We start from the raw sequence: 141,073 nt of genomic DNA, 5'->3' as shown, positions 1-141,073 counted from the left end.
CAATTTTGGGGAAACTGAGCCTCAGAAACGTTAAACCCAAAGACGTAGTCGGTTAAGGATGTGAACCGATTGTGTCTTGTCGCCCCAGGCGACACTGCCTGCCCCAACCCCATGTGAAGTACCATTTAAAGCATTTATGATACATGAGGCCTAGTGCTGTGCATGTTTCATAAATGAGCTCAGTTCATCCTCCCAACAATGGGCATTCTGACCCCCTTTCAGGGGAAACAAAAGAGGCTCAGAAAAGATCTTGTGTAAGGCCTCAGACTAAGGAGGTGGCAGAGACCAGTGGGCCTTGAATCCAAGCCCATGTGTGCACTCCCAGAGCCATTTCTCCTCTTCTGCCCTGGGATTGTTTTTCCTGAGGTTCCCTCCTGTCCTCCCACTGGGAATCAGGAAGCTGAAGGGCCTCATCTTTGCCTCCTTGGGAGACACAGTGCCTCATTCCTGCTATTTTATTTGCGTTGCTCAGAGCCAGCTGGCCCCAGCCCAATGTGGCCTGGTATCACTAGGCCTGCAAGGCCATGGGAAAGGCACACAAAGGAAGGCACCACTCCACCTGAGAAAGGGCCATTGTGGGCCTGTCTATATCTCCAGGACCCAGGTGTGCCCAGAAGAAGGGTCCCTGCACTGTTGGTGTGGGGGACTTCACTGTGGATTGTACCCCACGCCTGCCAGGTGCCCAGGTCAAGTACTCAACTCTGTTTTCTCACACCCACATCCAACTCTCAGCAAGCCCTGCCAGTTCCAACTTCATAAATCCTTCTAGAACTCACCCCTCCTCTCTTCGCCACAGTGGCCACCCTGGTCCTATTCACACTCACCCCCGGTCTAGCCAATTAAAATAGTTCCTCTACGGTCTCCCCGCTCCCTCTCCCTCGCCCTCTGTCTGTCCCTACACCCAGAGGGTCCCTGTGAACACCTGTATCAGTCTCCTCTGCTCAGAGCCCTCTGGTGGTGCTATCCTACACTGGGCTAAGGTCAGAGTCCTCACCATGGCCCCTGAGGCCTCACACAATCTTTCCCCACCTCCTCTTTACCCCCATGACCTCCCACTTGCCCCCTTGCTTCCCTGCTCCAGCCACTTGGGCCTCCTTGCTATTCCATGAACACCTCAAGCATATTTCACACCTCAGGGTCTTTGCACTGGTTATTTCCTCCTGGTGGGACAATCCTCATTGCTCCCTTTCTCCCCTCATTTAAGTCTTTGCTCAACTGCCACCTTCTCAGCCAGGCCTTCCCTGACAACCATGTTTAATATTACCACCCACCCTTTCTATGGTCCTGACCCTGCTCTGTTTCTCCCAGAAGCTTTCCATGGGCTTTTCCACCAGCTGCCCTTCATGGTCTCATTCATCCAGCTACTGGGCATGGCCACCTTCCCAGACTTCCCTGTGCATTCCTTGCCCACTGTGCCAGTGCTCCAGGGCGGCTGGTCAGGTTGGTAGCTTAAAACAGAAATTTATTTTCTCACTGTTCTGTTGGACAGAAATCCCAAATCAGCTTCACTGGGCTAGAGACAATTATCACTATGGCTATATTCTTTCTAGAGGCTCTAAGGCAATGATGGCGAACCTATGACACACGTGTCAGAGGTGACACGCGAACACTTTTTTGGTTGATTTTTCTTTGTTAAATGGCATTTAAATATATAAAATAAATATCAAAAATATAAGCCTTTGTTTTACTATGGTTGCAAATATCAAAACATTTCTATATGTGACACGGCACCAGAGTTAAGTTAGGGTTTTTCAAAATGCTGACACACCGAGCTCAAAAGGTTCGCCATCACTGCTCTAAGGGAAAATTCATTTCTTGACTCTTCCAGCTTCTGGTGGCTGCCAGCAATCCTTGGCTTGTGGCTACATCACTTCAATCTCTACCTCCAAAGTCACATTGTCTTCTCCTCTTCTGTGTGTAACCTCCTTCTGCTTCTCATTTATAAGGACACTTGTGATGACATTTAGGGCCCATGGGGATTATCCAGGATAATTTCTGCATCTCAAGATCTTTAACTTCATCACATCTGCAAAGACTTTTTCCATATGTGGTGGTGTGGTGGTGGTGGTGGTGGTGGTGGTGAATCATTTCCCTCTGGCCAGGTGGCTCAGTTGGTTGTAGTGTTGTCCTTTACACCAAAAGGTTGCAGGTTCGATTCCCAGTCAGGGTACATACCTAGGTTGCATGTTTGATTCCTGGCTGGGGCATATATGAGAGGCAATGGATCAGTGTTTCTCACATCTCTTCTCTTTTCTTCTCCTTCTTCTTCTTCTTCTTCTTCTTCTTCTTCTTCTTCTTCTTCTTCTTCTTCTTCTTCTTCTTCTCTCTCTCTCTCTCTCTCTCTCTCTCTCTCTCTCTCTCTCTCCCTCTTTCTCTCTTTCTCCCTTACCTTCTCCCTTCTTCTCTCTCTTGAATCAGTAAACATATGTTCAGATGAGGATAAAATAAATAAAATAATTTTCTCTTTACCCTTCTGAGTTCTTGGCTGAGATCCTCTGTAATAAAAGACAGATTAAAAAGAGAAAAACAAATAGAAATTTACTAACATGTATACCTCACTCACACATGGGAGATATCTGAAATGGAGTAATTCCCCAGGTGGCCCAAGCCACTACCTTAAATACTATCTTCAGTTAAAGACAAAAGAATGGGTGGGTAGGGAGCAGTTACGGGAAGTTACCAAGGAAAGAAAAGCAAACAGTGGGTAAGATTGTTCGTAGATTTAAGTGGGTGCCTTCCTCATTGATAAGATTCTCTGATGATTTACAGTCTTCCACCTCTTTCTGGAACAGAGAGGGAGACACCCTTACTGTGGGTGATTTCCTTACAAATGTCCTTTACAAAAGGGTAACTTCTACTCTGGTTTTAGAGTTTCTCTTGTGTTTGCAGTTTTTCAAAATGATCAGCTCAAAATAATCCCTACACCAAAGAGGCTATTTTGCAATGCTGTATTCTGCTACCCTTTACATATAAGACAACATTCATAGGTTCTAGGGTTTGGGACCTGGATATATTTAGGCATATATATATTTGTGACTGGTAGTTCACAACACGTGTTACTTAAATTGTCATCTGTGATCACCTATCACTTACAGGGTTAGCTCCAGTCCACACGGGTCTCCTTGCTGACCAAGGAAAAAGGCCATTATCAATCAGGGCTGTCTGCTTCTTTGTTCTTATTTCTATTTTCTCCCTGAAGCTCCTTTGAAATGCAAGGGCTTCTTAAGTACAGAGAAAACTCTCCTGGCCTCTCATGGGCTAAATGGTAGTGGGTCCTGGGGAGCTCAGCACATTTCCACCTCAGCATGTACTTGATGTAACAGACTGGCATGTGGGAAAGCCTGCTGTGAAAGTCAGACACTGTGGAGGTCCCCGCCCTCCCCGCTCCCCCGTACTCCTCCAACCTCTTCTCTGGTGAGGAGCCCCTCCAGGGGCCAGTTCTGATTAGGCTGATCAGTAAACCACATATCCTTTGGCAGTTATTGGTTCAGATATGGGCACCAGGCCCAATTCTGGCTAATGGGATGCAAAGGGAAGTTTGTTGGGGGGCGAGGGGAGTGATTCTGGGAAAATGTAGAAAAAAGGGATCACAGATCTCAGAGGCTTTGTGGTTTACTAGAACAACATGGAAGGAATTACTGGGGACACCTACAAGTTGGATGAGTACCACATTCCCATTCCTTGAGAGGTGTAGATTGTCAGCCATAAAAGAAGGAAGTAAAAGACAATGGATTTCTTTTAGGACCATAAATCATGGGGCCAGCTGGTCTGGTAGAATCTTGCACTGTTGGGAAATAGTGTGGGCTGTTGAGTTGGCAATCAAATTATAGATTAGCCACTGTTTTCATTTTTTATTTACTTATATTTATTTATTTATTTATTGCCACTGTTTTTAGAGCTGTCTGCAAAGGTTCTGATGACATACTCTTTAGGGGATCATAGTATTGGTCCACGATGAAGAAAACACAGGAATCTATCATGTGGATTGAGATCTTAGATTTTCTCTAAATGACAGTCTACACAACATGTAAATCCATCTACTAAGGCAGCTGATCTATTCTTTGACCTGTCATTTGAGAGGCATCAGAATATGCCACCCCAAAATATGCCATTAAGAACCAACAGACTCGGTGAAGGGGATCAAGATGGTGGCGGTATAGGCAGACGCGTCCCATGTCTTGTCCCAGAGCAAATGGAGTAAGCACCTGAAACTAATAACACCCACCCCAAATTGGCAAAGTTACTCAGCTGGTGAGACAGTTTACAGCTGGGAAGGGCAGAGCTCCCCTGGAAAGCAGATCCAAGCAACAGCAGCCTCCTGATCACCACACCCTCTGTCTGAGGAACAGCAGCTGTACGTGAACACTCCCCCCACCAGCCAGAAGAGCCACTACAGCTGTGAACAGCACCCACCAGAGGAGCTGCTGCCAACTGAGGAGCAGCTGCTACCACAACAGCCCGAGGAGCCACTGCCACCCAGGGAGTAGCCACTGAACGACTCAACATCTAGATATGTTGGTGAGGTCAAACATGGGTAGACAAAGAAACCCCCAAAGGAAAGAAAAGGAGGACTCACCAGAAAAGCAGCTAAGTGATACAGAGGCATGCAACATGACAGAAAAAGAATTCAGATTAATGGTCCTAGAGTGCATAAACCGAATGGAGGAAAAAAATCAACAACTTATGCAAGAAGCAAGAAGAAACAGATGAAAAAAATCAATAACTTATGTAAGAACCAAGAAGAAAGAAGAGCGATATAGCTGCAATAAAAAACACCATTGAAGTTTCAACAGTAGACTAGGAGAAGCGGTGGACCAAATTAGTGAATTAGAAGACAAGGAAGCAAAACACACCCAAACTGAACTGCAATTGGAGAAAAAAATTAAAAGACAGGAGGAGAGCCTAAGGGAGCTTTGGGACAACATGAAACGAAACAACATACGAATAATAGGAGTGCCAGAATAACAGAAAGAGGAACAAGGATTAGAAAACCTATTCAAAGAAATAATATCAGAAAACTTCCCTGAGGTGGGGAAGAAAAAAGTCACACAAGCACAGAGTCCCAAACAAGGTGAACCCAAAAAGACCCACACCAAGACACATCATAATTACCAAGGCAAATGTTCAGGACAAAGAGAGAATCTTACAGGCTGCAAGAGAGAGATGGAAAGTTACATACAAGGGATCTCCCATTAGATTATCAAATGATTTCTCAACAGAAACACATCAGGCCAGAAAAGAATGAATGGAAATTTACAAAGTGATGCAAAGCAAAGGACTAAATCCAAGAATACTCTATCCAGCAAGGCTATCATTCAAAATTGAGGTGGAAATAAGAAGCTTCACAGACAAAAAAGGCTAAGGGAGTTTATCACCACCAAGCCAGCAATGCAAGAAATGCTAAAGGGATGGTGTAAAAAGAAGAAATAAAAAGCTCAGAAAGAAAACAGCAACACACAAAAAGAAATGGCTACAAACAAGTACCTTTCAATAATAACTTTAAATGTAAATGGACTAAATGCTCCAACCAAAAGACATCGAGTGGCTGAATGGTTAAAAAAACACGACTCATATCAAACTGTATTACAAAGCCACTGTTCTCAAAACTGCCTGGTACTGGCACAAGAACAGACATATAGATCAATGGAATAGAATAGAGAGCCCAGAAATCGGCCCAAACCAATATGCTCAATTAATATTTGACAAAGGAGGCAAGAACATACAATGGAGTCAAGACAGTCTCTTCAATAAATGGTGTTGGGAAAATTGGACAGATACATGCATGAAAATGAAACTAGACCACCAACTTACACCATACACAAAAATAAACTCAAAATGGATAAAGGACTTAAATGTACGAAGGGAAACCATAAAAATTCTAGAAGAATCCAAAGACAAAAAAATCTCAGACATATGCCAAAGCAATTTCTTCACTGATACAACTCCTAGGGCACATGAAACTAAAGAGAAAATGAACAAATGGGACTACATCAAAATAAAAAGCTTCTGCACAGCAAAAGAAACCATCAACAAAACAACAAGAAAGCCCACTGTGTGGGAAAACATATTTGCCAATGTCATATCTGATAAGGGCCTAATCTCCAAAATTTATAGGGAACTCATACAACTTAACAAAAGGAAGATAAACAATCCAATCAAAAAATGGGCAAAGGATCTAAATAGACACCTTTCAAAAGAGGACATTCAGAAAGCCAAGAGACATATGAAAACATGCTCAGAGTCACTAATCATCTGAGAGATGCAAATCAAAACAACAATGAGGTACCATCTCACACCTGTCAGACTGGCTATCATCAACAAATCAACAAACGACAAGTGCTGGAGAGGATGTGGAGAAAAAGGAACACTCGTGCACTGCTGGTGGGAATGCAGACTGGTGCAGCCACTATGGAAGACAGTATGGAGTTTCCTCAAGAAACTAAAAATGGCACTCCCATTTGACCCTGTGATCCCACTTCTAGGTATATATCCCAAGAAACCAGAAACACCAATCAGAAAGGATATATGCACCCATATGTTCATAGCAGCACAATTCACCATAGCTAAGACCTGGAAACAGCCTAAGTGCCCATCAGTAGATGAATGGATTAGAAAACTGTGGTACATCTACACGATGGAATACTATGCTGCTGTAAAAAAGAAGGAACTCTTACCATTTGCAATGGCATGGATGGAACTGGAGAGCATTATGCTAAGTGAAATAAGCCAGTCAATGAAGGAAAAATACGACATGATCTCACTCATTTATGGATAATAAAGACCATTATAAACTTATGAACAACAATAGATACAGAGGCAGAGCTGCCTCAAACGGATTGTAAAACTATAGCGGGAAGCCAGGGAGAGTAGGGGGGCAAAAGGGGGGGGGCGGTAAGAGATCAACCGAAGGACTTATATGCATGCATATAAGCATAACCAATGGACATAAGACACTGGGGGTAGGGAAGGCCAGGGGATTGTCAAAGGCAGGGGAAAAAAGGAGATATATGTAATACCCTTTGTAATACTTTAAGCAATAAAACAATTAAAATAAAATAAAATAAAAACAAACCTGTAGGTGACAAAAAAAAAAAAAAAAAGAACCAGCAGACACAGGAAAAGCTCTAAAACAGAGCACAATCAGGAGGCAGCGAATGGATGATTCTCTCTTGTCCTTGATGTTTCTATCTCTCCCTTCCTCCCTGAAATCAATGAAAATATATATTTTTTAAAAATAAATAAAACAGGGCACAAGTTTTCCTTTTGTAAAGTGTAAAATTTAATAAGGAAAACCTTGCTAAGATAGAGTTGGGAGGCCAGAAGAGGGGCCCTCGTGCCCTACCACTCATGGTCAATGATCACAAACAGGAAAAGACTTACCTGGCATATCTAACAGGAAGATGTGTTCTACCTTGCTACCCCAGGCAGGAGGAAGATCTTCTTGTCAGGCAACAGCTCAGTCAATGAGAGAGTGTCACAACTCAGCCAACAAAAAGCCACTGTACTTCGAACCCCCACTTCCTCCAATGGACTCATTGTTTGTACCAACCTTCCCATCTCCCTCCTTTCCTCTATAGAAGAACATTAGTCTCCTTTGTTCTACAGACTTGCTTATGATTTTGCCACAGCTTGCATGTCCCAAATTGTAATTCTTTACTGTTTCTGAATAAATCGATTTTTACTGGTAAAGTAACTAATTATTTTATTATTTAGGTCAACAAAAGGAAATTTACATTTATGAAGGAAATTTTCATTTGTAGGTTTCCCTCTCCTTACCAGGAACAAGAGGACTCTTAATAGCTCTCATCAATGGAGAATACAGGACCTCAAGCTGTATAACAGATCTTATTAAATAACCTTTTTTACCAAACTTTTCCCAGAAAACTCCCCTTAACTTGCCTCCCCTTTCCCCCAAAGCCCCAAACTCTTTTTAGTTTGTTTTAGCCTAAGATAATATATTAACTTGAGTTGTAACCACTCCTTTGGTTTACTCAGCAATGGGTACATCCATTTGCACGTGTGATGCACATGTTACTAAACTTCTTGTTAGAATGGAAAAACGGGCCTTTCTTTTCCTTTGCTGTACCTTTCACAGTTTATGAGAAGCACCTGGAAATTAAACCCCAAGATTGTTAGCTCCTCTGATTCAAACAGCCCCTCTTGTTCAAACTGCAAGACAAGATAAGTTACTCTCAAAGCTACATTCTTGCATACACCTCCTCCCTGTTGGTTTACAACCCAAGGATAATTAGTATAAAGTTCCCTTCCCTGCTCCTCTTCAAACAAGCCTCTTTAGAACTTTTCATAACTTTTGCTCTAAGAATATCTTACAGGCTTCGGAAAAATTCTGATAAGACACTTCCCTAGGACATTTGCCCAGATTGTTTCCTGAAGAACTAACAAACTATAACCCCTCTGATGTCTGCTCAATTTCAGCCCCCAAATAGCCCTCTTTTCCTTGTCAACAGCAGCCAAAATTTTAAAAGGGGGAGCAGTTTTTTGTTCTTTGCTTTCCTACTGATTAGAAATGCATCGGCCCTTTCCCTCTGGGAAAAGTAAAATAAATTCCCTCTCTCTATATCTATCTCTTCTCTCAGTTGTGAATTCTTCTAGACGACTTTCTGGATGAAGCTGGGGCTGTGAAGGCCTACTCCTGCACAAATTTTTTGCATAAGACTTCTAGTATTTATAATAACTGTTATTGTTCTTCTGATTGATAAATACTTTTCATTTGCTTTATCTGATAGTATAGAAATATATGCTTTGAAATTGCCTCTTTCTCTTTGAGTAAACTAGATCTTAATCCTAGATGAGTGAGAGAGACCACTATTTAATTTATTTTTCGATAACTATATTATAGCTCCCTGGGCACTTCAGATTTTAAAGGGGTTTCCCAGAATGTTTGTAATAGATGAAATTTGGTTACTTTTTTTTTTTTTTTTAATGATGACCAGGGTTCTGCTTTTCTAAAAATATGGGGAGGTCTCCTGTATCACAAAATAAATTGGGATTATCACAAATAAAAAAAGTTTCAGTGATTGATTTTACAGAGACAGAAAAAGAAGAAGAAGAAGAAGAAGAAGAAGAAGAAGAAGAAGAAGAAGAAGAAGAAGAAGAAGAAGAAGAAGAAAAAGAGAGAGAGAGAGAGAAACATTAATTTGTTGTCCCACTTATTTAAGCATTCATTGGTTGATTCTTTTTTCCCCCCAGAGTTTAGGACTTCTAATTTGTCCTATAGCTGATGAAGCAAAATTATGATAAAACATTCTGCTTTTCTTTATACCCCAACACACACACACACACACACACACACACACACACACACACACACACAAACTATTTGTAGGGAAAAAAATGGTTTTGTACATGGGAAGAAATAATATAAATTCAAAACTTACAGATAAGGGTTAGCTCTATCATTCATCTCTTTAAAAAGTTTATACGAATATCCAGACAAAACCAACTGGGTATCTCCTTTGAAATGTTACCTAAATGGATTTCCAAGTAGACCACAGGATTGTATACTGTCTTGGAATGTCCTTAGAAGGCTCTGTCATTGATCAGGTAACAGAGTGGAAACAACAAGTCCTTTCTTTTTCAAATGGAAGATGGAAAGACAGGGATAGAAGAAACTATTCAAACTTCATCTTCTTTCCTTGTGGCTTATGGTCTCCTCCTCCTCTTCTGCCTCCTTGACCTCCAAAACTTCCCCAGCCTCTACCTCCAAAGCCACCTCTGCCTCCACCATGACCCCCGAAGCCACCTTCACCCTTAGGCTTGGCCCAGTCCAAAGTAACTTTGTTTCCATCAATTTCACCACTTTCCATGCCTCCTTGGCAGCTTTGGCATCTCCCTCACTGTTGAGGTTTACAAAACCAAACCATTTGGAAGAGCCCGTCTCCTGATAAGTGACTATCCTTGCCCGGATAGAGCCATCAAATGTCTCTTCTGCAGTTTCCTCAGACAGACCTTTGACAAACAGAGTTTTGGTTGGCTGGCTATCATTAGGTGATCCTCTGGGTCATTGCAATTCTAGCCTGATTTCTCTGCCCTCGATTTCTCTTTTATTTCAGGAATTTAAAGCTTCTTTAGCATCTTCAAATGAAGCAAATTCTATAAATGCATACCCTTTAGATTTGCCATTTTGGTTCTGGGGCACTTTGGTAAAAGTTGCCTTCTCAAATACTTCCTGAAGAGTTTCTTCTGTTGCACTGTAGGAAAGGTTGCTTAAAACCAGAATTTTTGATTTACCATTCCAAGTGCTGTTCTTTCCATCCCTATGGTCTTGATTTTGACCTTTCCAGTATAGTGCAGAGAAATGGATCGCCCATCTATTTCTGTTCCCTGCTTTTCTTCCAAGGTTTTCTCTGCATCAGCTTCTGTCTTAAATTCAATATAAGCAATCCATTTATTCTTCCCATCCTTGCTGACTAATCTGATCTCCATAACATCTTCAAACACTTCTTTTAATTCGTCCTGAGTAACTTTACCACATAAGGCAGATTTTTTTGCCAAAAGTATTCTTGCATCTCCATCTTTCCTACTGCCTTTTTCCTTTGTTTTTTTCTAGTTTAATTTCATTGCCAACAACTTTTAAATCAGTGAGTTCTAAGGCTTTTTCCAGGTCCTCAGAAGATGAAAAATCCACGTAGCCCAACTTCCTGGACACACCAATTCTGACATCTACAGCAGCAAGATCGTTTTTAGCAAAAACATTACTGATACCCATTTTTTAATTCAGGAGCAGTCTTGCTGGAGTTCAGGTTTCCATCAAAGAGATTGAAAGCCGTAGTTGGTTCTGTGGCTTCTAATTTCTGTTTCTTGGCCTCAGGAGCAGCTTTCTGTTTGGCCATTTCCTTCTTTTGTTTTCCAGGTGCTTCTTTGACAGGCTCTTCCTCCTCCTCTTCATCTTCCTCCTCCTCCTGTTCCTCATCATTGTCTTCCTCATCAACTTCATCCTCCTCCTCTTTATCATCCTCCTCTTCATCCTCAACTGTGCTCTTAGCCTTCGCAGAAACAGCTTTTATGGGAGCTTTCTTACTTTTGGCTGGTGCAATCTCCATGGGTTCTTTTTCAGAGTCATCTTCTTCATCATCTCATCTTCATCACCATCTTCCATCCTCATCTTCATCATCCTCCTCACCATCTGAGGCAGGAGCAGCAGCAGTAGCTTTCATCACTGCTGGCTCAAATTCATCCTCATCTTCCTCCTCCTCCTCCTCCTCCTCATCCTCCTCTTCACTGTCATCATCATCTTCCTCATCACTATCTTCCTTCTTGGCATTCTTGCCGTTCTTTGCCCTCTTGACTGGGGTGGCTGCTCCCCTTTTTCCAGGGGTTGCTACCAGTGCTTTGCCTGTTGTGCCACCCTTTTTACCAGGTGTGGCTAATGCTTTGGCTGGTGTAATTGCTGCCTTTTTGCCAGGGGTGACAACCACTTTCTTGCCTGGTGTGGCAACTGCAATCTTTTTTGTTGGGGAAACCATCATCTTCTTTCTTGGAGTTGTGGTAGCCTTCTTTTTTTTAAAATTTAAATTTTTTATTGTTTTAAGTATTAGATGAGTCTCCCTTTTCCCCCATTGACCTCTCCTTGGTCACCCCCACCCCCAAGCACAAGCCCTTACCCCCTATCTGTGTCCATTGGTTTTGCTCATATGTGTGCATACAAGTCTTTTGGTTGATCTCTTACTCCCTCACCCCCTGCCTTCCTTCATGGGTAGTACAGTCTGTTCGATGCTTCTATATCTCTGGTTCTATTTTTGTTCATCAGTTTATGTTGTTCATTATATTCCACAAATGAGTGAGATCATGTGATATTTATCTTTCTCTGACTGACTTATTTCACTTAACATAATGCTCTTTAGTTCCATCCATGCTGTTACAAATGGTAAGAATTCTTTCTTTTTTACAGCAGCATAGAATTCCATTGTGTAGATGTACCTGTGGTAGCCTTCTTGCCTTTTTTTCTGAGGAATGATAACCTCTTCTCTACTGCTTTCATCTTCTTCATCTGACATTTCCTCATCTTCACTATCTTCTACCTCCTTTGGAGGGAGAGCCATTTTCTTAGGGTTACCTTGATTTTTACCGGCCTTTGTGAGCTTCACTATAATGGCAGCTTATGACAGTGGAGTGTGTGCCCAGAGGAATCAAACAGCATCGATGGTGGCCGCTGGTACCAGAAGAACTGGAGCACATTCATTTCTCTACCAGCTAGAGCTCAAGACTTCATTGGTTGATTCTTGTATGTGCCCTGACTGGGGATTGAACATGCAACCTTGGAGTATCAGGATGATGTTCTAACCAAGTGAACTACCCAGCCAGGGCTAATTAGCTGTGTTTTTTCTAAGATGCCTTTTATAAGCAAGGTATTTTAGAGTTGGTGAAATAGGGTGTGTGAAAAGGCTAAGAACAGAGCCTATAGCACCGAAAGTGCCAGGTAAATGTTAATCAGTGTCATTACTAATTGCTTCTTCTGAACACCTGAACAGTATCCTTCTCACTCTTGGGGAAGGTTCCTCAGGAAGACAAGGTTCGTTCTCTCTCTCTCTCTCTCTCTCTCTCTCTCTCTCTCTCTCTCTCTCTCCTGTCTTTCTCCCTCTCTCCTGCTGAAGTCAAACAAGGAGTCATGTTGTATTGGCGTTGGCAGCCTTCCAACAATAATGTGAGGATGAAGCTGAAGCTAGGGACCGCAGAGTAGGGAAACACAAACCTGGGCTGCCAATGACATCACTGAGCATCTGGACAGACCATCAAATCTCTGTATGTTTATTTGCAGCCCAAAGCATTCATTGATGGAAGTTGTGTGTATATGTGGGTGTACAAGTATGAGTGAGTGTGCATATTTGTAAACATTTTCCCTGAAACACTGGTGGGTTCTGAGAGTTCTGAACATGAGCTGTTTTTACTAGTGTTTTTATTTGGCCACTGGCCCACTCTAAGCCACCTAAGGGAGTATTCTCCCAGACGCTCTTTCACCACCCAATGCTACAGATGTCTGGGAAGCCCAGTGCAAGAGATTTATGGGTAACCAGGATGTGGTTGTTCAAAAGTGCTCAGAGGCACCTCCTACCCCATCTCCCCAGTACCTTTGAAACAGCAGCAAACTCTTCTGTCTCCAACCCTGGAGGGCTCTGACTTTATTACCTCTCCTCAGACATCCAGCCAATCATTCCTGTCTTCTCTTCTACATCTCTGGGCCAGTTTCTCACCTTCAACAAAACAATCTCTCTGGAAATTGTCACCTATTTCCTCCAAGAACAGCATCTCCCAAAGAATAGAACACACTAGTGAGATCTTAGGTGGTACAAAATAATGAACATTTGTTTTTTCAAAGAAAAAATGTTAAAAAGTGATATAAAGTTACCCTTTAACTAAATTAAGTCTAAAATTGATTTAAAAAAGAATAGTAAGTAAATAATAGTTGAAGTAGTCCTCAAATATAGCTAAAAATCTCAAATGGTACATGATCCACTGAGGTTTGGGAAACTTGGCCTTAGAGAAGCTGCACTTTTTCCCCAGGTGATAGCCCCAATTTGGGTGGTTTGGACACAAACTGGGGCTATCACCTGGGGAAACATAGTGCAGAGTTTACCCTCTTTCTTTCTTGGGTCTTCTCTTCATGTGATGGGTGTCCAACACCAAGCTGGCCAAAATGAGGGTTGATGGTGGTCGCCAAGCAGCTAGCTGTCTCTGTGAGAAGCATCAAAGAGATTATATTTACACTAGAGGCCTGATGCATGAACTTGTGCAAGAGTAGGCCTTCCTTCCCCTGGCTGCAAGCACTGGCTTCCCTCTGGCACCCGGACCCAGGCTTCCCTCACAGCCCTAGCTTCATCCAGAAGGTTGTCCGGAAGGATGTCTGATCTAATTAGCATATTACGCTTTTATTATTATAGACTAGAGGCCCAATGCACAAAATTCATGCAGGCGGGGGCTGGGGGGAGGGAGGTCCCTCAGCCCGGCCTGCACCCTCTCCAATCCAGGACCCGCGGGGGATGTCCGACTGCTGGTTCAGGCCCGATCCCCATGGGACATCCTTCTTTCAACCCGGGACTGCTGGCTCCTAACCACTCATCTGCCTGCCGGCCTGATCCCCCTAACTGCTCTCCCATGCCAGCCTCATCACTCCTAATTGCCTCTGCCTCAGCTCGGCCACCATGGCTTTATCCGGAAGGTCGTCCAGAAGACGTCCTGTCTAATTAGCATATTACCCTTTTATTAGCATAGATTAGAGACCCAGTGCATGAAATTCATGCACAGGGCGGGAGTCCCTCAGCCCGGCCTTCACCATCTTCAATCTGGGACCCTTCAGGGGATGTCTGACTGCCTGTTTAGGCTAACTGCCTCTGCCTGCCAGCCTGATCGCCCCTACCTTGCCCCCCTGCTGGCCTTATTGCTCCTACCTTGCCCCCTTGCCAGCCTGATTGACCCTAACTTGCTCCCCTGCCAGCCTGATCTTCCCTAATCGCCTTTGTCTTGGCCCCGGCCTAAGCCCCAGTCTGGCCTCCCTCTGCAGGAGGTGACCTGGTGGATCAGGGTAAGGTGCCGCCCCCATTACCCCACTGCTGCTGCCACTGCTGGCCTGATCTTGGGCTTTTTGCAGCCGCCCACAGCTGCCTGAGCCTGGACCCTTCACAGCCACGCCTCGGCCCTCACAGTTGCTGCGGCTTTGTCTGGAAGGACGTCCGGAACATGTCTGTCCTAATTAGCATATTACCCTTTTATTAGTATAGATGATTCAAAGTCAGATGCAATTCAGAATACTTTTCCTGAAGTAGCACCTGCAGGTAATGCGCACAGTCATGCTTCTTAAAGCTCGTGGAAGCATGGGGGTGGGGGTGGTGGCTATGGGTACTAGGATAAGCTGTGGAATGCAAGACATCAGAGTTCAGTTCCAGGCTTTACCACTGACTAGTTATATGATATGAATAAGCTACCTAATCACTCTGACCTCAGTTTCCTCATCTGTAAAGTGGAAATGACTAATAAGGAAACATACTTCCTGTGCTGTGAGCACTCAATGAGATAAGGAATATACAATCCTTTGAGTGCTTGAAATCAATAAGGGAGGATAGAAAGACAAGTTAGGTGACTCCAGAAGTGGGACACTGTAAAGAGCACCCATCCTGGACTTCTTCAAAAAGTCACCATCATAGAAAATAAATGTATGTATATGTGGAAAACTGTTCTAAACTCAAAGGGAATACAAGCACATAACAACCAAAGCCATGACTGAATCTTGATTGAATCATGATTTTGGAAAACTTAGAAAGGGGAAGGGAGGGAGGGAGGTAAGGCAAATAAAACCCACTATAAAAGACAATCTTGAGGCCATTAGGGAAATTTGAGATGGACCAAGTAGAAGGTAATACGGACTTAGGAGGGATGATGGAAGTACTTGAGTCGGAGAATGACCCGATTCTTAGATGTGTGCTTAAGTATTTAGGGTGAACAGTCATCATGTCTGCAACTTACTCTCAAATAGCTCAGAAAAAAAAAAAAAACAAGAACAAAGCAAACAGAGCAAATTATTAATAACTATTAAATCTAGATGGAAGTAATAGGTTGTGTTTATACCATTCTCTCATTTTTCTGTATGTTTGAAACTTTTAGTAAAAATGGTTTTGCAAACAAAACACCCATTGTGACAATAGATTCTCCTGACTGAGGCAGGGCTGGAAACCCATTGGGAAGGGGGAGTGTTTAGAAGAGATAGACTCCACTTGATGCTCAAAGTTTCTACCGATGGTAGAAGTCCCTGCTGAACTAATGGACACGATGCCCACCCCACAGCCAAGCCCCTTACCCCTGGATTAGAGAGCCCTATTTTTTTCAGGTACCAGTCAGCAATATTCTCAGGGAATTGTTTTCATTTGAGGTTGAGATGTCCAGGTCTGTGGGAAGAATGATGGGGGTGGGCTTTGGGGAGTTCCTCCTTCTTGATAAAAACTGAGGTATATACACTCCCTTGAGTTGGAGGGGCTCTGAGATTGGGAGGGGCATGACGAGGGGGACTTTGGGATAAGGCAATGCTCTATTTCTTGGTGGTTACATGGGTGTTTGTACTATAGTAATTCATTTATGCTGTATAGTTATGTACTTTTCCATGCGCATGTGGCAGAGTTGAGTGAAGATACAGTCATGCAGGACGCACTGGAGCCATCTTGGGACAACGAGGAGGCTGGTCCCAGGACGGATGCCACCATGCTGAGGAGGAGGAAAGGGAAAAATGGCCAGAGATGCCCCTTGCTGCCATCGCTGAGCCACTGCACTAACCAGGTATAGCCCTGCCTCAACCCTCCTGGTTCTGAGGGAGCATAAATGTCCTTATCTTCAGAGCCTTTTGGAATTGGGTTTCCTTTTGCCACATCCCAGATCGTCTTGGGCAACATGTTGGGGCCCTCCAAGACCACCTTTGGGTTTGGTCATTCACTAGGTACACTTACAGGACTCAAAAGTTGTAATACTCACAGTTATAGTTTGTTACAGTAAAGGATCCAAAGCAAAATCAGCAAAGGGAAACGGGGGAGAAAAAAGGTTTCAAAGGAAACCAGGCACAAGCTTTCAAGAGTCCTTTCCCACTGCAGTCACACTGGATGTACGTAAGTCCCCCAGCAATGGCATGTGGCAACACATGCAAAGTGCTGTCTACCTGGGAACTCAGGAGTCCAGAGTTGTTGCTGTGGTCTGCCACTCAGGCACACGGTGCTTGAATGCCTGGCCACAGTAACTGAAACTCCAGACCCCCAAAAGGAGAGCAGGTGTTCAACCACAAAGGACCTTGTTTGCACACACTATCTAGACAGGTGCTTGGGGTGATTTAAGACTCCAAGCATGCAAGACACTTATCAGAACATTTAGAGAGCCTAATTCCCAGGTGCTGGCCAAGGGCCAGTCATGACAACAGGACCTTCTTGAGAATGTGCAGGATTTGAACAACTCAGGTCTATTGAGTTAATTCTTTCCTGCATAAGTGTTATCATGATCCTCATTTAAAAAATATATTTTTATTGATTTCATAAAAATATATTTTTTAAATGAGGATCATGATAACAAAAAAAAAAATCCAAATTCTAAACCAAACACATCATGAGAAAATCTTTACCCAATACACAAAAGAAGGGTAAGCATCTTCATTGTATTATAGAAGCAATGAGAAAAATGCTGAATGTAAAGTAGGTACATGGACCAAGGAGGTGATCAACAATTAATAAAAGTAGAAATGCAAAGGATAAAAAAATAAAAAAATAAAAAAAATAAAATAAAAAATAAAAAAAATAAAAAATATATTTTTATTGATTTCAGAGAGAAATGGAGAGGGAGAGCTAAACACATCAATGACGAGATAGAATCATTGATTGGCTGCCTCCTGCATGCCCCACTCTGGGGATCGAGCCCCCAACTTGGGCACTGGGGACCAAGCCACACTGGCTGGCCATTATCCTCATTTTTTAATTTGAGGAAATGGAGGTCCAGAGGAGTTAAGAGATGCGCCCAAAGTCACCCAGCTAATAAGGGGTGGAGTTCTTAAGTCCTTGTGCTTCTCCTTCAAGTTGGCCACACCACTAGGGCCCACTGTCTGGGTCAGAGTAACATGACTGTGGGCTGGCCTTGGCTCAGGGGCCTGCAGTCTACATGCTTAGAACATCTGGAGATTCCACTGAAATGCCTTGGAATCAAAGAGGGCAAATCCCCAAAGGGAAAGGAAAGGAGGAAGACCAGGCAAAGGGATAGACAAGTCAACAAATTTCTCGAGGAAAGAACTTGTTTGGGAAGCCATTGCCCCTGGAACAGTGAGAGGGGACCTTGAGCCACGGCCTGCAGAATGGGCCTGCAAGACGAGCAAGGTGAGGCCAGGTGGGAAGTGGGAGGGAGACAGGAAATCAGGGGCTTCACTGGCTAACTGGCTGCTCACACCCTCTACCTTCCTGCTCCTCCCCACAACAAAGCCCAGACAGCTCAACATTTGAACCCAGGACCCCCAAAACTAATGAGACTATTTTCTACAGCAATGCTTTAGGAATTGTGGTAGAGAGACTCATTCCTGGAGTGGCTGCTACTCCCCAGGGGTGCTTGGGTTTTTGTTACAGGGATTTTGGGGAGCATGAGGAGGCCAAATGTCCCATGAGGTGGCCCATAGTGTCCCGGATAGTCAGTCCCATGAGACATTGGAGGTAGAGAACCTGTTTCTAGTTACCCAGACTCAGTACTGAGCTCCATTTTACTCATAAAAAACATTTACAATTTTCTAGAATGCAAATACTGGTTAAAACAAGGGAGGTTTAGCCTTAGCCAGTTGCTCAATGGTTAGAGTGTTGGCCTGGGGACCAAAGGGTTTTGGGTTTGATTACCAGTCAAGGGCAAATGCCTCAGTTGCAGGTTCAATCCCAGCCCCACCCCTATCCCCTACCCCACATCCGCTCCGGGAGGCAACCAATCAATGTGTCTCACAGCCACGCGTCACTCTCTCCCCCTTCCCTCCCTCCCTTCTATTTTCTCTAAAAATCAATGGAAAAAATATCTTCAGCTGAGGATTAAAAAAACAATAACAAGGGAGGTTTGTACATTGTTAACCGTTTTGTTCTTTGAATCGCCAATACAGTGTGCTTGGGTCTGTTTTCATTTGTGGTACTCCCAACAGCATTCTCGAAGATTCTGCCCCTAGTACAGACCCTAAACCCCATAATTATGTTTTGCAGTTTAATCAGACTGAGCATTTCATAATTGTATTACAAATAACTTTACTCTTATTCCTCCTTTGTATTACAATGAGACCATTATCTTGATTAAATTTTTTTGTATGTGGATAGGTTACATTATCCATAAATTTCATTACAGGGTAGTAAAAAGAGCCTATAAAAACATTTATTATAACACTAATCTATGGCAATAAATATCAGAACAGCTGTTATCCCCAGGTGTGAGAGTGGGTGGTGAGAGGACTGACAATAAAGGGGCACAAAAGAACTTTCTGGAGTAATAGAAATGTCCTCTACCTTGACTGGGTGGTATACAATTGTCAAAACTCATCGAACTGTGTATTTATAGTGGCTGTATTTCATTGTCATAGTGATGTAAATTATACCTCATTCAAATTGAATACAAAACATAAATTTTTAAAATATCTGAATAGAAAAGTTTAAAATACATATTTGTTATAGAAAGGAGGGCCTGCTAAGGCCTTGAAATGAATGAAGTGGATTTGGACAGGCACTTAACACAAAAGTGAGAAAGAACAGAACAGCCTACCTCAGCCAGCACTGCTGTGGACAATGCTGGGTTGGGCATCCTACACAAGATACAGAAAACTTTCAGCTAAATAATAGGTGCAGAGATGTATGTGTGCTGAGTTGTAATGTAAATACTTTTCTGATTCTGAACTGGAGGCAAGAAAGTTTGAAAACCACACTCTAAAATAGGAGTCACTGGATGTTCAAAATGATCAGCCGTCTTTTGACATAAGACCCACTCAGGACAGAGGTTTCACAGGGTGGCGCCTGTCACATAGCCTTCTTGATCATTTCTGATTCTCCTACAACGACGACAACATTATTGAACGTGACCACATTACCCCAGCTTTACCGGAGAAGCCTGCGGTGAGGAGTTTGTGTTTCCAAGATAATTAAATGTGGTAGCTTAAGTTCTCATAACAGGAATTACAGGGGAGGGAGAGAAAGGGTGGTGGGCTAAGACATTTAAACCTTGATTTTTTTTTTTTTAAAAAAAGAATAGTTTATTGACTTGTAGAGAGAGGATGAGAGAGGGAGAGAGAAAAACATCAATGTGAGAGAGAAACATCAATCAGCTGCCTCCTGCACGCCCCCTACTGGGCATGGGGTTTTCAACCTAGGCATGTGCCCTTGACCAGGATTTGAACTGGCAACCACCTGGTGCACCGGGTGATGCCCAACTGAGTCACACTAGCCATGGCTAAATCTTCATCTTTTATAGAGAAAGTCTAAATTTGATCAATTCAGAATTAATACTACCAAAAATGGGGAAAATACAAATCATATCACACACTAAGGGCCAATTTCCCTAATATGTATATAAATTTCCCACAATCAAGGCACAATTCCATGGGGGAAGAATGCACAGAGAATATGAATGGTTAGTTCCTAGAAAAGGAAATAAATGTGGCTCTTCAATATATGAGAAGATAGAAGGCATGACTTGAAGTAAAATAAATACAGATTGAAACAGTACTGAGATATCACTGTTTAATAAAACAAATTGGTAAGCACAAAAAGGTTGGCAACACCTGTATTGGCAAGACCCCAGTGGGGGGAAGAGCACACATTGTTGGTGAGAGTGTCAACTGGTAGACAGCTTGCGACAGCATTAGAAATGCACCTACTCTCTGACCCAGAAATTCATGTGTAGGAGAATGGCACATGCAGAGAGTGCAAAAAGATGCGTGCATGAGGTTCGTCATTACAATGCTCTGAAATAGCAAAAGATAGGGGACAACCTAAATATCCCTCAGTAGGGAATTGGTTACATAAGTCATGGTTCTTCCAACACAGCATGATGTGAAGTCATGAAAAACAAATCTATCAATAGTTCCTCACTGTCACCAATGACCTCTGTGTTGCTAAATCCAGAGTTCAATTCTTTCAGTAACCTTGGTCCATCAGCAGCATTTTAAAAAATATGACAGAGAATCATTGATCGGCTGCCTTCTGCATGCCCCACACTGAGGACTGAGCCTGCAACCCTGGCATGTGCCCTGCCTGGGAATCAAACTGTGACCTTCTGGTTCATAGGTTGATGCTCAATCACTGAGCCACTGGCGGGGCCACAAGCAGCATATGGCATGGTTAAGCAATCCATCCTTCTTTTTTTGTTTGGCTTTCAGAATAGTACGCCTGTTGGATGTTCCTTCGATACGGGATTTTTGGACTGGAACATGAGGTGTTCCCCTGGGCAGGATGGCTTCCCCCATTCTTTGTCTGTCAGGGTCGAAGAATGAAACCACGGACAGAAGATGGTATAGCAAAACTGGAAATTTATTGAAGATCAAGTACAGACTCCCACGTGGGGAGGAGGAAAGAATCTCACAGCACAGACTCCCACATGGGGAGGGGGAAGAGTCCCACCGAGTTTCTTTTTCCCGGGTTTATAAAGGCTGCAGTTTTTGTGCCTCGATATCCCCTCTGATTGGCCACTGTTCCCCTTTGATTTGCTCACTATAGCAACTCCTGAGCTCAAAGGTCAAACCTCACATGGGACATGTGAGGCCCTCCTTCTTTATTTTGTAAATATAGACCTTTGGTTACTGGCCACAGAACCAAATGTAACTACGGAAATGTAACTACTGCCTCTCCCAACCTCCGTGTCTTATGGAAATATAACTCCTGCTGGCTCCTTGCTCCCTTGTCATATGGAAATGTACCCTTTTGCATCGCTTAGCCCTGTATATAAATTTCCCACATCCTTAATTTTAAAAATTCCCTAAATCTGCCTATTTCACCCCTAAACATTTCTATTTCACCTTCGCAATCTCTTAAGATTTGGTTCTTGGTCCTGACCTCTTCCCATTGGTGTTCACAGCCAGTCTCGTGGCCTTAAATACCATTGTAAGCTCTTGGCTTTCAAATTTCTCTCCCCAGCCTGATCTCTCCCCTCCCCTCCAAACTCCTCACCCAACTGCCTGTTTGGCGTCCTCATTTGGATGAGAAAACCAAATTCCTGATTTTCTTGTCCAAATCTTTTCTCTCTGCCCTTAGCGAAAGATGACTCATCCTTCCAGTTGTTCAAGCCAAAAACCTTGGGGTTGTCCTTTATTCTTTTGTTTCTCTTTCATTCTCTATCCAGTCTGACATAAAATTCTATCAATTCTACCTTCAAAATCTACTCAAAGTATGATCACATTTCACCACCTCCATCCTCTCGCCATACTTGGTCCTGTCTATTGTTGCCTCCTGCCTGTATCATCTCAGCAGCCTCCTCACTGATCTCCCTGCTTCTATTTGTCTCCTTCTTGTGTCCACCTGAGTTGATAAAAATAGACCCTTTCCAGGATATATCACAGTAAAAATTCAGAACTCTGGGAACAAAAAGATTTAACAAGCTTTGGGGTGTGTGTTGGGAGGAAGGTGACAGATCATCATCATTATCAACAACAAAAGATCAAAAAACAGAATGGGTTTAGATCTTTCAAGAAGAAGACAAGGAGAGCAATGCCTTCAAAATTCTGAAGGAAATTACTTTCTGTTCCTGAATTCCTTAGCCAGCCAAACTATCAATCAAGGAGGTTGAAGACATTTTCTGATGTGCAAACTCTCAAAAATTGACCTCCTGAGAAACCTTCCTTAAGAAGCTACAGGATGTGCTCCACCACAACGACAGCATCACCAAGAAAGAGGAAAGACTGGGTTTCCCAACACAGGACAGAAGTGAGGGGAGTCCCCAGGGCGATGAAAATTCCAGTGTGCCAGCTGGGTATCAAGGTTAGAGGTCAACCAGTTCAAATAGGCCCATGTGACTCAACAGACAGTCATGCTGAGGGCTGTCATCGCCAGCAAGCCAACCGCCATTGGACTGTTTTGTTTTGATTTTTAACCGGAAGAGACAATGGCTAGGTAAGGTGAACTACATTCTTTTCTCTACTTGACTTGTCCTGCCTATGATGGAGTTACCGCGCTCCCTCCGGATCCACTGAGGATGCTCACTTCTCCACCACTAAACGTGCTGCTTGGCCCCCACGGGTGAGAGCTTGTGGGAGGCTGGAGTAGTCTCAGAAGTGGAAACACAGAGCTGAACACATTCCTGCTGGCCATTCAGGACACGGCCCACATTTCAGCCCTGACAGCTACTCTCATTTGTGGTTAGCCATGTGCTTTCTAGGATTCACTCATGTCCTTGCCCACTCAATCCACCAGAAAAGGTTTGCTAGACTCTCAGGTAAGCTGACACCAGATTTTGACCTGGATATGGTCCAGCTCATCCTCTCCCAGGGACTTCTATTTAAGAGTGGACAGCCTGAAAACTCAACCATATAGTGGAAAACGGGTAAAATTTAAATAGTATGTAGTCTAATTAATAATATTATACCAATATAAATTTGTTAGTTTTTCCAAATGTACCATCTATATATATAAAAGGCTAATATGCTAAGTGTCCCTACTACTGTCTGACCAGTTGCTATGATGCACACTGACCACCAGGGGGCAGGCGCTCAATGCAGGAGCTGCCGTAACATGCACTGGCCAGCACCACCGACCTGGCACAGACAAACCAACATTTGGCTTCCCCCAACTGGGACACAGGCCCTGGCACCACCCCAGAGTGACACCCCACCAAATTGCAGCCAACACTACCAAGACCCCATGGCACAAAATGTAGCCCACAGCCCAGCCCAGCCTGGAAATGGTTGCTGTGGGCTCTGGGTAATGATGTCACGTAGCAATGCCTGGCTTCCTCTCCCTAGTGACTAGCCTCCTTAGACTTTCTTCAGCCCAGGAACACGACTTGCTTTATAGCCAGGTGGAAATATTTTACACTTTAACTAAATGTTTGTAAAGTGTTTTCCTGTGACTCCTCTCATTTGATCCTCACAGAAGTCCTGGAGTAGGTAGGAGACTCAGTGGAATCCTATTTTCTTTTCATTAGCCAGAAAATGGAGATTTAGAAAGTTTAGAAACTTGACCCAACTGAAAAGAAGAAATGGTGGATCTTGAAAATGACTTCAGGTTTTCCCACTGCGCAGAATATAATCAAACACTGTTGCAGTTAAATATTTTACCCTTTGTTCTCCCTGCATGATCTACAATAATAATCTGCTTCGTGTTGATATTTACTGCTGTTTTGCTGACAATTACCTGAAAAAGAAGTTGGGGTGCTTCACTGGGCTGGAAAAAGTTTAGCTAAATCAGAAAGCAGGTCTAATTAAGCAATTTTATCTCTATATATAAAGCTCTCTCTGGCATCAATCACATGTGTGTGTTTCCATCTGTCATTGTTGATTGTGAATTTGGTTGACACTTCTATTATAGAGAAAGGGCAAATAGCGTTATTAAAATATTTCTTCTAATTACTTTCCTTTCAATGAGCACAAATTCATGCACTGGGCCACTAGTAGTGACATAAAATCCTCCCTAACTCCTCAATGCAACTCCAACAGAAAATGTAGCCAAACAACAGGATAATAAAGTTGGGCAAATACTGATGAGAGCTCTCATTTGTTGGGGATCTATTCTGTCCCAGGTCTCAATCCTGGATCTTGTGGAGTCATCACTCCCACCCCATGGCTGCACAGTGTTAGGAGATGCTGCTGTACTTGAGGCCTGAAGCCTAGGATAGCCAATGTCTTGGCAGAGGGATGAACTGGAGATGGTGGAGCCCAGTGGTTAAGGCTGGAAGCACAGGGCCCTGGGGATGAATCTCAGCTCTTCTTATTATTAAGTGTGATCTCAGGTAGGTGAGCTCAGTTTCCTCTTCTAGAAAGTGAGAGTATGAAGGAAGGTGTATGGAATCCACAGTCACACTCATGGTACCTGACACAGAGTGAGTGGCTAACTGGCTGTCGCCATGTTTATGAGGATGAGTGTTCAGGGGGGGCTGCCCTGGGTCGGTCACAGGAAGCTTCCATATCCAAGATGGTGAGTCACCTTTCCTTCCTGCTACAATTTGAAGCAGGGTGGAATCTCTCAGGAGGTGAGCTGTGCCCTGGGCATGCCCCTCACCTTTGGTGGCTCACAGGTCCCCTGACATGTGACATCACAGTCAGAATGAAGTCATGGAGCACAAATGTTGGGATGAGAGGAAATGGTTCTCTGCTTGCCTCTTCCTCCCAACCTCAAATGCTTGGACCCAGCATTTAGCCGGGTTCCTTCTGAAGCCGTGGGGCCTCAGGGATGGGCACTGCTGTGTAACCTTAGTTGGGCAGGGGTATGGAAGTCAAGGTTAGGTTCATGCTTTCAATAGTCGGTAGGACTCATCCACATGTCCAATGGTTTAACGAATCTTTATTGTGCACCTACATGCGCCAGACAGACCAGCTCCCTGATTTCCTAATGTTGACAGTCTAGTGGGGGAAGTTAGATAGTAAACATAACACATAAGTAAATATTATAGTCAGTTGGGAGGTAATGATCGCATGTGAAAATACTGGGCAGGATAAGCTCAGGGCAGTGGTTGGCAACCTGCAGCCTGCAGGTCAAGTCCAGGCCATCATTTGTTTCTGTACAGTTCCAAGCAAGAATGGTTTTTATATTTTTTTAATGTTTGGGAAATCAAGAGAAAAAGATTTCATGACACAAAAAATTTACATGAAATTCACATGTCTATAAATAAAGTGTCCATAAATAAAGTTTTTTTGGAAAACTGCCAAGCTTATTGGGAACTTCTTTTTACATGTCTGGAACCCTGGGCTGGGGATCTGGTGTGGAACTGGGACCCCTTGTTCCTCATGGGTGGCCTCCACAGAAATAATCTCCCTCCCGATTGAAAAAATGGCACATGTGGGTGTTGGTCCAGCCCATTCCAAACTTCTGCCCCTCCTACCAGTCTCAGTGTGCTTTTTTCTTTACTTCTCTAGTTGTAGGACTTCCACTCAGCCAGCTTTCAGGCCGTTCTGAATGATGGTTATTCTGTATTTTAGTTGTAATTTTGATGTGATTGTGGGAGGCGCGAGTACAGGTGTTTACCTGTACCACCATCTTGGTTCTTTCGCCACATCATTGATTTTTCTATCTCTCTCTCCCTCTCCCTTCCTCTCTGAAATCAACAAAAATATATTTTTTAATTAAAAAAATTTTTTTAGTCCTCACCCGAGGATAATTTTCCATTGATTTTTAGAAAGAGTGGAAGAAAGAGGGAAAGTCAGAGAGAAATATCATGAGAGAAAAACACATTGATTGGTTGCCTCCTGCATGAGTCTGGACCAGGACATGCCTTTGACCGGAATTGAACCCAGGACCCTTTAGTCTGTAGGCCAATGCTCTATCCACTAAGCCAAATCAGTTGTCTCCTGTATGAGCCTGGACCAAGGCTTGGGCTGGGGAGAAGCCTGCAACTAAGGTACATGCCCTTGACCAGAATTGAACCCAGGACCCTTCGGTCTACAGGCCGACGCTCTATCCACTGAGCCAAACCAGCTAGGGCAAAAAATATAATTTAAAAAATGCCATTAAGAGAGTGAAGAGGCAAGCCATAGAGTAGATGTGTATAGTATGTACAACTAATAAATGGCTGGTATCCAGAATATATCAAGAACAAGTCCATTTTTTAAAAAATGGACAACCCAATAGAAAATTGGGCAAGACACTTGAACAAGAGCATCTTGAAAAGGATGTCCAAAAGGCCACGAAAAGTGTTCAATGAAAAGTGTTCAATCCTATTACTCATCAGGAAAATGCAAATTAAAACTACAATGAGCTACATCCAACAAAATGTTTAAAATTAAAACGTCTAGCATGGCCAAGTGTTGGCAAGGATGTGGAGCAATGGAAATGCCCTGGAGGGAGAAGAAATTATTACAACTGCTTTGGAAAGCTTTTGGTCCTATTGACTAAACACACACACACACCCACCCCCCCCCACACACACATACACACACACATACACACACACATACACACATACACACACACACATACACACACACATACACACACACACATACACACACACACATACACACACACATACACATACACACACACACATACACACACATACACACACATACACACACATACACACACATACACACACATACACACATACACACACATACACACACACACACACACACACACACACATACTCTATGACCCAGCCAGTCTTGCTTTCATACCCAAGAGAAATGTGTATATATATATTCACATTATGTTATGAACATTCTAGAACAAAATATGTACTAGAATGTTAAGAGCAAAAAGCCAACAAAGGGAAACAATTCAAACTCCCGTCAACCGTTTCTGGCAGATGACAGAAATTGCAGTGTACTCCACAGTAGACTACTACTCAGCAAAGAGAAGGACTGAATTGCATTTCCATACTCAGCCCAGATGAATTTCACAATCATAACGTTGAGTGCAAAAAGCCAAGCACAAGAGTCCATACTGTATAATTCTGTTTACATCATGTGGAAAGTAAGGAAAGGAAGCCTCTGTATTCAGGAAGGCACACTTTTACCTACGTCAGTAAAATGGGCACCTTCATAGGGAGAGAGAAAGTAGTGCCTGGCAGGAGGCAGAAGGGGGCTCGTGGAAAGCTGGTAGAATTTGCTTCTTCATCTGGGTGGTGGTGACACAAATGTGTTCCCTTTGTCAAAATTCATTAAGTGGAACATTTATGTTTCAGGTACATTTCTGTATGTGTGTCATATGTCACAATAAAAAAGATTCGAATAATGTAAAAATAACTTACTGGCCAGTTTGACTCAGTGGATAGAGCATCAGCCTGCGGACTGAAGGGTCTGGGTTTGATTCCAGTCAAGGGCACATGCCTGGGTTGTGGGCTTGATCCCCAGTGGGACCCAACTGGGGCGTGCAGGAGGCAGCCAATCAGTGATTCTCTCTCATCATTGATCGATCTCTCTCTCGATCTCTCTCTCTCTCTCTTTCTCTCTGAAGTCAAAAAATATATATACTAAAAATACTTTTAAAATGACTTTGAAAAGTAGGTTCACCATAGCTTTATCTTACAAACTGGGCAAACTAATGTCTTAGGTACAATAAATAATTGGAAGGAATGTGTGTGGTATTTGCTCTGTTTAGCACTGTTCTAAGAGATTCATAGCTCCTACCTTATTTAATCCTCACAACAACCCTTTGAGGTAGTTACTATTGTTATGTGCATTTAACAAATGGGGACACTGAGGCATAGTAAGGTATGCTCAAGCTAGGTCTAAACACAGGCCATCTAGTCCTACAGTATATGCTCTGCTCACCAGAGTCTTCACCCTAGAGTGAAATAAGAGCCCTGCTGGCATAGCTCAGTGGTTGAGTATTGACCTATGAATCAGGAGGTCACGGTACGATTCCTGGTCAGGGCATATGCCTGGGTTGTGGGCTTGATCCCCAGTGTGGGGCCTGAAGGAGGCAGCCAATCCTTGTTTCTCTTTCATCATTGATGTTTCTATCTATCCCTCTTTGAAATCAATAAAAATATGTTTTTTTAAAAAGAGTGAAATAAGAAATAGGAAAGTGGAAGTATATTTCTCAAAACACAAAGGTATCTAAAAAGAGAAACTAGAAATCATTGGATGGTTGTCCTGAGAGTAGGGGAGGGGCTATAAGTGAGCTATGAAGCCTCGCCCACCATGATTCCAGTGGGGCCTTTTAACTTAAATGGTGCATGGAATTCAGGGATTGTGTGAACTTGGATGGGAAAAACAATGACCTCTTTGCTTTTACTACATTTTAACTTGGCAGTCTTCAAAATGCAGTTTGGAAACCCTGTTAGTCCCCAAGACCCTTTTCAGGGGGTTAATGAAATCAAACTATTTCATAATAAGAACTGCTGATGTAATTGCAATTTAGCATGCCTTTCTGCCATGTGGTGGGGAGGTGTGGGGGCAGGGGAAAGGGATTGGGGTGTGTGTGAACAGACCACAGGATTATTAGCAATCTCTAGCTTTGTCATGAGAAGAAAACACATGTTTTCAAATCCCATACAGTCACTGCAGGACTCGCAAACATCTTCTACACACTCATCAAAACTTCTAAATGACCATAGTTTTGGGACCTGCCACTAGGACCTGAAGTTTAATACATGAAAAAAGAAGCATATTCTATGCTGCTGCACACCTGAAACTAATACAAAATAGTAATAAATGAAAACAGTAATTTGAAAGTAAAATAAAAAGGAAGCACATAATTCAACTATCGTTAAACGAGGAATAAACTCAAATATAAAAACTCAAAAAAAGAATCACATACACTACTGTATCCCATATTTGTTTAAAAAATACTTGTACATCTATAAAAACTGTTTGTACATTTGTACTTTTGCTGCTGCTCCAGGAACCCTCAAGCACTCTTTGTGGCGAGCCACCCACAGCCTTCCAACAGCGCACAAAGGTTTACAAATTCTCACTTGCTTCCTCCTAGACCCCAGGGCATTTCTGGAGTTCATGCATTAGTATAGAAATAACAGCTGATTCTTATCCAGCCCTCACTCTGGGCCAGGCTGCAGTCTCAGCATGAAGTTTCATGTGTCAACTGGTTTAATCCCCACAACAGCCCATTAGGGTACGTACCATTATCACCTTCATTTTACAGGTAAAGAACCCGAGACCCGCGCGACCAGCATGGCTCAGTGGTTTGATTCAGGCTCAGGGCTCATGCCCGGGTTGCTGGCTGGATCCCCAGTGTGGGGCGTGCAGGACGCAGCCCATCAAGGATTCTCTCTCATCATCGATGTTTCTAGCTCCCTCTCCCTCTCTCTCCGAAATCAATAAAAATCAATATATTTAAAAAACAAAAAAAGAATCCGAGACGCATCGAAGCCGAGTAACCGGCCCAGGGCACACAGCTCAGAAGCAGCACAGTCCCGCCTGTGTTTTCTGCGGCCAAGGGGTGGGGGTGGGGATGGTCTGGGGGAGAATCGGTGGGCTTAGCTTGTGGGGGGAGGCAAGTGGGAGGAACTGGGAGGAAGATGAAGCCTGCGAACGGGAGGGGGATCCCACGGGTCCACGGGTCGCAGGCGCTGGTGCCAGCACACCTGGGCACCGAGGGATCCGTCAGGGGCAGGGGTGGGGGTCGAGGTCCGTACCCTGGGGGCTCCGCAGCTGCGGGGTGGGGCGCCTGGGGGACAAGCGCAGCCTTACCCGTCTGGGCGCTCAGCTGGTGGCCCGCTTGAAGGTGGCGGCGGCGGCGGCGTACCAAACCTTTCTGGGTCCCCCTTCTCACGCCCCGCCCTGGGGGAGGGGGACGGGTGGGCGTGGGACGCCCAGGACCGGCCGGACCTGTGGGACCCGGGGCCCTAGTTGTCTGCGGAGCCTGTCACTCGGAGAAGACAGGCTCTTCCGGGGCTGGGACGGCTGTGGGCGGCGGGATGCCTCCGCGCCTGCAAACTCATAAATACCGCAGCCGCACTGGTGGCCGGAGACGCGCGTGCAAGCAGTTGGCGCCCTCGAGGGTGAGCCGGGACCTGGAGGGCGCCCCCGCCCCAGCTCCCTGCTCTGGCAGGTCCTGGGGAGCTGGGACCTAACTGGAGCCGGCAGGGAAGGGCTGCGGAGAAGGGGGGTGGGTATAAGGTGGAGATGGGGTGGGTGAGGACTGGGGTCACAAAGGCAGGATGGGGTGCTGGTAGGGGGATGGCAGAGGGGACGGGGCCGCTCCAGGTAGGATGGACTTCTGAGGGATCTGGGGGTGGAATGGAGCATTCAGGTCACTAAGACCAAAACAGAAGGCTGGAGGATGGAGTAAAGTGATGAGGTCCCTGAGGGCAGGGTGGAATGCTAGGGATGTAGGGAATCAGGTAGAAGAAACTGGGGTTACTAAAAGCGGAATGGAATGCTGGGGGGTGGGGTTACCAAAGGGAACTTCCTACTTGAGCCCCCTCTCACTCCCAAGCCTCTTGTGCCGAGAGTGAGCTGTGGTTAAGAGCCAGGGCTCATGGGTTCCAATCTGGGCTCCATCACATCCGAGCTGTGCAGCTGAATCACTGGGTTGCTCATTTTCCTAATCTGTGATATGGGCTGTTGATCACAGTGGCCACCACACGGAGGAATGCTGCGAGGCTCCCATGAGTTAATCTATGCAAAGTGCGAGGCACCCAGGAGGCTCAGATTGCGTTGGCTGCTTGGTAGTGATCATCTTTTTGTTTGCTCTCCAGCATCTGGATAACCATCCCTGGAAGACCTCCCTTCCATCCTGCCTCACTCCCAGTGACATTGCCTGATCCCGCTCCATTCTTCATCCTCCCAGTCCCTCCTGCTCTCCCTGACGGAATCTAACCTTCTGCGGCCCCCATCCCTTTCCCCTCTCTGCCCCCTCCACCACCACTATGGGCCCCTTTCTTCCCTGCTGGTCCTGCTGCTGTCTGCTCCTGTTTTTCTCCCTGGGAGTCCAGGGGGCCCCAAAGGATCCCAATGCTGCCCCGGAGCAAGTCCACCTGTCGTACCCAGGTAAGAGTCTGTGACCCCTCCCAGGACAGTTCCCAGTGAGGCCCATTGGGTTGGGGGCTCAGGAATCACACACTGATGGCTGGGAGGCCCTAGGCTGGTGGCTGGCCCTTCCTGAGCCTCAGTTGTCTGCCACTGTTAAGTGGGAATCGCCAGCAGGGTTGGTTCGTCTGGCTGTGTGGGAGATGATTCTGGTGCCCAGCCTATCGTAAGTGCCCTCCAAAGGGGGCTGCTATTGCTCTTGTTCGTTGTGTAACCGCTCATTGTGTCCCCACAAGGCTGTCTCCTGATCCTTGATCACGAGGTGGTGGTGCACTGGGTAGTAAGGTCTTGGGCCATGGACCCTTTGCATACAGACTCCTGGGTTTGAATCCCAACTTTGCTACCTACCTGCTGTGTGACCCTGGGCAAGTGACTTCACTTCTCTGGACAACAGAATAACAGTAGTGTGATCTCATAGTGAGGAATAAATGAGATATTACCTGTGAAGTGGCAAAAAGAAAAACAAACAAATACAAAGCTTGGTGCGTAGCAGAGGTTCTCATAGGTTTTTGTCTCAGGACCCCTTAGCACAGCTACAATTCTTGAGAACCTCAAAGAGCTTTAGTTTATGAGTTATAGCCATAGCATTTGCCATATTAGAAACCAAAACCATTTAGAAATATTTATTGTCATTTAAATGAATAGTAATAAACCCATTCTGCATTAAGGTAAATGACATTTTTCATGAATAATAACTATATTTTACAAAGAAAAGAAATCTAGTGAAAAGAGTGCCATTGAGTTACATTTGTTTAAGTCACTTTAATGTCTGGAGACAGCTTGATCCTCCTCACATCTGCTTCTGCTTCAGTCTGTTTCGATAATATGCTGCTTTGGAAGATATATATGAAGAAAATTTGGTCTCATGCAGACATGTGGTTGAAACAGGGAAGAGGATTTTAAAAGGAGTTTCAAATAATTGTGGCTATTCTTTTTTTTTGCACCAAAACTCAACCCACTCTCCTGTGTTCCTTCCTTCCCTCTTTTCCTCCCTCCCTTGCTAATTATTTTGAAATAATTCTAGACTTACAGAAGAGTCACAAAGATAGTGCACTTCCGGTACATCTTTCACCCAGCTTCCGTTAATGTTGATTTCTTATGTGTCCATGGTACCATTGTCAAGCTAAGGGCTTAACATTGGTATCACATTACTAACTAAACCATGGATTTTTTTTTCATATTTCACCATCTTTTCCACTAATGTCTTTATTCTAATCCAGGGTCCATTGTAGGATCGCATGTTGCATCTAGCTGCCATGTCTCTTGTCCCCTCCTATCTGGGACACTTTCTCAAATGTTCCTTGTTTTCTGTGTCCTTGACACTTTTAAGGAAGATAGTTTCTTAAAGATTAGTTGCAATGTGGAATCTGAAACTGCATGAATGAACTAGCTTTGGCATTTGTTGACCCAGTGACCTTGGGCAAGGCACTGTGCCCGGAGACCTCTGAGACAAAAGGAACAACAATAAAATCCATCTCAGGGAGCTGCTAGGAAAATCCAGAGATCACAGCTGTCCTTTGACCCACAAAAGGATAGTAGGAAATATACTCTGACTAAGTGCTTCAGAAGGATCACTCAACTGACCTCATTCTGGGCCTTAAGCTCTTGGTACTATTGTTATTCCCATTATACAGAAGAGTAAACAGGCTCGTGGAGATGAAGAGTCTGACCCTAGGTCACACATTCTAGAATTTGAACCTAAGCAACTCAAGAGCCATGGTATTTGTTTTAAGACATTATATTTTGTACTAATTTTAGACTTAACAGAAAATTTGCAAAAATATTATAGAGTTTCTATATCCTTCCACCCAGTCTCTCCTAATGTTAACATCTTACCTAACCATGGCACTATTTTTTAAAAAAATATTTTTATTGATTTCAGAGATGAAGGGAGAGAGAGAAAGAGATAGAAACATCAATGATGAGAGAAAATCATTGATCGGCTGCCTCCTGCATGCCCCATACTGGGGATCCAGCCCACAACCCGGGCATGTGTCCTGACTGGGAATTGAACTGTGACTTCCTGGTTCATAGGTCAACGCTCAATCACTGAGACATGCTGCCAGGCTGGCACTATTATTAATACCAGTCACATTGGTACAATGCTATTAACTAAACTACAGATTTTGTTCGGACTTCACCAGTTTTTCCACCGATTTAGTTATTTAACATTTAGTTGTTGTGTCTACTTAGTATCCTCCAATCTCCAGTTTCTCAGTCTTTCCTTACCTTCCATTATTTTGACATTTTTGAGTATTGAGCAGGTATTTTATAGGACATCCCTCACTTTGTGTTTGTCTGATATTTTCTCATGATTGGAGCTAAGTTATGTGTTTTTCTGGCAAATGACAAAGATGTGATGCTGTGTCCTTCCTAATGCATGATGCCGACATGGCTTATTGCTATTACTGGTGATGCTGACTGTCATTGCTTAGTTCTTGGGTTTCTCCATTGTACAGTTTTTATTCTTTACTTTGTTGTTAATAAATATCTTGGGGAAGATTCCTTGAGACTACAAAAATCATATTTCTTTTTAAACTTGTCCACTAATATTAGCATCCATTGGTGAATCTTGTCCGCAGCAATTATTAGCATGATGTTCACCTAATTGTGATTTTGTAATCTTCTAATTCTCTCTTTTCATCTAATTGAAATTTTATTCTAAAGAAAGGCTGTCCTTCCCTCCTCCATTAATTTATTTATTCAATTATTTCTTTATATCAGTATAGACTCATGGATACTTATTTTATTCCATGGCTTAAAATTCTGTACTATCATTATTTATTTTGTGGCTCAAATTGTCCCTGATTTGGTCTTTTGCAATTCCTTCAGAATGGCTTCTGTGTCCTTTTATTTTTATTTTTTATTTTTGTTAATCCTCACTCACAGCTATTTTTTCCATTGAATTTTAGAGAGGGTGGAAGGGAGGGTGGGGAAAAGAGGGTGGAAGGGAGGGTGGTGAAGAGAGAGATAAACATTGGTGTGAGAGAGACACATCGATTGGTTGCTTCCTGAACGTGCCCCGACTGGGCTAGGGATTGAACCTGCAACCCAGGTATGTACCCTTGATCGGGAATCGAACCTGTGATCCTTTGGTGCTCGGACCAATGCTCTGACACTGAGCAATGCTGGCCAGGGCAGCTTTTGTATTCTGTTCACAAAGCCCCTTTATTTTTGAGCACTTCCTCACTGTCTGGCACCTCAAATTATTCCAGGCTCATCCTGCACATTTCCTGCCCATCTCTGTAATCACCAACTTCTCCAAAGAGCCCTGATTCCTTCCATTGGAGAATGGGTAATTAGAAATCAAGTTCTTAACACTAGGTGTGCTCATTGCCACTGAGGTGTGATTGTTTCTAGGTCCTCACAAATGAACTAGGCCATACGTGTGGGTATGTTTATTAGCACGTGCCACGTCTACACTTCTGTATCTATCTGTGTATATATATATTTTTTAATATATTTTTTATTGATTAAGATATTACATATGTGTCCTTATCCCCACGTTACCCCCTACCCCCCCCCCCCCCCCGCTCATGCCCTTAGGCCCCCCCCCATTGTCCATGTCCATTGGTTAGGCCTATATGCTTGCATATAAGTCCTTTGGTTGATCTTCCCCCTTATCCCCACCCTCCCCTACCTTCCCTCCAAGGCCCGACAGTCCAATCAATGCCTCTCCGTCTCTGGATCAGTCCTTGTTCATCAGTTTATGTTGTTCATTATATTCCACAAATGAGTGAGATCATGTGGTATTTATCCGCTCTCCAGTTCCATCCATGCTGTGGCAAATGGTAAGAGTTCCTTTTTCTTCTTCCTCTTCTTAAAGAATACCTTTCAGCATTTCATATAATGCTGGTTTGGTGGTGATGAACTCCTTTAGTTTTTTCTTATCTGTGAAGCTCTTTATCTGACGTTCTATTCTGAATGATAGGTTTGCTGGATAAAGTAATCTTGGTTGTAGGTTCTTGCTATTCATCACTTTGAATATGTCTTGCCACTCTCTTCTGGCCTGCATGGTTTCTGTTGAGAAATCAGCTGACAGTCGTATGGGTATTCCCTTGTAGGTAACTGACCTTTTTTCTCTTGGTGCTTTTAAGATTCTCTCTTTGTCCTTTGCTCTTGGCATTTTAATTATGATGTGTCTTGGTGTGGTCCTCTTTGGGTTCCTTTTGTTGGGGATTCTCTGTGCTTCCTGGACTTGTAAGTCTATTTCTTTCACCAGGTAGGGGAAGTTTTCTGCCATTATTTCTTCAAATAGGTTTTCAATATCTTGCCTTCTCTCTTCTTCTGGTACCCCTATAATTTGGATGTTGGTACTTTTGAAGTTGTCCCAGAGCCTCCTTACACTATCTTCATACTTTTGGAATCTTTTTTCTTTTTCGGTTGGGTATTTTTTGTTTCTTTGTATTTCAAATCTTTGACTTGATTCTTGGGATCCTCTTGTCTGCTGTTGGATCTCTGTATATTATTCTTTATTTCAGTCAGTGTATGCTTAATTTCTAGTTGGTCTTTTTTCATATCCTCCAGGGTCTCACTAAATTTATCGGCCGTTTCCATAAAATTCTTGAAAAACCTTATGACCATGGTTTTGAACTCTATATCCAGTCGTTTGCTTTCCTCCATTTCTGTCATTTGTGACCTGTTTCTTTGTCTCAGCATTTTTTATGCTTCCCTGTGTTGGTAGAGTGGTTTTGTGTGCTAGGTGTCCTGTAGGGCCAAGTGGCTCAGCCTCCCCAGTTACCTGAGGTGGACACTCTTGGTGCACCCCCTTGTGGGCTTTGTGCACAGTCTTGTTGTAGTTATGCCTTGATTGTTGTAGGATCACTGGGAGGAATTGACCTCCAGGCCAATTGGCAGTGAGAATCAGCTATGTCTGCAGTGGGAGAACTTCTGTGCTGAAGACACCCTTCTGGGGCAAGACTTGCTTCAGTGGGGCTTTGGTGCTCACTGAGTCTGCCCCCTGAGTGTGTCCCTTATGGGTCTGAGGAGTTGTAATCCGGATGGTCCCCCTCTGACCACTGGGTACACTGGCTCTTGGATCTAAGGAGGTGCTAATTTACCCTCTGCCTGAGGTTACCCAGCAGGAGCTACAAAGAGAACTGCATATTCCCCTTCCTTTTTTGGAGTTTGGAGGTGCCCAGATGAGGCCCAGCTGTGAAGCAATGCAAGCTGCTGTGGGGCCTTGGGCCTTCTCTTGGAAGTTCTGGGTCTGTCTGGCCCAGCTGCAATTTGTTAGGTAATTTTCAGGTTGCAAAGGGCCAGGGCATTCATATGCAAAAGCCTCTGCCACAGCCTGGGTCGGGCGGGGTCTCAGGGAATCAAAGGGCGGAGCAAGCAGCTATGGCTGGTCTTCAGCCCTGCCCTAAGGGGCACGTCTCATTGTGTCCCGATAATTGCTGCAAGCACCTCTGAGGGAAAGCCGCCCTCGAGTTCCGAGTTCTGCCTGCTGCCAGACAGTCCAGTTTCTCCCTGTATGAGTCCTGGGTCCCCAGAGACTTCCCGGAACCGGAGTTCAGAGCAGTCGGGAGCTTGTGACTCCCTCCCGATTCAAAAAGACAGCCGCGTCCTCAGGTGCCAGCCCCTTTCCGCAAGCGCGTGAGCCTCCGTACCTCTGCACTTTACTTCTGCAGCTCCTCTGGCTCTCAGTGTGCTTTTCTCTTTCCTTCTAGTTGTAGAATTTCCACTCAGCCAGCCTTCCTGTAGTTCTGGATGATGTCCATTTTGTCTTTTCATTGTATTTTTGAAGTTGTTGTGGGAGGCAGCAATTTCCTGGTGTTTACCTATGCTTCCATCTTCCTGATCTGCTTATCTGTATATATATTAAATGCCATGGGATCATACTGATACCTCTGATTTCAGTCCAACATCAAAGCTTTATTTTTCCTTCTTTCTTTGTTTGTAACTTCTTTCTCCAACATTGAGAACCATAGCTCCCACTATCTACATACACTTACTTGCTCAGTGCTACTCTATAATAATAAAAGGCTAATATGCAAATGGTCATCACACCCTCACGCCATAACGACTGATCAGCAGGAGGCTGCATCCCTGCCCAGCGCCCACTGGGGACGTGATGCACCTGCAGGGCTTGAAGGGAGTGGGGCTGGCTAGGTCTGGGTCTCGCCCAATGGGGGTGAGGCCAGCCAGACCTGGGTCTCGCTCGATTTCAAGGCACACACGGGTGGGCAGAGACTTGACTTTGGGTCCTGTGGTGTGCCCCAGACTCTGACAGGAGGGAGGAGGGAGCCAGATACCCACACCCAGGACCCACACAGCAGGGCAGCAGCAGTTAGGGGTGATCAGGCCAGCAGATAGGTGAGCAGTTAGGAGCCAGGGGTCCCAGATTGTGAGAGGGATGTCTGACTGCCGGTTTAGGCCCAATTGGACATCCCCTGAGGGGTCCTGGATTGGAGAGGGTGCAGGCTGGGCTAAGGGACCGACCCCCACCTTTTATGCACTGGGCCTCTAGTATAGACATAAAGTCAATTCAGAATTGTTTGCCAGTATCCCTGTGAGAACACTTATTGAATGATGGCACTTATATGCAGTCCTTTTTCTCTGTTATCTTACAGTGCCCAGTCAAGACCTATTTTCCACAGTTACTTTTCTTCCCCAACCCTTCAGCGTGGTTACTTTATTCATTTTTAAATATAGTTACGTCCATTTGTTAGTGTTTATATTCCATACTAGCTTCTCCCTACATCCTGGGTAATTTTGTTAGTTTACTTTTAGGGTGTATGAAGGAGATATGAAACATGACTATAGCTTTTAGAATTCAGAATTTTTATGCAAAAAAGCTAGACTCAGAGCGGCATCCTCCCTCCTCATTCCTACTTCCCCATTTCTCCTTTCCCCTACCCCTTACTTTCCCAACCACCCCAGGTAAGTAATCCATCTCTTTAGTTTCTAGTATATCCTCCCTGTATTTTCTTTGTACAAATGAGCATATCTTTGTGTATTGTCTTATATCCTCGTCCAGGAAGAGTAGCTAACTATACTCATGTATACTTTGCTTTTTAAATTTATCTGTATGTCCCAGACGTCATTCCATGTCCTACAGCTCCCAGAGCTTGTCCTCTTTCTTTTTGACACTGCATAGTGCTCCACTGTACACATGTTGTAGGGTTTATTCAGTCACCCTCCTACATACGGGCCTTTCAGTTGTTTCTGGTATATGGTGATTGCACACAGTGTGGCAACCAGTAACCTTGTGCGTGTGCATTTTCATGGTGCGGGTGAAGTTATTATCATTGCTGTTGTGACATGAGGGAACCGGGAACCAGATGGGAGGTGAATACGCAACATTACACTATACCTCATGATATTTTTAAAACCTTGATTTGGTTGTTAATGTTTAAGAATTCGGAACAATCACTTAAAAGTCTGGATTTGTGTATCTATCTATATATACTCGGGACATAAAAACCACAATTTAAAATTTACTCTAGAAACTGACAGATTTGGTGGCACTGGGCCTGCTTCTTGCATGGCAGGTGTCCCCAGAGCTGAGCGATGGCTGCTCCTTTTAGACCAGGCAGAGTCTGCAGTTTGCCACCACCCGCCCCCACAGCTCCATACTGTCTTGCTCCTTATAGCTGGCCCTTTTCCCCATTTATATTACCTAGCTGGCCTCTAGACATCTGAGTTTATAACCCCTAAATGATATTATGTATGTAAAATAATACATAAGGCCTGCACATAGTAAATAATAATATTAATAATAATAATATCCATTCACTCATATAACCCTAACCATGCCAGGCACTGTTTCAAATACTTTACTTATATTTATTAATCTATGCCTCATAACAACCCTGTAGAATAGGTACTTTATTATTCCATTTGACAGATAAGGAAACTGAGGCACAGCGAGGCAGTGACTTGCCCAAGGAAAGCACAGCTTGGAAATGGCAGAGCTGGGATTGAACTTGGGAAGCTCCACAACCTCTGTCCTAACTACGGAGTCTTCAGGAGCTGTTAATCATTGCCCTCACTCTCTCTGCACATCTCTACCTGCCCTGCCAGGCCTCACTGCCCAGCCCCTCTCTATTCCTTTCTGCCCAGGTGAGCCGGGCTCCATGACTGTAACCTGGACCACATGGGTCCCAACCCAGTCTGAAGTACAGTTCGGGCTGCAGTTATCAGGGCCCCTGCCCCTCCGGGCCCAGGGCACCGTCAGCCCCTTTGTGGATGGGGGTTATCTCCGGCGGAAGCTCTACATACACCGCGTCACGCTGCAGGGGCTGCTGCCGGGGGTCCAGTATGGTGAGAGGGGTCCCGGCCCGGGTGTTGAGGAGGGAATGGGAAGAGGAGTGGGATATGGATTGGAAGCTGCCACTGGCAGGTGGCTCAGGCTGGGCTGGTAACTCCTCTGCGTGTCTGAGACACTGGGATAAAAATGAAAGGTGTTGGGGACCTGGGGTGAGATGGACAGAAGAGGCATGGGTCAGACTCATCCAACCCCCCCTGCCTCCTTCCTCTACCAACTGAAGATGGGTGGGGGTGGAGGAGACACCCGGAGGCCCCCCGCTGACTGTGACCTTCCCCTTCCCCCCAGTTTACCGCTGTGGCAGTACTCAGGGCTGGAGCCGGCGGTTCCGCTTCAGGGCCCTAAAGAATGGGTCCCACTGGAGCCCCCTTCTGGCTGTATTTGGGGACCTGGGGGCTGACAACCCGAGGGCCCTACCCCGGCTGCGCAGGGACACTCAGCAGGGCATGTACGATGCTGTTCTCCATGTGGGTGAGGCATTGGCAAGGGTGTGCCTGGAGGTATGGGGCGGGGGTGGGGTGGTGGGAGTGGGAAACTGGGATGGGAGGCAACACCAGGACTGTAGAGGGGGCTGGGGCAAGGGCCAGTGTGGTCTGAGGGGACGGGATGAGGCTGGCCATGGAGATGGTGTCTGTTATGCCGGACCCCCGGTTAAAATCCAGCTCCCACCTTAGAGCTACTGCATGGTTTTCTCCTGTGTTATTATTACTGGACTAAGACGTGTTCAGAATTCAGGGGACTGTTGTGACGACTAAATAAGCTGGCATTGCCCGGCACGTCAGTGTTAGTTATTATCATTGTGCTGTGACTTGAGGGACAGAGCCAGATGGGAGGTGAAGCCTGGGCTGGTGTGGTTCGAGGCCACAGACTCGAAGTGGACCCCTCGGTGCGATTCCCGGATCGTCACTAACTGGCTCTGTGACCTTGGGCGAGTGCTTAACCTCTCAGGCCTCAGTTTCTCCACCTGAAATGGGATGATAGCACCCACCTCAGAGAGTGTTTTGAAGATTCTAATGATCAAGCATGTACAGGCTTTGGGACTGTGCCTGGTGTAAACCCAGTACCAGACTATGTCAGTCTCAGGGAGGGCACAGGAGGCCGGCAGAGACGGGGCCGCTATGATCAGAGCACAGGAGACTAGTTTGGTCCTGTGGGGTCTCAGGGGCCAGAGGTTCAGGAAACACTTCAAGTGCACACATGGGTGGGTGGGAGGCAGGGGTCAGAGAATGGGATGGCTCAGAGGCCAGAGGATGCCCAGCCCACACCTGAGCAACCAGTCTCTCCGTCTGGAGAAAGTAGAGCTAGTTCTGGGTCCTCACACTCCCCTCGCCCGCTGCCCGCCTCCCCAGGAGACTTTGCCTACAACATGGATCAGGACAACGCTCGTGTCGGCGACGAGTTCATGCGTCTCATCGAGCCTGTGGCTGCCAGCCTCCCGTACATGACATGCCCTGGGAATCATGAGGAACGCTAGTAAGGGCCAGGGGCCTCGGGGTGGGCATGGGCCTGGCCGATGAGAACAGATAGGTCCTCTTTAGTGTTTCACCTTAGTCCCTCATACTGCAGCAGCTCCTTTGTGGTAGTGAGAGGAGAGGAGGGATGGCCTGGGAGCCAGACTTGACCTCAGGGACCTCAGGGTCCTCAGGAGGTGGGTGGATGGGGCACCCAGACCCTCCCCCCATCCTTTTACTTCCTTTTATCCAGCAACTTCTCTAACTACAAGGCTCGCTTCAGCATGCCCGGAAACAATGAGGGCCTGTGGTACAGGTAACCTGGGGGATTGGGCGGGGGGGGGGGGGGGGGGGCACTGGCGGACTGACCTTGCTGCCCTGAAGGATGGGAGATGTAGCACAGACCCTATCTCTGATCCCTGCCTTTTGACCCCTCAGCTGGGATCTGGGCCCTGCGCACATCATCTCCTTCTCCACCGAAGTATATTTCTACCTCCACTACGGCCGCCACCTGGTAGAGAGACAGTTTCACTGGCTGGAGAGAGACCTCCAGGTAACTGGGTGGAGGTCCCTGTCACCTCTTGGACCTACCTCCCCACCCCTCCTACTGCCACCTCTCACGCTGGCCCTTCTCTCTAGAAAGCCAATAAGGACCGGGCAGCCCGGCCGTGGATCATCACCATGGGTCACCGGCCCATGTACTGTTCCAATGCGGACGTGGATGACTGTACGTGGCATGAAAGCAAGGTGAGGACCCCTCCCTGGGCAGGGTGCTGAGAGCCAGGAGGGGGTCTGCCCGGATCATCCCTCACTCTTTGCTCCTCCTGCCCAGGTTCGAAAAGGCCTCTTCGGCAAGTTATTTGGATTAGAGGATCTTTTCTACAAATACGGTAAGTGACTCGGGGACCGGGAAGTGCTCCCTGGCCCCGGTCCCACCCTCAACCTGGACGCAGGGGCCTGACCCCCACTTGCTCTGTCTCAGGGGTCGACCTGCAGCTGTGGGCTCATGAGCACTCGTACGAACGACTGTGGCCAATTTACAACTACCAGGTGAGGTTCAGGGAGGGCTGAGGGCTGCTGTCAATGGACCCTCCTGAGACCCTCTGGTCTGGTCTGGAATGACTCACCCCTCTTCCTTGTCCCCTTCTCCAGGTATTTAACGGCAGTCGAGAGATGCCCTACACCAACCCTCGAGGCCCTGTCCACATCATCACAGGATCTGCTGTGAGCAGGGCGGCAAAGGGTGCCTCTGGCTTCTCTCCTGTTGCTATTTATGGGGGGTTGAACTTGTACCAGCTGGGGTGCTGCATGCTTCATACAGTCACTATCACTAGCTCAACCTAGCAACATGCCCACTGTACAGATGTGAAAACAGAGGCTCAGACAGTCAAATACTCATTGACAGTCACAAGTTCAATAGGTGACAGGGGTTGGGCACTTGCCCAGGTCGACTGGATGGATCCACAGGCAGAGGGCTTATTATTATTATTACTAGAGGGCTGGTGCATGGATTCATGCACATTGAAAGGAAATTAATTAGAAGAAATATTTTAGAGGCCAGGGAGGGACCACAGGAGACTGGCCGGCCGGGAGGGACGGAAGGAGGGCTCCAGGGTGTGTCTGGCCCTTCTCGCCCAGTCCTGATTGGCCGGACCCCAGCAGCAAGCTAACCTACCAGTTGGAGTGTCTGCCCCCTGGTGGTCAGTGCACGTCATAGCAACTGGTCGAACGGTTGAACAAATGGTTGGACACTTAGCATATCAGGCTTTTATTATATAGGATTGTAATTGAACTCCAGACTTCATTCACATTCCACCCCTTTGTCACTAATGGCCTATTTCTGTTCTAGAATCCCACATTGTATGTAGTTATTGTGTCTTCTTAGTCTCCTCCAATCTGTCACATCCCTCAGTCTTTCCTTTTCTTTCATCATTCACATATTTGCAGACCCTCGTGTTTTGCAGAATGCCCTCATTTTGGGTTTATGTAACATTTTTCTCATGCTGAGATTCAGGTATGCATTTTGGGCAAGACGATCACAGAGGTGCTGTCATGTCCTCTCAGCGCATCAGACCAGGGAATATGGGATGTCAGTGTGTCTCTACCCTGGAGGGGTTTCTCTGAATCACCAGCTTAAGGAAGTAGCTGCTGGGTTCCCCACCACAGAGTTATTATATCTCCCTTTTAAATTAATAAACATCTTGGGGGAGATCCTTTTAGACCATGCAAATGTCGTGTTTCTCCTCAAACTTTCATGTATACATGTGTATATATATGCACAAATTTTTGACTGTCAGTGGGTCTTGCCTGCAACAATTAACACTGTGGTGTGCTCCTGGGATCTTCCAGTTCCCTCCTTCCTCCTAGACTTATTATAATCCTCTTGTGAGGAAACGCTGTCCCCCTGCCTTTCTTATTTGGTTAGTTAGCTATTGATTTATACCGAAGTGGACTCATGGGTAATTATTTTATTCTGCGCGCTATGATCCAATGCTGTTGACTCTTTGCTGCTCAGGTTGCTCCAGCTCTGGCCACTGGGAACTCTTCAGGTCGGTCAGTCCCCTGTCCTTTCGACGGGCGCACTTCCTTGCTCTTCGGCACTATAAGGTGCTCAGGATCATCTTGGGGTTCCCCTGCCCCCACCTTGGAATCAGTCACTTCTGCAAGGAGAGAGGCTCATTTTATTTATTTTATTTTATTATTATTTTTTTCATGGTGAAAATGAGATTTTTAACAACACTCCTGAGAGCGGGTGCCCATTGTACAGGAACACCGAGAGGCTCATTTTAAAAGCTGATTCTTACAAATTAGTACGAGCCTCTGGTGATTAAAATTCAAACAGTACAGAGGTCAGGAGGTGAACACCAACCATCTACACCCCTTCTTACTCCCACTCTCAGCTGTTCCCTCTCTTGCTAGCATTTAGAATGTTCTCTGCATGTACAAGTTGTCTACATAGAAATGTGTTACTACATCACCCACTTTTTAAAATATATATATTTCTTTTTGATTTCAGAGAGGAAGGGAGAGGGAGAGAGAGAGACAGAAACATCAATGATGAGAGAGAATCATTGATCGGCTGCCTCCTGAACGCCCCCTACTGGGGATCGAGCTCACAACCCGGGCATGTGCCCTTGGCCAGAATTGAACCTGGGACCCTCCAGTCCGCAGGCCAACGCTCTATCCACCGAGCCAAACTGGCTAGGGCTCTATCACCCACTTTTTAAAAACAACTTGGATCACGCTTCATACCTTTGCAGTTCTCAACCTTGGTGCCCGTTAGAATACCTGAGAGGTTTTAAAACTCCGATGACTGGGCCCTACCCCAAACCAAACACTAGAACCTTCTAAGGATGGGCCCTGGTGATGCACACCTGAGTAGTCACTCCAGGAGCAGGAAACAGAACACAATCATCACCAGAGGCTCCTCAGGCCCATAGGTGATCGCTATTCTGATCTTTATTAGCACAGATTAGTTTTTCTCTAAATTAGAATTTTGAAATGATTCCACATGTATAGGAAAGTTGCAAAAAATAATACCAAGACTTTCCATATCCCCTTGACCAAGATTTCCCAATGTGAACATTTAACCATACTTGTTTTAATCTCTCTCTATGTATACATGTGTATATATGCACATATATACATTTTATTACTATTTTCAGATCCAGTGAAGAATACGTTTCAGAAATTATGCCCCTGTCCCTCTCTGTCTGTCTTTCCTAAAAAACAAGGACATTATCTTATCTCTTATCATTACAGTGTGATAATCAAATTCAAGTAGTTAACCTTGATAAAATGCTATTACTACCTGATCCACAGAGCTTATTCAGATTTAGCCATTCGTCCCATTCCTGTCCTTTAAATCAAAGCAAAGAATTTTTCTGGCCCAGGATCTAGTCTAAAATCACATGTTCTATTTTGGTGTCTTGTCTCTTTAGCTTCCTTTCATCGGAAACATTTCCCTACTCTGTCTTCATTTTTCATGACCTTGAAAAATTTGAAGAGTATAGCAAAATCATTTTGTAGAACATACCTCGATCTGGGTTTGTTTGATGTTTGCTCAGGTAGGTGGAAGTTAATCCCTTTTTGATAAGAATACACAAAATTGATACCGCGTTCTCAGGACATCCTCCTAGGAGGCAAGTGGTATCTCTTTAACCCCTTTAAGCCTCAGTTTCCCATCTTGTAGATGTGGTAGGGAACCGTCTCATTACTGATGGTGTTCACGCTGATCACTCCGTTAAGGTGGTGTCTGCTGGCCTCTCCACCATAGTCCTCTCCCCCCTCTTTTTAATTCACAAGTGTCTCCTGGAGAGATACTTTGAGGCTATGCAAATATCATGTTAAACCTCAAACTTTCACCACTAGTTTTACCATCTAGTGATAATTCTTGCCTCAGTCAGTTATTATAATGACGGCTGCAAATGGTAATTTTTTTGAGCTCCCTCACTCACCTGGCATATTCTCCTGTAAGAACAAGCACTCCCTTTTTGGTAATTTTAAAAAGATATCTTGGAGTGTCTACTGTTCAGCGAGGGTTGAGACCCTCCAATTTCTTCTGCTTTGCAATTGCATTTTCCCTTTAATGATACATCCTGGCCCCTTTCTATATCACCCTGCTTTGTAATGGTTGTGCTATAATTTACTTAACTGACCCCACTGATGGGCACTTGGGTGGCTTCCAGCTCGGGGCTTTTACAGAAAACGCTGCAGTGGACAGTGTCATACGGCCATGCGCTTTCCAGAAGACCCGGCCAGGATGCCTGGCTGGGTCAAACACGCACTTGTGAGCATTATTGACGTCAAGTTTTAACTGACTTTTTCTCCCTTGGGGGCAGCAGGGTCCTGGCCTGGCAGGCTGTTTCTGCGCCTCTGCGGGTCCCCGCCTGCCCGGCCACCCCGGTCTGAACAATTGTCCCTTGCAGGGCTGTGAGGAGCGGCTGACCCGCTTCACCCTCTTCCCGCGGCCTTGGAGCGCCGTGCGGGTGAAGGAGTACGGGTACACGCGGCTACACATCCTCAACGGGACCCACGTCCACATCCAGCAGGTGTCCGATGACCAGGTCAGTGAGGGGTGCCCGGGTCACCATCCTGAGTCGCCAGGCGCAGCTGAGAACTCTAGAGCTAGGAATCTTGGGTTCAGATCTTGCCTCTGCTACCTACCAGCTAGATGACCTCAAGGGACTTAACTTTGAGCCACAGTTTTCACATCTGCCAAATGGAGATGTTTAATAGTTTCTACCTCACAGGATGATATGGGGTTAAGTGACTTATTATGTATAAAGTACTTAAAACAACTTTTAAAACATGGTAAATTCTATAGCTACTCGTCAACATGAAGCAGAGGAAAGAAAAAGATAGGTGCTGGGCGGTGGGTAAGGGAAGCCAATACCATGTGCGTGTGGTCCAGGTGGCTTCAGGTTAGATGGACCCAAATGATCATGCCCACGTTTCTTTATTTTTGTTACTATAATTTTAAAATAATGATAATCACTATGATTTGTTGAGCACCTATTATGTACCAGGTGCTGGGCTAGACACTGTATATTTAGTAGCACTTTAGCCACAACAATCCCATGGGGAGGATTTTCTTTCCATTTTACAGATGAGAGAACTGAGGTCAGAGAAAGAAGGAATTTTCACCCAGCTGGAGGGTGACAGAACTGGCATCTGACCCCAAAGTCCATGCTCTTTTTATTACACGTAACTACCATTTACTGAGTGGCACATATGCCAGGGCAGGCTGTTGTGCGTATTACTTTTTTCTGTCCTCCCTAGTTTATGGAACGTGGAAGCTTGGCTCAGAGTCAGGTCACGTGCACAAGGCCACACAGAGTGGCTGCGCTGGGATTAAAGCGAGGTTTGTCTGACTCCAGGCTTGTGCTCTGACAGCAATAGCCTGCATTACACAGCCCTTTCCAAATCTCATCTCATTCCCACCACGTCTACAAGGTAGATGCTCTTACTATCATCTTGCAGATAAGGAAAATGGAGGCTCAGAAAGATCTAGCAAATTGCCCAAGGGCACACAGCACATCGGAGGCAAAGCTGGCACGTGAACCCAGGCTACCTGGCTCCAGAGTCTAGGCCAGTGATGGCGAACCTATGACACGCGAACTCATTTTTTTGGTTGATTTTTCTTTGTTAAATGGCATTTAAATATATAAAATAAATATCAAAAATATAAGTCTTTGTTTTACTATGGTTGTAAATATCAAAAAATTTCTATATGTGACACGGCCCAGAGTTAAGTTAGGGTTTTTCAAAATGCTGACACGCCGAGCTCAAAAGGTTCGCCATCGCTGCTCTAGGCCTTCAGTCCTTATGTCATCTTTTTTGTTACTTGCAGGATGGAAAGATTGTGGACGATGTATGGGTGGTGAGACCCCTGCTCCACCGGATGATGTACCTCTAGGAACGGGGCGACTCTGAGCCTTGCGGCCTATGTAACCGGACACCACCCATGCCCGGCTGGGGAGCCAGGGCAGGCCTTGACTCCTCCGCCTTCCTGAGGGCCCATGTGGATGAATGCGGCCCTGAGGGGGCTGGGCAGCTCCCCCTCCTGGAGAGGTGGGGGTCCCCAGCGGCTGTGTTCGAAGGGCAGTTGCGGACACAGACAGACACAGACGCACAGGTGGGTGGCACAGCCCTGCCCCCTGCTGCATAGCACCGACTGGGCGGTGCCCGCAGGGCCTCGGGAATAAAGAGGCTCATGGCTGTGGCTCCTTGGACTCTGCACTTTTGCTGGGGATGCCGCTAGGGCACGCCTCTCCTGCCTGTGCGGGAGAGGGGGTGGGGGTGAGAGGCGTGGCCAGCCCCAAGTCTGAAAAGTGGGCACGCCATCAGGCACCACTCTCCAGCAGGTGGCAATGGTGACTTGCCCCCCCCCCCACCCAGGCCTGCCCTCAGAGCACCCATAGCCAGAAAATGCTAATGACTGTCTTTTTGTGTCACAGTTCCCCAGCCTGGCAATGGCTTATCCTGGAAGTGGAGAAGGGTTACCACTCCTGCCTTCCAGCTGGGGTGGCTGACGAGCCTTAGGTGCTCATTGACCTGCTGTTTCCCTCCCCTTTCCTCCTTCCCCTGTTTCCCTTCTTCCTTTCTTTTATTCGACCATTATTTATTGAGCACCTACCATGTGCCAGGCCCTGTTCTCAGTCCTGGGGAGACAGCCATGAACAGGACAGAGGTCTCTGCCCTAGTGACATTCTACCCGGTGAAAGATGGCAAACCTAATAAATAAGTAAAATATATAATGGTGTCACTATTTAGTGATAAGTGCTCAGAAAAAGCAGGGAAGAGGGATGGAGACTAGGGGAGGGAGTATGAGGCAGGGGCCACATGGGCAGTGTTCCAGGCAGAGAAGCAGCTGGTGCAAAGGCCCTGTGCCACAAACGTGCCTGCCCTGTCAGAGGATCAGCGGGGAAGCCAGTGTGTCTGGAGCAGAGAGAACGAGGGGGAGGTGGGGGTAGTGAGTGAGGGGGCAGACTTGCGGGCCCTTGTGGGACACATCCTGAGTGAGAGGGCGTCACGGCAGGGCTCTGAGCCGGTTGATGAACATGCTCTGGCTCTGCTCTCCCGAAGGTGTCCGTGACTTCCACTTCTGCAGGCCAGCCTCACATCTGTCCTTCCGTTGCGCCGACTCTGTCAGCCTCCTCACATCTTATTCCCCCCCCCCCCCCCCCCCATCCAGCCCAAAACACACTGGCTCCTGGCAGTTTCTTTTTTAAAAAACTTTTATTTGTATTGTTGACACTATTGCAGATGTCCCCATCCCCCCCACACACTTTGCCCACCTCCACCCAGCCCCAGCCCCCTTTCCTCTAGCCATGACCTCACTGCTGCCTGTGTCTGTGGGTTATGATTATGTTCTTTAGCTAATCCCTTCACCTTTTTTCACCCAGTCTCCCCCACCGCCACCCCACCCCTCACCCCTGCCCTCTGACAGCTGTCAGCCTGTTCCATGAATCCATGCCTCTGTTTCTGCTTCGTCCGTCAGTTTATCTTGAACACACCAAGCTGCTTCTGCCGTGGGGCCTGTGCACTGGACCTTTGCTCTCTGAGTGCCCTCTCCCCAGCTCATCCCAGGCTGGCACCGTCTGAGGCCTCAGATCACAGCCTTCCCTGACAACCCAGTTAACATAACCACACCCAGTCTCTGTCCCACCCTGTGTACGTCAATTCTAGCTCTTGGCTTTCTACAGTTCTTTTACTGATTTGTTAACCATTCATTGTCAATCTGCCCTGCTGGGCTGGGGGTCTGTGAGGGTGGAGACCCAGACCATCTTGTTCATTCCTGGGTCTTTCACCTCCCTCAACCTCTCCCAGGCCCTTCTCAGGCTGGGTTAGGACCCTGGACACCCCCACTTCAACCCCGCCCTTTCTGGGTCAGCACTGTCTGGGGGTGGGTCTGTCTCCACCACTGGACTGTCAACCCAGGAGGGTGGTGTCCAGGGCTCGAACCAGCCCAGCCCAGCACAAGATAGATGCTTAATAAATATTTGTTGCCTTAATGAAGGCTGCCACATGCCAGATGCCGGGCAATGTCGGGGCAGACAGCAATGAATCAGAGGTGGTCAGGCCTGGCATGTTCTGTGTGTACTGAGGCTGTGAGCGTGCCCGGGCGATGGGGTCCACAGAGAGCAAAGGCCTGGCACGGGAGCCAGACAGAAACCCGGTTAAATCTCAGCTCTGCCACTTCCAGTGGGATGTGGAGTCCCTAGCCCTCTCTGAGCCTCCGTTTCTTCATCTGTAACAAAAGAATGATCACACCTTGTGGGGTTGCCTTGGGATTAAATGAGTTGAAAGCTTTGGTGTTGTTGTCCTTGACTCCTCTTTTTTTCATGCCCATAATCAATTACCTAATAAATTCTGTTAGTTTGTCTTTAAATTTATCTAGAATGTGTCTCCTCCCATTTGTAAGGCCACACCCTGGCCTAGTCCTATCCACCTTATCTCTTATCTTGGTCTTGCTGCTCCTGTTCCTGCCACCACCCTCTGCTTCTCAAACACAGCAAAGGGACCTGGGGACTCCACATCAGCCATGTCTCTCCCTTGCCTGAGCCCTCTTGTGGCTCCATCGCACTTGGGGCAAAAGCCAGTGTCCTCCCTGTGGACCGTCCCACATGAACTGACCACAATACCTCCCTGCCCTTATCTCCCACTAGTTGTCCTTGCCCACCCTGCTTCAAATCTATCAGGTTACCCTCCTCGGTTTTCACTGGCTGTTCCCTGGGCCTGGGACTCTGCCCCCAGTACTCACATGGCTCCCTCTCACTCCTTCAGGCCTCTGATCAAATCTCACCTTTTCAGTGACCCTTCTCTGACCACCTGTTTGAAAGAATATTTCATCCCCCACCTCCCAGCCCCTTTCCCTGCTTTATTTTCCTTTGGCCATTTCGACTTTGTGACCTACCATGTAGATACATGTTTAGTTATGTATTCTTTATTTCCTCCATCCGAATGTGAGTCAGGGTGCAGGGGTTTCTGCAGCCCCAGTACCCAATACATATTAGTTGCACATTGTAATTACTTGGATAGAAGTTGGTGGAATGAGTGAAGGAAGTAGAAATAAAGGTAAAATGCTTAACACAGACCTGGCACTGAGGGAGCAGGTAGCAAATAATAGGGATGATGGTGATTTAGGTGAATCAGATTAAAGCCCAACCCTTAGGGCACCTGCTGCTAGGCGCACAGGAGACAGACATGTACAGCTGGTTGCAACACCTGTGATATGTGACATGCACAGGAAGTGACAGGTGGCAGGGCCAGAGACTCTGAGGCTTCTGGGAGACAGAGCTGAGCAAGGCTTTTGGAGGCTGCACAGAGGCCTGCCTAAGCAGGACGGGGCGAATGCTCCCAGAAGCAGCAGCAGGGCCCAGGGGAGAGCTTGTGGGGTGGCTGGGGGTCTGTGAGAGATAAGGAGTGGAAAGCTGTGGGTTTTGGGATTCATTCATTAACAACTTTTATTTACTAAAGTCCTTCATTGCTCACATCAGTCAGAAATGGTTCTGCTGATTGTAGCCAAGAACCGTGAAAGATCTGTGCCTATGATGCAAGTGCTGGAAATGCTGTGGTGGCCCAGATGACATTTTCCTCCTGTGAAACTTAAATTCTACCCGGGGAGGTAAAGAAGCCCTGAAAACATACTGTCACATGGTAATTCCAGTGTGGGATAGTAACATTGCTCTAGATATGGTATTCAGAGAGAAGGTGACATTTGAGCCAAAAGACAGGGAGTTGGTCAAAGGAAAGACCTGGAAGAGTGACCCAAGCAGAGGGGCCAGCAGGTGTAAGGCCCTGAGTCAGGACTGAGTGTGTGTGTGTTTAAGAATCAACCATGAGGCCAGGGTGGCTGCTGTGGAGTGAGCAGGATTGCCAGGTACAATATGGATGCCCAGTTAAATTTGAATTTCAGATAAACAATAAATACATTTTTAGTATAAGTATGTTCCAAATATTGCATAGGATATATTTATCCTAAAAAAATGACTTGGGGTTTCTTGAAATTCCATTTTAATTGGGATCCTATATTTTTATTGGCTAAGTTTTTATTGCAGTCCTAAGTGTGAGCACGAAAGAAAGTTGAGGAGCTGAGGACAGAGGACATAGAGAGGGCAAAAGTTCTCCTCTGGGTCCTACATGCACGCCTGAAGAGACAGGGGACTCTCTGAGGTCTGTAGGGGTCCCTAATCCCCGGGCAGTGGCTGCACCTCCCAACCCCCTCCTCCCTTCAAAGACCTCCTCCAAGATCTTTGCTGCTTAATTTCAGCAAATTTAAAAGATGATAATATCCTTATTTTTCTTCAGGAGAGAAAATAACACAGTCAAATTCAAACCTTGCAAAAATCTATACATATAAAAGGCTAAGTGACCATGTGACTGGCCGGTAGGTATGATGCGCACTGACCACCAGGGGGCAGACACTCAATGCAGGAGCTGCTGAGCTGCGGTGACTAGGCAGCAGTGGTTCTGGGGTGATGCACCCAGAACCAGAGAGGAGGGAATCTGATTCCAGGGTGTGTCACTCAAGAACCACCATCTCCCAATCTGGGACCCCTCAGGGGATGTCAGAGAGCCGGTTTCAGACCTATCCATGCAGGTCAGTCCAAGGAACTCCACCTGCTGGAGAGACCATTCTGCAGACACCCTTTGAGCCACAGTGCTGCCCCAGGAGCAGCTGGCTGGGGAGTGGGGAGGGACCACAGGAGGTTGGCTCCAAGGTGTGTCTGCACCCGCCCCCCCATCTCACCCAGTCCTGCCCTGCCGGCCCCTTCTAATTAATTTCCTTTCAATGTGCATGAATCCGTGCACCAGGGCACTAGTAAATAAATAAAATAGAGCCAGAAAATTTCTGGCTGTCCTATTCCTAACAGCTTCTAACTTTAAACATTTTAATTTTTTTCATTATAACCCTAGATTTAAAAGAAAAAATGTAAAGCCCAGCAGGCGTGGCTCTGTGGTTGAGTGTTGACCTGTGAACCAGGAGGTCATGTTCAATTCCTGGTCAGGGCACATGCCCAGGTTGTGGGCTCAATTCCCAGTGTGGGGCGTGCAGGAGGCAGCCAACCAATGATTCTCATCACTGATGTTTCTCCCTTTCCCTCTCCCTTTCCCTTCCTCTCTGAAATCAATAAAAATATATTTTTTAAATGTAGATACTATTGAACTCGCTTTGGCAGCACAAGTGCGAAAAGTCTAGTGATACAGAGATTACCATGGCCCTGTGTGAGGATGGCATGCAAAGTCGTGAAGCGTTCCATATGTCTCATTTGGCAATACAGCATAAACAAATATTGATTGTGTTGTACACCTGAAACTAACATAATATTATATGTCAAATATGTCTGAATTTTTAAAAAGAAAGAAAATACTAATATATGATATGGGTGAGTTTGTACCCTGCTTTTCTTTCCCACATAAGTTAAATTGGGCAGAATATCATCTCCATTCTGTTGTTGATTTTTTTCATTTTAAAAAGTAAACTTTATTTTTGAAACAGTTTTAGATTTACAGAAAAATTTCAAAGATAGAATAGAGTTCCCATAAACCCCATACCCAGTTTCCCCTGTTATTAAAATCTTCTCCTTAGTGGAATACATTTGTTACAATTAAGGAACCACTGTTGACACATTATTATTAACTGATGTCTATACTTTATTCTACTGCATTTTAGTTTAAATATAACTTCACTGAGATGTAATTTAGAAAAAAAAGAGATGTAATTTATTACAATTAACTTCACCCTTTGAAAGTGTACAGTTTGAGTTTTGACATGTGCATTCCCATGTAACCACAATCAAGAATCAGAATATTTCCATCACCCCGCTTTCCCTTCTGTCCCTTTGCCATTAATCCTTTCCTCTGTCCCACAGCCTCGGGCAATAACCAATCTGCTCTCTGTCACTACAGAACTACCTTTTCCAGAATGCTAGCAATGGAATCAGGTAGTATGTAACCCTTCGAGATTAGCTGCTTTCACCTAGCCTAACACATTTGTAATTCACCCACGGTGTCCTGCTTACCAATAGTTCCTTTTTATTACTGAGTAGTGTCCCATGGAATGGATCTACTGCAATGTATTTATCTGTTAACCATTTCAGGGACATTTGGGGTTGTTTCCAGTTTGGGGCAATTATGAAAACAACTGCTTTGAACATTCCTGTACTAGTCATGGATATCCAGGGGTGGGCAAAAGTGGGTTTATAGTTGTTTGAATGGAAAAAGACATGCAGATTTTGATTATTACAATAGCTTTATTAACTCAAAAGACTATTACAATGGCACAGTCTCACTTAGGTACAATCTCATAAGTGCTCAAATTGCCGGTTTTCTTTATTTTTATGCTCTTGTACTCTACTTCCTAAACTCCCTGTTTTGCGTACTCACAACTGTATACCTCCGTTTGCCCACCCCTGTATATGTTTTCATTTCTCCTGAGTAAATACTTAGGAATGGGCTCATTGGGGCCTGTATCTTCAGCATTCTGTGGCTGCATAGATGTATTTCATGACATGTTTTGAGTTCTGCTATCACCTTATCTTGTTATATTATTTATTTGTTCATGTGTTTATTATCTATCTCTTGAGCATTTGTTCTCTGAAAAAGAAGAGAAATAAGAGCCTAAAGCCTGGAGTAGGCTGCTGAGTGACTTTAGAGAAGTTATTTAACCTCTCCATGCTTCAGTTTGCACATTTGTTGAATGGCATGCATAGGGCTGTTGCAGAGATTAAATGAAATAGTAAAGGGCCTGCTATACAGAAAATGCTCAATAAATGTTTGTAGTCATCATTAGTCAAGATGGCTTGGCATATAGATGGCATTCAATGAATATATTGAATGAACGTTAGCCATTCTAAGAGCATCAGCTTTGAAGTCAGACTTCCTGGTTAAAATTCCAGCAAAGCTGCTTAGAGGTGGTGGGACTTTGCTCCCCTTCCTACCTTACTCCCATGCCTGTTTCCTGGCCTGTTAAATGGGGCTCAGGATCCCATCTTCTAGATAAGTGAGGAGACAGGTAAAATCATGTAGTGTTTAGAGAGGTTGGCCAGCTGGGGGAGATTAGCTGTGGGAGCACACTGACCACCAGGGGGCAGCTCCTGGTTGAGCATCTGCCCCCCTGGTGGTCAGTGCACATCATAGCGACCAGTCGTTCTGGTCGTTTGGTTGTAATGGTCGCTTAGGCTTTTATATATATACTAGAGGCCTGGTGCACGAAATTCATGCTTGAGTGTGAGTGTGTGTGTGTGTGTGTGTGTGTGTGTGTGTCGCCACAGCAACCCAGCACTGACTTCCGGTTGGTCGAGCCTTAGATCGTTTTGCATGTTATGGACCCTGGGTTTTTATATATTAGGATAGACAGTATGGAGTTTCCTCAAAAAATTAAATATGGAACTGCCATTTGACCCAGTGACCCCGCTTCTAGAAAAATATCCTAAGAAACCTGAAACACCAATCAGAAAGAATGTATGCACCCCTATGTTCATAGCAGCACAATTTACAATAGCTAAGATCTGGAAACAACCCAAGTGCCCATCAGTAGACGAGTGGATAAAAAATCTGTGGTACATTTACACCATGGAATACTTTGCAGCAGTAAAAAAAAGGATCTCTTAGCCTTTGAGACAGCGTGGAGGGACCTGGAGAGTATTATGCTAAGTGAAATAAGCCAGTCAGAGAAAGACAAATATCACATGATCTCACTCATATGTGGAATCTAAGGAACAAAAGAAACTGATGAACAAAATAGATCCAGAGACATAGAAGCATGGAACAGACTATGGAACCTCAGAGAGAAGGTGGGGGGATGGGCGGGGGGGAAGGGATCAAAGAACTTGTATGCATATATGCATAGCCCATGGACACAGACAATAGGGTAATGAAGGCCTGGGGCAGCCTAGAAGGGGTCAATGGGAGAAATAAATAAATAAATAGATAAGAAAAAAGATCTGTTTAATAGTGTTAAAGAACAAAACAACAAAATAAGTTTTAGGATCTAATTAGCTTTATTAAGTGATTCATTAATTAAGTAGCACTCCATCTAGCAACTAGAAGTGAGCATCAAGGAGTTGTACAAGGAGGAAGGTTTTAATAGGCAGAAAGAGGATGGTACTAAGAAAAGAGTGGATTTTAAAAAATCCTCACCTGAGAATATTTTTTCCATTGATCTGTAGAGAGTGGAAAGGAGGGAGAAGGGGAGAAAGAGAAAGGAGAAAGAGAGAGAGAGAGAGAGAGAGAGAGAGAGAGAGAGAGAGAGGTGAGAGAGATAGATCGTACCTCCTGCATGTGCCTGACTGGAGCCAGGAATTGAACCCACAACCGAGGTACGTGCCCTTGACCAGTAATTGAACCCATGATCCTTTGGGGCCGATATTCCTGAGGCAAACTGGCCAGGGCAAGAGTGAATTTTTCAAGCAAGATCACCTTTCCTTAGGGCAGTGGTTCTCAACCTTCCTAATGCTGCGACCCTTTAATACAGTTCCTCATGTTGTGGTGACCCCCAACCATAAAAATTATTTTTGTTGCTACTTCATAACTGTCATTTTGCTACTGTTATGAATCATAATGTAAATACCTGATATGCAGGGTGTATTTTCATTGTTACAAATTGAACATAATTAAAGCATAGTGATTAATCACAAAAACAATATGTAATTATATATGTGTTTTCCGATGGTCTTAGGTGGCCCTGTGAAAGGGTCATTCGACCCCCAAAGGGGTCGCGACCCACAGGTTGAGAACCGCTGCTTTAGGGGAAGGCATGGTGGTTCTTATCAGGCAGATTACCTCATTAATGTTGATCAAGAAATTCCTGACTGGTTTAAAACTCCACTCATGGGAGAGGCTGGAACTGCAATTAGGTTAGTTATTAAGTTTTGGTTTGGTGACGGGTTTAGCAAAAGTGACTCCATTTTGCCCTAGCCAGTTTGACTCAGTGGCTAGGGCGTTGGCCCTCAGACTGAAGGGTAGCCGGTTCAATTCTGGTCAAAGGCACATACCTCAGCTGCAGACTCGATCCCACACATGTGTGGGAGGCAGCCAACCGATGTGTCTCTATCACATCACATCAATGTTTCTCTCTTTCTATCTTTCCCCTCCCATCCACTCTCTACAAAGGTCAATGGAAAGAGTTTCCCCGAGTGAGAATTAACAAATAAACAAAAAAGTGACTCCATTTTGGCTGTTTCTTTTTAAAAAATATATTTTATTGATTTTTACAGAGAGGAAGGGAGAGAGATAGAGAGTTAAAAACATCGATGAGAGAGAAACATCGACCAGCTGCCTCCTGCACACCTCCTACCGGGGATGTGCCCGCAACCCAGGTACATGCCCTTGACCGGAGTTGAACCTGGGACCCCTCAGTCCACAGGCTGACGCTCTATCCACTGAGCCAAACTGGTTAGGGCTTGCCTGTTTCTTTTTTTAAATTTTTTAAACAATAGCCATTTTATTAATTTCTTGTTCACCAACTTTATTTGTTTCTTATCTATTGTTTGTATTTTTAACTTTTGTTCATGTCCTTTGCCTATTTTTCTATTGTATGTTCACCTTTCATATTGATTTTTTTTTAAAAAAAATATATTTTATTGATTTTTTACAGAGAGAAAGGGAGAGAGATAGAGAGTTAGAAACATCGATGAGAGAGAAACATCAATCAGCTGCCTCCTGCACATCTCCCACTGGGGATGTGCCCACAACCCAGGTACATGCCCTTGACCGGAATCGAACCTGGGACCTTTCAGTCCGCAGGCCGACGCTCTATCCACTGAGCCAAACCGGTTTCGGCTCATATTGATTTTTAAATGCTCTTTACATATGATGGAAGAAAGCTTTGCTTGCCATTCATATGTTGTCACTTCTCTTTTTCCTTGATGTATTGAAATGGATCATTTTTATTAACCCGAATCTACCTTACCCGCCTTTCCTATTTCTATCCTTTGAGGGTCACCTCCTCACCACCACCTCCAGGAAGCCTTCTCTATAGAAGGCTCTTTAGAGATGATTATTTGTTTCTCTCAGAACCCCAAAATAAGAAGGCCTGATAGCCTATCCTGAATAAGCCCTTGGAGCAGGTCTGTCACCAGGCTTATTCCAGGGGTCTGATCTCTGGCAGATTCCCAACTAAGTTACAAGGGTGCTTCCTGCAAAATGGGTTCTAGAGCCTAATGCCTTGCAATTTGTGCAGCGCATTGAAGAGGCAAAGGCTGTACCTGGCTCTCCTATCACTGTGACCCGACTAAAGTGCAGACATTTCAGTTACTAGCCTTGTATGTGTGATGTTTTTTGTTTGTTTAAATATGTTTTTATTGATTTCAGAGAGGAAGGGAAAGGGAAAGAGAGATAGAAACATCAATGATGAGAGAGAATAATTGATCAGCTGCCTCCTGCACCCCCCCCCCCCCCCCCCCCCCCACTGGGGAACAAGCCTGCAACCTGGGCATGTGCCCTTGACTAGTATTGAACCTGGGACCCTTCAGCCCGCAGGCCGTTACGCTCTATCCACTGAGCAAACCCTGCTAGTGCTTGTGTATGTTTTTTTTTAAATGGTAACTCTGTACGGATAAAAAGTTCAAAAGTGTGCAAAACCAAGAATGTTTAATGCTGGCGAGGCTACTTTATTTAAAGGGCATAGTCCCTCTGAACGTGGTGGGGTGTGAATTGGATCCCTGTAACACAATTTGGCAATGTGTGTCCCAGGCCATGTGGAGGCAGCAGAGGGCAGTTAGCGAGAGCCTGGGAGTCAAAGCTGGGGATGAATCCAAGCTCTGCCCCTTAGCTTGTGAGACTTGAGCAAAGTTATTTCTGTAAGCCTCAGGTTCCTCATCTGCGAAACAGGGGTGGTCATAGCTACTGTTGTTAAAATTACATGGCCTAGTGCCATGCACAGAAATGCTAGAAACATGGAAACGGTTACTATTATTAAATCTTAAAAATGTGCATTTCTTCTGACCCAGCAGTTCCATTTGTGATAATCTATTCAAAGGAAATAATGGCAATAATTATTATTATTTTAATTTTTATTTATTGATTTGAGGGGGAGAGAGAGAGAGAGAGAGAGAGAGAGAGAGAGAGATGTTCATTTATTTATGCATTCATATTATGTATGTGCCCTGATCGGGGATTGAACCCACAATCTTGGCATATCAGGATGACACTCTAACCTACTGAGCTACCTGGCCAGGGCCAAAGGCAATAATTACCGATGTGCACAAATATTTGCCTGCTTTGACTTATTTGTGGGGAGAGATTATTTATAATAGCAAAATATTTATCACAGCTTAGAAGGTCAACAAGAAAAAGACTAATTAATGGTCACCCTGGCCCCATTGCTCACTTGGTTGAAGCGTCCTCCCAAACAACAAAAGGTTGGTGTGTAATTCCTGGTCAGGGCGCATATCTAGGTTATGGTTAGATCCTGGCTGGGCATGCATAAGGGGGCAGCCGATACATGTTTCCCTCTCACATTTCACATCAATGTTTCTCTCTATCTCTCTGGGTGAGAATTAAAAAAAACTAAAAAGCTAAAACTAATGATCTTGAAGAATACTTAATGGCATGGGAAGTATTGGTGATATTTACACTCTTGTTTAAAAAGATGCAAAATTCTTTACTATTTTTTACATATTTAAAATTTTTCAATTATAGTTGACATCCATTATTATATTAGTTTCAGATGTACATCATAGTGGTTAGAATTTATATACTCACCAAGTGATCCCTTTCATACATAGTTATTACAATATTATTGACTATATTCCTCATGCTATACTCTACATCTCCATGACTATTTTCTACCTACCAATATATGCTTCTTAATCCCTCACCTTTTTTACCAGTCCTCCAATCCCACTCCCGTCTGGCAACCATCAGTTTGTTCTCTGTAAAAAGATACAAATTTCTTCATAAATGTGTGTTTCTGGTTCTATTAAAAAATGTAGTTAAAAATACAGAAAAAAAAATGACTCATCATGCATTTATTCATTCATTGCTTCCTAAGACATTAATTAAATGTCTATTATGTGCTAGACACTGTGCTGGGGCAGGGGAGATGCATTAAACATTTAAGAGTATCTCTGAGGAGATGGAATTACAATTCATCCAACCATCCATTCAACAAACGTTTATTGAGCATCTAATCTACATGCCAATAACGCCAGGCCCTGGGCACGTACAATGAACAAAACACAAACATCCACACTCTCATGGAGCCAACATTCCAGCAGGAGAGACAACCAAAAATCAACAACTATGAATAGCTGATTATCCAGTATGTTAAAAGGTGTTTTGAGCAACAGAAAATAAGAAAAAACAGACAAGGTAAGGGATTTACTAGCATGTAAGAAGAATATTTGCTGCTGCTGTTAGGGTGGGAGGAACAGTCCCATTGATAAGCTGTCATTTGAGTAAAACCCTGAAGGAGCAGAGGGAAGGAGCGGAAAGAATACCTGGGGGAAGGGTGTTTCCAGATAGAGGGAACAGCCACCGCAAAGACCTTGAAGTGGAAGAGCACCTGGTATTTTTCTGGAAAAGCAAAGTCCTGGAGCCCAGTGAGTGAAATCATGGAACATGTTGTCCGAGTTTAGTTTATGATTTCTGGTGTGGTATGTGTCTGTGTGTATATATATATACATATATATATATATATATATATATATATATATATATATATATATTTAAAATTTTATTTAAAAGGTTAAGATCAAATAGAATCTTGGTTCCAGGTAAAGTTCCCGGACTCAGACAGACAGACCGTCGTCCAAAACTCATTATTTACTTCTTGTAATCCCAAACCCTTCTGAGCCTCAGTTTCTTTATCTGTAAAACTGTTATCAATAATACAATCGGGTTGCAGTGAGTGTTCAGCAAGACAATGCCTTGCCGGGTGTCTGGAAGATAGTAAATGCTTAAGAACTGTTTCTGGTCATTATTGTCCATTACTGCCTTCCAACCCCTGAACTTCTTTCCGGGGAAGGTGGGAATGGCCATTACAAGAGAATAGTCATTTCCCCTTTAAGAACTAGAGTGGGCTGGGATCCAGCCTCCCCGCACCTTTTCCAAATTTCCCAATCCCGGCTTGGCATTTTCCGCCCGAAGGTCTCCGATTGGACAATCTGCACCAATCAGAGGCTGGAGCGGGCGCTGCCAGGCGCTCATCTCCGCCCCTAAGCGGGCCCTGCCCCCTACCCGGTCAGCCCTGTTGCTATAGGGACTGGTGGGCGGCGAAGGGGGAAAGCCCCGGATGTTCGTTGGGTATTCAACATGGCGGCGGCAGTGGCCGCGGTGGCGGCGGCACAGGAGACCTGAGGGCGACGCGAAGGCGGGAGTTCCGAGCCGAGCAGCCAGGCCGCGAGCGTCTACGGCGTCGAGCCGGTAGGATAAGCAGTCTGGCCAGGGTAATGGGGTGGTCTGGGCGGTGGAAGCGGAGTGGGTTAACGTAGTAAAGAGGGGGCGGGGCCGCTGGGGTCAAAGTTCACTCGTGGAGGGTAGGGTCGCGCCGCGTGTCGAGGGTCAGTGGTAGAGGAGGTCAAAGGTCAAACTAACGAAGGGGGTGTGGCCAAGGGTAGCGCAAAGTTCGAAATTTGAAGTGGGGGGCGTGCTAGAGGGAGGTGGGGCGAGTGTCAAAAAAGGGGGTTAAAATAATTTGAGGAGAGGGTGCGCCTCCGATGGTCAGAGGTCACAATCTTGGGGGGATAGGAGGACAGGTGGAAGGTTAAGGCAGCAACCAGTGGGGCAGATGAATGAGATTTAGGTTGGGGGGCATCTTTTATGGGATCAAAGGTGAGGCATGGACAAAGGGGAGAAATCAAGGGTCAAAAGTTAAAACCCAAGTGGGACATATTGCCCGGATGGGGTGGGGGACAGGACATCCAAGGGAGAGGTCAAAGGTGATATTTGGTGGGCGAGAGGGGAGCCCCCTTCCACAAATAATGACAATAATAGCAAACAGTCATGAAGCCCTATGTGTCAGGCCCTGTGTATATTGAATCCTGACTGCAGCCCGGTGGGGTTGGTGCCTTACTAAAGGCTACGTGACTGGCCCAGGGTCACATAATGAGGAAGTTTGCAGCTGGGATTCGAACTCTGAAGTTCTGGGCTGAGTTCTATGCCTCTTAAATAATCACAGTATCGGTTAATCTTTAATGTGGGTTAGCACACCGCTCAGTGCCCTGTGTGCCTGGTCTTATTATACCACAATCTTGTGACGTGGGCACTAAATAGACCCACTTTACAGACAGAAAAGTGAGGTTCAGAGAGCTTCTGCTAAGTCACAGGCAGATTCCAGGCTGGGTCTGAATCCCAGAGCTCCCACCCCTGCTCACTACATTGTGAATTGCTGAAGGTCTGTCTTTTTTTTTTTTTTCTCATATATATAGATTTTAGAAAGGAAGGGAGAGGGAGAGAGAGAGAAACATCAGTGATGAGAGAGAATCATTGATTGGCTGCCTTCTGCCCGCCCCCCACTGGGGACCGAGCCCACAGCCCGGGCTGACGCTCTATCCACTGAGCCAAACTGGCTAGGGCTGAAGGTCTGTTTTTGGAAGCAGAGACTGGGCAAGGCTGGGCCACTCCCTGAGCAGGAAAGGATTGTCTGTTTGGCCTCCATGGAAGGGTGTGATCTGGGAAGAGAGGCTCCCCTGGGCTTATGGGATGGGGTGTTTGTGGGTGGCCTGGAGTCCAAGTATGTCTAATGGGCTTCTGGCTGGGAGGGTGTCCTTGGGTGGTACCCTGTACAAAGTTGGGTGTTTTCTCTACTTAAAACCCTAAGCTCTCATCCTGGTCCTCAATTGCTCCCCCTTCATTTCCTCCTGCTCTCCCATTCCTCGCCTCAGTCCAACCACATTGGCCTCTGCTGTTCTTCAACTCTGTAGACTGACACCTGCAGGTCTTTGACCTTGTTCTCTGTGCCTGGAATCCTTTCCCACCCTGCCCCTCTCATTTGTCACTCACCCACAGCCCTACCAGGACCACCAGCTCTCCCTGCCCTCAGACACTCTTTTTTTTTGTTTTCTCCCAGCCCTCACTCTGTCCTTACCTTGGTTGTCAGCCTCTCCCACTAAAATGTGAGCTCCTCAATGGGCAGAAATTGCTCCATGTTGCTCTTGCCCTGAATCCTCACTGACGCGCTGCCTGGCTTGTGGGGATGCTCTGTTGTGGGGGTTGAATGTTGGGTGCTGTGCTGGGTGCGGGAACTGTAGCAGTGGACAAGACACGTGGAGCCTGGGGCTCTGGGTCCCTTGGTCGGAGAAGACATGGTCTGCGAGGACGTGTTCAGGGAGCCAGGAGAGTGCCCGGACCTGGCCCCCAAGCTGGGCTGGGGACTGTCCCTGGGAACATCCCCTGGGTAAGTTCTGAAGGATGAGTAGGGCGAATGGGAAATGGCAAACCAGGCAGGAGGAAAAGTTCTGTCTGTGAGTGGAGGCCAGGGATGGATACAGAGTTGGGGGCTTGTCAGTCACAAGCAGCCTGTAGGCTTACACCTGCAGGCCTGTGGGAGACCACTAGGGTGCCCAGTCTGGGAGGGGGATGGAGCAGAGGTGGAGGAATAGCTGCCTGTGTCTGTGGAGCTGTGAGGCAATACTAGGGAGCAGTTCAGAAAGCAGACACGAGCAGGGATGCCGGGTTCTCACCCGCTCCATCACTCACAGGCTGTGTGACCGTGGGCAGGTTGCTTAACTTTTCTGGGCCTCAGTTTCCTCTTCTGGAAAACGGGCCTAATGATAGTGGCTACCTCACAGAATTGCTGTGAGGATGCACAGTGTCCAGTGTGCCCAAGGCCTGGCACACAGTCGGTGCTGTGTGTGCACTAACTTGATGTTGCTGCTGCTCCTGCTACCTCAGAGATGATGGAGGGGCCTCTCTCTGCCTGCCTCCTGGCTTTCTCTAGCAGCCACCCGTCCCTGGCTCTAGCAGTGTCACTGAGTGGGTGGACTCTCCAGGCAGCCTTGTGAGGCCAGCCCAACCCTTGTGGTGCAAGCTCACTCAGCATCTCAGGGCTCAGCACAGGGAAGGAGCAGAGGGGCTTGGCGTTGAGGACCCACGTTCTGGTCCCTGCCCTGTCACTTACCAGCCATAGGACCTTGGGCAAGAGATTCTTATGTGCCAGTTTTGTTCCTTGTGATACATTTTAGACTATCAACAAAAATAGAGTTTTCAGTATACCAGAACACCGACATCTCCAGCATCCGGCCTGGGACAGAACATGTAGTGGATGCAGTTAAAAGCTCCACTCCTCTGCCCACCCCTCCCAGTCCTTCCTGCCAATGGCTGCTCCTGTCCTGGAATTTGGTGTATAGCGTTTCTCTGCAGGCTGTCACACTTTCGCTGTCCTGAATTATATTCACAAATGCTAGAGCAATAGCTCTCAACCCCAGCTGCACATTGCTATGTAGTGTAGTCACCTAGAGAGCTTTCAAAACACTGTTGCCCAGGCCCACCATAGATATTCTGCCGGGTTCCTGGCCGGGGCGGGGGGTGGGGGGGGTGCAGCAATAGTATGAGGTTCTCAGGAACTGCCAGGGTTGACCACCACCATTTTACAGGTCATGTAAGTGGCATCACGATGAGCAGTCTGCTTCTATGCAGCATTAGGGTTGGGTATTTCTTTGTGTGGATGTGTGTAGGTCTAGGGCAGTCATTTGTTTTCCTTGCTGTCGAGTGTTTCTTTTTGTGATTTCTGCCACATAGGAGTTCACTTTTCGGTGGCCATTTAAGTGGTTTCCCATTGAGACTGTAACAAACAGCACTGCAGTGAACCTTCTAGAAAGTGTTTCCTTTTGTACTATCAATGGCCAGAGTCTCTCGAGCACATGTCTTGCTTGCCTTCCAAATTGCTTTCCTGAATGTTTGTACAGTGTGCTTCCCAATAGGACTTGCGGGTTCCCTTTCCTCTGCGTCCTGCTTTGGGCACTTTGGTGGCTCTTGCTGAGATGATTTATTCAGTCATGAGATGGTAGGTTTTATGGCCTTCCAGGCTGGTGGGGCACAGTTGGGGAGATGGTTCATGTGATGGGCTTAGGTGGGGCCTGACAAGCACCGCTGAGCCCCAGAGGGCTTCGACCTTTGCCTTCTAGGGCATCTGGGACAGTGACTGCAGCTTTGACCCAGCTCTCCTTGGGCTTCTCCCACGGCACACAGTTGGGGAAGGAAACTATACTGCCTTGGGCCTCCTCAGGAAGGAGGCAGGGAAGAAGAAGGTGAAGCTTGGAAGGGAAGGACAAAACCTTGCTACACTCATGTGTCTGACCATTGGTCCCAGTGGTGACCAACACAGCCATTGGCCCATCCCTCTTTCCATGGCCCATTGTATTATAGTACAACTAGAGCCCCAGTGCACGAAATTCTTGCACAGGTGGGGTCCCTAGGCCTGGCCGGTGATCAGGGCCTACTGGAGCCAGGCTGACCGGGGCCTGCCAGCCAGGGGGAGGGACTGCGGGAGGTTTGCCGGCCAGGGGGAGGAACCGGGGGAAGTTGGCTAGCCATGGGAGGTTGGCTGTGGGAGTGCACTGACCACCGTGGGCCGCTCCTGCATTGAGCGTCTGCCCCCTGGTGGTCAGTGCGCATCATAGCAACTGGTTGACTTGTCTGTTCCGGTCGTTCAGTTATAACTGTCACTTAGGCTTTTATATATATAGATGAAAGAGACAGACTTGTCCTCAGCCAGTGACAGCCCAGAGTGGTCGGGGCTGGGATAGGGAAGGCACATGGACTGTAGGAACCCAGAGGCGGTGCCTGTCACAGCCTGGGAAGTCATTGAGAACTTTCTGGAGGAAACATCTGATCAATAAGAGTGAGACAGGTCTACAAAGAAGATGGAAAGAATATAACAGTGAGGATGGAAAGTACAAAGGCCCTCAGGTCCAAATTAGTTTGGGATGGTCAAGTATCATCAAGGAGGCTAGTGTGGCAGAGTGGGCAATGAGATTGGGGAGGTGGGGAGGATGTGGAAGGTAGAGCAGGTGCTTTCAGATTGAGGGAAGGATGGATTTCACTGTGTGTAATGGAGAGTCATTGGAGGGCTTTAAGCAATGTCTAGTTTCCTTTCATAAAGATTTCTCAGGCTACCCTGTGGGGAACAGATCATGGAGGGCAGTGGCAGGGAGACCCGAGGGGAGGCACTGTGATAGTTGAATAGAAGAGGGGGCATAGGACGAGGGTGGCAGTGATGGAGGAGGGTTAGATGTGCTGACCAAGATTTACACACATTAACTCATTTGATCTTCACAACAACCTACAAGGTAGGTACTGTTATCATCCCCATTTTAGAGATGAGTAAACTGAGATCCAGAGAAGAATGTTACTTGTCTAAGGTCACACAGCAGGCAAGTGGCAGAGGCAGGACTTAAACTCCACACCTTCGGGCCCCAGAGTCGCTGCTTGTTGTGGTTACTTGCAGTGATTTGGAAGTGTTTTTTGTTTTTGTTTTTATTGATTTGAAAGAGAGAGGAGGGGAGAGGGACAGAGAGATAGAAACATCGATGAGAAATATTAATCGGCTGCCTCATGTACACCACCTACTGGAATTGAGCCCGCTACCCAGGCATGTGTCCTGACTCGGAATCAAGCAGTGATCTCATGGTTCCTAGGTTGACACTCAACCACTGAGCCACACCAGCTGGGCCCAGGCTGCTCTTTAGATGGAAGCTCCTTGGGAGCCTGTTCAACCTGCATAGTTTCCGGACTCTGGGTCCCTATCTCCCTCAGGGACCCCCACATCCCTCTTCCCTTTTTTGTCTATCACCTCATCCCTCCTTATCCTGCTGGCTCACCGTGAGCCAGACTTCCTGGCCAGACGCCGCTTGGGGTGTCCCCAGCAGCTGTTTCTCCCATCAGCCGAGCCGGGTGGCCACAGATGCAGCCAGCAGGAAGCAGTCTCCTTCCAAGGCACAGTTAGGGAAATGGGACCCTTCCCGCCCCAACCACCCATCCGGGGCTGGGGCTTATTGTCTGCCAGCTGCCTTGGCCCACAGGAAGGGTGGGGGGGTAAGGAGGGTAGGAAGGGCAGCTTTCCTAAGTCCCAGGGAGCCAACCATGGCAGATTCGGCAGAAGCCACTATTCACTGTAGCCTGTCTCCTGGGGCCCTCTGGTCCCACCCTGACCTTCCCCAGGATGCGAGGTGATATGCTGCCGCCCTCAGGGCCACACTGGCCACACATGTCCTTCAGCCTGACCCCACTTTCCCCAGCTGGGGCCCCTGAGGAGAGACATTCGTAGCCTGTTGGGAGAATTGGAGGAGATAAGGCTATAGAGTGCTTTAGCGCATTGCCTGGCACACGGTAAGCTGGGGGTAGGTGTCCTCCTCTGGGCTGCAGCCTCCTCCTCACCTCTCCCAGCCTCTAGTGACACTGCACTAACCCCAGCTCCCTGCTTACTAGGCGCTGGATCGTGCTTTACGGCCATCAGCACAGTGGCACCACCCGCAGACCCTGAGGAGGAGGTGTTATTAACCTCATTTCTCTTTTCCTGCATTTTAATTTTCAGAAGACACATTTTTGCTCCATGTGCATGTGTTATCTAGTCTCCTAAGTAATCACTGAGACACTGAGCCCAGCACAGAAGGGCATACAGTGACAAGGACCTCTCTTTCCCGTTCTGGCTGGCTGTTCCTCTCCCAGAGGCAGCCATTGTTCCCAGTTCTCTTTTTTGTGGTATTTGTTCCTACACATGTTCTCCCCCCTTTGTTTTTACGCCAGTGGAGCCAACTTCCCATGTTTGTATTCTGTCCTGCCCCCTTGCATTTTTCACTTTATTTATTTATTTTTTGTTAAGTATATTTTTATTGATTTCAGAGAGGAAGGGAGAAGGAGAGAAAGAAACATCAATGATGGGAGAGAATCGTTGATTGGCTGCCTCCTGCACGCCCCCTACTGGGGATGGAGCACACAACCCGGGCATGTGCCCATAACTGGAATTGAACCTGAGAGCCTTTGGTCTATAGGCCGACGCTCTATCCAGTGAGCCAAACCAGCTAGGGCAGCATTTTTCACTCTTAAGTTCTGTGTCAGGACAGAGTGCTTCCTTGTGCTGGTGGTGGCTGTCATGTTCCGTGGCATGCCGATGGCCAGTCAGGCCTTCTGGGCTTTCCCTCCTCTGAACAGGGCTGCACATGCCTGGGAAACAGCTGTGGATTCACCTCTGGAGTTGGGCTGGGGTCCAGTAGCTCGCCGGCAGTGTCCTGGGCTTCCTGAGAGCACGTTCCCCTTTATACCCTCATCCCAGTGGCTGATGGCACCAAGGTTTCCTCACCTGCTGGTCATGTGGACAGGGTGTTATCTGATGCTTCAAAGTTTGCCTGTCAGATAGGTACCAAATGACTCTTGTTGTGGCTCTGATTTTAACATGAGTAAACTCTTTATGTTTATTGAAAGCCATCTGGGCCTCCTTTTCTGGGAGCTGTCTATTCATGATATTTTTACTTTACCTGAGAAGTGGAAACTAAGGTATAGCCTGGAAACTCCACAGCAAGTAAGCCTGACCCCGACTTGAACCCAGGCTTACCTGGCTCCAGTTTGTAGCTCTTTTTTTTCCTCTTTCCAATTTGTAGCTCTTAACCTGTCTGACACAGTGAAGGGCATGGATTCTGGAGCCGGCTTTGCCACTACTGGCTGTGTGATCCCAGACAAGTCACTTCACCTCTCTGTGCCTCAGTGTCATCTGTAAAATGGGATGTTAATGGTATCTCTTCATAGGGTTGTCTTGAGGTTATAAATGCATAATCATCAAGTGCTCAAAGACAGTTATCTGCTAGCATTACTACTCAGTATTAGTCTATATTGTAGTATTCACAGAAAGTACTATTCTTTCTGTGAACTAATGTATTGGATCTTCCCAGCACCCCCAAGTTGTAGGTGTTACTATTCCCCTTTCATAGGGGAGGAAATTGAGAACCTGGGAGACTTGCCTGGGGTCACAGAGCCAGCGGGGCTGGGATTTGGCCCCAGGCTGCTGGCTGCCCAGTCTGGCTCCAACCACTATGACACACCACCTGTGCTACCCCCTTAACTAAGCCTCCCTCCCGCCCCCTCTTGTCTCCTCAGTCCAGGCAGGCTGCAGCAGAACTATGAAGGGGAACACCTTGACAGATGGGGTCATCAGGCAGGGTCCCCACATAGGGCCTCCCTCTTGGGCCCTCCCTCCTTCCTCTCCAGGTGTCCCAGCCTGGAAACTCCTGATAAAGGAGCATTGTGCTATGGTTTCGGCTGGCTTTCCCAGTCTGGTTTCAGCCACTCCCACACCAGGGAAGTAGCCTGCTGTCCTGGGCCTCCCCCCACCTCTCCTCCTCTCTCTCTGCCCTTCCCTCCTCAGTCAGTGCTGGGAATGGGGAGAAAGTAGGACATTGCAGGAGGGCAGGGCTCTTCTGTATATCAGCCCCCAGGTGAGGATTCCCCCAGGGAGTTCTGCCTCCTCTCTCCCTAGGGACCCCTCCTCTGCTGTCTTCGGTGGCCTCCACAGCCCCAGTCCCCTTCCCCCACACTTCCACAGCATCCTGGCCCCAGGTTATTTGACTCTGAAATGCCATGTATATATACACATAGAAAAGTGAATATCAGTTTGATAGATAATGACAAGGTGAATAGACACTTCACCCACCACACCAAGGTAAAGACAGAGAGCTCAGCATCCTAGAAGCCCCCATCACCCCCTTGATCACAACTCCACTGGTAATCACTCCCCTTATCTCGGGAGTCACCATGTCCCTGTGTTTCCGGGTAGCTTTTACCAGGTGTGCATCCCTGAATTCTGGAGTGCCACCTTGCCTGCTTTTGAACTTCACATAAATGGGATCCTTTGCATGTCCTTGTTTGAGTCTACCTTCTTTCATCCTCTGTCCCCATGTTTGCATGTATTGTCAGTTCATTCACCCTCCTTGCTGTGTGGGATCCTATGCTGTGAACAAATCATAACTTAGTTCTCTGTCTCCTGCTGTGTAGGGGTGAACATCCTCTTTGAATGTGCCCACTGTGCGTGTGTGCATGAATTTCTCCAGGGAATAGGTGCAGGGTGCTCCGGTCAGAGGGTAGGGTATCATCACCGTTAGTGGACCCCGCCCTGCAGCTCTCCAGAGTGCTTGCACCTGTGCACACACCCAATCCTCACCAGCACTTGGTTTGTCATACGTTTGAATTAACCTTGAAACACTTTATATTCTGTTCATCTGCAAAAGTAACACGTGCTTGTTATCATTGAGATGAGTCCCTCATGTCATTTTCTCCTCCCTGTGTTCCTGTCCATGCCAGCTCTTACCTGTCCTACCTACAGGAGTCAAGTGCTTATTCCTGGATAAGCCTTGTGCTGGGGGCATGGGACCCAGAGTTGAACACAACAGGCTCTGTCACTGAGCTCAATCCTAGTAGGGGACACAGAGACTGGAAAAAAAGCCCCATCTCCCCTCAGTGACCTTGTTTGGGTAACAGGCATCCCATCCATCCTCTCAATTGGGCCAAGAATCTGGTATCATCCTGACTCATCTTGCCCTTTTCCTCCATATCCATGAGATCAGGAAAGCCTGTTGCTCTACCTTCAGAATAGAACCTGGTGCCTTTCCCTCTTCTTTATCGTTACCCCCAATTCAACCCACCCTCATCTCCCCCCTGGGCCGTTCAGCAGTATCCTCCCTCCTCCCTTCCCGCTGGCTCCATAGTCTGCCCCCACAGAGGCCAGAGGGAGCCTGAGTCACATCATGACCCTTTCCTGCTGGGGACCCTCCCGTGGCTTCATTTCTCTTAGGAAATGCCTCCAAGGCCCCACAAGATTCTTGTCCAGTTTTTCTTTTCTCAAGGATATTTTTTCCATTGATTTTTAGAGAGAGTGGAAGGGAGGGGGGGGGGGAGAGAGAGAGAGAGAGAGAGAGAGAGAGAGAGAGAGAGAGAGAGAGAAGAGAGACACATTGATTGGTTGCTTCCCGCATGCACCTGACTGCAACCCAGGTACATGCCCTTGACCAGGAATGGAACCCATGACTCTTTGGACCCCAGGCCAGTGCTCTAACCACTGAGCCAAAACCCACCAGGGCTGGCCCGGCTTTTCTGCTCACCATTGCTGTACCATTCCTAGAGCAGTCTAGGCTAGGCCCTGTCTCAGGGCCTTTGTTCATGCTGCTCTTTCAGAAACTTGTCTCTCTTGCCCCCCCACCTTCCCCTGCTTGATTTTCTCTATAGCACTCATCATTACTACTTACATTACATTATGATTTGTGGTTCTGTTGGTTTATTGTCCCCACTGTCCATAACTTAGCTTTATAACTTAGCTTACTGTGTCCCTTTGCTATATTCTCAGAGCATGATGTGTAGTAGTCGCTCAGTAAACACTGGTGGACCAATGTGAATGAATGAATGAATGAATGAGCTATAATAAGTAGGAGTGTCATTGCCAGAATGTAGGATGGGGACCCGCCCTGGGTGAGGAGTACAGGGCAGGCTTCCTGAGGAGGAAATGGCACTTGCAGTTAGCTTAGAGAGGAGGAGGGTAGGGGCACTGGTGGCGGAGGGAGCTGCCTGTGCAGGAGTTTAGGCGGGAGCATGCAGGGGCACTTGAGGACCTGAAGAAAGACCAACATCAGTGTCAGTTCTCCAGGTGGTCTGGATTCGAATGATCACAGCCACTCGAGCCTCTCTCTGTCTCAGTTTCTTTCTCTCTCTAGACCTGAGGTTACTCTGGGTGTCTGGACATCTCTGTCTCAGTTTCTTTCTCTCTCTAGACCTGAGGTTACTCTGGGTGTCTGGACATCTCTGAAGTTCTGCCCCTAACATCCTTCCCCAGGGCCTGGCATGAAAATGTGAATCTGATTGTTTTTTTCTTCCCACAAATACTCTGGAGTGCCTGGCCCTTAGTGGCCTCCAGGGAGACAGTGGTAGATAAATAGACCCAGTTGCTACCCAGTTTGGAGCCTGCCTCCGGGACTCTGAGCCTTCTGAGGCACCCCTGCCTGGAGGCAGGAGGAGGCCTGAAATAGTCTTGGGCCTGGGCGCCTTTATTCCTCAGGCTGATTGAGTAAAAGGAAAACAAATTGAGGGTTTGCAGTGCCAGGCCCAGTGACCTACACAGCACCACCCACTTCTGCCTAATCCTTCCTGGAATCCCAGAAGGTGGCTACGACCATCAGACCTGCTTCACAGATGAGGGTGAGAGTGACACCAGTGGTGTGTGCTTGGCTCACCCTGCAAGCTGGTGCTGAGCACATGTGGTGGCATCTCCTTGTGGTGCTAATTTGCATTCCCCTGGTGGCAGGTCAGGAGAAGGAGCTCTCCACATGTTTTCGAACATCCCGAGAGCCTGTCCTGTGAAGTAGCCCTTCATGTCGCGTGCCTGTTTTTCCCTTGGGCTGTCTGCGTGTTTATCTCTGAGTTAAATTAAATCCTAGATTCTGGAGGAGAGCCTTTGTTTCTAAGATGTGACACTATCTTCTCCCAGTCTGCAGCTTGCGTTTTCACTTTTTAAATTGTCTTTCGATGAACAAAAGTGCTTAATTTTAATGTCAAATGTGTCACTCATTTCCTTTGTAGTTTTATGGTTCTGCTTTTCACATTTATTCTATTTGTTCTGGAATTGGTGTGTGTGTGTGGTAAGCATCCAGTTTTATATTTTCCACCTAGATCCCCATTTATTAAAAACAGACCAACTTTTCTCCACTGCAGCCCTGATCATAAATCATGTCTCTGTCTAAGTGGGCCTGTTTCTGGGAGCTCTCTTCCTTTCTCACTCTGTTTTTCTATTCCCGTAGCAATACTACACTGTCCTAATTTTAGTTATAATAAGTCTAGATCATGAGAAAACAAGCCCTCCCACTTATCTTGGTCATTCTTGGCTTTTTGTAATTTTGTTTAAATATTAGACAAGCATCTGTCACACACACAGATGCTTGTCTCTTTCATTCCATGGCATAGACTCTTTCATTCCATGAATGTGGTCTATATTTATTTATGTCTTTTCTGATGGCTCTCAGAGAAGTGTCATAGTTTTCCATCACAGTCCTTGTTTACCTCTTGTTGGATTTTTTAAAAAATATATTTTTATTGATTTCAGAGAGGAAGGGAGAGGGAAGAGAGATAGAAATATCAATGATGAGAGAGGATCATTGATTAGCTGCCTTCTGCATGCCCCCTTCTGGGGATCAAGCCCACAACCCGGGCATGTGCCCTTGACCAGAATCGAACCTGGGACCCTTCAGTCCTCAGGCTGACATTCTATCTACTGAGCCAAACCAGCTAGGGCATCTCTTGTTGGATTTACCCTCAGGTACTTCATGCCGTGGCAGGGGGAGCCTGCGCCCTCCTCTCCAGTGAGGTGCCTTGCTCACTAGGTTGGGCCTTGTTGGGTGAAGCTCTCATAGCAGCGGCAGGGCCCACCTCCCTCCCCCATTCCCTGCTTCCTCCCTGGCACCATCCTGGGCCCTGGCAGAGGACAGGCAGGGTGCCTGCAGAAGAGGTTGTAATTTTCCTGCATGACTTTAAGCCTAATGAAAGGTTTTCCTTGACTAATCAGTTTATGGTTTAATTATCTGGAACAGGCTCAGGAATACGGGAAGTAGGTCTGGTGGGAATCTCACAGTGTGGCTAGAAGGAGCCAGGGCATAGCTCTACCCTAGGGGTTGACAAAACTGGTATACCCCAACGCCCTGCAGCAGGCCAGTTGGGCTTCTCCATGTCTGTGAGAGAAGATGTGGAGGGCAGCAGGTTCGGTTGAGGTTAGAATGGGTCCCTTTCTGCTTAGAATCCTTCACAGCTCTGTTGCCCAGGGAGGAGGCCAGGACCCAGTCCCTCCTCTGGTCCATAAGGCCTGCTCCCTTCTGCTTGCTGGCTGCATTAACACCTGGCTGGCCTTTGTTTAGTGCTCTCACTTCATTTATTCTTTAGGTCTTGGCCTGAAGGTCACTACCTCTGGGAAGCCATGACAGGCTGCCCCACCAGCCAGAGCAGGTCCAGAGCAGGTGATAAGCTCCACCCTCCCCATGCCTGCTGTCAGGGTTACTCATTACACCACTGATAAGTGCTTCGCAAAGGGGATGCCTGGGCTGGGCCTTATGGTCTAGCACTTGAGTTGCAGGGGACCCAAGAGGAGAAGCCGTTCAGGACTGGTGCTCCTACGTGAGGGCTGGAGTGGGTGTTCAGGCCCGGAGGACTGTGTGCTGGCTGAGGCCTTCTCCCGGGAGGCGCCTGGCTGGACTGGACTGGACTGAGGATGGGCTCCTGGGAGTTTGTTGAAGGGGGAGGGGACCTGGAGATGGCCGTGCCAAGCCTGGCTTCATTCCTTGCATTCCTTAGCAGGCCCCAGACTCTTGGTATCCTAAGGTGGGGGAGGGTGGACAGGCAGAGCGTGTGTGTGGGGGAGGGGGAGGGGGGGCTTCTGGGCAATTGACCCTGTCCCTCCCCACTCTTCCCCTCCTTGTCCCTCCCTCTGCCTGGCTCATCAGTGTGTCTCACTCTATTCTCCCTCCAGAGGCTCAGGCCTGGGTCTGTGTATCCAGTCCTTCCTCCAGCCCCCTCATCCCACACTCACCCTTGGCTACACATTAGAGTTACCTGGTGGGGCCTCTGTACAGGGACCCAAGCCCAGACTGTTTGAATCCAAATCTCTGGCTGTGGGGCCTAAGTGTTGGTTTTTTTTCTTAATGCTCCCGGGTGACTCTAGTATGATGCTGAGCTGGGATGAGAGCCACTGGCCTACAGGAATGACAGCAAACATGTATTCGCTTTTGTGATGTTCAGGACGCTTCTCTAGGCTTCTCACATGGTGTGATTAAGTCATGTCCCCCTCACAGGCACACTATAGGAAGACATTACTCCCATGTTATGGATGAGACCATGGAGGCCCTGGCGGTGCAGCCTCTGCCACTGTCCTGTCTCCCCAACCCCCATCCCTGATCTGGACTGCATCTCTCTGTCTCCCCACCTTCTGCCTTTCTCCCTGTCTCTCTCCCTTCTTCCCACCCTCAATTTCCACTCTCCCCCACCCCACCCCCATCCCCCAGCAGAAGCTTTCCCAGGCTCCTCGTTTAGAGCCAGGATCCCCCTGATGCCACAGAAGGGAGCTGGTTTCTGCAGGCCCAGGGCAAGGATGGGAAGGATGCAGGTGTCATTGTGCAGCCTCCCTCACTGTTTCTGGAGTGCAGGGAGTGGGGGAGAGCACCCATCCTGCCAAAGTTGGGGGTTCTGGGGCTGGCTCAGCAACCTTGTCGGGAGGACCATCTAGGCTGGTGAACCCTGACAGATCCTATGACCCTTACCCTTCCATGGGCCCCAAATTTGGTGTCATCTGTTACCATTAACTTTTCAGGATCCTATGGAGCGGCTGATGGTTTAATGTCAGCAGAGGTTTATGCTAAGATGTGAAGGCTCTGTATCTGGAGCCTTTATTATTTGATGGGAATGAGAGCCCAGCACTCCCATGCCTGGCAAGGACTGGGGCCCCAGCTATCTCTGTGACCTTGGGTCAGGCCCTGCGTCCCAGATGTCTCTTCATTGGTTCCCACATCTGGAGCAGGAGAAGGATTCTGGCTGCCTCCCAGTTTAGCTGGGTGCATTAAGTGAGTCAGTGTGAGCGCCTGTGTGACGCTCAGCAGAGGGCTGCCGTCATTATGTCATTATGGTTGCTGTTGCCTCGATTACTGTTACAGTTATTAGAGGCAGGTACATGTTTGGATTAATAGTTAAGATTCACGGGGTGAGTGATCCATAATTCTTTGCTATTATGACTAGGTCACATTTCCTGTTGTATAATGTTAAAAGTCTCATAAAATATCATATACTTTAACTATAAATATTTCAGATTTTCCTCCTTTAAGAGATAAGGCATCTTTAAAAAAAAAAAAATAGCCACAATACCATTATCACAGGAAAAAACAACAACAAAATAATTCCTTCATCTCCTCACATTTCCCCAATTGTCTGTCACCTTTTTTTCAGTTTGTGTGTTTGAGTTGGAGTGCAGACAAAGGTCAACGCTTTTGGATTTGGTTGGTATGTGCTCTGTAGTCCATAAGATTTACTCCTTCAGTTCTTTTGTGTCCTTGCTGTTTGGGTCATTTATCTTTCAAAGACCCTGGCCTTTTGTCTACATCCGGCTGATGCTTTTTGCGGTGTCATCTAACATGTTCCTCTATACCCTGTGCTTTTTGTAAATTGGGACTTAGGTTAGAGACTTGGTTATAATTAAATTGTGTTTCTTTCATGAATAGTATGTGCCTGGGTGACTTTAAAAATAACTTTAGTTAAGTTTTATAAAAAGTGAGTGGATTGAAAAAAAACTTCAGTTGCTGCTAGTAGGCCTGGTACCCAGATATAGCAGAGTAAGAGGGGAGAACTGAAGGACTGAGATTTGGGAATTCCTGAGAACAGAGGGCTCAGTATTAGCTCCCAGCCTGCAGTGAACCGCTGTCATAAATACACAGCTTTGGGCTCTTGCTTTGCTAGGACATAAGCCCCCAGATGAGAACTGTCCCTGACCCCTATCCCCTTCAGCCTGGCCTGGTGGTTAAGCCTGAGAGACAGAGCTAGACTCTGCCCTTGGCCACACTGGGAACCTTTCTCATCCCTTGCCTGCTTCCTCCTGCATAACATGATGGGAAGGGCTGCGGTCAGGACTCAGTGACCACGCGGAAAAGGGCATGGTGCCTGGCGTGTGCTCCGGAGCTGCTGTTCTGCATTTAGTGTAGATCTCTTTGACCTCAACTGCGTCACCCTCCCCTCCAACTCTCCCTTCCTGCCACGCTGGCCTCCACGCACACATCTTGAAATGTATCAGGCGGGCTGTAGTCCTTGGGCCTTTGCAGTGGCCATTCCCCCCACCTTCAGTGCTCTCCTCATGGCTCCCTCACTTCTTCTGGTCTTGCTCACATGCCACCCCCCAGACCTCCCTGACTGTATTCTCTGGCCCCTCTCTCACTTGTTATATACATTTTTATTTACTTGTGTATTGTCTTATATCCAACACTAGAATTTCTGCTCCAAAAAAGAGGGACTGTCTTACTCACTGCTGTGTCCCCAGAGCCTAAAACAGTGCTTGACAACTGAGTGCATAATAAAGGATTGCTTAATGCGTGAACTAATGAGAGAATGAACATGGTTAAGTGAATGGACTTTGGCACAGGTTAGACCTGCCATGGAACCCTGACTCTGATATACACCGTGTGACCTTGGGCTGGCACCTCTCCTCCCTGAGCCTTTTTCCTCCTCTGCAACATGGGGGTGTTAGCAGCACCTTGTTTTGCAACAGCATGCTACCCACATATATGCTTTTTAGCTGGCCTCACGACTGTCCTTTGTCTCCAGCACAAGGCACAGGTGAGCCAGCCAGGGCTGTCCCTGCCATGGAGACACTATCAGATCTTAAATAAGGCTTTCTAGTCTGTGTGACCAGCTGTGGTGCCCCAGAGCCGTCCAAGGATATGGATAGGTGAGTCCCCAGGGCCAGAAAGGCTCCCTGGGGAAGGTGACTCACAAAGGACATGAGAGTGCCAGGATGTGGAGAGACCTGTGTGCTGTGGCCGAGTCTGAGGGCTCTGTGGCTGGCTATTTCCAGGCCGTTGTCTTCCTTTCAAGAAGCAAGCAAAGAGCTGCAAGGGGCCAGGAAGGACTGCTGCTCTGATTATAGTAGCAGTTCCAGGAGTGCATGCGTGTGTGTGTGTGTGTGTGTGTGTGTGTGTGTGAGAGAGAGAGAGAGAGAGAGAGAGAGAGAGAGAGAGAGAGAGAGAGAATGCATGCAATCTCATCTGGCCAGCATAGCTCAGTGGTTGAGCATAGACCTATGAACCAGGAAGTCACAGTACGATTCCCAGTCAGGACATATACCTGGGTTACAGGCTTGATCCCCAGTGTGGGGTGTGCTGGAGGCAGCCAATCAATAATTCTTTTTCATCATTTATGTTTCTTGCTCTCTCTCTCTCTCTCCCCCCCTTCCTCTCTGAAATCAATAAAAATCCTATATAATAAAAGGCTAATATGCAAATTGTCCCCTCAACTAGGAGTTCAACCAGGGGGCAGAGCCGGCCAGCCGGTCAACTGCCTGCAGCCCCTCCCCCCATCTGGCCCCACTCCTGATCAGCACCCCCACCCCGATTGGGGGTGGGGCTGTTCCCCAACTGCCTGCAGCCTGATCGGCCCTGATTGGGGCGGATCAGCTGAACCCCACCCGTGCACAAATTTGTGCACTGGGCCTCTAGTATATTATAAAAAATAAGAGAGCCGGCGCGCACATGCATGTGTAGATGAAGCTGCATGTGTAGATGGAGCTGCCAGCTGTCAGAATTGCTATCACTGGTGTTTCCTGCATGGGAGTGCAAAATATGACGTGTATATAAAAGTGTATAGAACCTCCCTGTTCAGTTTAATGAATAATTATAAAGCAAACACTCATCTGTTGACAACCTGATGAAGACAAGCATCGCCAATGCCCTAAAAGCCCCCTCCTTCATGTGCTCTTTCTAGCATTATCAAATAAATGCAATAATCTTTTCTTCTTTTAATTATTACCTCTTTTTGTGAATTATGAAAGATTTCAGATGTCCCAGGAGAATAGAGAATCACCTGATGAACCCCCTCAGGCCTGATGCGCAGCTAGGAGAGAAAACACTCTTGCTATGATTAAAGTCCTCCAGATGCCTTCCCCCAGGTACCCAAGAGCCTCACTGTGGTCCCTCCCTGGGCTTCCCTAAATAGTATACTGGATGATTCTCCAGGTTTTAAAACGGTGTAAATGATCCCAGGTTGCCAGTACTTGGCTGCAGCTTGCTCTCAATATTTTGCTCTTGAGGTTTCTCTGGGTGGATAAATGAAGTTCCGTACCAATAGGGATACATCCAGCATTGATCAGAGCCCGCGCCCCCTCCACCCCAGCCAGATAAAAGCAGCCTGCCCTGCTGGAACTCAGGAGGGCACTTGGGGCTCGTCGGTCCTAGGCCCACAGCCCCCACCCCAGCCTGGCATTGCCTCCAAGTGAAAGTGGGCATTTTGGGGGGTGGGGAGCACTGCTAGCTTTGCAGGTCACCAAATGGAATTCAGTTACAGGTCCTTGATGTGTAAGGGGCTTCCCCTGAGCATCTGTAAGGTAAGAATGGATTATCACCTGGGATCTGTCCAGAGAAAGCTGAGGCACTCCCTCCATGTGGGAATAGATTGGGGGTTGAGGTGGGAGGGTCTCTTCTCTTTGGCTTCTCCTGAGGGCTCTGTTTAGTGATCTCATCTAGCAGCTCATGGAGAGGCCCTCTGGGTTGGAGATTATTATCAAAGGCTCTGGATCTGGAAGCCTGGGTTTGCCACCTAGCTCTGCCATCTACTAGTTGGGTGACCTTGGGCATGTGGCACCCTTAACCCTTTGGCCTGTTCCCCCATTTATAAAATCAGATTGTATAAAGGTTATTTCATGTATGTAAAGCACTCAAAAGAGAGCTAGCACATAGAAACCTCTTAATGAATCCTAGTTCTCAATATTATTGTCATTATTGCCATTCACTCATTCATTTTGTAGATACTCACTGAGTTCATCCCTGGGCTGGCTGATGCCTGAGACAGGCTGGTGGCATGATAGCCCAAAGTCCTACCCTCATGGAACTTGAGGCAGTGACATTCTAGAGTCACCTTGCGGAAAGCACAGCCCAGAGTGTAGTCCAGCTCTAGCCTAGGAAATCAGGGAAGCTTCCTGGAGTAGGAGACATCTGAGCAACTGGCTGGAAGAGGAACAGAAGTTAGTGTGTGGAAGGCTGTTTTAAGGAGCATGAACAGCATATTCAAAGGCTAAAAGTTGGGAAAGGGGTTGGCATTTTTAATAAAATTATTTTTAATTAAAAATTTTGAGTTAATTGTTGATTCACATGTAGTTGTAAGAAATAATTCAGAGAGAGCCCTTGTGCCCTTTTCCCAGTTTTCCCAGTGGCAACATTTGGCAAGTCTATAGTTAGTACAAGAACACAACCTGGATATTGATGTGGATATGGTCAAAATACAGAACATTTTATCACAAAGATTCCTCCTGATGCCTTTTTATAGCTACATCCCCTCCCTGGCCTGTCCCTAACTCCTGGCAACCACTTATCTGTCTATTCCCAGTTTTTATAATTCTGTCATTTCAAGAATCTATCTATGTATATATATAAAAGCCTAAGTGACCATTTGACCTGTAGCTATGATGCACACTGACCACCAGGGGGCAGATGCTCTACGCACAGGCATGGAAACATGGAATAGACTGATGAATCTCAGAGGGAAGGGGGGAGGGGAGAGGGCAGAAAGAGACTAACCAAAGATCTTATATGTATTCTAGAGGCCTGGTGCATGGATTCGTGCACTGGTGGGGTCCTTCAGCCTGGCCTGCAGGGATCCGGCAGAAACCAGCCGTTTGACACCCCGTGAGGGGTCCCAGATTGTAGAGGGCGCAGGCCAAACCGAGGGATACCACTGGTGCACGAATCGTGCACCAGGCCTCTAGTATATATATAAAAGCCTAATATGCAAATAGACCAAACAGCGGAACAACCGGTTGCTATGACATATGCTGACCACCAGGGGGTGCGTGCAGAACATGGTGGGCATTGACCACAGCAGGATAGTGGAGCAGGTGAGCGGAGGTGCCAGAACAAGGCGGGGCGCCTGTCGCTGTTATCAGGGCGAGCCTCTGGTGGCTACTGAAAACCCTTTGCCTCTGTGGACTGTGGTCCCACCCGGCACTTGCACCTGTTGCCAGTGCCAGAGCCACAGCTCACACCCGTTGCCGGTGCCTGGCGCTGGCCCCGATTGCTTGGCGTCATCAGCGGATATGAGCAGCGGCTACCAGCCCCGATCGCCCCTGAGGGCTTCTCCTCCTCCCCCTGCTCCCGAGGGGCGATCAGGGCAGTAGCCACCGCTCACACCCACTGATGGCGCCGGCCCCACTCACACCCACTACTGGTGCCGGCCCAATCTCTCTGCGCTGTCAGTGTGTGGGAGCAGCGGTGGCGGGAGCAGAGCTTCCGGCAGACAGGGGACTGGGGGCTGGGCAGGGGCGCAGAGGATGGGCCAAGACCCTCCCTCTGCCCACCACAGCCTCGCGGCCCACAGTGTCTTTCAAGGTGTACGAATTTGTGCATTGGGCCCTTAGTGTTATATAAATGGAATCATGCTATATGTAACCTTTTGGGGTTGACTTTTTTTCACTAAGTATATTCTCTGGAGATAAGTACCTGAATTCATTCCCTTGATATGAATGTACCACAGTTTGTTTAACCATTCACCCATTGAAGGACATCTGGGTTGTTTATAGTTTAGGGTGATGACAAATAAAGCTGCTATAAACAGCCACATACAGGATTATGTGTGAATGTAAATTTTCATTTCTCTGGGACAAATACCCAGAAGTGCAGCTGCTGGGTGGTATGGTAGCTGCATGTTTAAAGAAACCGCCACATTGTTTTCTAGCGTGGCTGCACCATCGTACATCCCCACCAGCAATGCAATGCATGGGCGATCCAGTTTCTCTGCATCCCCACCAGCATTTGTTGTTGTCACTATTTTTCACTTTAGCTGGTATAATAGGTGTGTAATCATAACTCACTGTGGCTTTAATTTGTATTTCTCTAATGGCTAATGATATTGAACACCCTTTCAGGTGCTTATCTGTCATCTGTGCATCCTCTTTGGTGAAGTGTCTCTTCCTGTCTTCTGTCCATTTGTTAATTGGATTGTTTGGGGTTTTTTGTGTGTTTTTTAAACTAAGTTTTGAGAGTTCTTTGTCTCTTCTAGATATTACTCCTTTGCCAGATAAGGAGTTTGTAAATGTTTTCTCCCAGTTTTTAGTTTTTTATCCTCTTCACATGGGCTTTTGCAAAACAGACGTTTTTAATTTTGATGAGGTGTAATTGATTAAATTTTCCTTTTATGGGTCTTGCTTTTGGTGTCATGTTTAAGAACTCTGCACCTAGCCCTAGATTCTGAAGATTCACCTATTTGTTGTCTAAAAGTTTTATACTTTTAACATTTTACATTTAGCTCTATGATCCTTAATGAATTAATATTTGTGCAAATTGTAAGGTTTGGATCAAGGTCCCTTTATTTATTTATTTATTTATTTATTTATTTATTTATTTATTTTTTGCATATTGATATCTAGTTGTTCTAGCACCATTTGTTGAAAATGCTGACTTTTCTCCATTGAATTGCTTATGCTTCTTTGTAAAAAAAATAAGTTACCAGAGTAAGATACCCGTTTACACCTACCAAGATGGCTATTATTTAAAAAATAGGAAAATAACAAATATTGGTGAGGATGTAATATTCCTACCATGCATTGCTGGTAGGAATATTAAATGGAGCAGCCACTGTGGAAGACAGTTCAGCCATTTCTTAAAAGGTTAAATACAGAACTACCATAGCAATTCCAATCCTAGGTATAAGTCCAAAAGACTTGGACAGATATTTGTATACCAGTGTTCATAGTTGCATTATTCACAGTAGCTAAAAAGTAAAAGGTTTAAGTGTCTATTAACAAATAAATGAATACACAGAAGAATCAAGATGGTGGCATAGGTAAATGCCTATACTCATTGCCTCTCATAACCACATGAAAATTACAACTAAAATACTAAACAACCATCGTTCAGAACCACCTGAAAGCTGATTGAATGGAAGTCCTACAACTGGAGAAGTAAATAAGAAAGCACATTGAGACTGGTAGGAGGGGCGGAGGCACAGACCAGGACTGGCACCCATGTGTGCCGCTTTTTTTAATCAGGAGGGAGATCATCTTTGTGGAGGCTACCCATGAGGAACAAGGAGTCCCAGACCCACACCAGACCTCCAGCACAGGGTTCCAGAGTGGGGAAGAGGAGTACCCGCAACTATGGGCTGTAAAAACAGTAGTTTGTGGCTGAGTGACACCAAGGCTGCTGGAGACCCAAGTGTTCCATTTAACGGGCTGGGCACAAACGTACTCGGACTCCCAGTACGGGTGGCTTTGGGGAACACAAACACATATGGGGAGGAAGTGGGTTGTCTGGCATTGGGGCAGGAACTTGGGGTGGCTTTCTCCTAGATGGGGTTGCTCACAGGGGTCATTGCTCCTGTACTGGAAACTCGTCTTTCGCAGGGCTGACTGACAGCCATATCTGAGTCTCCATCAGCCTAGACCACACTGTTTGCTGTATCATGGGTATTCCCTGACACCCTGCCCCAACCAAGTTGCAGCCCTGCCCAAGTTTGCAGCAGCTTTTCCATATGAATGGCCTGTCCTGGCTCAGGCTTCAGCCTTTGCTAAAATCTCTCTCAAACAAGCTGCAGGAGGTGCCAGCATGCCCCAAGCTTATCAATAAAAGGCCCAACCCCAGCACTAGCACCAGCCTTCCTTACTTCCCAGCTGGGCCTTGCCTGGGCACATCCAAGCCCAATACAAATAGAAAATAGCAGCCATATGTAGATCCCTCTATAGCTCCTGTTAGGTGGCCCCAGGCAGTGGCTGACTTTGCATCTCCCTGGAGGCCCTAGAGCCAGTGCGCCTGGTGGGCAGCTTCAGACCATAGCAGATTACAACTCTACGCATCCACAAGCGACGCACTCAAGGGGCAGACTCAGTGAGCACCAAAGCCCCACTGAAGCAAATCCTGCTCCATTGGGGTGTTTCCTGCACAGCAGCTCTCCCACTGTAGCCACAGCTGGTCCTCACAGCTAATTGGCCTCCCAGAGTTGCCAAAAGCAGTTAAGGCTTAAGTACAAGACTGTGCACACAGCCCACACAGGGGTGCACCAAGAATGCCCAGCTCAGAAGACTGGGGAGGCTGAGCCAATGGGCCCTACAAGATATCTACTACACAAGGCCACTCTACCAATTCCAGGAGACATAGCAACTCTACCTAATACATAGAAACAAACACAGAGAAGCAGCCAAAATGTGCAAAGAAACATGTCACAAATGAAAGAAAGTAAGCAAGCAAACTACTGGATACAGAATTCAAAACCATGGTTATAAGGTTGCTTAAGAATCTTCATGAGACTTTCAAAAATCTTAGTGAGAATGTCAAGGACATGAAAAAGGACCGGTCAGAAATAAAGCATACACTAACTGAAATAAGGAATAACTTACTGGGATTCAATAGTAGAGTAGAGGATTCCGAGAATCAAATCAAGGATTTGGAATATAAGGAAGCAAAAAACACCCAATCAGAACAACAACAACAACAAAAAGAATCCAAAAATATGAAGATAGAGTAAGGAGCCTCTGGGACAACATCAGGTGTTCCAACATTCGCATTACGGAGGTACCAGAAGAAGAAGAGAGAGAGCAGGATATTGAAAACCTAGTTGAAGAAATAATGACAGAAAACTTTGCCTACCTGGTGAAAGAAATAGACTTACAAGTCCAGGAAGCACAGAGAATCCCAAAAAAGAGGAATCCAAAGAGGCCTACACCAAGACACATAATTAAAATGTCAAGGGCTAAAGACAAAGAATTTTAAAAGCAGCAAGAGAAAAGCAGTTAGTCACCTACAAGGGAGCGCCCATACAACTTGTCAGCTGATTTCTCAGCAGAAACTTTGCAGGCCAGAAGGGAGTAGCAAGAAATATTCAAAGTGATAAATAGCAAGGAACTGCAATCAAGATTACTCTACCCAGCAAAGCTATCGTTTAGAATAGAAGGTCAGATAAAGATCTTCACAGACAAGAAAAAGCTAAAGGAATTCATCACCACCAAACCAGTATTACATGAAATGTTTAAGGGTATTCTTTAAGAAGAAGAAGAAGGAGAAGAAGAGGAAGAGATACAAATTATGAACAATAAAATGGCAGCAAATATATATCAACAATAGAATCTAAAAATCAAAATAAATGAACAAGAAATCTGATGAACAAAATAAACTGGTGAGTAAAATAGAGTCAGAGGAAGCATTGGACAGACTGACGAATCTCAGAGGAAAAGGGGGGAGGGGCGGTGGAGAGTGGTAGGAAGAGATTAACCAAATACCTTAACTATAGACACAGATAGTAAGGTGGTGAAGGGATGGGGCAGGAATTGGGTGAAGGGAGGCAAAGAGGGGAAAATAGGGGGGCATCTGTAATACTCTCAACAGTAAAGATTTTCTTTTTTTTAATTTTTTAAAAAATATATTTTATTGATTTTTCATAGAGAGGAAGGGAGAGGGATAGAGAGTTAGAAACATCGATGAGAGAGAATCATTGATCAGCTGTCTCCTGCACACTCCCCACTGGGGATGTGCCTGCAACCAAGGTACCTGCCCTTGATAGGAATCGAACCCAGGACCCTTCAGTCTGCAGGCCGATGCTCTATCCACTGAGCCAAACCGGTTAGGCCCAACAATAAAGATTTTAAAGAAATAAAATACGTAGATACACAAATTGTAGAATATTATTCAGTCATGTAAAAGGAAGGAGACCTGGCTGGTCTTGCTCAGTTAATTGGGTGACATCCTGTGCACCAGGAGGTTTCCGTTCCATTTCCGGTCAGAGCACATGGCTGGGCTAGGTTTTCAATCCCAAGTAGGGGGTGTACAGGAAGCCTCCTATCAGTGTTGCAGCCTCACATTGATGTTTCTTTCCAGAAACCAATAAAAACTATTCTTTAGCCTTGGCTGGTATTTCAGTGGTTAGAACACCAACCTGGGCACTGCAGGGTTGCGGGTTCAGTTCCCAGTCAAGAGCATGAACCTGGTTGCAGTTTGTCCTCTGCCCTGGTCATGCTGGATGCAACCAATCAATGTGTCTCTCTCACATTGGTGTGTGTTCTCTCTCTCTCTCTCTCTCTCTCTCCACCCCTCCGTCTTTTCTATTCTATCTAAAAGCAATGGAAAAATATCCTCAGGTGAAGAGTAATACAAAAATAAAACAAACAAAACTATTCTTAAAAAAAAAAAAAGGAAATTTTGATATATGCTACCAATATGAATGGACTTTGAAAACATTATACTAAGTGAAATGAGCCAAACATGTGGCTCAGTGGTTGAGTGTCAACCCATGAACCAGGAAGTCATGGTTAGATTTCAGGTCAGGGCATATGCCTGGGTTGCGAGCTTGGTCCCCTATAGAGGATGTGCAGGAAAGAGGCAGCCGATCAATGATTCTCTCTCATCATTGATGTTTCCCTCTCTCCTTCAACCTTTCTCTCTCTGTAACCAGTAACATATTAAGGGGAAAAAAAAGAAATGAGCCAACCATAGAAGAAATAATGCAAGAATCCATTTACATAATTTGCCTAGAATAGGCTAATTCATAGAGACTGAAAATGGAATAGAATTTACCAGGGGCTGAGGAGGAGAGGATGGGGAGCTATTGTTTAATGTATACAGGATTTGCATTAAAGTTTTGGGTAAAGACAGTGATGTTGATTACACGACATTGTGAATGTATTTAATGTCATGGAATTATCCATGTTACATACAGCTAAAGTGATAAGTATTAGGTATGTTTTAACACAGTGAAAAATATCAGTGTTTTAAAATGTTAGGTATATTTGTGTGGATCTGTTTCTGCGTCCTCTCTCTGGTTACTGACCTATGTGTTTATCCACACTCCTGATTACTGTAGCTGTCTTTTAGGCCTTTATATTAGAGACAGTGAGTCCTCCCACTTTATTCATCTTTTTCAAAATGGAGCTGTTCTAGGGCCTGGGCCTGGCAGTTTTGGAGCCTCTCTCAGGCTCCCTTGTGTGGAAAATGGCACTATGGTTTACCCAGCTTCAGAGTCACCCTTGGCACCTGCCTTGTCCTCAGTCCCCTTATCAATGAGCCTTGCTTTTTCTTGGCAGACATAGCTCTGTCTGTCCTCCTCTCTTCATGTCCAACCTTCCTGACTACCTTCATCAGTTGCTGGAGCAGTGATGCGCTCTTGTCACGTGTCCTCACACCTCTCTGGCCCCCTTAGTTCCGTCCTCCACAGACAAGGCAGCTAGAGTTACGTCTTCCAAATGCAGGCCCTCTGGCTCACCCTTGGCCTGGCTCCACCACACCCCTGTCCCTCCAGCCTGTGAGTCTCAGCTGAATTTCACATTTAATTTGTGTGATTTTTGACTCTAAGCCCCACAGGGCAAGGACCATGCTGCACCCCCTCCCCAGCCTGTGCAGCACATGGTGGACACGCATTGGACTTCTATTGGTGGAATCCATGAATGTGGGAAGGAAGCTGCATGCTGCTGGAGCTGATGACTGGAGGAGGAGTGTGTTGGGAAATGGGACCGAGAGGTGGCAAGAGCCTGGGGAACCTGGGGAGGAGGTAGCTTTAGCTGTGCTGGCCACAGTAAAGTAAGGTGAGGGACATCAGGTTTACAAAGCTCTCCCTGCCCATGCAGAGAAATAGGCAATGACTTAGAAGAGATACTCAGCAGAAAAGGAATTCTGACTCTTGTGAAGGATGTGCAGCTGCTAAGCAGAAAAAAAGCAGATTACAACTAGGCTGAGGGGACAACTTCACCTGTCTGACTGGCAAGGAGTTTGACAATCCCATGGGCTGTGAGGCCCTCACACTGGACAACTTGGCAGTGCTGAGCTTTGCCTGCAGTTTCACTTCTAGACATTTGATCCACGGGCACACCTGTGAAATGACATCTGTACGTGGTTGTCATTGCTGCACTGTTTGTAAGAGCTCAAGGCTGGAAACCACCGGTGGTGACTAGTTCAAGGCACCTTGGCCCTTCCATGCAGGGCTGCACTTTGCGGAGATCAAGGCATGGAAAGACTAAGATATACTGTATATATTTTTTCTATTAAGTTATAATAAGGTTTTTATTAATAAACAAAATAGATAAACTATAAATAACATAAGTAAATATAATAACATTTTTAAATAATATAAATTGTTAGATACATGATGGAAAGTGAATAAAGCATAAAGACATAGCATAACCAATTATTATAAAGGGAAGACCTACATAGCCCCTGCCTCCCCAGGCCCTCCCGCCCCAGTGGCAGCCCCTTCCCTGACTTTCAAAGCAGTCACGGCCTTGCTTTTCTCTTTGGTTTTACCCCCTCTGTATAGATCCCTAAACAGTGTATTTCATTTTGTATGGTTTCAGACCTTTTCTGGACAAAATCCTAGGATGTGTTTTATGTCTCACTTCTTTTGTTAGCATCGTTTTGCTATTCGTGCACATGCAGCTATGGTCATTCCTTGTCACTCTTGTGTACTATTCCATGCAGCCAGTAGATCACACTTGATTATCCATTTCCTGTGGATGAGCATTTGCATTGTTTCCAGTCTCTGGCAGATTCAGATTGTGCTTCTTGAACCTTCCCATACGTGTCCCTGGAGCCCAAGGGCCAAATTTTGCGTGGTAGGCTCCTAGGGGAGCGCTGGCCAGGTCCCAAGTGTGTGTCTTCACCTTTACTAGATGCTGCCAAACTCCTCCTGGTGCCAGCAGCACGGGAGAACCAAGAAATGTTCTTGAAAAAAGCAGGTGCAGAATAATCTATGTGGTATGCTGCCATTTAAAGAGTGTGTCAGTGTAAGTGTGTACCCACATACATACGTGCATTTGTAGGCTCTCTCAGAAAGGACAAAAAACCCACTAGAGGTTGTTTCCGGGGCCAAGCTAGGACAGGGCAGGAGGCCATCCTGTCACTGCTTACCCTCTGGTGCCATTGGCTTTTGAACCATGTGTCTGCATTATAAAGAGACAGACACTGAGATGGAAAGAAAGAAAGGGCAGAGATGAAGCCCAAATGTGTCAGAATGTTAATAGTTGGGAATCTGAGTAGTAGATTTTATGGGGGTTCACTGGTTTAGTCTCTATTTTGAGGTATGTTTAAAAAGTTTATAATAAAATCTGTTCCAGTGTGAGAGGATCTTCGACGACCTCTCCTGGCCCCTGAGGCCTATCACCAGGAGAACCTCTTGTTTCCAGTGAGACTTCTAGAGGCTTGGTGCACCCTCCTTCCTCCCTTCCCCTTCTCTCCTCTGTGCCTCCCCTTAGAAACTCGCTCCCCTTTGCTGGCCACTACTCGCTTCCCCCACCAGAGCCCAAACCAGCCTATCCAGTTTGGGGAGGTTAGAGGAGCCGCCTCCCTTGGCTCATGTCTGGGTGGCTGCCTGACAGGTGCTCCACCCTGGTGGGGGAGGAGTGGTTTGGGATCTGAGACTTCTGGGGTCCCCTACCTACCCTGCTGTAGCCCTGGGAGCCTCTGGCTTACTGAACAGGTGATGGACAGGAGCGGGTTTGAGGGATTTCCAGGCCCTCCTGGTCTGAGTGATGGGAGTCCTGTGGGAGTTGGCCACTGTGGGGGAATGGGAATGACTCAGGTTTCTGTCCCCCTGTCTGCCTGGGCTGCTCACTGTTCTCACTGGGCTCACCAGCAACTGGGCATCTTTCCTGGACCCAGCCACCTACTCGAACCCGGTCCCTGTCACTCACAGGACCCTTTAGTGAGGGCAGGGAGTTTTGTTTAGTTTGTTCATTGCTGAGTTCTCAGGGCCTTCAACCGGCCTGCCTGGTATGTGCTAAGAGCTCAGCCCATGTGTGAACCAGTGGGGGAGACAGACATTCAGAGACAGTGACAGCGGGGAGTGGTAGCACTGGGATAAGGCCCAGAGGGGGCACCTGACCCAGCCTAGCGGGCCAGGAGGGCATCCTGCAGGAGCAGCCTGTGGTAGGCTCCAAAGGGTGAACAGGGATGAACCTAATAGCCGACCCCTGCCCCCAAGTCCTCCTTCATGGGTGAGACAGACAGAAACAAACAAATTTCACACCAGGAACTCTGACCTGGGCCAGCGAAGGCTTTGTAGAGGAAGCGAGATCTAAGGGCAACGGGTGTGAGGTAGGGCAGCACGGCCCCTTCTTAATCCCCCTCTCTGAGTGTCTTTTTCTCCTGTTCTGGAATGGGGGTTCTGAACAAGTTAGCCTGCTGCTCAGAAAAGCTGGTTTAGGGCACAGGCACTGGGACAGGTGGCAGGCGCCCAACTTCCCTGCCTCAGTTTCCTCTGGTGTAAATGGGCCAGATAAAGTACTTGTCCATTGAGGGGAGCAGTGAGGTAAAATGACTTAATGTGTGTCAAGGCTAAGAGTAGAGCCACTTGTTTTCAGAAGGGTTAGTCACAACCTGGAAGACAGAGCCAGCATGGCACAGCCCTTTCTCTCTCCCCATTCCCACCATCCATATCTCGCAGCCCTACACCTAGAGATGGCGATGTGGGGGTTTCACCATGAACTGGATCTTCCCCTTCTGGTTAGGCTGCAAGTCTCAGGCCCGTCCTCATGCATGAGTGGGGCAGAGCTAGAGAGGCTACTTTCGTTGTCTTTTCTCGAAGCTCTTGCTGGACTCACAGCCTGGAAGTGGGGGGAGCAGAGAATACATCCAGCCCCAGATCTCCAGCCACCCCTCCATATCAGAGCCCCATCCCTCTGTCCTGCCCCCAGCCTGGATCATTGTTTCAAACCTAGCTGCCCGCCAGCTGCTCTTAGGCACTGTGCAGCACTGCTTGCTTCCCTAACGCCTGGCATCTAGCCTACCATGGGGAACGAGGTGGGGGTGTGGGGGTGCTAGTGGGGTACTGGCCCTCTGAAGCAAGGGCTGTGGTTGGAGTCTCCTCTGCCTGTGTCCCTGCCTAGCCCCTCCCTCTGCCGGACATTGTGGTGATGGTGATGTGGCCCAGGCTCTCCAGACTCAGCTCCGCCTCCCTCTGTCTCTCCCTCCCATTCTCCCCCTCCCTCCTCCTGTGGGCTGGAGCCACAGGGAGCTCAACTTCTGCCAGGGCAGGGCAGCGTCACCACCCACTGCCAGGGAGGCTGGGGCACAAAGCCCAGCCAGCTTTCCTTGGTGGGTGCGTGTGTCGGAGAGCCAGGGGAGCCCCCTTGGTACCCGCTCCCTGCTCTCCCAGCTGGAAGCCTCTGTCTGTGGCTCACCCCAATGAGAGTGGCCCAGGACCCAGGGAAGAGGATGGTGGAGGTGAGCTGGCCCTGGCCTCAGGCAGGAGGGGAGGATAAGGAAGGGCTGCACTGGGTGTGAAGAGGGTAGTCCTGCTGCCTGGTCACCTGAGCCAGTGTGAGCATGTGATCAAGGGGCCACACCTTTACTGGGCCCAGGAGCAGGGTTCCTGTGTTGGTGGCAGGTGTCTTTGCTGGGCCTTACCACATGTCTCAGTTCAGGTCGCTGAGCATGTCAGTGGGAGCGCCTTCCTGGGGTCTGGTTTGCATGGGGTGGTTCTGAGGGGCTGTGCCTCTCTAGGTGACTGACCCTGGAGTTGGCCGTGGCTGTGCCTGGGTCTGCCATGGGGACTCATTGCATAGTGTGTGTGGATCTGGGCTTGTGTGGGTCTATGGTCTAACTCTGTCCTGGGGAATGTTCCTGGTATGTGTATGGAGTCCTGGGTCTGCCTTTCTAGGGAAGTCCAGCAGTTACGATCCATCTGTGGAATTGTGTGTGTGCATGCATGCGCCTGTGTTTCTGGCTGGTGGCCCAGGTCTGTATTGTGTGTGTCATTGACATGTGTCTGTGGGTCTCTTTCAGGAATGCCTGCACCTCTGGGATGTGTGTGGGTCTTTATAGTGGTTTTGGAAGGGTCCTGAGTGCATGGGTGCTTCAGGGACCTGGCTGTGACTCTCCTAGTGTCTGACCCTTCCATGCTGAGAGCTTCCCCTGAGCCAGCCCCACTTTAAGACTGCTTCCCCCACCTTCTCCCATTGATGCCTCACATTTCCTTTGGACTTGCTCTATGGGTGCCCATATCCGAGAGGCAGGAGCTGAGGCTCAGGGTGTGATGTCCCTTCCCATGCTCAGGCTCTACAGCCGCTGCCTCTGTGGAGTTGGCATGACTGCTGCTGGCCCTGGCTGCTCAGGGAGTTTTCTGTACGACCATGGTGTGTGTTCCTGTGCGTCTGTGGTTGTGTAGCTGGATGTTTATGCTGAGTCTGTGATATGGTCTCTGTAGATGATTGTGCTTCTGTGTCCAGGGTGTGTGTGTGTGTGTGTGTGTGTGTGTGTGTGTGTGTGTGTGTGTGTGTCAGGGAGTTGCATGGCAGGGGAGGGCTTGAGTTCCGGGGACCTGGGAGGGCTCCAAAGCTTCTTTTCTGCCTGTACCCTCTCCCTCCTTCCTGCCCTGCCTTAGGTAAGAATGAATGAAGTCTAATCTGATTTCCCTGTCCCTGCGGACTCACCCACACTCAGGTTTGCTGTGGCATTCATTCCTACCCTGGGCAACTCTGGGGGGAGAGGAATACCAACAGAGCCCTTTGTGTCTGTGCCCGGCCAGGAGGGCAGGGGTATTCGAAGCTGGGGCTGCCAGAGGAGCTAACTGGCCTCCCTTGAACCTCTGAGCACCAGCCTGGGCCCAGCTAGATAAAGGAAGTGGCATCTTTTCATTCAACCACAGTCAGAGCTGTGCTCCCCCCCCCTCCCCCTTTGCTGGGCAGGGCTGGGCACACAGGGTGGCTGAGATGGCCCCAGGCCCTGTCCTCTTGGAGGCTCCCAGTCCAGCGGGAGAGGCAGATGTGTCCTCAGACAGTGGCAGCCCATTACACTCTCCCACTCCAGCCCTAGAGAAAGTAAGACTTAACAGAGATAGTAAGACTGGCACATTTGCTCTGGCAGGAGAGGAACTTGCCCAGCACCCACTTTTATTTATTTGTCCCTGATTCATTCAACAGCAGCAGCAGCAGCAACAATGGCAGTAAGTATTAATAACAGCAGCTAACATGTAGTGAGGACCCATGGGTGCCATGCACTCTTTTAAATGTCATCTCATTCTATTGTCTAGACCAGCCGTGGGCAAACTATGGCCCGCGGGCCGGATCCGGCCCGTTTGAAATGAATAAAACTATTGAAAAAAAAGACCGTACCCTTTTATGTAATGATGTTTACTTTGAATTTATATTAGTTCACACAAACACTCCATCCATGCTTTTGTTCTGGCCCTCTGGTCCAGTTTAAGAACCCATTGTGGCCCTCGAGTCAAAAAGTTTGCCCACCCCTGGTCTAGACATTCCTGGGACATAAGAGACTTGTTCCCCTCCGTTTGCAGATGAGGACATTGAGGCCCAGAGAGGTTGAGTCACTTGCTCAGAGACACACAGCTTGGCAGTGGCGGAGCTGGTATCTGAGCCTGGGCAGTCTGCTCTTAGCCACCAACTGCCTGCTGAGCCCTTGTACTGGCACAATCTGTATGAAGGCCTGGTGGGGGAGAATGGCACTGTGTCTGGCCAGAATTCAGAGAGCAGGGCTGCTTCTCACTCCCCAGGCTGCTGACTCCAGGCTCTGCTTCCCAAGACCAGGGTGAACCCAGATAGATCTATGTGCTTCTGTGGGCTTTCACCCGCTGGGGAGACTCATGGATTTCCAGCAGCATCCTCCACTCTATGACTTGCCTCTTGTCTGTAGCCCAAATATGCTGCCCCCTTCCTCAGATTTCCAGCTTAGGCCACATGGCTGGGGCAGGCCTCCCTGTGGTGGGGAGGACCTGGGATGGACTCCCAATGGGTGCTTCTTGTGTTTGGGACACACACCTGGTTATTTACTAAATAGCCAGCTTCACTAGGACTTGGGCCCCAGTTCCTTCTCAGGCATCAGATCTGACTTCCAGACAGTGTGGGATGGGCCTTGGGGCTCCTATCTGCCCTCTGCCCCCAACACCCTTCCCTGCCTCTCCTCAGGGTCTGGACTCATCACACTGGCAAGAGGATCACTCCTTGTCCACTGATATTTACTGAGTGCCTACTGTGTGCTCGTGTCCTAGTCTGGATGGCAGGGACACCGCAAGAACAAGACAAAGGCCCCTGCTCTCCGGGAGCCGACATTGTACTGGGGGGAGAGGTGATGCCAGGTAGTAATAAATGCCATGGAGAAATTGTGAGAGGGGGGTCAGGGGAGGCCTCTCTGAGGCAGTTTTATTTACACTAAGACCTGAATGTCAAGAAAGGGTGAGCCATGCAGCTCTGGGCAGAGAAAATAGTAGGTGCAAAGGCCCTAAGGCTGGAACAAGATTCCTATGTCTAAAACAAAAGAAGAGACACCAGTGTGGTTGGAGTAAAGTGAGGGGAGGAGACAAGGTCCTGAGGTTGGCAGGGCCCACTGGGCAGTGCCATGTTAAGTCACAGTTTGAGCCGAGGTGGAAGCCCTTGTCGAGTTTTATTTGTTTAACATTTTTTCAGATTCCCTCCTAACCAAGGCAGCCTTTCTGATCCTGATTCTGGTTATCACTAGTGAAATTGTCTCTGTTCTGATTCTTATCCCTTAAACCTCTGGGGTCTGTTGTCTGGAATGGAGGCACTGGCTAGAGCCAGGGCCACTGGGAAGCAGGAGGCTGAGGAGGCATCAACAAGGCCTCTCTGTCAGAATGGTTGCTTCTGTGACCTGGTGCTGGGCAGCCCCGTGCAGTGACTTCCCCTCTCTGGGCCTGTTTTCCTGGTTTGGGAAACAGGAAGGAAGAGGACTCCATACCCACCCACCCAAGAACTATTTGGAAGGCTCATCGTGGCCGGATCTGCATGCCTGGCATAGGCTCAGGCCAGAGTCAACATCGAAGCATGTCTGTGTCCTCTCTATCCACCCAGCTGCCTCTAAGGGGTGACCTGTTCTAGGTGCTGAGATCGGTCATGACCAACCAAAATGTGGTTCCCACCTGTGTGGAGCCACAGGAGATAACAATAGACACACTCATGACCGTATAATGTATTTGGTGATACTAAGGGCCAGCAGAGAGTGGACCAAGTGCCAGAATGTGCCAGGTGTTTGTGGGATGTGTTGATGGGCAAGACCAGACCATGCCCCTGCCCCCGGGGAGCTCACACTCCAGTTGTTACTAAAGTTGTATCATTGGTCCTTGGCAAGTCCTACCAACTCGACCTTTATAGCGAGCCTGGAACCTGGCCACTGCTTCCGCTTCCACCATCCCCATGTGGTCTCCCGCTGGACCCTCAAGCCTCCTCTTCCCCGGTTCCCTGCTCCAGTCCCAACTCCAGGGTCTGTGCTGCTCGCACAGCGTCAGGCCCTGTCTCTTCCCTGCCAGATCTTTCTGTGGCTCCATCTCACTCAGGAAAAAGCCAGTGTCCTCCCCCGTGGTTCACAAGTTCCTACTCGATCTGCCCCCACTGCCTGCCTGCCCTCCTCTTTCATCACGTGCTCCCTCGCTGCCCAGGCCCCAGCCACTTAGACTGACTTCTACTCTTTGTCCATATCAGGCATGTTCCTACCTCAGGACATTTGCCCTGGCTGTTCTTGCTGCCCAATGCTCTTCCTCCAGATACCCACATGGCTCCCCCTTCCCTCCCTATTTAGGTCCCTCCTCAAGTGTCACCTTCTCAGCAAGGCCCTCCCAGACCTCATTGAAAATTCTAACCTCCCCTTACCCTCCTGATCCATTTCATTTTCTTCTCATCACTTATCTGACTTATTAGCTGTTTTTCGGATTTATCTCATCTGTTTACAGTCTCCTTACCCCTAAACCGTGAGCTCTGTTGGGGCAGGGATGTTTCTGGCTGTTCAGGCCACTGCTGTCGGCCCTGCCTTGCCTGGTAGATATCAGCTCTCAGTAGACAGTGATGTTTGGATAGTGGGTTCGTGAGTGTCATGGGGTCATTGTGGGTAGAGTAGGTATTTGACAAGGAGGGGGGCATGTGTCAGTCACAGGTATGTGAGAATTTCTTGGAGGAACTAGGTTCATGGGGCGAAGCTTGAATGATTTGGATGGGGGACAGCAAGAGCTGAGGAAGGGTGCGGAGGTGGGAATGGCATGGGATGTTAAGAAGGGCAGTGAGGAGCTTGCTGTCAGCTAGAAGGTAAACTGGCTTTTCCCTCCATTGTCAGAACACAGCCCAGAGAGGTAGGCAGTAAAATGAGGTAGGGAGAGGTTTCCTGGAGCTGGTAGGTAAAGATCACGGCAGAAGGGTGAGCAGGACCCAGTGGTGGAAGCCCTGAGTGCAGCTGGGGACAGTGAGCGCTTCATAGTCCCCTTCCTGGTTTGGGTTTCAGTTTGGTGAAGATGTTGTGATCCCAGTCACATCCCCTCTCTGCCCCTGGGCCCCTGGGTTCCAGCTGGGTCAGCTCCCTTCACTACCAGGGGAGCAGCTTTATACAGAGCCTGCAGCAGGGAGGGAGTAGGAGGTAAGGATTTTACACATGCGCACACACACCCAGACAGCTTTGTCACACAGTGGCTCTTGCTCTTCTGCCTGTTTCCTCTCATGAAAGGTCAGAGGGTAGAACAAGCCAGAGTGACTGGAAAAACTGAAGCTTTTGCTAGGACAGGTTGAAAACTGCCTGTTCCATATGAGAAATGATGTAATTGAAAAGATTTTTTAAAATTGAAACAAACATTTTAGAGTAGGATGCAAAAATGTGTCTGCATTCTTGGGATCAGACGCTGGACTTCAGAGGGGTCTGTGTCCTGGCTGGTGGCTGCGGGCTTCATGCTGTCCTCTTCATTCTGTCTGAGCGCACTGGTTCACGCTCTGCCTCTGGGCTCCAGGGCTTTCTCTGCCAGTTTCATAGTCTGCCTGTGCAGAGGCTGAGACACGAGAACAGGAAAGTAATGTAGTGGGTACAGATGAATCTGTGGGCCCAGCCATGTTGCAGGCATTGGGGTACAGTGGGGAGCAATTGAATGACAGGCCCTGCTCTCATGGAGCAGACATTCTAGTAGGTGAGACAGACACTGAAGAATTACACACACACACACACACACACACACAATGTATGGAAATGCAATAAGGGAAAAATAAAGCAGAGAAAGGGGGCATAGAGAGTGATAGGACAGGAACGGGACATTTGAGCAGAGATGTGGGTGGAGGGAAGGAGAGAGCGCCATGTGCAAATCAGTGAGAAGTAAGTTCCAGCGGTTAGCAACCACCAGTGCAAAGGCCCTGAGGTGGGAGCATTTCTAGGGTTTGAAGAATAGTGAGGAAGCCCATGTAGCTGGGGTAGCGTGAGCAAGGGGGTGTGAGGAAGGACAAAGGGGAGAAGTGATGGGCCTTGTGGGTTACAGGGAGGAGTCTTTGTGGGCCAAAGTAGGGTTTAAGGATGTTGACTCTGGAGTGAATAGGACTGTCTCCCAACCTCAGTTCTGCTGGATGCCCTTAGTGCAGGATTTCACTTTGTGAGCCTCAGTTTCCACATCTTCAAAATGGGCATGAGAATAACCACTTCACTGAGATTGTGAGCTCAGCGTCAGCATCTGTGCAGGGTTGTGAGGTCCGCTGGTGTTGATGGGAGTGTACATACTGGGGCTGAGCCTCAGCGAGCCACATGTGGTAGTAGGGAATGGCTTTCAGACACCTTTTCCGCTGCAGCCTGTCACACCAAAGGCCTGTGGGAAAGGGGATAAGGAATCACGGGGGAGGGGAGGCAGCTGCCCCACTTGTGCTGCCTCTTGCTCTCCCTGGGGGCCGGGGCCAGACAGGTCAGATAGGAAGTAGGGACCCTCCCCCTGAGAAAGGTTCAGGGCAGGAGAAGAAGGACAAGATCTTGGTGGGGAGAGGGGAGGAGGCCAGGACCTACCCCAAGATGATAATGATGATGATAATATCATGGCTGCAGCCTGGCTAGTATACCTCAGTGGTTGAACATTGACCCATGAACCAAGAGTTCACTGATTCGATTCCCGGTCAGGGCACATGCCCAGGTTGCAGGCTCAATCCTCAACAGGGGGTGTACAGGAGGCAGCTGGACAATATTTCTCTTTCATCAATGTTTCTATCTCTCTATCCATCTCCCTTCCTCTCTCTCTAAAAATCAATAAAAACATGTAAAAATTAATTTACAAAATAGCATGGCATGGTGTCCAACTCTCTGGGTTCAAAGCCTGGGTGCCTTGGACAAGGGGCTCATCTCTGAACCTCGGGGTCCCATCTGTGAATTGGGGATGATAAGAGTGCCTCTCTCAGAGGTTACTGTGAGGATGGAGTGGGATTAGGCACAGAGAGCATCAAGCAGGGCCCAGCACATAAAAATCTCCCAAGAGGCAGCTGCTGCTAATTTCGAAAACTGGGTTGGACAGGCCTGAAATCTCATGTCCACGCTGCTACTAAACTGTGTAACCTGGCGAGGGGGTATGTCCTCATCCTCTCTATGCCTTGTGTTTTATTGTCTTTTTTCACCTGTAACCGGGGTCAGGTCAGTAACCTGGGTCAGGTGTGCAGATTAAATGAGGGACTCTGGCCCTAGCCAGTTTGGCTCAGTAGATAGAACGTCGGCCTGTGGACTAAAGGGTCCCAGGTTCCATTCCAGTCAAGGGCATGTACCTTGGTTGCGGGCACATCCCCAGTAGGGGGTGTGCAGGAGGCAGCTGATCGATGTTTCTCTCTCATCGATGTTTCTAACTATCTCTCTCCCTTCCTCTCTGTAAAAAATCAATAAAATATATTTTTAAAAAAATAAATGAGGGACTCTGAGTTGAGTGCTTAGAAGAGGGGCTAGAACCCAGCAGGTGCGCAGTAAGTGTGGGCTGCCTCTCCAAAGGGCACACTTCCTTTCTGTGTGCAGTTCCTAGGGGCCTGGCCATCGTGCCTATGCTCTCTGTGACTCCTCACAGAACTCCGGGAGCTGTCACAGCCCACTTACAGGAGGAAACTGAGGCACAGAGTGGCTGAGCTGCCAGTGCAGGGCCACACAGTGAGCTCCCAAGGTGGGCTGGCTCATGCTGTTTCACGGGCACAGAAAACGAAGTGGCACAGTGTGTAGCAATAGAGCCTGGGTTTGGGCCCTGGGCTGACTGACTCCTAAGTTCCAAGCTTGTCTGGGAATCCCAGCATCCCCCATTCCTGGTGCAGGCCCCTGCCTTCACGTAGCACCTCCTCTCCTTTTTCTTCTGAGGCCCCCATAAGGTCAGGAGCTTGGGGACTTAGTGGGAAGGGGGCCGTGGTAAAGAGCCAGCTGTGCTTGGAGCTGCCCCAGGGTGGGGCTCCCGCCGCCTGATCATTATAAACATGGTCAGTTCCTCTGTTTGTCCTGCCCTCCATGTGGTGCCAGAGGGAAGGGGTGGCCCCAGGCAAATATCCGGAGGTGTGCCCCTCTACCCCCTTCCCCTGTGGGGTCACTGCCTACACTGTGCAGAGGTGGCTTGGCAGTTTATAGGTGGGTGTTCTGGGTTGGCTGCCCCATGTGCCAGGCTGCTGCCTGCCCACCCATCTGGTTCCTGAGCTCCCTCTCCTCGGTTAGTAAGGGGTCATGTGGCTAACCCTCTCCTGTGAGGCCTAGGCTGGGAGATGGAGGATGTGCAGAGCAAAGAGTGAGAAAGGCCAAGGGGAAAAACGAGGCTAGGCCTGGGGCCAAAGGGGGTTACAGCTGGGAAGACAGTGCAGAGGTGATAGGATATAGGGCAAAGATTGGGGTGACAAAGCAGGGAAGATGGGAGAGGGTGGGGTGTAGGGTGTAGTGTGGGTCAGGGTCACCAATGGGAGTCTGGGAGGGAGGGCTGGTCAGTGTTCAGAGGCCTGGAATGGGGGTAGACTGAAGGGGCTCCTGGTTTGGTTGGGGCTATAGAAGGGGCTGAGGCAGAGGCAGAAGCAAAGAGGCCCCCTCCCTGACCAGGGCTGTCCCACCCCATATCTAGACAGCTAGGGTCCCTGGAGCATGGAGGACAGTGCCCTTGGCTAGGGGAGCTCGGCCCAGATCTGATTCTGGCCACCTGCTGGCCAAGAGGCCCAGACCAGTTGAGACAGGTTAGCTGCTGGGTTCCTGCCCACCTCTCTCCACTGCCAAACCGGTTCTCCTAGAGGCTGCCCATTGATGGTCCGTCCTCTGAGCAGGGGGTGGCAGCCTATTTGGCCTCACCTTACAGAGCTGCTCCCACAGGAAAGGAGCAGCTCTCTCATGAGAGGAGAGCCAGGGGCTGAAGAGGCCACATCCCAGACATGCTTCTGAGCGTCCTCATAGGTCATAAGACTCACTGAGCTTGTGACTGACCCTGTGCCAGGCCCTGGGAAGCTAGCCATGAACCAGACAAAATCCCCACCTGGGTGTTTCCTCTCGTCCTTAGATATAAGCTCACAAGCACCTCCTCTGGGAATCCTCCCTATTTCCACCCTGCCATTCCTCCATCTGGGCCCGGTGCTCCCTGACCCAGTCCCTGCCACTCTGGGCTGTCAGAACCTATCTCTGTCACTGCTGTGTCCCTAATACCAACCAGCACAGGCTGGGCACAAAGGAATGAGTTATTACTGAATGAGTGGGTGAATAAATGAATGGATGAGTAAATGAGACGTTTTGTTCCCGTTTTACAGATGAGTAACCCGAAGCCCCAAGAGGAGATGGCACCTGCCCAAGGGCACTTCTAGCACAGCCAGTGTCACACCAGGTCTGTGGGCTCCGGGGCTCGTGTGTGGGGCAGGGGAGCCTGAGTCCCCCTCCCTCAGGCACTGCTAGAAGTAATCCTAACCATCAACATCGTAAATGAGGACAGGCCCTCCTCTGTGCCCAGCTCTGATTGTATTAACTCATTTAATTCTCGCAGCAGTCCTAAGGAGGTTGGTCTAAGCACAGAGAAGTGACGTCACTTACCCAAGGTCACACAGAGCAAGTGGCAGAGAGAGATTTACTCTCTGGGTATCTTGCTCCTTCCCATTATTTCTCTGGTCTCCCTGTGGGACTCCACCATCAGGTGTCTCCCCTTTGGCCCCTTTGGATTTTTGTTTGTTATTCCTCACCCAAGGATATTTTCCCATTGATTTTTAGAGAGAGTGGAAGGGAGGAGGAGAGACAGAAAGGGAGAAATACCATGTGAGAGAGACAGGGAGACACATCGATTGGTTGCCTCCTGCATATGCCCCAACCAGGGCTGGAGATCGAGCCCACAACCGAGGTATGTACCCTTGACCGGAATCAAACCTGGGACCCTTCAGTCCAGAGGTCTACCCTCTGTCCACTGAGCCAACTGGCTAGGGCTGTCTCCTTTGTTTGTTTGTTTTTAAATATATATATATATATATATATACTTTTATTGATTTCAGAGAGGAAGGGAGAGGAGTGAGAGCGATAGAAACATCAGTGATGAGAGAGAATCATTGATCGGCTGCCTCCTGCATGTCCCCTACTGGGGATGGAGCCCACAACCTGGGTATGTGCTATTGACTGGAATCGAACCCAGGACCCTTCAGTCCGCAGGCTGACGCTCTATAATGAGCCAAACCAGTCAGGTTTTTTTAATCAACTTTCATTTACACTGTGCCCGGTACTATTCTGAATACCTGACTGGAGACCCCACACCCTAAAAACAGGGACTGTGTTGTCTGTCAGTATCTGTTATGATGTGGGTCTTCCTAAATGTGTGATCTTGGTGAGGAGCTTCCCTCCTCTGAGCTGCAGTCTCCTCCTCCGTGGAGCTGTCAGGCTGCCTGGGCATGGCGAGGCTCAGTGACCATTTGTTGAACAAGTAACCAAAGGGGTGTAGTGTTCCTGGCCCAGAGTCTAGGCTGGGAAAGCATGATGGTTGTGACTAGGCCATCAGGAACGGGTCATGAGCACACTGTGTGCCAGACACTGTGCTACGCATGGGGGGCGCACATGGGAGCCTGGGCAGATGAGACCTGGCCTACAGCACTGATCTAGTGATGGGCTGTAGACACTAAACTAGTAAACATAGGAATAAACAGCAGAATATCTAGAAGTTAAACGTGCTATGAAGTGGGGCGTGGAGCGTGGGCCTCTTTTACTTGGGGTAGTCAGGAAAGGATTCACCAAGGACTCTGAGACCTGAAGGAGGGGAGGGAGGGAGCCATGTATGGATACTGGGGAAGAGTATCCCATGAAGGGGACAGCCAGTGTGCAGGCCCTGAGGTTAAAACGCCAGTGTGAGCAAAGGGAGATACAAGTCAAGAGGTGATGGGGCAGGCCATGCGGGGTGGATCATAGGGACGACTTGGCTTCTCCCCTGAGTGAGATGGCAGGACCAGAGAAGCAGGGAGAAATGGGCAGGTTCTGGTGAGTGGCCCCCTCCCCCAGGCCTGCCGCAGGAGCCCACGTCTGCGCCCTCCTGGTACTAAGAGCCTTGGCGCCATGTTTGGGAAGAAGAAGAAGCGGGTAGAGATCTCGGCACCATCGAACTTTGAGCACCGCGTGCACACTGGCTTCGACCAGCATGAGCAGAAGTTCACGGGGCTGCCCCGCCAATGGCAGAGCCTGATCGAGGAGTCAGCTCGTCGGCCCAAGCCCCTCATCGACCCTGCCTGCATCACTTCCATCCAGCATGAGGCCCCCAAGGTATGCTGGCACCCCCACCTCGCCTGACCCTCACCAACCCCACAGAGGGACCCCAACCCTTAACCCCACACTTGACCCTGTGGCCAACATCTCGCTGATCCCCATCCTTCATGACTTTCAAATACACGCCCCAACCCTCCACACTCATCCTCACCCCCAGTGCTGCCCTTTCATCTACCCCTTTACCCACTGACGCCTTACCTAGCCTCCAGCCCTGAGAACCCCACACTTACCTTGATCCCTCCAACAGTCCGTTCATACCAGCTCCTAAGTTGTGCTCTCCCAGAGCCTCACATCTAGAGCTCTGTGTTCCTGACCCCAGTGCCATCCATAACTTGTCCTTGGGTCTTTACAGAGCTCCCATGGCAGTGAGGGTGAGGGGGGAGGGCAGACCTATTCCCAGATGGTGACCCCCCCTTAAGTGGTCAGGACTGGGCTGGGGAAGCCCAGAGAAGAGGCCTGATCCAGGCCTGGGGTTCAGACCCACTTCTCAGAGGGGACACCTGAGCTAAGCCCTGAGGACTGAGGAGGAGGAGGAGGAGTCCTGGGCAGACGGTGAGCAGCAGGGCTTTTAGTGGAGGAAGAGGCCCGTGTGAACCTTGGGTATTGGGGTTTGGGATTGCCAGCAAACGAGCAGAGCTGGGATTGGTTCATCATGCTCTTTTTTAAAAAATATATATTTTTATTGATTTTTTTACAGAGAGGAAGGGAGAGGGATAGAGAGTTAGAAACATCGATGAGAGAGAAACATTGATCATCCGCCTCCTGCACACCCCCTACTGGGGATGTGCCCGCAACCCAGGCACATGCCCTTGACTGGAATTGAACCTGGGACCCTTCAGTCCATAGGCCGACACTCTATCCACTGAGCCAAACTGGTCAGGGCAAAAGGCTCATGCTCTTAATCCCTTTCCTGCCTCCATGGTTCAGGTGCTCTAGCATGGCCTACAGTGAGGCCGGCCTGGTGGCATGGACTTTATCCCAAGGGCAGTGGGAACAGGAAGGGCCTCGGGCCAGGGGAACGAATCAGGGCTGTTCCGGGAGTGGAGGTGGGTGTAGCAGGCTCAGCGCCCGGGACCAGGCTTGCAGATGACTCATCCTCTCCAGTTGCCCAACCCAGCCTCCAGGTCAGTGAGGTGGGTGTAGACACAAGTGTGGACACTCTCCCACCAGGGTCTCAGTCTGGGGGCCCACTGAAGTGTTCCTGTGTCCCATGCAGGATGCTTCTGAATATTTTGAGTTATTTGTCACCTCTTATAAAGTGAGAGATTTCATGTCCAAACTTCTGTTTCTGGCTTCTCCTGACTGATCAGCTGAGGCTGAGTGATAGCTGCCTCCACAGGCAGGGGACTGGCTCCTCTGAGGTACAGGCCCCACCTGGGCGACCAGGAAGAAGAGGCACCTTGTCTTAATTCACACAAAGGTGCCACACAGGCTAGCACTGTCCTGGGGCCCCTGTGTGTTTGCTGCCCAGTCCTCCCAGGCCCTTCCTCCCTCCCCCAGGCACTTCTGACCCTAAAGCCTGACCAGCTGTCTGCCAGGCTTCCGGGCTGGCAGCCAAGGCCCAGCAGAGGCAGGGGCAGGCCCCATAGGTGGGTTTTGTGGGATCGGTGTTTTCTGCACAGTAGAGGCAATTCTGACTTCGGGCTATCTGGCAGCCCTGGGCCCATGTCCCTGTGTGTCAGTGGTTGACAGCACAGAAGTGGGGGCCATATTCTCTGCTTCCCACAGCCTCCACTCAGCTCCCCTCACTCCCTCACGGTTCAGCAAATGTTTATTGAGTGCCTTCTGCAGACCGACACTGCTCTAGGTGTTCAGATTTAGCAAGAGCAGAAACAGGAAGACCCAGTCGCTGCTCACACACACATTGCACCTGGGGAGCTGTAGGTGTGTTTATATCCACTGGTTTTATGTACTTTATTTTTTTAATAAATATATTTTATTGATTTCAGAGAGGAAGGGAGAGGGAGAGATAGAAACATCAATGATGAGAATCATTGATCGGCTGCCTCCTACACGCCCCCTACTGGGGATCGAGCTCACAACCTGGGCATGCGCCCTTAACCGGAATTGAACCTGGACCCTTCAGTTTGCAGGCCGATGCTCTATTTCCTGAGCCAACCCAGCTAGGGCTCCAGTGGTTTTAAGTGCTCTAAAGGCAGGGAAGAGGGTCAGGGAGTGTTAGGGGCTGGCATTTTAGATGGCTGCTCAGCAAAAGTCTCCCTCTGAGAAGCTGAGTTTCCAGCAAAGACCTGAGGAGAGGAGGGAGGGAGCCATGGCATACTTGGGGGAAGATGTTCCAGGCAGAATGAACAGCCAGTGCAAAGGCCCTGAGGTAGGAGATGCCTTTGTACTTGAGGAGCAGTGAGGCCCATGTGCCTGGAGCTAAGTGGGGGACAGGGAACCCTGGAGACTGTTTCTCAAAGAGGGAGCCAGGACCTGGATGAGGGTGGTGCCCATGGAGAGGGTGAGCACTGGGTGGATTTGGGACACACGCTCCACCCAGCCCCCATCGGCATTCTCATTGCCATCCCCGCTCCTGGGGTACTCTTGCCCTCTATGTTGGGCCCACTCCTTTCTGACTCTCCCTATACCCAACCCTTGGCTTCCAGGGGAACAGAGAATGTGTTTTTGGGGTTAACAACACTGGCAGGCTGCAGGGGAGGAAGCACCAAGCTGTGCCCTGGTCCCAGCATCCTGTAATTTGCAGCTCTCCAAGGCTGATTATGGAGTGGCGTGGCCTCTGCCCTCCCCCTTCACCCACAGGGCAGGAACCGACCGTCGTCCCCCCGCCCCTGCAAGCCAGGAGAGCAGGAGGCAGGAGGGTGCTTCAGCTAGCTTCCGGCTGGGGATGGGGCTGCGGGTGGGGCGGAGGCAGCCTGACTGAGGGGAGGTTACTCCTTCAGCCCTCCCCCTGCAACTGACTTCTCTGTGTGGGGGTGGGGGAAGGGTGCTGCGGGGCCTCCCTGGCGCTGCCCCCATCTGCCCAGCCCCATCATCACCCATAGCATTTCTTCATTTGTCTCTGTCTTGTCTCTGTGTGTGTTGTATTGTCCTGTCCTTGTGTGTTGGTTACATATCCTTTGTCCCCCTCCTACTTGCCCGGCCCCTCTCCCACCACTGCCCTGGATCCTGGACCCCAGACCATCGTGCGGGGCAGCAAAGGTGCCAAGGATGGGGCCCTCACGCTGCTACTGGACGAGTTTGAGAACATGTCAGTGACACGCTCCAATTCCCTGAGGAGAGACAGCCCGCCGCCGCCACCCGCTCGTGCCCGCCAAGAAAATGGGATGCCCTCGGAGCAGGCTGCCATAGCCAGAGGGGGCCCAGAGAAGGCGGGCAGCCAAAGCCGGGTTGCTGGTCACCGTGAGGGGAGTGGCAGCAGTGGTGACAAGCGGCGGGTGGGGCCGGAGAAGAAGCCAAAGTCTTCCAGGGAGGGCTCAGGGGGGCCCCAGGAATCCTCCCGGGACAAGCGACCCCTCTCTGGGCCTGACGTCAGCACCCCCCAACCTGCTGGTGTGGCCAGTGGGACGAAAGTGGCTGCCGGCCGGCCCTTTAACACATACCCGCGGGCCGACACGGATCATCCATCCCGGGGCGCTCAGGTAACTGATCCCCCACCCCAGGACTCCGTATGTCTCCTTCCCCAAAGCTTTTCCTATCCCCACCCACCTACTCCAACCTGTGCCCAGCCCACTGTGCATCTCCATCCTGACCACCATGTGTCTGTGCCACAGCCGGGCCCCTGTTCTGCTCAGGAGAGCAGAGCTGGCCCCTGGCCCCTCCACTGACAGCCTCCTCTCCTTTCTGTTTCAGGGGGAGCCTCACAACATGGCCCCCAATGGGCCATCAGTGGGGGCCCTGGCTGTCCCCCAGTCCTCTTCCTCCCGGCCTCCCACCCGAGCTCGGGGCCCCCCCAGCCCTGGAGTGCTGGGCCCCCATGCCTCCGAGCCCCAGCTGGCCCCTCCAGCCCGAACCCTCGCTGCCCCTGCTGGCACCCCCGCCTCTGGGCCTCCCGGCCCCCGCTCTCCACAGCGGGAACCCCAGCGTGTGTCCCATGAGCAGTTCCGGGCTGCTCTGCAGTTGGTGGTGGACCCTGGTGACCCCCGCTCCTACCTGGACAACTTCATCAAGATTGGCGAGGGCTCCACAGGCGTTGTGTGCATCGCCACTGTGCGCAGCTCAGGTCGTCTGGTGGCTGTCAAGAAGATGGACCTGCGCAAGCAGCAGAGGCGTGAGCTGCTCTTCAATGAGGTGGGCCTCCTGGCCTCCCTGTCCTGCCCTCACCTCCCTCCAAGTGCTCCTCCACCTGATGGTGTTGAGGCCCGAAGGAGGTGGCCCCTCTGCCAGCAAGCTTGTTACAAAAGCAGAGGACTCTGGGAGCAGCCTCTGGACTCTGATGCAGGGCCCATCAGCACTGTGCCCCACAGCCCGGCCCTCACCCCACCCCCCCACCCCACCCCCGTTACTATGAGCTTCGGTTGAATGTGGACCTGAAAGCAGTGTGTTCCCACCTCCCCCATCCCCATCCCACCTTCCATTCTAACCTCGGCTCATACCTACTTGTCCTGATCTCAGCCCTGTGCTCAGGCGCTCTCTTCCCACTTCCTCTCCCAACACCAGCCTGGTCTTCAGGGCCACTCAGAGACCAGCTCAGGACTGGTTCCAGATTGGGATCAGAAATGTGTGTGCATGGGGAAGAGAGCACCCTCAGAGTGGAGGCTTCAGGCCCAAGCTGCCTTTATGGTCTGTTAACTTTGGGGAAGGCCGTCCAGGGTCCCGATGAGCAAGAGTGACAGGTGGAACTGGGCCTGCAGTGTGGCAGAACCCAAACCCTGGCCCGAGAGCGAGGTAGGAGGGCGGCTGGCGGCTGGCGGCCCCCCCCCCACCACGCTGACCCAGCCTCCCTCGCCAGGTGGTGATCATGCGCGACTATCAGCACGAGAATGTGGTGGAGATGTACAACAGCTACCTGGTGGGCGATGAGCTCTGGGTGGTGATGGAGTTCCTGGAGGGAGGTGCCCTCACTGACATCGTCACCCACACCAGGTACTGCCAGGCAGCACAGCCCTGGCTGGCACCCAGCCCACTGTCTCCCCAGCCTCCCTAAGGTGGCGCTAGATTCCCCCCAGACCTCTCCTGTGACAGGATGAAGTCCCCTCCAGATCCCTTGGGGTGGCGGAGCCAACAGGGCTATATCCCCCTCAGACACCCAGGGTTGGACTGGACCCCCCTTGGACCCCTTTGCCCCAGTTGCTTCCTCCTCCCACACAGGATGAACGAGGAGCAGATCGCCTCAGTGTGCCTCGCCGTGCTGCAGGCCTTGTCTGTGCTCCACGCCCAGGGCGTTATCCACCGGGACATCAAGAGTGACTCCATCCTGCTGACCCACGACGGCAGGGTGAGGATTCGGGTGGCTTGGGCTTCCGCCGCCCCTCCCCAGCTCCCCTCTGCCATCAGGGCAGGCTCTGGCCCCCAGTGCAGCATCTTGAGGAGCAGTCAGCTTGTTCCTTGGGCAGCAGTCCAGAGTCAGGTCATTGGTGGCCCAGGCTGACGGGGCTCTGCCATCAGCCCAGGACACTGGCACCTGCACTCTTGCCCTAGGCTCAGAAAAGGGAGAACACATTTGGGTGGCCACCACAGTTTGGCCATGTGCTTCTCCCACCGCTGAGACCAAGCACCTGAGTGGCCATGGACCCATCCTGCCTCCTGTCCTCTGGACTGATGAACTTCTGGTCTATGGATGAGCCACAGAGTGCCCAGAACCTGCATGTACATTCCAAGAGTGGACTCTCAGAGGGAGGGCCCCTTGACTATCACCCAATTCTTGGAGATTCGACCTTCCTCCCCCAGAAAAGTTAATCCAGACAACAGAAGTGGCAGTGTGGAGCTCTTTTCACTGGGCGGGTTCACGGGGGCAGCTTCAATCTAGGGCCGTGGTTGGCAAACTGCGGCTCGAAAGCCACATGTGGCTCTTTGGCCCCTTGAGTGTGGCTCTTCCTAAGCCTTAGGAGTATCCTAATTAAGTTAATAACAATGTACCTACCTATATAGTTTAAGTTTTAAAAATTTGGCTCTCAAAAGAAATTTCAATCGTTGTACTGTTGATATTTGGCTCTGTTGACTAATGAGTTTGCCGACCACTGCTCTAGGGTCTGTGAACCCCTGAAGATGTCTACAGAAGTGTTTTAGGGACATGTGTAGCCACCTAAACTTGCACACACTCTGGGCAGGCTTTCCGGGGTTGCGACACACAGACATCCTCAAGAGTCTGGAAGGGGCCTGCGACTCAAAAGAGGTGTGCATCCTTGGTTCTGCGGGCCTGGTTGTCGCAGAGGCAGGCCCAGTGTCCTCACACTCCAGGGAAGCAGAGACCCAGGCATGAGCTTTAGGATCCAGCTCTGGTCTCGGCCCCAGCATCAGCCTGGGTACCCGTAGGACTCAGGCCACTTCCTCTCACAGCCCTAGGGCAGACCCTGTCTGGAAGTCAGATGGTGTGATGTGGAGGCAGTGACACACCTAAGGGCTCCCTACCAGAGGTGGAGACCCAGCATGTCGGAGGCCAAGGAATTAATAGGGGGCTGCCTCTCTCACCCTCCCCATGCCAGCACCTCTGACCTCGCTGCCTGTCCCCTGCCCCAGGTAAAGCTGTCAGACTTCGGGTTCTGCGCCCAGGTGAGCAAGGAGGTGCCACGGAGGAAGTCATTGGTTGGCACGCCCTACTGGATGGCCCCAGAGCTCATATCCCGCCTTCCCTACGGGCCAGAGGTAAGCCAGAGGGAGCTGGTTGTACAGCTGTCAGCAAGAGTTCATGCTGTGAACAGCATGAGTGGCGGCGTTCAGAACAGCCAGAGTGACGGGGTGAAGTGGGTCTCAGTCTGGGGAATGGGTCTCCAGGGATGATTTTGGAGGAAGAGGTAGACATTCATTCATTCATTCATTCATTCGTTCGTTCTTGATTGGGTACTAGTTCTGAGCCATGCCTAGTGCTTGGCAGTGAGAACAGAATGCTGAGCAGAAGTGGTCACGGCTTTGACTAACAGCTGGTGCAGAGGCCACAAAGTGGCTGGCTCCTGGCTGGTTGGCTTGAAGATGCTTTTGCAAGCATTTAAAAAAGATAAGTTTCTCATAGAAGTCCAAATATCCATTCTCCATCAGAAAACCAAGATGTTTGGTCACATGGAGGCCAATTCCCACATGGCAACAATTGGCAGCACAGATAGGCTGCTCTGCTGTAGAAAGGGCAGCCCCTTTGTCTTGGTCGTAGCCCCCACCCATTCCTATTAGGTACACTGACCTGCGTCACTGCCATCACCTGCCTGGCCCTGAGGCCTGTGAGCTGGTGCCCACGGCCCTGAGGATTCCTCCACAGTCAGCCAGCAAGACCTGACCCAGTGCCTGGTCCTGGGACAGGCATCCTGGGAAGCACATCTTGGGGGGCCTCAGGCTGGAGTGGGGTCACACTGGGAGGGGAGACTAGCATGAGATTCTGAGGGGACATCTCAGTCAGGACAGCCTGTGAGTGACAAACCCTGATCAAATGGATTTAGCAAAACCTGGAAGCTAAGGGTCCCCGAAATTGTGACAGGCTTTAGGCCTAGCCGTCCACATGCTCCCTCCCTTCAGGCCCTGATTTTCTCTGCAGTGTTCTCTCAGTCAGGTGCTTCCCTGGTGACAGCAGAAATGACCCGGACAACTGGGACATGTCTCCCTGCCTATGAATACCATAGGATATTTGGCTTATAGTCTCAGGGTCGACTCTGATTGGTTCAGCTTGTGTCATGTGCCCATTCCTGACCCAGTTACTGGTCCCAGCCATCCTGGTCATGCCCTTGCCTCCCCTTCCCCCCGCCTGCCCCTGGCTAGGTGTGAGGAAGGGTGGGGGGTCCGCCAGAGGAAACTGGTTGTGCTTAGCAAAAAGAAAGGGGACAGGCTAGGTGGGCAGAACCCTCCAGGGGGTTCCCTGGGTGAAGAGTGCATGGGGTTGGCAGGCTCATGTCAGAGCAGGGGTTCCGGGTCCAAGGCTCAGGTTGCAGAGAGGCAAAGGTAGAACTGGGGGCCGTCCCTCCCCAGGATTCCCCCAAACACTGGCCTCCTCCAAACCCTGGCCCACCCAGCACAAGCCCTGCTATCCCTTCCTCCGCTGCAGGTGGACATCTGGTCACTGGGGGTGATGGTGATTGAGATGGTGGACGGGGAGCCCCCCTACTTCAATGAGCCACCCCTCAAAGCCATGAAGATGATTCGGGACAACCTGCCACCCCGACTGAAGAACCTGCACAAGGTGGGCCCTGCCGGCAGGCAGGTAGTGTGAGGAAGATACACAAGCCTGTAGGGTGGCTGAGTGCCACCCGGCCTCACACCCAAGCAGAGCGCTGGTGGTTGGTGTGGACTGAACTGGGGCATTGATATCTCCTGGGATGGCATTTACTGGGTGCTAGACTCATGGCCCTCCTCATCCCACAGAGGTGCTCACGCTGGCCTGACTGAAGGCACACAGCATGGTCAGGCCCCAGAGAGGGGCCTTCTGGGTAGAGCTATCTGGGGAGAAGGGGTGCCTCCAGGGCCCCGCTGCTACCAGCTCCTCACCAAACTTTGAAAATAGGGGGGAAATGAGTCCGTGGGGCCAAGCTCTAGACACAGGGCACCTCTTTCCTCCCGACCTAGACAATAGGTGTCGCCCATTGACAGGAAGAGGCGACTGAGGCCCCCACAGCGAGTGAGCAGTGGAGCTGGCACTCAGACCTGCCCTGCCTCCCCCACAGGTGTCACCGTCCCTGAAGGGCTTCCTGGACCGCCTGCTGGTGCGTGACCCAGCACAGCGGGCCACGGCAGCCGAGCTGCTGAAGCACCCGTTCTTGGCCAAAGCGGGCCCGCCCGCCAGCATCGTGCCCCTCATGCGCCACAACCGCACCAGATGAGGCTTGGTGCCCTGTCCCTGAACCAAAGAGCCCCTTGGGTTACCCCTGCCTTGCCGAAGGCCAGTAGGGGGCCGGCCCCTGCTCCTCCTGGCCTGGGAGACACTCCATGTGGCACTGCCTTTGTTACTGGGGCAGTGTGTGGGACCCTACTACTGAACTCCAGTTTTGATTTTGTGACTCAAAATATGGGATTTGTGGGAGCAAGTGAGGCTCCCAGATCCCCCCCCTATAGGACAGGCCCTCCCTGTGTTTCCCTGTCCCCAGGAAGGACAGGCAGCTTCCCATCACTGGAACTCTGCAGTGGGGGCTGCTAGGGGTGGAAAGAACACTACGAAAGAGGCGTGTGTGCGTGCGTGTGTGCGTGTGTGTGTGTGTGTGTGTGTGTACATGGGTGTGCACACAGTGGAAGGTCCAGCTCCTCTGTCCTCCAGACTGCGAGTGGGTGTCTCTGACCTTGCCTCACATACAACCCCCTCTCCCCCTGAGCCATGGTGGGGGTCGATCATGAATGTCTGAAGAGTGGCCTTCTCCCTTAGCCCTACATCTCCTTTCTGTGGTTGGATGGGGAGACAGGTCAGGGCTTCCCCCCACCCCCAGCCTCTGCAGAAAATGACTACTGCACCTGGACAGCCTCTTCTTTTCTAGAAGTCTATTTATATTGTCATTTTATAACACTCTAGCCCCTGCTCCCAGCCGGGGACAGATGGTCCCTGTCCTGCGGGGGGCACCGGGGACGAACCACTGCTTGAAGAATCAGGTTCCTGTCCCCTTGGCGCAGCTCCACCTGCCCTCCCTCAAGTTAGTTTTACAATTAAAACATTTTCTTGATTTGTGTGTGTGTGTGTGTTTGTGGAGTGTGTAGAGGCCCCTGCCTGCCACACTGTCCAGGCGGAGGGACTCTAGGGTCAGGAGTGGGCGGGCCTGGCCTACCCAGAATTCTAGCCCAGCTTAGGGCAAAGGCTATGTCTGTGGGCGAGTGGGGAATCCCAGGTCAAAGGACAGCCAGTAAAGCTCCTGCTCACGGGCACATTGACACTGCCCACCCCCTTTCTCCGAGCCTGGAAGGAGTCAGTTTACAAGTCCATGTGCTGTGATGACCAGTGTTCCAAATCTGCAATTTCTGGCAACTTGTTTCAAAGGTTGTCTTGAGCGTGTTCAGTGGGTAGGAATGAATCCGTGTTGAGTTGATGCTAGTAAATTGCTCAATGGACAGATGGGCTTTGGGGCTTGGCTAAGGTGGATGGACCAAGGCTGCCAGCTTCCCAGAGACTCCATCAGTCAAGCTCTTCCCTCCAGGCTGACTCGGGCCTGGGCCTACCTCCCAACAGGGGAGAAGCAGTCCAGCTATCCTCGAGTGACAGTGCAGCGCTCTGGACACTGAGCTCTCCGGGGCTTTGTGTGTCCCCCAGCATGCTGAGAGGGGTTGGGCAGGAGCAGCTTCCTGGGGGCCGCTGGGAGCACAGGAGAGAGCCCCTCTCCATAGCCCTCCGGTATCACTGGCACCAGCAACCCCAGCCTGGTTTGTGGGTGGAAGTGTGTGGTGAGGACGGAGAGATTCCAGCTTGGTCCACACTACCACTCTCCTCCACTATCACGTGACTATCTCCAGAGCACCCCTCTCCACTGGCCCCGACTTCCCCCAAGAACTGGGGTGCGGTTTCTGTGACAGCCTGGCCGAGTCCATGCATGGTCTAGATAAATAATCAGATTTAAACAGCCCAGCACGAGCAATAATTGCTGTATGTGAATGTGTCTGGAAAAAATATGCCAAAATTGGCATAAGGAGAAATAACCAAAAAGACCAAAATATCCCCCGACACACAATGCTTTGAGCTTAAATACCTGTACAAATGAGTTGTGCCAAGCTTTGAAGTATCAGGTAATTCCTACCTTGTACAAATTGTTCCAGAAAACAGGAAAAGGGGATAGCTGTCGGAGGCTCTTTTAGCCTGGAATACCCATAATCCCCAGAACAGATACGGGTGATGAGGAATGAGCGTTGCAGCCACACTGGGCGCCTGGAGGTGCCACTGTTGGTGGGGACGCCCACCGAGACTCAGCGATGACATTTGCCCTTTAGGTTGTGGAGGAAGAGCCCACGGCAACTCTGCTCTTACCGTGTCTTCAGTCGCATAACTGCAGTTTTAAAGAATGGCTTTGGGGAGCCCCTTGTCCAGCCCCCCTACGTTCCCCCAGCTGCTGACGTCCATGCTGGAGGAGTACCTACGGTATCAGTAAGAAACTCCTCTAGTTTCAAACAGGATTTAATACAGGGGGTCGGTTACCAAGGCACTGGGGAAGCTGGAGGAGCCACAGAGGGTCAGGAACCCAACCAGTAGTCATTAAAGGCAGGAGCCTCCACTGTGGGGCTAGAGGGACGAAGGGTCAGTGGCCCTACTAAAGTCCACTTGTGTCCCTGCTGCACTGAGCAGAATGGCTGTCCAGCTTCCCACCCTCTACTCCCACTGGAAGCCTCCTATGGGCAAGACCTTACTGATTCCAACTGGCAAGAGTCGTACAGGCAGCTTCTCAGGCTTCCCGCCTCCGTGGAAAAGGAGGCACTCGGAAGGGCAGGTGTGGCGGAGCAGCAGTCATCTGCTCCACTGGGATGTGGGACAGGGGTCTCACTCTGTCCAGATGTCACTGTGCAGACATGGCGCTCCACAAGGAGTTTTAACTTGGCCACAGCAAAGGTCCAGGAGAGGGAGTTAAGGACGTGTGAAGGTCAGACTTAAGTCAGACCAGTGGTTCTCAAAGTGTGGTTCTGGACTAGCAGCATCCCTGGGAACTTAGTGGGAATGCAAGTTTCTGGGCCCCACTCACCCCATCATACCATGTGGGACCTGGCTCTCTCTACTACACAACAACCTGCCAGGGGATTCTGAGGCCCTCTCGAGTGTGAGAGCCACTGAGACCTATGATTGGCCAAGGAGTGTGGGATGCAGCCCTGCCCAGTCAGCAGGATCCCAGCCTCCTCCTATCTCACGCTCCTCCATACTGGGACTGTGGCCTCTCCCCGTGGCCCAAGAGCACTGCCACCACCAGAGGGAGCCAGAAAGAGGGCACCTGCCTTTAAGGATAGGACCCCTGTGGTCGCACCAGGGTCTCAGTGGCCAGAGCTTAGGTGACCACAGAGCAATGAGGTTAGGAAATGTAACCATTGTGTCTAGCTAAAAATTCTATTACTATAAAATTGTGCTCCTTTACCCCTGCTGATAGACTATAACGTTATAGAGGAAAATATTTAATGGCCTAGAGCAGCCGTGGGCAAACTACGGCCCGCGGGCCAGATCCGGCCCGTTTGGCTGTTCTATCCGGCCCGCGGAGCCGAAAGAGCGGAGGATTCTCTTGCTCTCCCCTCCGCTCCTTCACCAGCAGCAGTGTTAACATGTATTAGTTCACACAAACACTCCATCCATGCTTTTGTTCCAGCCCTCTGGTCCAGTTTAAGAACCCATTGTGGCCCTTGAGTCAAAAAGTTTGCCCACCCCTGGCCTAGAGGCAGAAAAGGATTTAATTTATTTTTATTTTTTAGAGAGGGAAGAGGAAGAGAGAGAGAAACATTGATGTGAGAGAGAGACATCAATCCATTGCCTGCCACTGTTGGTGCCCCAACTAGGGATCGAACCCACAACCTGGGCATGTGCCATGACCAGGAAGTGCACAGGATGACATTCAAGCAGCTGAGTCACACCAGCCAGGACTTCTTCAATAAAACTTAAAAGGAACAAATTATGAAGAAAATAAATTTGGTTATATCAAAAATTTGTTCAAGGAAGGACATGAGCAAATATAATAGGTTCAGAATGGGGGGAAATATTTGCAAAGTATAACACCTTGTAAGATTATTTTAACAAGAAAAAGAACAACCCTCATAGAAAAATGGTCAAAGGCTGTAAACGGGTGACTTATGGAAGAAAAACCCAAAGGCCAACAAGAGTGCACAGGTGCTCAAACTCATTAGTAATCATAGAAAGGCAGCTTCCATCACTGAGCTGACCCTTGAGCAACACGGGTTTGAACTGCATGGGTTCCCTTATATGTGGACTTCTTCTCATAAATACCTCTACTGCTTTCGATCCCTCGTTGAGAGACTGAGGATATGGAGAGCCGACCATGCATTGAGCTAAGTCTTTTTACATAGGGAACTTGAGCATCTGTGGATTTTGATATTTTCTGGGGGTCCTGGAACTAATTCCCTATATATACCAAAGGGACAGGTTAAGTTTTGGGGAAGTCAGAAGTTATACATGGATTTTAAACTGCAGGAATAAGGGGGTTGACACCCGTAAGCCCCACACTGTTCAAGGGTTAACTGTATTGCACATTAGTATTTCCCAGTAATTCAGCTCCTGGCTGACTTACCACAGAAATCTCACTTGGGACCATGTAGGAGCCTGAGGATGTCCACTGCGGCAGGACTGATGGGATGGGAGCTGGAGGCAGCCTGGGTGTCCACCCCAGTGAGTGAGTGAGACACCAAGGGGTGCAGCCGGTAGGACCATGTGTGGGAGCCAAGCCAGTTATGGCAAAGTAAAATTAAGAGCTATATTGCCAGACAAGGTGTATGAATTACAAATTGTCGACATAAAACAATCATTTTGCAAGACCAGAAAAGAGACTCATTTACATATTACAATGGCTCCCAGTGGGAAGCAAGGGGGGAGGATAAAGGTAAAGAATAAACAAGAGATTGGCCTTGGAGGTAAGGCCTCGAAGGCCATGCTGAAGATCTGTTCTATAAGCAAGGGCAACCCCGTTAGTGTGGATTGGGGCCCAGGTACTGGTATTTAAAATGGAAATTATCCAGATGATTCTAACACGCAGCCAGGATTCAGAATGCGAAGATGGCAGTTTGTCACTGTTGACTTCAAGCCTCATGCCTACCTCTTGCCAACACCTCACACCTTCTCAGGGAACATTTCACACCTTACTCCATTTCACAGATGTGGAGACTGAGGTCCCCAGAAGGGAAGGGCCTGCCCAGGGTGACAGGGCTTAGGAAGGCCAAACCTAAACTCTATTTATTTATTTATTTATTTATTTATTTATTTATTTATTTATTTATTTAGAATACATATTTTTATTGATTTGAAAGAGGAAGGAAGAGGGAGAGAGATAGAAACATCAATGATGAGGGAGAATCATTGATTGGCTGCCTCCTGCAGGCCCCCCACTGGGGGTCAATCCCACAACCCCAGGCATGCGCCCTTGACTGGAATAGAACCTGCGACTCATCAGTCTTCAGGCCGACACTCTATCCACTGACCCAAACAGGCGAGGGCCACACATGCCTTTTTGAAGGGCTGTCACTACTCAGGCCACTGTGGCCTTATGGGAGTTTGGCCCCACAATGCTAAATGTTCTGATTTTTCTCCAGAAATCCTCATGTTCATGGAAAAGCTCTTGAATCTTAAAGATAGGCAACTCACTCAAACCATTTAACAATATTCTATGGACCAAGCAAAATCAAGATCATAGCTAATATTCATCAAGATCTTACTATGGCCTGGCCAGGTAGCTTAGTTGGTTAGAGTGTCGTCCCCATACCCCAAAGTTGTGGTCTCCCTCGTCAGGGCACATACGAGAAACAACCAATGAATCCGTAAGTAAGTGGAACAACAAGTAAGTGCTTCTCTCTAAAATCAGTAACTAATGCCCTGGCTGGCGGGGCTCAGCTGAGCGCCGTCCCACACACCAAACGGTTGCTGGTTTGATTCCCAGTCAGGGCACATGCCCAGGCTGCAGGTTCCAGCCCCAGTAGGGAACGTGCAGGAGACAGCCGATGGATGGTTCTCTCATTGATGTTTCTTTCTCTCCCTCTCCCATCTTCTCTCTCTCTAAAGTTAATAAAAACATATTTTAAAAAATGAAAAAATATCTTATTGAGCTCCTAATTGTTTGACCTCACTTAATCTTTAGTGAGTTGAATGCCACTCCCCTGCCCCCATCCGACCCCTCACCCCCCCACCCGCCACCGAAAGACATGTCCCTGCAGAACCTATTAATGTGCCCTTATTTGGAAAAAGGGTCTTTGTAGATGCAGTTAAGGACTTGAGATGAGATCATTCTGGTTTGTCTGGGTGGGACCTAAATCCAGTGACGTTTGACACAGGAGAAGGCCGTGTGAAGAGGCGGAGAGTGGAGTGATGAGGCGCGAGCCACCCCACACCACCACCACCAGCTTCAGGGTGAGCATGGCCGTGCTGACACTGATTTCAGGCTCTGGCCTCCAGAACTTGAGCAGAATACATTTCCTGCTATTTTCAGCATCCAAGTTTGTGGTAATTTCTTACACAGCCACAGGAAACTAATACAACCCTCCTAGCAGCCCTCTCAGGAAGCACCCCCCTCACCCTATTTTACAGCTAGAAGACTGAGGACAGAGGCACGAAGCCACCAACCAGATCACACAGCAAGAAAGGGGAAGAGGCTGAGTTTGAACCCAGGCACTTAGCCTGGGAGTCCCTCCAGGAGATCATCACGCCACAGCCTCCTGGAAAGATGGTTGCTCAAGGAGAAAGCCTGGGGCTGAGAGATGTTTGGGCTGGGGGATGAGGTGAGCAGCAAATAGAGTCCTGGCTGCCAGTTTGGGGAGGTGGGGACAGCTCAGAGCCTTTTCCTGGAAGACTAGAGGCATCTATAGAAGTTTGGGCCCTCCTGGATTAAACAAAATTAAACTCCCTTTCTTCCTTCCTCTCTTCCCCATTCCTTTCTCTCTCTCTCTCTCTCTCTCTCTCTCTCTCTCTCTCTCTCTCTCTCTCTCTCTCTCTCTCTCTCATTCTTATTTAGTATTTGAACAGGTAACCTTAGCACATGACACAAAATTCCAAGGGGGAAATTGCAAAGTCCACCTCCTTCCCCATTGCAGCCTCTCCACCCCTCCCCAGAGGCAGCCACCGGTACAAGCATCTTGCATCTCCTTCCAGAAATGCATTCGCGTACCAGGACACACCCACAGGCATATACAGACATGCGTCCCACTGTACATAACTCCGCAGTACACCTTCTGTGCCTGGCTTTTTTCTACCCAACATTGTATCTTGGTGGTTGGTCCTGGCTGTTACATAAGAAGCAACCTGCTAATGGAGCATGTGAAACATGATTTATTCATATCATGGTTTATTGAATGTCCCTGTTGATGGCCATTCAGGAAGCTGGCAGTGCTCCACTGTTCCCATCAATGCCACAGCAGAGGTCCGCATGGACTTCATGTGTGATGCGGGGGCATATTTCTCTGTGTGCCATGCCTTGCCTCCTCCCCGGCCGCTACAGGACTCCCACCTGCCCCTGTCCCAGGTAATGCTTCCTGGGCATGTCTGACCTCTGGATCCTTCCCTGGCTCTGGTCACCGCCCCCCCCCCCCCCCCGACACACACACCGCACCCCCCACCCAAGGATGTATGTCTCTTTCTTTCTGTCTCTGCTTCAGCCTCTCTAGATCCCTCTATCTCTTCTCTCTTTTTATCTTTGTCTCTCTCCCTCCCACCCTCCTTCCCTCCCTTTCTCTCTGTCCCTTCTTATTTCTTCCTTCTATCCTCACTCATCCCTGCCTCTCTGCTGCCCCCTGCAGGGTGAAGCTGGCTCCCAGCACAACTGCTCCCCACCCCTGTGGTTTATATTAAAGGAGACAACACCCAACCCAGCCCACATTTCTCCCACCCTCAAGCCCCCTCCTGACCTGGCTGGGCTTTCCCATCCCCCACAGTCTGGGCTCCTCTAAGCCCCTGTGCCTGCTGTCCAAGACACCATCCCCCCATTCTCTCTATTAGGGGGATTAGGCCTTGGGACAAACTAACACTCCTAGGGGTGACACTGGCTTTGAAGCAGGAATGGTGAGAGCTAGACTTGGGTGCGTTGAATGTGTGTGGTTCCTTGGCTGGCAGAGTCTTGCACTCCTGCCAGGGGCCGGGCCTTCTTGCCCTCCCTGTTAGCAAAGAGAGCAATCAGTCTGTGTCATCACTGAGCTGGGCACAAATAATAAACAAACCACCCAAGGCCCTACCCTGGTGAGTCTGACATTCTCACGGGGTGACAGTTCATGACCAAGTGAGCATAATCATATACTTAAGGTATTTACAAATACCTAAGTTCATGAAAGATAGAACAGGGTGTGGCAATAGGGAATAACAGGGGAAGGCCCAGATTACTGTTGACAAACCAACAGCGAACAATTACCAAGATATTGTTAGGTAGAAAAAAAGCCAGAAGGATATGTGCATTATGAAAAGGTGACATTTCAGTGGAGATGAAAGCAGCCATGGAAGCATGGAACGTGAAGCCTTGCAGGCAGATGTGGCAGCATGTGCAAAGGCCCTGAGGTGGAAGGAATTTGTAGGTCAAGGACCAGCAAAACGATGGGACACCATGAGTGAGGGGGAGAGTGGCACAGTTTTATAGCTGAGAAACTAAGGCTTGGAAAAGGAAGTCCTTTGCCCAAGGACACACAAGGTTTGAAATGGAACTCACAATATCTCTGAGGTATGCCTGTATTGCTTTTATTACCTCATTCAGCCCCGCATTTGTGTCTGAGCCCTGACCCTGTCTCAACTCCAGCCTCGAACATCAGCCACCCCTGGTTATCACCCTTTGGATGCCCAGGACCTAACACATTTACAATGGAATGCTTGATTTCCTGTACTGCCCCATCTGTTCTGGTCTCTCTCTTCCCCTCTCTGCAAATGGTGCCACCTTTTGCCTATTGCTCAAACAAAAGACTGAACATTTCATCAACCCAGGAAGTCTACTCCCATATGTCTTTGCAGTTCATCCCCAGCTCAGGCTAACCTCCACCTGCTCTTTTTTATTCCAAACTAGAGGTCCAGGGCACGAAGTTCGTGCACAGGTAGAGTCCCTAGGCCTGGCTGGTGATCAGGGCCAATCAGGGCCTTTTGGCTGCCAGCTGGGGCCTTCCTTCATTCCGTGCCACCCCCTGGTTGGCAGCACACGTCATAGCAAGTGATTGAACTCCCGGTCTCATGGTTGAACTCCGGAGGGGACAATTTGCATATTAGGCTTTTATATATGTAGACTAGAGGCCTGGTGCATGAAAATTCATGCACTGGAGGTGGGGGTCCCTCAGCCCTGCCTGCTCACAGTCTGGGAGCCCTCAAAAGTGGGAGGTAACCCGGCCATCAGGGGAAGGCAATGCCCCCATCACACCTCTGCTGCTGCCACTGCCAGCAGCGCAAGCCTCAGCCGTCCCTGGTTACCTGAGCCTCGGGCCTGCCCTGGGCAGCTGGGCAGCCAACATCCGAGGCTTGCCTGTGCCTCGGCTGGCCCTAGGTGGCTGGGTAGCCGCCATCCGAGGCTTGCCTGCACCTCAGGCCAGCCCTGGGCGGCTGGGGGACTGAGGGTAGGTCTGGCCGCACCGTGCGCCTGCCACCCCCCTGGCTGGGCTGAAAGGACTGTGGGACTCTGGCAGTGGAAGCAAGGAGCAACCAGACCCGCCTGCCACCCCCAGTGGGGCTGAAAGGACTGGGGGACTTTGATGGGGCTGAGGGGACTGGACACTGCCATCTTGTGGCTATGGGCACCGCCATCTTTGTGATGGTGTGATGGTCAATTTGCATATTCCATCTTTATTAGATAGGATTACTGTTGTCTTTTCTAGAATTTGATATAAATGGAATTACACCGGCCATGCTCTTTTTTTACCTGGCCTTCGTCACTCTTTGTAATGATTTTAGTTTTGCCCATGTGGTTGTATGTTTCAATAGCTCAGGCTTTTGTCTCACTTAGAGTAGTCCATGGTATGGATGGAGGTCGCCTACATTATCCATTCACCTGTTGATGGACACATATTGTTCTGATTTGAAGCTATAGTTGACTCTTGAACAATGTGGGGGTGAGGGATATACAGTAAAGATCTACATATAACCATTTTTTTGGTTATTTCTCACCATAGGATATTTTTTTCATTGATTTTTAGAGACAGTGGAAGGAAGGGGGAGAGAGAGAAAATCACTGATGTGAGAGAGACACATTGATTTGTTGCCTCCTGCACATGCCCCAACAGGAGCGGGAGATCGAGCCTGCAACAAAGGTAGGTGCCCTTGACCAGAATCAAACTTGCCACCCTTTAGTCCTTGGGCCAACACTCTAACCACTGAGCTAGGGCTCCACATATAATCTTTGACTCCCCCCAAACTGAACTGCTAATAACCTACTGTTGACCAGATAACCTATCGCAGTGATGGCGAACCTATGGCACGTGTGTCAGAAGTGACACGCGAACTCATTTTTTTGGTTGATTTTTCTTTGTTAAATGGCATTTAAATATATAAAATAAATACCAAAAATACAAATATTTGTTTTACTATGGTTGCAAATATCAAAAAATTTCTATATGTGACACAGCACCAGAGTTAAGTTAGGGTTTTTCAAAATGCTGACATACCAAGCTCAAAAGGTTCGCCCTCACTGACCTATGGCCTAACTGATAACATAAGTAGTCAATTAACACATATTTTGTATGTAATATGTATTATCCTATATAATAAAAGTGTAATAAGCTAAGTGTCTGACCAATCGGTCAACAGTTGAGTCGACCGCTCAACCAGTTGCTATGACGTGCATTGGCCACCAAGGGACAGACATTCCGACCAGTAGGTTAGCTTGCTGCTGGGGTCTGGCCGACAGGGACTGGGTGAGAGGGCCGGACACATCCTGGAGCCCTCCCACAGTCCCTCCTCGGCCTGCCAGCCCCCATCTGCCCCCATCGAGACTGGGCGAGATGGCCTCCAATCGGCCCCGATTGCTGGCCAGGCCAAGGAACCCCACCCTCTCACGAATTCGTGCGCCAGGTCTCTAGTGTACTATATTCTTACAATGAAATAAGCTAGAGAAAAGACAATGTTATTAAGAAAATTATAAGGAAGAGAAAATAAATTTTCAGTATTGATTTAAAAAACCTGCCTATAAGTGGACCCACACAATTCAAACCCATGTTGTATAAGGGTCAACTGTATTTTTAGAAAGTGTTGGGTGCAGGTCTTTGTGGGGACATGGCCTTTCATTTGAGGCTAAATCCTAGGAGCAGGATTGCCGGGTTATAGGGTGGGAGGAAAATCAGTTTTAAAAGAAATTATAAAATTGTTTCCCAAGTGGTCGCACCATCACTCATGTTTTTTATTGTTTCCTGATGTATGAAGGGTGGCTTTTGGGGAAGGGTGCCATTTGGTCAACAGGCCTGTTTGGAAAGGAGACCTTTGAGCTGTAATGCTGAAAGCCGCTGGGCTTTGCAGGGCTCTGGTTGTTCTCCTGGATCCCTCAGAATTAGGTAAAAATGTTTCTCATAGTAGGAATGTGGGATGTGAGCTTCTTAACATTTATTTATTTATTTATTTAATCTTTATTGTTGAGATTATTACAAATGTTCCTCTTTTTTTCTCCCATTGCTCCCCTCCACCCGGTTCCCACCCCACTCCAAGCCTTCCCCCCCCCCCCCCCGCTTTCCCCCACTGACCTCGTCCATAGGTGTAAGCTCTTTGTCCAATATTTTCCCTCACCCCCCACAACCCCTACCCCACCCACCCCGAGAATTGTCATTCTGCTCCCTTTCCATGCCCCTGATTCTATTCCATTCATCAGTCTGTTCTGTTCATCAGGTTTTTTATTCATTTGATTTTTAGGTTCACTTGTTGATAGATATGTATTTGTTGTCACTTTGTTGTTCATAATTTTTTAGCTTTACCTTTTTCTTCTTCTTCCTCTTCTTAAAGAATACCCTTCAGCATTTCATATAATACTGGTTGGTGGTGATGAACTCCTTTAGCTTTTTCTTATCTGTGAAGCTCTTTATCTGACCTTCAATTCTGAATGATAGCTTTGCTGGATAAAGTAATCTTGGTTGTAGGTTCTTGGTATTCATCACTTTATATATTTCTTGCCACTCCCTTCTGGCCTGTATAGTTTCTGTTGAGAAATCAGCTGACAGTCGTATGGGTACTCCCTTGTAGGTAACTAACTGTTTTTCTCTTGCTGCTTTTAAAATTCTTTCTTTGTCTTTTGCTCTTGGCATTTTAATTATGGTGCGTCTTGGTGTGGTCCTCTTTGGATTCCTCTTGTTAGGGGTTCTTTGCGATTCCTGGACTTGTAAGTCTATTTCTTTCACCAGGTAGGGGAAATTTTCTGTCATTATTTCTTCAAATAGGTTTTCAATATCTTGCTCTCTCTCTTCTTCTGGCACCCCTATCATTCGGATGTTGGTACGTTTGAAGTTGTCCCAGAGGCTCCTTACACTATCTTCATATTTTTGGATTCTTTTTGCTTTTCTGGTTGGGTGTTTTTGCTTCTTCATATTTCAAATCTTTGCCTTGATTCTTGGAATCCTCTACTCTGCTTTTGGATCTCTGTATATTATTCTTTATTTCAGTCAGTGTATGCTTAATTTCTGATTGGTCCTTTTTCATATCCTTGAGGGTCTCACTAAATTTCTTGGAGGTTTCTATAAGATTCTTGAGTAACATTATATCCATGGTTTTGAACGCTATATCCAGTATTTTGCTTTCATCCGTTTCTTTCATTTGTGACTTATTTCTTTGTCTCCACATTTTGGCTGCTTCCTTATGTTTGTTTCTATGTACTGGGTAGCTACTAAGTCTCCTTGTGTTGATAGAGTGGCCTTGTGTGGTAGGTGTCCTATAGGGCCCAGTGGCTCATCCTCCCCAGTCACCTGAGGTGGACGCTCTTGGTGCACCCTTTGTGGGCTGTGTGCACAGTCTGGTTTTAGTTAACCCTTGATTGCTGTTGGTGTCATTGGGAGGAATTGACCTCCAGGCCAATTGGCTGTGATGACCAGCTGTGTCTACACTGGAAGATCTGTTGTGCAGGAGACACCCTTATGGGGCAGGACTTGCTTCAGTGAGGCTTTGGTGCTCACTGAGTCTGCCCCTTGAGTCTTTCTGTTATGGATGTGAAGAGTTGTAATCCAGTATGGTCTCACTCTGACCACTGGGTACACTGGCTCTTGGATCTCCAAAAAGGTGCAAAGTCAGCCACTGTCTGGGGCTGCCCAGCAGGAGCTACAGAGACATCTGCAGATTCCTACTCTTTGTATGGGGTTTGGAAATGCCCAGATGAGGCTCAGCTGTGAAGCAAGGCAGGATGCTGCTGCCAGCCTTGGGCCTTCTTTTGGAAGCTCTGGAGCTCTCTGACCCAGCTGCAGTTTGACAGGTTTTAGGTGGAGAGAGGACAGGACATTCATATGCAAAAGCTGATGCACACAGCTTGGGTGGGATCCTAAGTTGGGTGGGGAGGGGTCTCGGGAATCACCAGGGCGGAGCAAACACAATGGCTGCCAGTCAGCCCTGCACTGGAGAGGCCCCCGGGTCTCCGTGTCCCACGCCCCCGTGCAGGCACAACGATCGCTGTGAGCACTTCTGAGAGAAAGCCACCCTCGCATTCCTGTTCCGATGCCAGACAGTCCAGTTTCTCTCCATATGTGTCTGGGTCCCCCAGAGTCTTGCCTGGAACTGGAGTTCAGAGCAAGCGAGAGCTTGTATCTCCCTCCTCATTAAAAGAGCAGCACATCCAGGTGCCAGCACTTGCCGCGCCTCCACACCTCTTACCAGTCTCAATGCACTTTCTTCACCTCTCTAGTTGTGGGACTTCCACTCCGTCAGCTTTCCCGTGGTTCTGGGTGGTAGTTGTTCTGCCTTTTAGTTGTAATTTTGATGTGGTTGTGAAAGGCAGCAAGTATAGGTGTTTACCTATGCTGCCATCTTGGTTCTCGCTTCTTGACTTTTAGATTCTGGGGGCAGAGGGACTGAGTAGGACTCTTGGGAGGAGGGCTTGAAAATACACATTTTAAACAAGCTCCCTGGGTGAATCTGAGGTGCCTTAATGCTTGGGAACCTCTAAGTGTGGGGGTGTGGGGAGAAGGCAGGGCATTCCAGGTGGGAAGAACTTCAGGAGCAAAATCCCTGAGATGAGAGAGAACAGATCACAGAGGCGGGGGCCCAGGGATCCGGGGCCTCGGATGCCTGCCAGAAACCTGGGACGTGCTGAGGACACTGGGGAGTCATGGCAGGTGTAAGTGGGGGAGTGAGTGGTTGGCTCTGGGCTTTCGTAGCACCCCCTGGCTGCCACCGTGTGTGTGTGTGTGTGTGTGTGTGTGTGTGTGTGTGTGTGTGTCCACTCTCAGGGAAGGAATAATGTGGAAACCATGGCAGGCAGGGAGCAGGCAGAGGAGGGGGTGTCCATTTCCACTTTGCAGACTCTCCCTTGCCCTTATTTTTAGGTGCCTGGCTCCCGGCAACTCCCTGCCCTGCCCTGGATTCTAACCTGGAGACAGCTCTGACTCTACTGGCCACACTCTTCTTTCTCCTCCTCGTCCTCCTCCTCCTCCAATGAGGACAGGTGGGCAAGCCACCAGATAGGGTGTGGGTTTGTGATGCCTGGGGAGAGTCTCTGGTTGTTGGGTTGTCCTGGGCTCTTTGAGTGCTTGTCTGGAAGTCTCCTGGGAACGTGCATGTGCTGTGGGGCCAGGCGCCAGTATGTATTAGTTGGTTTGTCCCCTCCCATGGGTCCTTTCTGCCTGCCAGTATCCTAAATTGGCTAATTCCCAACTTTCCCAGGACAGGTTGCTTCACCTCTCTGCCTCTGATCTGTGAATGAATCAGTTTCTGCTTCCTGAGGTTGTTGAGAAGTTCAGTGAGTTAAAGACAGACAAAAAATATGACCATTATTATCTCCTGTCTGCTTCTGTGTGGACCAGTGTTTCTCCTTGGGTGTGATTTGAATCTGTGTCCCTGTGTATCTTTTCTGAAGTTCTGTGTATCCAACGTGCCACATACCAGCTGTGCAACCTTGTGTGAGTTACTAGACCTCACTGTGTCTCAGTTTCCTCATCTGCAAAATGAGTTTAGTATCTGCTTCCTGGGGAGGATGCGGAGATCGAATTAATCACCCAGCTGAAGAGCTAGAACAATCCCTGCCACAGTCAGCCCTCAGTGGCATGAGTGTCATCACTGGGGTGTGAACTCAGTTCCCAGTGTCTGCAGCATGTTTCCCCTCCAATCTGGGGCAGGAAGCTCCCAGGCCTGTGAGGGTGGCCTCTGTTTCCTCATCTGTGAAACAGGGGTAGCAACAGCACCCACATAGGGTTGGTGTGTATGTGAGATGGGACTGGAGCACATGGGGCGCACACAGCTCCACAACACGTTTGCTGTTACCTTTCCTTATAATAGCAGCACCTCCCTCCTCTGGTCTTAGAGGATGAAATGAACGTGTGCGCACTTAGACGGGCACCCAGCAAGCAGAAAGCACTGGCTGACACTGGGAATCGGTGTGGAACTCTGCGCCTGTGCTTACCTGGTGTGGGATGTGGCGTGGGCAGGATGTGGCCGTGGGCATCTGGCCCTACAGGTTTCTCCACCATCCCACTTCCTCCACACCCCCACCTCCTGCCCCCGCCATCGTCCCATCCCTCACTCCAAACTCCTCCTCTGAGGGAGGAGGCTTTGGCAGTCTGTGTTGCCTGCCTCACCCCAGGAAGGAGTGCTGGCACCCCAAAAACCCAGATAGTGTTGCTGCTTCCGTCTCTGCTGCTAGCTCAGTGTCTCACCAGGGAGCCCCAGGTGGGTGACTCCCTATCTCTGGCTATAGGTCTCTTTCTGCCCTGCACCCCACACCTTGGTTTCCAGAACAGGAAATGTCAGGGTCCCAAGGGAGTGTCCCAGGTGGGGACAGAGCAGGACCTCCCCCTCTGCTGACACCCCCTCTGCTGAGAGGAGAGGCTGAAAGAGGGGGTCTTCATTAATTAACCTCCTGCCAAGCTGGATCTTTTTTTAAAAAATATATGTGTTTATTGATTTCAGAGAGGAATGGAGAGGGAGAGAGAGAGAAACATCAATGATGAGAAAGAATCACTGATTGGCTGCCTCCTGCACGCTCCCTACTGGGGATTGAGCCTGCAACCCAGGCAGGTGCCCTTGACTGGAATCGAACCCAGGAGAACCCTTCAGTCCGCAGACCGACGCTCTATCCACTGAGCCAAACCAGCTAGGGCCCTGCGGGATCTTAATGAGGTGGATGGGCCTCCTTAGAGAGCACTAGCTCCCTTGTCACACCCCAATCCCAGAGTCAGTTCTGTAGGGAATTGAGCAGGAGGCTTGGGAAACTGAGGAGGGGCTAAAGACCTGGCTTCCTGGTCTGAGACAAGGCGGGCGCTGGGGGCCTGAACTCCTGGCTCTGAGGGAGGAGGGGCTGGGGACCTGGCCTCCTCTGTCCGAGGGAGGAGTGCCTGGGGGCCCAGATCCTTCCCACTACACACCCCTCTCTTTAATTTCAGCTGGAGAGCCCCGCCCCCCCGACCCAGTTACCCCGAGCCCTGCGGAGGAGCCCAGACAGTCGCCAGGATGGAAGAGGTGCGGGAGGGACGCGAGCTCGGCGCCCGGATGGATACCGAGGAGCCCGCCAGCCCCCAGAGCCCCCGGGAGCCGCCCTCGCCACCGTCGCCACCTCCACTGCAGTCGCCGCCGTCGCCCGCTACCCCCGAGAGCCCCGGTGTGTCCCCGGCAGAGGAGCCGTCGGAGGCCCACGCGCGGCAGTTGCTGCTGCAGGAGTGGGGGCCGCCGGGCGCGAACCTGGAGCTGCCGCCGGGCCTCACCTGGAAGCTGCTCTTCCTGCGGCGGCCGCTCTACCGCAACCTGCTGCGCTCGCCCAACCCCGAAGGTGCCCGTGCCGCCAGCCCCAGCTTCTTCCCCAGCGCTGCTTACCCAGACCGTCTGCTCTTCTTCCATCAGTTCCCTTGTCTCTCTATCCCTGTTTCTGTGCCTTTGTCTCTGTTATTTGTACCTCTGTCTGTCCGCTTGAGGCTCTGTCCTGCCTGGTATCCCTGACTCTCTCCTTCTGTGCCATGTGTCTCTAGCTCTCCCTGCGTCTCTTGTCACCGGCTCACTCCCTTCCTCCTGCTCCCCGTTCCCCCCCCGCCCCCCCCCCCCCCCGCCCTGCTCCTCCCTCCTCCCTCTACCTATATTCTAAATGCCTTTTTCTTGGTGCCCCCCTGTCCCTCTGTCTCTGCCTCACCAGAACGCACCTGGTCCCTCTCCCCCAGGACATTCTCAGGGCTCTCCCTGGGCCCTGGCTCACTCACCCCTGCCAGACTGGTCTGGCCTGGTGGATGGCACAGCTTCCTGCCCTTCAGAGGGGCCCTGGGGGTAGGGTGCAGGGAGAGGGTGGACAGGGGCAGCTCCAGCAGTCCTGAGGCCCTGTGTATCACCTGCCCATTTCAGGCATCAACATTTATGAGCCAGCGCCCCCTACTGGCCCCACTCGGCAGCCCCTGGAGACGCTGGGTGAGTGCTTGGGGGCTGGTCCCCAGGGGAGGGCACCCGCCACTCTGTGCTTTCTAACCCTTTGCTCCTCCACCTGGCAGGTAACTTCCGTGGGTGGTACATTAGGACAGAGCAGCTCCAGCACAGCTGCAGGTGAGTGGCCAGGCCCGGGCCTGCGATGGATTCCCTCCTCCAGCCTTCCTTGCTGTGGGACCTGGAGAAAATGACTTTGCCTCTCTGGGCCTCAGTTTCTTGCTCTGTAAACACAGAGTTAGTCACCTGCCCAGAGAATGCCCCTAACACACAGCACAGGCTTTGGCCAGGTCTGGCTGACACATAGTAGGTGTTCACAAGTAGCAGCTATTATTGTTCCTCTGCTGAGCCCTTCCCCTGGGAGGAGGCGAGTCCCCAGGCCCCGAGAATCTGAGCCCCGCTTCTGGGCAGCGGGTGAGATGGTGTAACTCAGGGGCTGAGAGTCACCCTGGGCCAGAGCTTCTTTGCGCTTGACATTGGGGAACTCACTTCCCTTCTTGAGCCTCGGTTTACCCACCTCAACACAGGGTTCAGAATGCATCGCCTGCCAAGAGGGTGATGGGAACTGAGACTATAAGGTGCCCAGTGAGGGCCCAGCGCCCATACCGGGGTCCCCTGGATATGAGGGTGCTGTGATCAGGTTTCCTGCTCCCTGGGGTCAGGCTGGCCTGGGAGATGCCCAAGAATGCCCGCCTCCCCTGTGCCCTCTCTCACAGCTGGACGGTGAAGCATCAGTGTGTGGATCTGCTGGCCGAGGGCCTGTGGGAGGAGCTTCTTGATGATGAGCAGCCAGACATTACTGTCATGGACTGGTATGTGCCTCCCCCCACCAGGGTGCACACAGGGGCTCCCCAAAGCACAACCCCGCCCCGCCCTCCCCTTTGGTCTGAGCCTCCCACCAGGACTCTCCTGTCCCTGCAGGACCCAGCCCTGCCCACCTCTGTGGCCCCTTCTCTCGGACACCTTCAGGTTTTGAAATGTGCCAGGACCAAGGCTGTTCTTTCCTCTTCAGATGCTTGTCTTTCTCAGGGCAATTCGTCCTTGTCCTTCAGGAGTCAGTTACACATGGCTCCACCGGGAAGCCTTCCCTGACCAGCCCCCATGCTGGTCCTGACTATTCCTGCTGGTCACTGCCTCCCCGCTGGACTATGAATCCCAAGAGGTGGGGCAGGGGCTGTGTTGCCAGCACCAGCCAGTCCAGGGGCACAGGGGGGTGTCAGTGAGTGGTGCTAAATGGTGATTGGGGCAAGACATTGGGGTGGGGATGTTGGGTCTGAGGTGGCAGCTGAAGGCCTTCCCCCCACCCCCAGGTTTGAGGACAGCCGGCTGGATGTGTGTGTCTATGAGTTGCACGTCTGGCTGCTGGCAGCTGACCGTCACACCATCATTGCTCAGCACCATGTGGCCCCCCGGACCTCTGGGAGGGGCCCTCCTGGCCGCTGGGTCCAGGTGAGACTCCCTGCCCCAGCTGCCAACCCAGACCCGTCCCAAGACCTCACAGAGGGAGGAGGAGGGAGAGCCGAGCCCATAGGTCCCTAATAAGGACTTCTTTCTGACCCGCTGCTGCCACAGGTGTCCCACGTATTCCGCCAGTATGGCCCTGGTGTGCGTTTTGTCCACTTCCTGCACAAGACAAAGAACCGCATGGAGGCTGGTGGGCTGCGGCGAACAAGGGTGACTGACTCCTCCGTGTCTGTGCAGTTCAGGGAGTGACTGGCTGTTTTGACCCCTTGTCTCATCCTGAGTGTCTGACTTCATCGCCCTCCCGTCCCCCCCCCCCCCCCCCGCCCCCAGAACTTCTGAATCTTTGGCATTTCCCCTGCACTCTCGGGGCTCCAGGAGGGCAGGGACCATGTCTTCCCGAGGCAGTGCTCCACAGATAGTAGGTGCTCAATAAACCCTTGTTGACTAAACCAGGAAACACCTGTGCCCAAGGATTCTGAGTATTTTGCCATCTTTGCTCCATAGAACTTCGCTGAGCTCCCAGCCCACACACACACCCTCTGCTCTGTGATCCTCCAGCACCTCACACCTCCTCCACCTCCGACGCCTCCCTTGACCTCTGATCTGTTCACATACGCCCACCTTATGGTCTCTTAGCATCTCCACCTACCTCTTTCCCCCACATTTCTTAGCTCTCAGAATCCCCCCGAATTCTCCTCCTCCATCTAACCCCAAGTTTTTCTTCCCCATGAGCTGTCCCCATATCTTTCCTTCCCCAACACCCACAATTCTCTTCTTTACCTTCTCCTAAGAGCCCCCAAACCCAGGTATCCATCAAGGGCCCCATCCCTGGGGGTGGGGGTGAGAATAGGTTGCAAAGTCACATTTGCAGCAATATGCAAATTTGCACTAAAGTGTCTTCCATGTGTAGGGGAGGGGAGGGTTGAAGGATTGAACTACCCATAAGTCCTAGGCTCTGGCCTGATCTCACAACAGACCCTGGCCTGGCCTGAGCTGGTCCTTGAAGGCCTCCTGTTGTCTCATGCATGAATCCTGAGACTGGAGGTCCCTGGCAGGCCAGAGCAGCTGGGATCTCTCAGGGAAGGGCTGTGCACCAAAAGGTCTGGGAAGCATGTCAATGTCTAATTATCAGCAGCGGTGCCATTGCATGCCACACATGCTTCCTGTGGGCGTGTGTCTTTGTGCACACCTAAATCCATGTCAGAATCTATGGGTGCACCCCCAATCACAGCACTGCCCCAGGTAGGGCTGATCCTGGCATGACCACCCTGCTGTCTCCCCATCCTGGGTGGTCTTGGGTCCCAAGCACAAGCAGATGGCAGACAGGGGCAACTTCATAAGGACTGTATTGCAGGGAAAGCAGGGTGGGAAGGGGGCAGGGAGAAAGCTCTCTTGTTTGGGACTTGGGGTCCTCAGCTGGCCCCAGGGACAAGGCTGGGTGAGGGGCTCCTCCTTCTGTAGGGGCTGGAGATGAGGGGCCTCTGAGGTATCAGTAGCACCTGCAACAGAATAAAAACTTATCACCAGGAAGTGCCAGGGGCTCAAAGATCTATGGCTTGGGGAGCTCTAGAACCTGAGATAAGGTGTGGGCTGGGCTGGGCTGGGCTGGGCTGGGCTCCCACTTCAGGAGCGGGGGGCTCCTTGAGCTCTTGGGGGGTGGGCGGGTGTGGTGGTTTGGAGGCTACTATGGCTAGACTTAGGGTCCCAAGTCAGCGAGTTTGCATATGTGAGTGCAGGGTGGGCTCAGGGCTCCAAATGCTCCAGAACCTTCCCAAGGATGCTGGGACTGGGTCCTGGTCTTGAGGCTGTCCTAGAAGGTGTGAGTGGTTAGGGAGCATAAGGGCCAGACAGGGTGTCCCCAGATATGAGTCTGGGGTCTTGAAGTCTGGGTCAGATGTAGAGTCTGGGAAGCCCGAAGGAGCTCTGAGATCTGACGATTTGGGGAGAAGGAAGAACTGGCTTTGGTTCTGGGACTCCAGGGTGAGGCGATCAATGGCTCCACATCCCAAGCTAGACTGGGCAGCTCAGGAGTTAGTGGCCCTCCCTGGACAGTGCAGCTGTGGGTAGGCAGGTCGGGGTTCAGGAAGGTTGTGGGTGGGCTCCCTAAATGGAGGGGGTTGCATCACTTCTGAGTGTGAGAATCCCAGAACTGGTCTGAGAGATCCAAGGGGCATGGGCTTGGGGGAGGGATGTGGGTGAGAAGGGGCCTCCAGGATGGGTCTAGGGATTCACAGTTTGGGTCAGGGACTCAGGGGTCTGGGCAAACTGAAGGTCGGGTGGTGGTGGGGCTGGGTTCTGTGCTGTGGAAGCGGATGTGCGCACTGGAACGGGAACAGGAGGGCACCTGCAGTAGATGGAGGCGATGGCGTTGGACCAGTGGCCAAAGATGCCCCTGCGGTACTCTTCAAGGCGCGGGTAGGTGCCTGACTTGAACTTGCGAGTTTTGCCACCCTTGCCTCTTCGGGACCACACCGTGAGCTCACAGCGGGGGGCCACCACAAGTGAGGAGATGACGTTCCTCCAGTCATAGGGCAGGAAGGGCAGGTCGGTGTCTGGCCCTATGGACAGCTCCGCACCTTGGCAGCAGTTCTCATAATATGGGTCGCTCTTGTCATAGACCTTGGCGCACGTCCGTGTCCCATCGGGGTTCTTCAGGTCAGCAGCTGCCGGGCAGGCGCCTCGGACACCGGGGATGGCCACCAGGGCCAGTGCCAGCAGCAGTGGGCACAGCGGGGCCATGGTGACGCTGCAGGGCTGCACCCCTGAGCGCTTTTATGCTCCTGACCCGTGGGAAGGGACAAGCTGCGAGATTAGGACTCTGCGGGGGAGGCGGAGGGGGAGCCCTTCCTGGTCCTGGTCGCAAACCCACAAGGAAAAATACAGGATGGACATATTTGTATGAAACATAGCAGTTTATGTCTATACACAGGACTTGAGGGTAGGTCACTGCCACAGAGGGGAACAGAGTTAATAGGCTGGGCAGGAAGAGCTCTTCCAAACTGACCAGGAATGAAACACCCCACCTCACCCCACCTCCTTCAACAGGAGAGGCTGAGGGAGGGGGAAGTGGAGGGGGGCTGGGCCTTCAGGCGGGGCAGGTCTCAAGACCTTGGGAAAGTAGAAGCTGGAGATGTGGGCCGGGGGGCGGGTGAAGGGGGTGCAGGCGGAGGGACAGGGAAGAGCGCCTTCACTCAGGAGTGGGAGGCCTTCCTGACCAAGTTCAAAAGCCAGAACCTGTGAAATAGGAGACAGGCCTATTGTGTAACACTTAAAGCCATTACAGCCCGGCCAGTGTGACTCAGTGGTTGAGCGTGGGCCTATGAACCAGGAGGTCACAGTTGGATTGCAGGTCAAGGCACATGGCCAGGTGCAGGCTGGGGGTCCTGCAGACGGCAGCCGATCAGTGACTCACTCTCACCATTGACCTTTCTATCTTCTCTCTCCCTTCTTCTCTGAAACCAATAGAAATATCTATTTATAAAAAGCAAAGAAGGAAAACCTTGCAAGGCCCGCTGGTGGGTGTGGCTCAGTGGTTGGGCCTGGTCCGGTGCAGGGAAAGCTGCTGGTTCCAGTCCCTGAGAGTCACTGGTCAGCCAGTCACCTTGACATGCCCTGGCCACCGGGGCAGGCGCTCCAGTCAGTAGGTTAGCTTGCTGCTGGGTCTGAGTTCGGGGGGGGAGGGATTATGGGGCTGTAGGTTCAGTCCCCTGTGGGGGGCACGCAGGAGGCAGCCAATCTATGTTCGCTCTCACATCTATGTTTCTCTTTCTCTCTCCCTTTCCCTTCTCTCTCCAGAAAATCAATTTTAAAAAAACACCACACAATACATTGCAAGGCAATGTGCAAAGACTTGGGGAAAATAGCTAGAAAGGAAAAGAGTGCTTACAAACTGACAAGATTCTCAACCTTTGGGTCACCAGCCTGTGGGTTGCGACCCCTTTTGGGGTCGAACGACCCTTTCACAGGGGTCGCCTAAGACCATCGGAAAACACACATACAATTACATATTGTTTTGTGATTAATCACTAGGCTTTAATTATGTTCAATTTGTAACAATGAAATTGGGGGTCACACAACATGAGGAACAGTATTAAAGGGCCGCGGCATTAGGAAGGTTGAGAACCGCTGCCCTAGAAGGATAAGCCTAGGAGGGGAAGGGAGGGCAGAGAGCCTGCCACCGCACTACCACTTCCTAGGAGTTCGATTTCCCACGAGGCTGGAGATCTTGATCTATAAAATAAATAGGATCTATCGAATTGTATACAAATTTAGCAGCAAACAAACAAACAAACAAAACCAAAAGTGTAATGCAAGAGAAAAGAGACAATTCTTGTAATACACATTGAGTGCTTACCAATCGGCACATTTCGCTGAAATTAGCTTTTTGGCCTTTTGTGTAGAAAGGGGAATTTTGGCCAGGAAGGATGATCCCATCACACGTCTGGAACCAGCGCGTGGCCTCCTATTTGCGGACTCGTGTTTGGCCCCAGTGCAGCCCATCCTTGTTTCTGGCCTGCGATGCTGAAACCTGGCCTACCCAGCACCTTATAAGCCAAAGGAAAAAGCAGGGAGCAAGACAGGAAGGGCAGGGAGCCTGGGATCTCAGGATGGGACAGGGCCCCGGGCCCTGGGAGCCTGGCCCAGGCCCTTCAGAGGCTCTTTGACATTCCTGGTCTCCTGCCAGAGAAGTACAGGGTCAAGGGTGGGTGAGCTGCTCAGACAGACAATAGCACAAGTCTGTGGTTCTGTGGGTGAGTGCAAGTCTGGGCCTCAGTTTCCTCATCTGTAAAATGGTAATAATTCTTCCTACGCTATAGGGCTGTTGTGAGGACTTTAAGGGATAATGGGAAGTTCGAGAGCAAAAGGAAAGCCTGGCACCAAATCCCAGCTCCTCCACGAGTTCTGCACATGCTTCCACCACGGGCCTCATGGAGACAATGGTGGTACCCACCTCAGAGCGCTGGTGCAAGGAGTAAGGGGACCGATCCACATAACAGCACTTACAGTGGGGCCCACTAAGTGCCATAGGAGCATGTGGCATCGTCATTATCGTGACAGCCTGGCACCCAATAAGGTCTCAATAAATGTAATCAGCGCAACACAACACCTACAGCGATTCGCTATCATCCAGTCACTCAGCTAAGACTCCCTCCCTACTGGTCGCCTCACATGCTGTCTCCCACCTTGGCCAGGGTAATACAGTGATTAAAAGCCAAAGGCTGGACCACAGAAATGGGTTCAAATTTGACTCTGTCACCTTGCTGTGTGGAATTGCTTGCTGTGTGACCTTCGGTAAGTGAACTCGCCTCTCTGATTTTCAGTTTCCTCCTACCTTCCATGGGGTAATAAAATATGATAATAGAAATAGAATATGATCCTGTAAAATCACTTCTATTACATAGTAATTTATAGCTAAATAATAAAATATTCATAAACATGAATAATCCACATAATTGTTATTTATAAATGTAACATAAAAAGTACTTAATATGTAATATTGAATAAGATAACAGCATAAATCCTATATAATAAAAGACTAATATGCTAAGTGTTTGGTCATCTGGTTGGCCATTCAACCAATCAAAGCATAATATGCTAAGGCTGCTCGACCACTTGCTATGATGTGCACTAACCACCAGGGGTCAAATAGTCAATTGGTCAATAGTCACTATGATGTACCCTGACCACCTAGATGCTCCACCAGTAGGTTAGCTTGCTGCTGGGTTCTGGCCAATTGGGACTGAGCTACAGGAGCCCTCCCATGGTCCTTCGCCTGCTGGTCAACTTCCCACATCCCTCCCTGGCCCCAACCATGCACTGGTGGGGTCCCTTGGTCTGGCCTGTGCCCTCTCGCCATCCGGGCTGAGGGACACCACCCCCGGTGCATGAATTTTGTGCACCGGGCCTCTAATATAAATATATAAAGCATGGAATATACTGCCTAGCACATGGTACTTGCTTAATAAATAGGAGCTATTGTCTAGTGAGTTTTGCTCATTGGATAGAGCATCAGGCTGCGAACTGAAGAGTCACAGGTTTGATTCCGTTCAGGACATATGCCTGAGTTTCGGGCTCGATCCCTAGTAGGGGGTATGCAGGAGGCAGCTGATCAATGATTCTCTCTCATCATTGATGTTTCTATCTCTCTCTTCTTCTTCTCTGAAATCAATAAAAATATATTTTAAAAATAAATAAATAAATAAATAAATAAATAAATAAATAAATAAAAGCTATTATGAGTATTCTTATAATGATTTTGAGACCCTGGACCTTGGCCTGGCCCTGCCCCAGACCAAATCTGGATCCTTCTCCCTCTTTTCCTTCCAGGACCTTGTGAAATCTAATCTCCAGCTGCTACCTTCCCAGGTCCTTGACCTCAAGGACACAGAAGCCACACCCTTGCATCTCTGCAGGGGCCCAGACTCAGGGATGGAGACATGGTAATTGCTGCTCGCTTGGACCTTAGATGCAGTCACCTGGAGTCCACCTGCCCAGGAGGGCCATGGACTTCAGACAGATGGTGACGTGGATCAGCAAGGAAACCTGGAGAGGGAGGCAAACCAGGGACAGGAACACAGCACCCATTGGGCCACAGCAGATTGCAGCATCCCCAATCCAGGCACACACACATGGGCTGGGTAGGGCCACTCCTTCACTCAGTCAGGGACTGATGGCCACCAAATCTCATTGGTGACTACGCATTGAGTGTAGGCACATGCTCAATACACAGTCCGAGAGAAACATAGTCCCAGACCATGTCCCCCCACAGGAACACACAGCCACCATCACCCACAAGCCCCAGCCCCCAACCACTCCCCCCCTACACCCCATGACATCTCAAACTCGAGAACACACTGACATGTCCATGTGAGGACACACACAGCATGTTCACCCCAAAGCAATTTCCTCGCTGTTTATTAACACAAATGGGACAAATCGTAGAAAAATAAATAACTCCAGTTTACACATTTTTTTCTTCAAATGGAAGAATGCCTGCCCTTGAGAAACCCATGAGCCCTGGATAAAGTCAGACGGTAAATCAATACATTTGAACACAATATAAACAGAGTTATAACAGAGGTATTGCAAAGGACTCTGGGAATGCAGTGGGAAGAATACCCTGGTTTGGGTTTTGTTTTTCTCCCCTGATATATTTTGATTCATATAATAAGAAAAAAAAATTCTTGATCTGACATTTTTCACCAAACAAAGGAGGTGGGTATATATGTGAAATTGCCACTAGATGAAAAAAGAAAGTACTAGTTTCAATCAGGGTACCTGAGCATAAACATGATAGGTGGCATTAATTTAAATGAAAATGCTGTCTGTTGCATAAACATAGGAAAACTAGAGGCCCAGTGCACAAAATTTGTGCATTGGAGGGTGGGTGTCCCTCAGCCCAGCCTGCACCCTCTCCAATCTGGGACCCCTTGCAGGATGTCTGAATGGGGGATCAGGCCTAAACTGGCAGTCGGACATCCCTCTCACAATCCAAGACTGCTGGCTCAGAACTGCTCACCTGCCTGCCTGATTGCCCCTAACTGCTTCTGCCTGCCAGCCTGATCACGCCTTAACCACTCCCTGAGGGACTGATCAATGCCTAACTGCTTCCCTGTTGGCCAGATGGCCCCCAACTGCCCTTCCCTGCCAGCCCGATCGCCCCTAACTGCCCTCCCGTGCAGGCCTGGTCCCCCTCAACTGCCCTCCCCTGCCTGCCATCTTGTGGCTCTGGCGCCGCCATCTTTGAGAGCATGGCAGTCAATTAGCATATGCCCTCCTTATTGGCTGTGAGCACTGCCATCTTTGAGGGTGGGGAAGTCAGTTAGCATATTCCCTTATTATTGGCTGTGGGCACCTCCATCTTTGCAGCCTGCTGCTCGGTCGTTTGGTCGCCCCTCACTAACCCCCTGCTGGCCTGGTTGCCCACGTAGCCTGTTTGGTTGTCCATTCAGTTGTGATGGTCGCTTAGGCTTTTATATAGATAGATATTCAGATCAGTGCTTAAGTTCATGCTGGCTCATCAGAACTCAGTACTCACACTTGTGCAAGGATGTCCCTGCATGGGGTTATTTCAATGGGATTAGCATGATCCTCCAAGGCAGCCATAACTGTGTGGCTTGGAAACAGTGGTCCTCCAAGTGTGGTCCCTCAACCAGCAGCATCAGCATCCCCTGGGGACTCCTTAGAAATGCAGGTGCTGGGCCCCACCCAGTCCTACTGAGTCAGAAGTTCTAGGGATGAATGTCCAACAATATCCAGGGTAAACAGGGGACCCCAGTCATCATCAAGAAACGTCCTCTGAATGTATTTCATCTATTTATTCAATAAACATCTACTGAGTACCTGCTCTGTGCCAGGCCCTGAACTGCATGGCAGTGGACACAGTGTAACCAAGAGAGCCCAGGTCCTGCCCTCACAGAGCTCCCAGTCCAGTTGCTCTTAAACTTGAGCACGTGTTATTTTCGATCTTTTATTTCCTTTTTCATCTCAACCCTTATCCACCTCGAAGATTTTCTAAGAACAGCTCAAGTAAAGCCATGGTCTGCTACTTACAGCAAGGAGGCCCACAGTTCCGAGAGAGACTCCCCCAAGTTCACCCAACACGAAGCAGGGAGCCAGTGGGCACCATGGGCCCTTGCTTATCTCTAACTCCAGGTCCGGGTCCACAGGGTGGGCTTCTTCAAAACCCTGCTGACTGCACCCGGTAAATGTTCATGTGAGAAACATCGGAACCTGTAGAGGATTTTAATGAGTTTATTTGAGCCGAACAGGCCACATATGCCGGGGAGCAAGATCTCAAATGCTAGGAAGAACGGCAGTTTTGCAGTTTCTCTTATGCATTTGTAACTAAGAAGTAAATTCAAAGAAGATTACCTGAAAGTGGGAGAATGCAAGGCAGGGATTGGATTACAGGCTCCTTAACAAGATTATGTGCTTTCTTAGCATAAAAAATGGGGAGACAAAGAAACAGGACAAAACTGTCAATGGAGGATATTCAGTTCAGAACCACACTTTTAAGGTCTCTCAAGAACTGTCTAGAAGCCGCCGATAAAGTTATTGAGATCCTCAACAAATCCAATGAGACCGTCGATGTTATGATAAAGAACCAACTAGTAATTAAACATACACGGACTAAAATAACGAATATTATACAGACTCCCAACAGCAGACCAGAGGAGCGCAAGAATCAAGGCAAAGATTTGAAATGCGAAGAAGCTAAAAACACCCAACCGGAAAAGTAAAATGAAAAAAGGATCCGAAAATACGAAGATAGTGTAAGGAGCCTCTGGGACAGCTTCAAGCGTACCAACATCAGAATTATAGGGGTGCCAGAAGATGAGAGAGACCAAGATATTGAAAACCTATTTGAAGAAATGACAGAAAACTTCCCCTACCTGGTGAAAGAAATAGACTTACAAGTCCAGGAAGCACGGAGAACCCCAAACAAAAGGAATCCACAGAGGACCACACCAAGACACATCATCATTAAAATGCCAAGAGCAAAAGACAAAGAGAGACTCTTAAAAGCAGCAAGAGAAAGAAACTCACAGCCCCTGGTGGGGGAAGGGAGGGAAGAGCTGATCTCTTAACTCTGGGCTGCTTTGTGTTGCCCACTCTCCCATACACCCTCCCCCATACCATCCCCTCCCAGCCTTCTCCCTTTGTCTTCTCTCCTCCCTTGACAGCTCCCTTCTCATAAGGGGCAACAACCCTGGAGGTGCTTTCCTCCTCCTCTCCCTGCACCGGGGTGTCCTGCAGAAAGGCAACCCCTCTTTGTGGGGCTGAGGCTGCCCTTATCCTGAGATTCCTCTTGGGACCTCACCTCCTGTAGGTGAGCCTGAGTGTGTGTCACTTTCTGTTTCCACTCCAGCTGCTCACCTGGCCCATGGCCCCGCCCTGCACCGACTTCCCCAGCCTGGGGCCTCCCCTAGTGGCAGGTGTGTTTTCATTTTTCCTTCATCAGCTGGGATTGCACGCCTGTGCAGGCTAAAAGCTGCACCATGGAGCTCAGTGAGGAATTGCATCGCTGCCTAACTGGAAGTTCAGGCACACAGACCGAGCAGCGGGCTGAGACCTGGAAGAGGAGACTGAGGCCAGAGACACCACACAAGGCTGAGTGAGACCCAGGAGACAAACTCTGAGAGGACACTTGGGTCCCCACTTGGAATAGAGACCAGAGACCAGAGACCAGGATGAAGCTGGGTGAGCCTCCACATCATTGTCCACGACCCTCACTCGCCACAGCCCCCACCCACAGCCCCTGACACTCTGTCCCCTCATCTGCCCATCCTTCCCTAACACAGACTTGGCTGTGTGTTGTGCGCTGGTGCTGATGCTGATGACCACGGTGCTGACCAGCACAGGAGCAGTTCCCGTCACCACGCCCCTCCCGACCCCCCTGGGTGCAAGGGGCTGCAACATGGCCCAGTTCAAGTCTCTGCCCCCACAAGAGATGAAGGCCTTCAGGAGGGCCAAGGACGCCTTGGTGAGTCTTCCTCCCTCTCACCTGCCTCCCCCCACCCCCATGCTGTGGGCTACCCTCCACCCTTCCCTCTGTGGGTCACAGCCCCATTTGGCTCAAGGTGGGCCTGTTCCCTTCCTTCCCTGGGCTAACCTGCACCCTTCACACATGGTCTACCTCCTGCTCTTGCTTTGGGGGCTGACTCTTGCTCTTCTGCACTGGAGATGCCTCTACCATCCTTTAGGACGTTAGCCCCCTGCTCCTGTTGCTAGCCATCCTCCAAGCCCACTGCGGGGTCAACCTCCAGCCCCCCAGCTGTGGCTGACCTCTGCCCTTGCTCTCCAGGAAGAGTCCCTCCTGCAGAGGAACCGGAGCTGCGGCTCCCGCCCGCTCCCCAGGACCCGGGACCTGAGGCAGCTGCAGGTGAGTTGGGAGACTCAGGCCCAGCCCTGCCCTCACCCGGCCCCGCTCCTCTGGCTTCTTAGGTGACCCCTTCACCTTCTCCTTCTCACTGTTCTCTGTGTCTTTGCCCTCCCCAGCAGTCGCCCTGACCTCTTCTCCTCACCTGCTCACATTGACCTTCCCTCTCTCCTGTCTCCTGCCCTCACCTGTTCCTTCCTCTGCCCTCCTCACCTGTTCTCTCTCACCTGTCTGTCTCCCTGCTCAGGTGTGGGAGCGCCCTGTGGCCTTGGAGGCTGAGCTGGCCCTGACACTGAAGGTCCTGGGGAACGTGGCTAACTCGACCCTGCGGGACATCCTGGACCAGCCCCTTCACATGCTGCGCCACATCCACTCCAAGCTTCAGGCCTGTGTGAGTGCTCTGGGCTCCCAGGCCACGTCTGTGGGCTCTGACCACCTGTATGTCCCCATGTGTCTGAGACCCTGTTCACTCACCACCCTCCTTTGCCCACAGGTCCCAGCTCAGTCCACAGCAGGCCTCAGGCCCCAGGGCCTCCTCCGCCAATGGCTGCACCGCCTCCAGGAGGCTGAGGAAAAGGTGAGTGACTGGGGCAGGACCAGTTTCTGGGGACAACTTGGGGCCCAGATGATGAACGGCCACTGACCTGTCCTTTCCTCTCCACAGGAATCCCGTGGCTGCCTTGAAGCCTCTGTCGTATCCAACCTCTTCCGCCTCCTCGTCCGTGACCTGAGATGTGTCGCTGATGGAGACCTGTGTGTGTGACCTGCCTCCTGTCCCAGCATCTTGGGTTTTATTTATGCATCCCTCACGTTTCTTAATTTATTGCCACCCAACCACTATTTATGTATTTATGTGTGTGAATTGTCAAACTCAGACCTGGAAAATATTTATTTTTCTACTTTTTGTAAGAATTGTTCGTAAATGATAAGAAAAGAATGTTTCCTGTGCTGTGGGGCTGTGGGTATGATTGTGCGGATTAGTTTTCTCTCGCCGCCATAACAAGGTTTCCCAAACTTTGCATCCTCAGACCACACAAGTTTAGTATCTCACAGCTCCATAGATGAGAGCT

The 141,073-nt window shown here is 49.1% G+C and overlaps 5 protein-coding genes and 1 pseudogene across 13 annotated transcripts in view; 4 read left to right on the top strand and 2 right to left on the bottom strand.

Annotated features, from left to right (window-relative positions):
- Positions 1–9,358: 9,358 nt before the first annotated feature.
- On the bottom strand, positions 9,359–16,394 carry LOC118674726 (annotated as a pseudogene).
- A 13,561-nt stretch (positions 16,395–29,955) lies between these two features.
- Positions 29,956–49,682, top strand: ACP7 (acid phosphatase 7, tartrate resistant (putative)). 3 transcript variants are annotated; one of them, XR_004973692.1, is made up of 14 exons: positions 29,956–30,093; positions 30,793–31,084; positions 39,188–39,388; positions 39,681–39,863; positions 40,742–40,865; positions 41,097–41,159; positions 41,282–41,396; positions 41,483–41,590; positions 41,676–41,733; positions 41,826–41,893; positions 41,996–42,067; positions 45,772–45,909; positions 47,196–47,480; positions 48,751–49,682. XR_004973692.1 is itself a non-coding variant. In XM_036346695.1 (13 exons), the coding sequence occupies exons 2-13, from the start codon at positions 30,964–30,966 to the stop codon at positions 47,259–47,261; spliced, it is 1,317 nt and encodes a 438-aa protein (XP_036202588.1). In that variant the 5' UTR covers positions 29,956–30,093; positions 30,793–30,963; the 3' UTR covers positions 47,262–47,568. The 3 variants fall into 3 exon arrangements, 2 of the variants coding, with proteins under 2 accessions (XP_036202588.1, XP_036202589.1); XM_036346695.1 differs by lacking the exon at positions 48,751–49,682 and having other exon boundaries at positions 47,196–47,568; XM_036346696.1 differs by lacking the exon at positions 48,751–49,682 and having other exon boundaries at positions 30,064–30,200; positions 47,196–47,568.
- Positions 49,683–60,526: 10,844 nt separating this feature from the next.
- PAK4 (p21 (RAC1) activated kinase 4) lies at positions 60,527–116,865 on the top strand. Of its 5 annotated transcripts, none has more exons than XM_036345638.1 (12): positions 60,529–60,715; positions 99,450–99,523; positions 101,178–101,424; positions 104,568–105,029; positions 105,241–105,678; positions 106,340–106,473; positions 106,699–106,825; positions 108,067–108,192; positions 109,574–109,708; positions 110,190–111,143; positions 116,461–116,536; positions 116,714–116,856. In XM_036345638.1, exons 3-10 carry the CDS (start codon positions 101,221–101,223, stop codon positions 110,343–110,345), a joined length of 1,782 nt encoding a protein of 593 aa, XP_036201531.1. In that variant the 5' UTR covers positions 60,529–60,715; positions 99,450–99,523; positions 101,178–101,220; the 3' UTR covers positions 110,346–111,143; positions 116,461–116,536; positions 116,714–116,856. The 5 variants fall into 5 exon arrangements, with proteins under 5 accessions (XP_036201534.1, XP_036201531.1, XP_036201530.1 ...); XM_036345637.1 differs by having other exon boundaries at positions 101,167–101,424; XM_036345640.1 differs by lacking the exon at positions 60,529–60,715 and adding an exon at positions 89,981–90,186 and having other exon boundaries at positions 116,714–116,857.
- An 8,941-nt stretch (positions 116,866–125,806) lies between these two features.
- LOC118674198 (F-box only protein 50-like) lies at positions 125,807–130,697 on the top strand. Its single transcript, XM_036345643.1, has 7 exons — positions 125,807–125,926; positions 126,640–127,022; positions 127,583–127,645; positions 127,726–127,777; positions 128,374–128,469; positions 128,968–129,106; positions 129,230–130,697. Exons 2-7 carry the CDS (start codon positions 126,707–126,709, stop codon positions 129,368–129,370), a joined length of 807 nt encoding a protein of 268 aa, XP_036201536.1. The 5' UTR covers positions 125,807–125,926; positions 126,640–126,706; the 3' UTR covers positions 129,371–130,697.
- Positions 130,698–131,341: 644 nt separating this feature from the next.
- On the bottom strand, positions 131,342–131,860 carry LOC118674725 (syncollin-like). Its single transcript, XM_036346788.1, has one exon. The coding sequence runs from the start codon at positions 131,858–131,860 to the stop codon at positions 131,342–131,344; it is 519 nt and encodes a 172-aa protein (XP_036202681.1).
- A 1,335-nt stretch (positions 131,861–133,195) lies between these two features.
- LOC118674199 (interferon lambda-2-like) overlaps positions 133,196–141,073 on the top strand; it is a 9,495-nt gene continuing 1,617 nt past the window's right edge. The window contains exons 1-8 of one of the 3 annotated variants that reach the window (XM_036345646.1): positions 133,196–134,413; positions 135,449–135,561; positions 139,086–139,324; positions 139,426–139,607; positions 139,929–140,006; positions 140,251–140,394; positions 140,497–140,580; positions 140,668–141,073. The exon at positions 140,668–141,073 is cut by the window's right edge and continues 1,617 nt beyond it. In XM_036345646.1, coding sequence (XP_036201539.1) covers positions 139,315–139,324; positions 139,426–139,607; positions 139,929–140,006; positions 140,251–140,394; positions 140,497–140,580; positions 140,668–140,766 — 597 coding nt within the window. In that variant the 5' untranslated portion in view covers positions 133,196–134,413; positions 135,449–135,561; positions 139,086–139,314 and the 3' untranslated portion in view covers positions 140,767–141,073. Of the gene's footprint in view, positions 134,414–135,448; positions 135,562–138,589; positions 139,325–139,425; positions 139,608–139,928; positions 140,007–140,250; positions 140,395–140,496; positions 140,581–140,667 lie in introns of those variants that run through there. The other 2 variants (XM_036345644.1, XM_036345645.1) reach the window with 2 other exon arrangements.

The sequence above is a fragment of the Myotis myotis genome, unplaced genomic scaffold, assembly GCF_014108235.1.
Source record: "Myotis myotis isolate mMyoMyo1 unplaced genomic scaffold, mMyoMyo1.p scaffold_m19_p_19, whole genome shotgun sequence".
Taxonomy (NCBI): Eukaryota; Metazoa; Chordata; class Mammalia; order Chiroptera; family Vespertilionidae; genus Myotis; species Myotis myotis.
Note: the sequence above shows the minus strand (reverse complement) of the source record. Positions and strands in the feature narration are given on the sequence as shown.

Coding starts and splice junctions, on each gene's coding strand:
- ACP7 (XM_036346695.1), top strand. CDS start 30,964: ATGGGCCCCTTTCTTCCCTGCTGGTCCTGCTGCTGTCTGCTCCTGTTT. Junction 39,389..39,680: donor GCTGCCGGGGGTCCAGTATG/GTGAGAGGGGTC, acceptor CCTTCCCCCCAG/TTTACCGCTGTGGCAGTACT. Junction 45,910..47,195: donor AGCAGGTGTCCGATGACCAG/GTCAGTGAGGGG, acceptor TGTTACTTGCAG/GATGGAAAGATTGTGGACGA.
- PAK4 (XM_036345640.1), top strand. CDS start 101,221: ATGTTTGGGAAGAAGAAGAAGCGGGTAGAGATCTCGGCACCATCGAAC. Junction 106,474..106,698: donor GACATCGTCACCCACACCAG/GTACTGCCAGGC, acceptor CCTCCCACACAG/GATGAACGAGGAGCAGATCG. Junction 108,193..109,573: donor GCCTTCCCTACGGGCCAGAG/GTAAGCCAGAGG, acceptor CCTCCGCTGCAG/GTGGACATCTGGTCACTGGG.
- LOC118674198 (XM_036345643.1), top strand. CDS start 126,707: ATGGAAGAGGTGCGGGAGGGACGCGAGCTCGGCGCCCGGATGGATACC. Junction 127,023..127,582: donor GCGCTCGCCCAACCCCGAAG/GTGCCCGTGCCG, acceptor TGCCCATTTCAG/GCATCAACATTTATGAGCCA. Junction 127,646..127,725: donor GCAGCCCCTGGAGACGCTGG/GTGAGTGCTTGG, acceptor TCCACCTGGCAG/GTAACTTCCGTGGGTGGTAC.
- LOC118674725 (XM_036346788.1), bottom strand. CDS start 131,860: ATGGCCCCGCTGTGCCCACTGCTGCTGGCACTGGCCCTGGTGGCCATC.